Source organism: Triticum urartu, chromosome 6A, assembly GCF_056163025.1.
Source record: "Triticum urartu cultivar PI428250 chromosome 6A, HENAU_Tu73, whole genome shotgun sequence".
Taxonomy (NCBI): Eukaryota; Viridiplantae; Streptophyta; class Magnoliopsida; order Poales; family Poaceae; genus Triticum; species Triticum urartu.
In genome coordinates this window covers 48,139,710-48,283,888 of record NC_141878.1, presented here as the reverse complement: position 1 = coordinate 48,283,888, position 144,179 = coordinate 48,139,710, and the positions used below count along the sequence as shown (strand labels likewise).

Sequence of the window (144,179 nt, the reverse complement as noted above, 5' to 3'; positions counted from 1 at the left end):
CCTTTCCTAGATGACTACCTATCGAACGGCGTGGTCACTACAGGAGGTCATATATTCGCCATAGTGAAAGAATATACTTTGAAGAATGGCGCAGTCAAACTTTTCGCTATATGCTACAAACCTCACGGCCGGCCGCATCCCTCCGATAATCTCCTGGCCGTCAAAGATCTTGAGACTTTGGGATGACATGGGCAGTGCCAAGGTCAGATACCAACTGCTGAAATTCCCCCCTTGCTTAATTAGAAACCTAGAATTTCATATGAATCTTAGCGGCACTCATTTAAGATACCATAACATGATCAGCATTCTTGTACCATGCAGGACGAAGCGCAAGATGGCCTGGACGGATCATACAAGGAGTTGTACCTGAAAGAGAACCCCCGTGGCGACGCAGAGGGGCACATGTTAGCGCTGATCGAGAGGGAGTGGGAGGAGCTCAACAGGGAGTGCTTCTCCAGGCGGGCATTGCCGCCCAGCTTGACCCAGATCTCGCTGAACCTCGCGAGGATGGTGAGGGTAGACGCTCCCCGTCCTTGAGGAGTACATAAGGTTGCTCTTGTTATGAATCATGCCCACACACTCAGGAATCCAAAAGGATGACAGAACCAGAGGAAAGCTGGGGTTTTTCCCATGAAAATCCTGCTTGAGGATTCTGCAGTTCCCACTAAAATTCAGCCATATATTCGCCATAGTGAAAGTGGAAATTGTATAATCTTCGAAGTTGATGCTCGGCGTAGGTAGTGGGACCCGCCAGTCAGGTGGTGGACATGTGGCTGTTTGCTATTTGTTAGCTTTGCCGAGAGGAGCTCTTCTCAAAGCATCCGCTCGACGTAGGACGTGGGACCCACCCGTCAGGTGGTGAACATGTGGCTGTTTGCTACTCGTTATCTTTGCCGAGAGGGGTTCTCGGCAAAGCATCCGCTCCGTGCAGGACATGGGCCCACCTGTTAGGTGGTGAACACGTGGCTGTTTGTTATTCATTACCTTTGCCGAGAGTAGCTATCAGCAAAAAAGATGGGCCACGTGGCAACCGCCTTCTCTGTCTGTCGTCCGTGAGTCATTTTATTTTGCCGACGTACTGTTTGGCACTGGGCAAACTCTTTGCAGAGTGCCTGACGTTTGGATATTAGCAAAGTCCTGTTTGCCTGAGAGGTGTACATGGGTGGCCTTTGCTGAGAAAAATTCTCGGCAAAGACATTGCCGAGTGTTTTAGGCCCTTTGCCGAGTTTTTCTGGCACTCGGTGTAAGGTGTGATTCTAGTAGTGTTCCCAGCTAGAGATTCCCTACTCTCACGGATATGGAGGGACATTCAGATTGAAGCCATATCGCACCATTTGCAGAATCTCATAGACTCAATACCGCAGAACTGTGCAAATATCCTGCCATAGTTCAGTATCTAACTTCATACCAGGCAAAATTAAGCAAGTGCCAGTGTTCAATTGAAGTTTCGAGCTGGGTTGAACAAAGATAATACGCGGACCAAAGCTAATAACTTTGACAAAGTTTATAAACAAATCAAATGCCAGTGTTCAATAATAGTATCGAGCAAAGAAAAACAGTAAGGAAAAAACAGCCAAAAAATATTAGCATATACAATAACAAATCAATACCATTAGATTCATTATTGAATGTACTTTCACATCATATTGATTTGTTATAGTAAAAGTTTATACTCCCTCCGTTTTTATTTAGTCCGCGTATTAGCTTTGGTCAAAGTCAAGCTTTGTAAATTTTAACCAAGTTTATAAACAAAAATATTAACATATACAATAACAAATCAATACCATTAGATTCATTATTGAATGTACTTTCATATCATATAGATTTGTTATGGTAAATGTTTATATTTTTTTCTATAAACTTGGTCAAACTTTACAAAGTTTGACTTCAGTCAAACCTAATATGCAGACTAAATAAAAACGAAGGGATTTTTTTATAAACTTGGTCAAACTTTATGAAGTTTGACTTCAGTCAAATCTAATATGCTGAGTAAATAAAAACGGAGGGAGTACTTTGGTATTCTACCATTCAAATTTCGTTATGAATATTTTGGGCATGTGCCCATTTTAGTCTGATGATGCGACCGACTCTATCCACAAGAGAATTCATGCATGCAAAGGGTGATAACAGTAGATTCCCTCTACTTAATAAAAGAAGAAGAAGATTTCAAAAATTCACTTTGGCACATGGGAGCATATGCTCCTGCCATATGAGCACTTTTATTGAGATGATGGAGCATCCTCTATTTCCCCGTATGCTTTTATAACCAGAATAATTATTTACAAAGCCTATTGGACAACGAATAGGGTCGCAACGCGTCGAGAGGAATACTAGTGTTTAGTAAGAAAATTCTGCGGAAGCTATATCTTACTTATAGCGAGATGGTAGCTCCCCTCGCCCACAACGCCCACGCGTATGGGTCGGCTAAGTATGTTGTTCGGGCACTGCTGTTTTCTCAGTCATGTTGTTTTGTTTCAATTTTTTTCCTGCTTTGGTTTCTTTTTACTAGTTTTCCCGGTTTCTTTGTTTTTTTCCTTAGGCCTAGTTTGGCAACAACGTTTTCTCAAAACCATGGTATTCCAAAACCTAAGTATTACAATACATGGGCAATAAAAACTTCAGTTTCTAAAAAGCATAGTTTTTTTTTCAGTTTTGATAAAACTGCCGAGGTGTTTTGCAAGTGGCAGTTTTTCTCAGTTTTCTTTGGGTTTGCATCGACTGTTACGTTGCTGCATGCATATTCAGCTACACTCAGGGATCAGCTTGTACTAATAGCCATCATATGCATTGAGCCTTGCACGAGCATGTTCTCCTAAATGCTAAGATTTGTAGTAGAGTTATCTCTTGTAATCAATCAAAGACCGAGGTAGTTAACACATGCACTGAAGGTCGACGTTTTCAGCTCGTGTACGTGTACGTCCGCCTCTAGCCGGATGTATCGATGGGCTAGCTATCGATTTATGCATCACATGCGTTGATGGACAGAAGTTGGACACAAGAGAGACCAAGCAGCCAACGCTTTCTCAGTTTAAAAAAAAGAGGTCAGGGCCTCTTTTTTTATATATAACAAAAATACCACAGTTTTAGAGATACCATGGTTTGTTGAACTGCAGTATTTTTTTCATCCAAACAACTCAAAGTATTGAATACCAAAGTTTTTTCAGAAACCACAGTATTCCTATAAAACCACAAAAATACTTTGGCTTCCAAACGCACCCTTACTGTTTTTCTTTGCTTTTGTTTTCTGGCTGTTTTTCACTGCTTTTGCATCGGTTTTCACTGTTTCAACTTTTTTTCTTTGTTTTACTTCAGTTTATTTGTTTCTTTCTTGGTTTTCTTTATTGTTCTGTTTTTCTTTGTGGTTTACCATTTTGTTTCTTTCTTTCTCGATTTCACTGATTTGTTTCTCCATTTTTCTTAACTTTTTTGTTCCTTTCCATTTTTTCCAAATTTTCTTGTCTCCCTTTTCTTTTTTGCACTTTTTTCTCCGATTTTCTTGTTTTCCTTTCCTTTTCTGTTTTCTTTGTTTCTTTCTTCTTATTATTTTTTGAACACATGTCTACATTTTTGTACATATTATACATTTTTTGCACATCAAAAACATTTTTAATATATGTTTAACATTTTTTCAAATAAATGATTACCATTTTTTCAGATATATGTTTTGATAACTATTGTTTTCATATATTGTACATTTTTAGTATACATCTAAAACAATTTTCATATAGTTTTCACCTTTCTTATATACATGATTAACTTTTTTAAATTATATGTTTTATCTCTACATTGTTTTGACGGACCGGATCTATACTTTTTGACAAATTTGAGGAACCAAAAACATATATATTTTTTCAAATAAAAAAGGTTAAAACCCATCCTAAGCTATTTTTAGTAGGCGTAGTTCCTAAACCGGCCATAATTTTTGGCCATCTAAAGGAAACATGCATGGCTATCATCCCGCAAAGAAAATAGCTTTTTGCAATGAAAATGGTAAACCCACAGTCCTGTTTTAAGTGAATCCAGAAAATATTTTCCTTTTTGCATAAAATTCCTTGATATTTCGTTTAACAAACCCGTAGTCCATCTAGAAAATAACTTTATATTTTGGGGGCAGATTCAAATGCTTTTTTAAAATATCCATACATTGTGAACTGTAACTTAAATTTTGACATGTTATATATGAAAGTTGGTTAGAATAATATGTAGAATCTGAAAATGATGTTGTTTATCTATGAAACATTTTTAAATGTTATTTAGTATGCAACCTTAATCAATAGCTCACAATTCGTCTGTGTTCCGTACCGATGTAGATCCGGATTGGAAATCAACACATTAGCAAAACCACATTAGGGACAAAACAATCTATAACCTCACATGCACGCCTCGACAAAAACTTCACAGGGGAAACCTTAGGATTGACCACATTCAAACGTGTTGTGGTTGTGTGAGCACTGAGGCCACATTCAAACATATTTTTTTTTCAAGAAGAAGAGGTAAAAACCTATCCTAAGCTATTTTTAGTAGGCGCAATTGCTAAACCGGCCATGAATTTTATCCACCTAAAGGAAACATGTATGACTCCTTTTTAGGAAACAATATTGTTCTGGGAGACAAGAAGGCAGCCGAGAGGAGGGATTGATCCAGACTAGAGCAGCTATAGCTGATTCATGTTCGGCAGATTTAGTTGGAGGATTATGTGTTCTATTCTTCTGAAGGATGTTTGAATTATTTGTGTGCCCAACATGGTTTATCATTGCAGACACTTTATAGCTCCAGAATTTGGAATGCTACTGCAGGATATAAACTCATATTATTGTTGTTTCAATGGAACAGAACAAATCAGGAATACAAGCTAAAAATAATGCGTAACACACGGCGAAACTTGCTAGGTGCTGGTAGCACACTTGCTATGGAATCGTATGACATGGGGGGCATCCTACATGCATCTGAACATCGTTAGTTTCCGGGGAAAACCTTGCGTGGCACACGCTGCGAAACCGGGCCGGCCGGTCCTGCTTCCGGAGCGGCGGTCAATGGCGAAATGGATGCCGCGGCTGTGACCGGGGGCCCGCAGCAATTAAACCCACAACATTTGAGGTTGCAGCATGGAGTCGGCAACACCTGGGTGTCGCTCTGGGTGAGCGCCAGTAGGAGGACGAGCAAGAGGGCGCCAACAGCTTGTGTGGTGGTATGGATGTCTTGTTCTCTCCTATTTATAGCCTTGAGCAGTAGGATTCCCGAATAACGCAGATGGAAGGAATTCAATTGGAGCATTAACAACGTGCCATATAAAATCGTGGTCAAATCATGATATCATCCGGATGACTCCTCGGGGATAAGGATGATTTTTAAGACAGGCTCCCAAAATTTTAGAATAAGATTATTGGATACCAAAGGTGGCTAATATAAGGATTCTAATTAGGAAATTATACATGATGGTAAATCTTTGGTAGCAGGACATTAATGGTAAAATCTCACGTGCTATAGATTTTTTTTGAGATTACGCACATGCTCTATATCATCATCATCGTCAAGATGAAACCTTATGGATAAAGATATTCTTTAAGATGGATATAGGATCGGATCGTTGTTATCCCTCCATCTAGAATTATTAGGCTAGCGAGCTGTTTGACTAGACCAAGGTAGAGCATGCATTTTTTTCCAGTTTGTATAAACCCACGCATAATTATGCCAATATTGAGAACCATCTTGTGGTTGGATGGTTAGGATGGTTGTACCCTAGCACACCAGGGATCAAACCACATGGTTGACACCTATGCGCCGAAGTGCCAGTGGTGTGTGTCTCTATAGGGTTATAAGTGTACATGCATATATGTGAGTCTCTTGTATCTACTGTGTTTCCTAGAAAAAAAACAAAGTTAATCACATGACAAGTCCAAATTTAAATGTGGTCAAGGGATTTGCTAAAAATTGCTTTTGTGATTTTTTTGGTTATGGCGCTTGAGTTTCTGATCTCCAGAATTTATTTTCGGGTTTGCGTTAGTTTGTGGAACAATCAGGACAGTGTGACAGGGTTGGGACAAGAGTTTGTTGATTACACAACAAGGTATCGCTGCATCAGGTTCATGTTGTGGTACTTCATCAATGATATCTTATTTGAGTGTATCGACCCGATCCGAAATCGGCCAAGTCTCTGTGTAGCTGTACCATCCCAAGATCATGCTGGCACACACAGTACATTGATGAAAAGATTTAAAGTTCAATCACACTTGAATTTATTACACGATTCTCATATCGAGTCTTTATTACATCATAATAAATTCGGCCGAAGGCCAGCTCATGAGAAATAAACTAAATAAAGCTGCGGAAGCGTAGACGATAAGCGAGTCCATCCGACTTCATAGGGCAATCACCGAGCGTAGATCGTAGCCTCACTCCTGGCCAGAAAACTCCTCTGCAACATGAGACGTTACAGCCGTGTAGGTCAGCATTTTGAATATGCCGGCAAGTCATAGAGAAACAACAATAATAATGCTAACACTATATGCAATTTGGCTGTGGGGTTCTAAGTTTTATGTTCTTTTTTGCGAAAAAGCCAATTTTCCCCCACAATAAAGGACTTGCTTGCAATTACTACAAAATGTTGGTTGTTAATGAGATGGTTCCGCCAACCAGTGTCTCATACCCGAAGTCATTAATAACCATCAATTAATTAATTATGTTCGATGTTGAGGTTTCCGAAATACTCCAATTCGAGAGGCTCATTTGTCCGTAACCGGGGACAGGGCTAATCGATTAGGTTTCTACTCTGTAGAGTCTTGTACACTTTACCCATAAGAATCGTTCCCTCCTTTATGTCCTCACATTGCCTGGTGTTTGAAGATGGGACGAACGAAACAGGGTCTTTCGTAGAGTTCCTCTGGGCCACTGCCAGTGCCCATCCAATCCTACCGTTCTTCTACATCTCGTAGCACCGTCCGGCCAGAGTCACGCCTAGGGTTGACCAAGCCAGAGCCCATAATGGCTTGCGGCTGCACAGGTAAGCTTCTGGTCAAGGGGTATCCATCCATCTCTTCGTGGCTGGGTGAAGCTTTCCGCAAGATGTCATGGCGCTTCTCCATGCACCCCGGCCATCCGCTAGTTGCTCCAGGGTGCCCGTCAACCGTCCTCCACCCAGTAGTGAATTTGAAGTCCATCTTGATATTTAAGTCATGGGGTTTTCAACATCTTGACTTTGACATCTCCCTTATGAATCTCTCAACCAACCCCGTCTACGAGCATAGCAAAATAAACTACATCGTCCCGGGCAATGGTAACAAGGGGAATTGGGTTCAACCTACCACATGATACTACTCAAGAACATAACTTAAAATTCTCCTACTGCATGCATGGCGGGGAGGAATAATTCTAATGCAACAAATCATAGGTACTGTAGAACATGATCAAATGACTTGCCTGGCTGACGGTCTTCGAACGCTAGTGACTCGTGATAGCAAGCTTCGCACTCTGGAAATTCTATCGAGTCAAACATAGCACAAATAAGTATACCATCATAAAATTTCTACTACAAGAGTAAGTAAATTATAATAACACACAATCATACACACAAAGAAATCCAACAATTAAACCAACGAAGTCATAGAATTGACTCAAGGTTTTTACTACAAGTAAGACACTCTCAAAAATAATTTTTTTCTACAAAATTTTTCTTAAACATAGCCAAAACAAAAGCTTTGTTAACTAACAACAGGCAAAACATTATAAAAACTTTGTGCAAAAATAATTACATTAAAAGTTATTATAAAACTCATTTTATGCCTAAAACAAGATAGTAAGAAAATAAAATAAAACATATTCTTTTTCTGTAAATAAAAGTTCATGATCTAAAACTTCAGAAACTAATCTGAAATAAAATTTAACCGAGGTGGAAACAAATTTTTAAGTAATTAGAACAACAGAAAAAGCAACAAGGTGAAATAAACTAAAACATAGTTGTTTTCATATAAAACTAATTTTAATAAAATCTAAAAATACCCAAATTAATCCTACTGCTAGGAAATGACAAAACAAAGCAGTGGCAAAAAGATTCACTAAAAAAATTAATCCTAGCTCATTTTATAGCAGAAATACTAATCTCACTAAAACTCATATTTAAAAAAAAACATGGCCGAAACTATTTTATACAGAAACTTCAGGAAATTTGCGCGAGCCATCTTCCGTATAGATCTTCGAAAGGGTCCATCTTCAGACTGGTCTAGTAGCTGTTGTTGTATGAAAATTCTGCGTATGGCAAATTATCATCCCAGCTAGATCCATAGTCTAGCGCACAGGCTCTCAACATGTCCTCCATAATCTGACTGAATCTCTCGGTCTGTCCATCTGTCTGCGGATGAAAAGCTATACTGACTCCAGCCTGGTACCCAAAGTTTCATGCAACTGATTCCAAAACTTTGAGGTAAATTGTGTTCCTCTATCTCGGAACTCCATGCAGACATACGATCCTGGTCATGTATATCTTGGCTAACTTGGCGCTGGTATAGGTGGTCTTCAGGGAATGAAATGAGCTACCTTGGTCAAGCGATCAAATACTACTCAGATAGAGTCATAACCTGAACGAGTCCTGGGTAATCCTGTGATAAAATCCATTCCAAGTTTTTCCCATTTCCACTCAGGTATCGGCAGAGGTTGAAGTAACCCTGCCGACTTCTGATGTTCTTCCTTTACTCGCTAGAAAACATCGCATATTGCTATGTACTCGGCAATATCCTTCTTCATACCTGTCCACCAGAAACTTTCCTTCAAATCCAGATACATCTTGGTGTTACCTGGGTGAATCGAGTACGGTGAATCATGGGCTCCTGGAAAATTAACTTCCTGACCTCTGGTTCATTGGACACATAGATACGATCCTCGAACCATAAAGTTCCGTGCTCATCCTCACGAAAACCTTTAGCCTGTCCGTTACTCATCTTTTCCTTTATCTCTGCAATTTCCGTCTTCTGGGCTTCACGGATTCTTTCGGTCAAAGTGGACTGAATATCCAGGGTGGCGACATATCCTCTTGGTACTATCTCTAGTCGGAGTTCTTTGAGATCGTCGGCTAATTCCTGGGGTAATCCTCCTATTGTAAGGGTATTCACATAACTCTTACGGCTCAAGGCATCTGCTACAACATTAGCCTTTCCTGGGTGATAATCCAATCTCATGTCATAGTCCTTGATCAACTCTAGCCATCTCCTCTGCCTGAGGTTTAACTCCTTCTGCGTGAAAATATACTTCAAGTTCTTATGATCCGTGTAAACATCACAACTGTTTCCAACAAGGAAATGTCTCCAGGTCTTGAGTGCGTGCACTACAGCTGCTAACTCCAAATAATGGGTGGCATAATTCATCTCATGAGGTCGTACTTTTTGGAGGTATAAGCTACAACTTTTCCTTCCTGCATGAGCACTCCTTCGAGTCCTTGACGAGAAGCATCACAATATACCTGGTAATCCTTGTGTATGTCCGGCAAAATGAGCACTGGGGCTATAACCAGACGTTTCTTTAGCTCCTGAAAACTGGCTTCACAATCCTCGGTCCAAATGTACTTAGTTTCCTTCTTCAACAGCTTTATGATGGGCTTAGCAATCTTGGAGAAATTCTCAATAAATCTTCGATAATATCCTGCAAGTCCGAGAAAACTGTGGATCTCCTTGACTGAGGTGGGGGACTGCCATTTGGTGACCGATTCAACCTTGGTGGGGTCGACTGCTATTCCTTCTCCTGAAATAACATGTCTGAGGAATCCTAATTCCTTCAACCAAAATTTACATTTGCTGAACTTGGCATATAACTGATGTTCTCGGAGTTTCTCCAGAACTAGACGCAGATGTTCCTTATTCTCTTCCTCGCTCTTGGAGAAAACCAATATTTCATCGATGAACACCACGACAAACTTGTCCAGATATTCCATAGATACCTTGTTCATCATGCTCATAAAATACGCATGGGCATTATTAGTCAATCTGAATGACATGACGGTATACTCATATAAACCATACCTGGTGGTGAAAGCTGTTTTGGGTATATCCTGTTCATGAATCTTCAACTGATGATACCCTAATCGAAGATCGATCTTGGAGAATACCTTGGCTCCAACTAGCTGATCAAATAAATCATTAATCATCGGCAGATGGTACTTGTTCTTGATGGTCACACTACTAGGAAAAGGCCTACTAGTGGCGCACTAGTTTTGCCTACTAATGGCGCACTACTGGTGCGCCACTAGTACCACACCACTAGTATTTTTTACTAATGGCGCACCACTGGTGCGCCATTAGTATCTGGTATACTAATGGCCCATCACTGGTGCGCCATTAGTATAGGCCACGGTGCGCCATTAGTATAGGCCACTGGTGCGCCATTAGTATAGACCACGGTGCGCCATTAGTATTTTTGAATTTTGAAGGCGGGAAAATAGTAGTGGCGCACCGTCTAACCCCCACCGTGCGCCATTGCTATTTTTGAATTTTGAATTTGGATCTGGATCGCGATTTTTTTGCCCATTTTTTGCTTGTTTTTTTGCACGATATTATTTCAAATTTTGTTCTCGTTTTTGGATCTTGTACGTTCTTTTGTCGTGTTCTTTTGCCGGAGAGGAGTTCGCCGGAGAGGAGGAGGAGGTGACCGGAGAGGCGCTCGCCTACATCGCCGGAGAGGAGGAGGAGGTCGCCGGAGAGGAGTTCACCGGAGTATCGGAGAGGAGGAAGGAGAAACCATGAGGGGATGGGAGGAGAGGAGGGAGGAGGAGCTCACCGAAGAGGAGGGAGGAGGAGCTCACCGGAGATGAGGGAGGAGGAGCTCACCGGAGATGAGGGAGGAGGAGCTCACCGGAGAGGAGGGAGGAGGAGCTCACCGGAGAGGAGGGAGGAGAAACCGTGAGGGGAGGGGAGGGGAGGAGAGGAGGGAGGAGGTCGCCGGAGAGGAGGAGGAGGTCGCAGGAGAGGAGGAGGAGGAGGTCGCCGGAGAGGAGGAGGGTAGTATGGTGGAGGAGAGAAGGGAAGATGGAGTGGAGGAGAGGAGGAGATGGAGTGGAGGAGAGGTGGAGTGGAGGAGAAGAATGAAGTGATAAGGAGGAGAGGACACGCCCAGCCATATATACGGCATAGTAATGGCGCACCGTGGGCAGGTGCGTCATTACTAATTTTTTCTATTTTTTATTTTGAATTTTGAAGGCGGGAAGATACTAATGGCGCACCATGGGCAGGTGCGCCATTAGTAACTTTATTTTTATTTTTTTGATTTATTTTGAATTTTGAAGGCGGGAAGATAGTAATGGCGCACCATGGGCAGGTGCGCCATTAGTAAGTTTGATTTTTTTTTTGAATTTTTTTGCCTCTCCAGATCTTAAAAGCCCCGTATCTTTTTTTCTGTTAGGTTTTTGAGGATTTTGAAAATTTTGAACGGGGTTTCCCCGTTAAATTCGGATGTAACTTTTCGAGTAGATGATTTTTCATATAAAAAACTTTTTCATCCGAGTTCGTATGCAAAAGTTATGCCCATTTTTACAAATTCTCGAGAGATTTTGCAAAAAAGTCGAAAATTCAAGTTTGTAAATTTTGCTAACAACTAGACCACATATCACATGGGAATCCTATTTTCTTTTATTTTTTGACATTTCTATCATTTTCTTTTTTTTTGAAACTGAAAAGGCGGTCCACGGGGGGGGGGGGTGTGCATTCGGGGGAATGTGCGCCATTAGTAGTTAAAAAAATAAAAATAAAAAAAACTGAATTTTTTTTGAAACATAATTACTAATGGCGCACCATCCCACGGTGCGCCATTAGTAGTTTTGAAAAAATTAATTTTTTTACTAATGGCGCACCGTGGATGTGGTGCGCCATTAGTATTTGCACACTAATGGCGCACGCCATTAGTATTTAGTAACGGCGCACCACATGTACAGTGCGCCATTAGTGTCCATATTGGCTATAGCTGTTTTTGTAGTAGTGTCACGTCATTCAACGAACGATAATCCACAACCATTCTCAGGGTTCCATCCTTCTTTTCTACCAAAAGAACTGGGGCTCCCCAAGGTGACGAGCTTGGCCGAATATATCCCTTCTCCAATAGCTCATTAATTTGCTTCTTGATCTCTTCCAAATTGTTCGGGGGCATCTGATAAGGCCTCTTTGATATTGGGGCTGTGGCGGGCAATAACTCAATCAGACATTCAATGTCTCTGTCCGGTGGCATTCCTGGTAATTCCTCCGGAAATACATCGGGAAAATCTTGCACTACGGGCACTTCCTCCTAAACAACTCCCGTGAGGGAATTCACCTGATTCTTCATCGGTGTTCATCTGCATACATACTTGATCCTCTTTAGCTCTGAGGTGGTGAGCAAAATCGTCTTGCGGGCACAATCGATGTTTCCTTCAAACTTCGTCAACCAGTCCATGCCTAGGATCACGTCCAATCCCTGGGATTCCAATACTATGAGTCTGTGGGAAAATCATGATTTCCAATGCTGAGGGTCGAATGACAGCCTAAGCCTGCCGTCATCTCTCCTCCTGGGGAAGTGACCTGAAGAGGGGTTCTAAGGGTTCTAGTGGGCAACCAGTACGTTTCCACAACTACCCTTGATATGAATGAATGCGTTGCACCAGAATCAAATAGTACCAATACTGGAAGTGAATTTAATAAAAACTTACCAACCACAGTGTCTGGCTGATCATAGACGTCCTCCACGTCGATGTGGTTCACCTGGGCATGAGGAAAAGGATTGGGCTTCTTGGTTGACGAGCTTCCATTGCCATTGTCGTTTTCCATTTCCTTGCTTGGCCTCCGGATAATCGGTGGCATAGTGTCCTGTCTTCTGGCACTTGAAACAGGTGATATGACTCAGATCCTTCTGAGCCGGAGCGGGACGGTGCTGGTTGCCATTGCCTCCATTTCCCGACTTGAAGTTGCTGTTGTTGTTGCGATTGTTCCCATTCCCTCCATGGTTGTGTCCTCCATGGTTATGTCCTCCATGGGTGTGATGGGTGTGACCTCCGGGGTATGGTTATGTCCTCCATGGGTGTGATGGGTGTGACCTCCGGGGTATGGGGTGCAGCGAGGGGGGCGTCTGGGCCCGACGGCTGGGGACGTACTCGCCCCCACGCCGAAAAAACCGCTGGCTCGCCCCCAAGAGGCGATTTTCGACGCGTCTCGGGGGCACAACGGCTGGAGATGCTCTTATGTCCTCCATGGGTGTGATGGGTGTGACCTTCGGGGTATGGTTATGTCCTCCATGGGTGTGATGGGTGTGACCTCCGGGGTATGGGGTGTAGCGAGGCTTCTGCTGAGCTCCCGAGTTGTACTTCCCCTGACTATACTTCGGCTTGAGGCTATCAATCTGCTGTTGCTTTCCTTCAAGGATGATGGCCTCGTCTACCAGCTCCTGGTAGTTATTGAAGGTGTCCACCATCAGCTGCATTCCTAGCTCATCATTAAGTCCTTCGAGGAACTTCTCCTGTTTTGCGGCATCTATGGCCACATTATCCGGGGCATAGCGAGCTAACTGGCTGAACTCATCCACGTACTGCCCCACAGTATGATTTCCCTGGCGTAAGTTGTGGAACTCACGCTTCTTCAGACTCATGGCTCCAGCTGAGACATGAGCGGTGTAGAAGGCCAGCTGAAACTGATCCCACGTGATGGTGGTGATGGGATAGGTGGTTGTGTAGTTATCCCACCAAGCGGCTGCGGGTCCATCCAGTTGATGTGCGGCAAAACACACCTTCTCAGCATCTGTGCATCCAACAGTTGCTAGCTCCCTTCCAATCTTGCGAAGCCAATCATCAGCTACAATCGGCTCGGTGCTGCTAGAGAACACCGGCGGATTCATCCTTAGGAACCGGGCCAGGTTGTCGACAGGGGGTGGTGGCGGTGGATTGTTGTTGTTGTTGTTGCCTTGGTTCTGGATGAGCATTTGCATCAACGCATTCTGCTGTTGGATCAGCTGGGTGAGCTCCGACGGGAAAGTGAATCCAGGCTCACGTCTCGGAGGCATCTGGTGTTTTGGAGTGGATGAGAAATTAGAATAGAACAAGGGTCTACTGAGAAAATAGCACTACCCATATGAATGCACAATCATAATCACACCAATCATTTATTCATTCATCTCAAACAAGGTTCAATCTCGGATTACAAAATCTCATGACAAATCGAAAATAACGACCTAACTGATTGATGAAAAAATAAAATAAAATAACATGGCGGTGGAATAAATGTCTTCATCAGTTATCCTTGCGTCCTCCGGTGCGGCGCCTCCTCTTGCGGCTTCCTTCCGTGGAGCTCTCTTCATAATCCTGGTCATTGCTCACGACGGGTCCATCATCTCCACTCGGGAAGAGGTCTTCTCCCTGGTCCATCTTTTCCTCTAGCGTGGCAATATATTTCTTCAGGTCCTCGATTCTATCCATAAAATCCTTGACTTCTTCTTCATGTTCAAGGAAGTCCACGCGTGCTTTCTCCTCCAGTTCCAGTTCACGGAACAACAGCCTCCGGTGTACCTTCGAGCTTCGGCGCGTCTGAATTTCCTGGTTCCTGATGTGACTCTCCAAGTCTTGGACATATGAAAGAATGGAGTCGTCCTCCACGGTACGGATGATATCTCCATTCCTAGCTCTGCGAGAAATCATGGCGAGGTCTGATGGGTCGAGCTCGGCCCTATACTCTTCTCGGAGATGTCCAAGTGCACGATAAATGGCCATGTCTCTTTTGAGGATCCAAGTGAAATCGGTAAACTCAAAGTCGATGGGCTCTGAATGTCCTCCGAAGGTCCTCCCTGTAATGTGCACCTTAATCCTGTAGTGGGTATCCGCCAGAAGTGCATTGGTAGGCTTCCCAGTGATTGAGGGCAGAGCAATCTTCAACTTCTTCACGATCTGAACCAGCTTCTTGCCGAAAAGCATCGTATCATCCAGCTGGCAAAACTCCAGTAGCAGAACTGGGGTGAATTCGGCGGCCATCTAGAATGTTGAAAATCGGAGAGAAGTCAGAAATAAACATGTGAGAATTACGGAATGATAGGGACATAAAAGAAAATAGTTTCTTCCTATGGCTTTCCGATCCTAGGGGTTACATTCTACGGTTAGCGTGTGCTCTGATACCATCTCTATAGCGACTCGACCCGAAATCGGTCAAGTCTCTATGTAGCTGTACCATCCCAAGATCATGCTGGCACACACAACACATTGATGAAAAGATTCAAAGTTTGATCACACATGAATTTATTACACGATTCTCATATTGAGTCTTTATTACATCATAATAAAATCAGCCGAAGGCCAACTCATGAGAAATAAACTAAATAAAGCTGCGGAAGTGTAGACGATAAACGAGTCCATCTGACTCCATAGGGCAATCACCGAGCGTAGATCGTAGCCTCACTCATGGTCGGAAAACCCCTCTGCAACATGAGACGTTGCAGCCGTGTAGGTCAGCATTTTGAATACGCCGGCAAGTCATAGAGAAAACAACAATAATAATGCTAACACTATATGCAATTTGGCTGTGGGGTTCTAAGTTTTATGTTCTTTTTTGTGAAAAAGCCAATTTTCCCCCACAATAAAGGACTTGCTTGCAATTACTACAAAATGTTGGTTGTTAATGAGATGGTTCCGCCAACCAGTGTCTCATACCCGAAATCATTAATAACCATCAATTAATTAATTATGTTCGGTGTTGAGGTTTCTGAAATACTCCAATTCCAGATGCTCATTTGTCCGTAACCGGGGACACGGCTAATCAATTAGGTTTCTACTATGCAGAGTCTTGTACACTTTACCCGCAAGAACCGTTCCCTCCTTTATGTCCCCCCACTGCCTGGTGTTTGAACATGGGACGAACGAAACAGGGTCTTCCGTAGAGTTCCTCTGGGCCACTGCCAGTGCCCATCCAATCCTACCGTTCTTCTACATCTCGTAGCACCGTCCGGCCAGAGTCACGCCTAGGGTCGACCAAGCTAGAGCTCATAATGGCTTGCAGCTACATAGCTAAGCTTCCGGTCAAGGGGTATCCAGCCGTCTCTTCGTGGCTGGGTGAAGCTTTCCACAAGATGTCATGGCACTTCTCCATGCACCCCGGCCATCCGCTGGTTTCTCCAGGGTGCCCGTCAACCATCCTACACCCAGTAGGGAATTTGAAGTCCATCTTGAGCTTGAAGTCATGGGGTTTTCATCATCTTGACTCTGACATCTCCCTTATGAATCTCTCAACCAACCCCGTCTACGAGCATAGAAAAATAAACTACATCGTCCCGGGCAATGGTAACAAGGGGAATTGGGCTCAACCTACCACATGATACTACTCAAGAACATAACTAAGATTCTCCTACTGCATGCATGGTGGGGAGGAATAATTGTAATGCAACAAATCATAGGTATTGCAGAACATGATCAAATGACTTGCCTGGCTGACGGTCTTCGAACGCTATTGACTCGTGATAGCAAACTTCTCACTCCGGAAATTCTATCGAGTCAAACATATTACAAATAAGTATACCATCATAAAATTTCTACTACAACAGCAAGTAAATTATATAACACACAATCATACACACAAAGAAGTCCAACAATAAAACCAACGAAGTCATAGAATCAACGCAAGATTTTTACTACAAGTAAGGCACTCACAAAAATAATATTCTTCTACAAAACTTTTCTTAAACAATGCCAAAATAAAAGCTTTGTTAACTAACAGAAGGGAAAACATTATAAAAACTTTGTGCAAAAAGAATTACATTAAAAGTTATTATAAAACTCATTTTATGCCTAAAACAAAACTAGTAAAAAAATAAAATAAAACATTTTCTGTTTCTGTAAATAAAAGTTCACGATTAAAAACTGCAGAAACTAGACTGAAATAAAATATAACCGAGGTGGAAACAAAATTTTAAGTAATTAGAACAACAGAAAACAGCTACAAGGTGAAATAAACTAAAACAGAGTTGTTTTCATGGAAAACTAATTTTAATAAAATCTACAAATACCCAAATTAATCCTACTGCTAGGCAATGGCAAAACAAAGCAGTGGCAAAAAGATTCACTAAAAAATTAATCCTAGCTCATTTTACAGCAGAAATACTGATCTGACTACAACTCATATAAAACAATTTTTAAAAACTAAAACATGGCCGAAACTATATTATACAAAAACTTCAGGAAATTTGCAAACTAGGAAAAAAATAATCAACTAAAAATATTAAATAACCTAAGAGAAACATATTTTACAAGATTGGAACTTTTTTGTTTTTAAAACAGAACGAAAATAAAACAAAAAACATAAACATGCGCTAATGGGCCGAAGGTGTGCGATATGCAACTATATTACGCTCCAGCATTATATAACTAAACGCTTACAGGTTAATAACAGAAAAAAACCTACCGATTGGATTTAACTAACTAAACCGAAAATAAACCGTAACGTAAACCGATCTATGACTAAAAACCATACCCCTTCACTAGTTTTAATCTAACGTGTTGATGGGAGATCGAACGGTGGAGAGGAGCTCGGGCTTACAACAAATGGCGGCGACGACCGGAGACGACGGCGGCGGCTCGGGCTCCGGTGGCCCGGGGCGACGGCGGAGACGTCGGGCGGGTGCGGCAGCTCGAGGGGAGCTCGGGGATGGAGTCAGTGGAGCTCGGGGACGACGGAGGTGGTCGGGGCGATGACGGTGAGGCTCGGGCGCTTCATGGCTCCAGCGAGGTGAGGTGAGCTCGGGGTCATCAGCGTCGGGGTTCCTGGAAGGAAGAGGATATGTCAGGCGGGTGTGGCTCGACGAGGGGGTTCAGATGACAGAGCTAGGGGGGAGGAGAGTGCTCAACGGCGTCGGGCGATGGCGGTGAACGGCGGTGGCGACGACGAGATCGGAACGTCGAGGGTGTGAGCTACGGTGGGAGTTGGGGTAGGGTTTTAGGGGATGCGGGAGAGGAGGAATAGGGGTTTTATAAGACAGGTTTCTTGGAGAGGAGGGCGAGTTGGGCTAGGGCTTAGACGAGGGTGCGAGCGCGGCCGGCGTCGGGCTGGCGAGATACGCGAGCGAGGAAATCAGGAGGTTGGGGATGGCGCGGGCCCCGGGGTCAGTGAGAGAAGGGAGAGAGGAGTCGGGTCGGGCGACCGAGGCCTAGCGGGTGCGGGGCGAGGCAGGCTGCGGGGTAAGGTGGGCCGTGACTCAGGTGGCTGGCTGGGCCGGTTGGCCTGGCTGGCACCTGGGTACTTATTTTTTGTTTTTTTGGAATAAGACAGAGGAAAAAAATAAATATAAAGAAAATAAAAATACTTTTTTATAGGACATATATATCAAAATTTTCATAAAATTAAACTCTACAAGGTGAACATTTTTCCAGAGGAAAAAAGCCAAACTTTATAAATTTTTATTTTTTCGAAAATTCCAAATAAAACTCAAATTTGAATTCAAAACTTTTGGAATTAATTTCTTCTAACATTTTGGAGTGTCATGTTAGCTCCTCTTATACTTTTTCTCAAGTATTTGCCAGGGATATTTGAAGTAAATTTTCAAATGCCAATTTGAATCCAAATTCAAACAAAACTCAAATACCTCTGATTTTTTTTTTCAAATGCCACCCAATTCAAACAAAATGCATAGATGCTTAACTAATAATTGTAAAACATTCCAAATTGGAAATTTGGGATGTTACATTGTGACTTTACTACAGATAATAATAAGGTCTACAAAGACCCTTCAATACGCACGAACTGGGTGTAGCTCAGATAGTTCGGTTCCTGGTGGTGGAGTCAGCCCACAAGGGTTCAAGTGATGTACTTGGCACTGGTGCTCATATTAATCTCAAGATGTTATGTCCTCAATATCTTGAAGCTGCTTATATTTGTAGGGTGTTTGTACGTGTGTTTATAGGGATGAGTGCATGTACTGGACCTCACGTCTGAAAAAACATAAAAGATACGTGAAAAGAAACGCTTCTCAAAAACCTCATGTCTGTCGTCCTGTAAAACTCTAATATCTCCTGCTTCTCTTTGTTCCCGTGCTTCGGATGCATCACATCCTGGCTTTCTCCCATGATTCCAAACCCCTTGCAGGTCCTTCATTCCTCCTCACCATTTTCACCACAACCTAATGGTTGAGTAACAAGTATCTTCCGCGCTATCTCCTTCATCTGTACAGATCCCATGACGGACATCCTCTTCAACACCACGGTCCCTGGCTTGTGGCGATTTACCTCTTCATCTGGTTCTTCTGTTCCCTAGCCTATGGTGATTATAGGTCTGCTACCAAGCCTATGATGCTTTCATCTTCGTATGGAAATATTATGTTCTCCATCTTAATCGGTCCATGCGGTGTTATTTTGTGTGTTTTCCATCAGAGCAATAAAACAATATGCATTAGGCTAAACAACATACAAATTAGTTAGACCACCTTTTGTTAATGTTCCTGCAGTTGTAAATCAAAAATATGATGTCAATAAATATTTGCATGTACCATAACTTCATTTACAAAAAAACTGCATTATAGAAACAATATGCTATCATTACTGAAACTTATAAAATTCTAGCCCATGCATCGAGCGGGTCACTTTCCTAGTTTTTTTAAATAGTGGTAAAGTGGAAATTGTATAATCTTCGAAGTGGATGCTCGTTGTAGGTAGTGGGACCTGCTAGTCAGGTGGTGGACATGTGGCTGTTTGCTATTCGTTAGCTTTGCCGAGAGGAGCTCTCGGTAAAGCATCTGCTCCTCGTAGGACGTAGGACCCGCCCGTCAGGTGGTGAACACGTGGTTGTTTGCTACTTGTTATCTTTGCCGAGAGGGGTTCTCGACAAACCATCCGCTCGGCGTAGGACGTGGGCCCAACTGTTAGGTGGTGAACATTAGGCTGTTTGTTATTCATTACCTTTGCCGAGAGTAGCTCTCGGCAAAGATGGGCCACGTGACAACCGCCGTATCCGTCTGTCGTCCGTGAGTCATTTTGTTTTGCCGACGCACTGATTGGTACTCGACAAACTCTTTGCCGAGTGCCTGACGTTTGGATCTCGGCAAAGTTCTGTTTGCCTAAGAGGTTTACATCGGGTGGCCTTTGCCGAAAACAATTCTCACAAAGACTTTGCCGAGTGTTTTAGGCCCTTTGCCGAGTTTTTCTGGCACTGGGGGTAGGGTGTGATTCCAGTAGTGTTCCCAGCTAGAGATTCCCTACTCTCACGGATATGAAGGGACATTCAGATTGAAGCCATATCGCACCATCCCCAGAATCTCATAGACTCGATACCGCAGAACTGCGCAAATATCCTGCCATAGTTCAGTATCTAACTTCATAGCAGGAAAAATCAAGCAAGTGCCAGTGTTCAAGTGAAGTTTCGAGCTGGGTTGAACAAAGCTAATACGCGGACCAAAGCTAATAAATTTTTACAAAGTTTATAAAAAAAATCAAGTGCCGGTGTTCAATAAAAGTTTCGAGCAAAGAAAAATAGTAGGGAAAACAGCCAAAAAATATTAACATATACAATAACAAATCAATCCCATTAGATTCATTATTGAATGTATTTTCGCATCATATAGATTTGTTATGGTAAAAGTTTATATATTTTCTATAAACTTGGTCAAACTTTACAAAGTTTGACTTTAGTCAAACCTAACATGCAAAGTAAATAAAAACAGAGGTAGTAATTTGTTATTCTACCATTCAAATTTCGTCATGAATATTTGGGGCATGTGCCCATTTTACTCTTATGGTGCGCCCGACTCCATCCACGAGAGAATTCATGCATGCAAAGGGTGAAAACAGTAGATTCCCTCGAATAATTATTTACAATGCCTATTGGACAGCGAATAGGGTCGCAACGTGTCGGGAGGAATACTAGTGTTTAGTAAGAAAATTCCGGGTAAGCTATATTTCGTTTAGAGCGAGGTGGTACCTCCCCTCGCCCACAACGCCCATGCGTATGGGTCGGCTAAGTATGTTCGTTCGGGCGCTGCTGTTTTCTCGGTCATGCGTTTTGTTTGGTCGCTGTGTTGTTTTGTTTCGATTTTTTCCTGCTTTGGTTTCTTTTTTTCTTTACTGGTTTTCTAGGTTTCTCTGTTTTTTCCTTACTGTTTTTCTTTGCTTTTGTGTTTTGGCTGTTTTCACTACTTTTGCATTGGTTTTTACTGTTTCAACTTTTTTTTTCTTTGGTTTACTCCAGTTTTATTTGTTTCTTTCTTGATTTTCTTTGTTGTTCTGTTTTTCTTTGCGGTTTACCATTTTGTTTGTTTCTTTCTCGATTTTCACTGATTTGTTTTTTCGTTTTTCTTTCCTATTTTGTTCCTTCCCCCTTTTTTCCAAATTTTGTTGTCTCCCTTTTATTTTTTGCACTTTTTTCTCTGATTTTCTTGTTTTCCTTTTCTTTTCTGTTTTCTTTGTTTCTTTCTTATTATTTTTATTTTTAAGCAAATATACACATTTTTGTACATATTATACATTTTTTATACATCAAAAACATTTCTGATATATGTTTAACATTTTTTCAAATAAATGATTACCATTTTTTCAGATGTATGTTCTGATAACTATTGTTTTCATATATGTACATTTTTTGTATACATCTAAAACAATTTTCATATAGTTTTGACCTTTCGTATGTACATGATTAACTTTTTTAAATTATATGTTTATTTCTAAAAAAAATTGATGGACCAGATCTATACTTTCGACAAATTTGAGGAACCAAAAACACATTTTTTTCAAGAAAAAAGGTTAAAACTCATCCTAAGCTATTTTTAGCAGGCGTAGTTCCTAAACAGGCCATAATTTTTGGCCATCTAAAGGAAACATGCATGACTATCACCCCGCAAAGAAAATAGATTTTTGCAATGAAAACGGTAAACCCACAATCCTGTTTTAAGTGAATCCAGAAAATCTTTTCCTTTTTGCATAAAACTCCCTGATATTTCGTTTAACAAACCTGTAGTCCATATAGAAAATAACGTTATATTTTGGGGGCAGATTCAAATGCTTTTTTAAAATATCCATAAATTTTAAACTGTAACTTAAATTTTGACATGTTATATATGAAAGTTGGTTAGAAAAATGTGTAGAATCTGAAAATGATGTTGTTTAGCTATGAAATGTTTTTAAATGTTATTTAGTATGCAACCTTAATCAATAGCTCATGATTCGTCTTTGTTTTGTACCGATATAGATCCGGATTGGAAATCAAGACATCAGCAAAACCACATTAGGGACAAAACAATCTATAACCTCGCATGCACTCCTCGACAAAAACTTCACAGGGGAAACCATAGGATTGACCACATTCAAACACATTGTGGTTCCCTGAGCACTGAGGCCACATTCAAACATATATTTGTTTTCAAGAAGAAGGGGTCAAAACCTATCCTAAGCTATTTTTAGCAGGTGCAGTTGCTAAACCGGCCATGAATTTTGCCCACCTAAAGGAAACATGTATGACTCCTTTTTAGGGAACAATATTGTTCTGGGAGACGAGAAGGCAGCCGAGATGAGGGACTGATCCAGACTAGAGCAGCTATAGCTGATTCAAGTTCGGCAGATTTAATTGGAGGATTATGTGTTCTGTTCTTCTGAAGGATGTTTGAATGCCCAACATGGTTTATCATTGCAGACACTTTATAGCTCCAGAATTTGGAATGCTACTACAGGATATAAACTCCTATTGCTGTTTCAATGGAACAGAACAAATCAGGAATACAAGCTAAAAATAATACGTAACACCCATCGAAACTAGCTAGGTGCTGGTAGCACACTTGCAATGGAATCATATGACACGGGGGGCATCTCTACATGCATCTGAACATCGCTAGTTTCCGGGGAAAACCTTGCGTGGCACACGCTGCGAAACCGCGCCAGCCGGTCCTGCTTCCGGAGTGGCGGACAATGGCGAAATGGGCGCCGCGACTGTGACCGGGGGCCCGCAGCAATCAAACCCACAACATTTGAGGTTGCAGCATGGAGTCGGCAACACCTGGGCGTCGCTCTGGGTGAGCGCCAGCAGGAGGACCAGCAAGAGGGCGCCGACCATCTTGGAAGCCATCGCCATCGAGCCTTTGCAGCTGGTTTTGTGTAACTCACTTGTGCTACAGGGCCAACAGCTTTGTGATGCGAGAGACGAGTGTAGTATGGATGTCTTGGTTCCTCCTATTTATAGCCGTTTACCGAATAGCACGGATGGAAGGAATTAAATTAGAGCAATAACAACGTACCATATAAAATCGTGGTCAAATCATGATCGTCCAGATGATTCCGGATAAGGATGATTTTTAAGACAGGCTCCCAAATTTTTAGAATAAGATTATTGGATTCTAAAGGTGGCTGATGCTAATTAGGAAATAATCCATGATGGTAAATCTTTGGTAGTAGGAAATTAAAGATAAAATATCACATGCTATAGATTTTTTTTGAGATTACACACATGCTCTATATCATCATCGTCATCAAGATGAAACCTCATGGATAAAGATATTCTTTAAGATGGATATAGGATCGGATCGTTGTTATCCCTCTATCTAGATTTATTAGGCTAGCGAGCCGTTTGATTAGACCAAGGTAGAGCACGCATTTTTTTCCAGTTTGTAATCCCACGTATAATTATGCCAATGTTGAGAACCATCTTGTGGTTGGATGGTTAGGATGGTTGTACCCTAGCACACCAAGGATCAAACCACATATTTGACACCTATGCGCCGAAGTGCCAGTGATGTGTGTCTTTATAGGGTTATATATAATGTACATGCATACATGTGAGTGTCTATGTCTGTATTGTGTTTCTCAAGAAAAAAACAAAGTTAATCACCCAATAAATCCTAATTTAAATGTGGTCAAGGGATTTGCTAAAAATTGCTCGGGTGAATTTTTTTGTTATGGCACTCGAGTTTCTGATCTCTAGAATTTATTTTCTGATTTGTGTTGGTTTGTGGAACAATCAGGACAGTGTGATAGGGCTGGGACAAGAGTTTGTGGATTGCACAACTATGTATCGCTGCATCAGGTTCATGTTGTGGTACTTCACCAGTGATGTCTTATTTGTGACTATACTATAGATAGTAATAATAAAGTCTACAAAGACCCTTACACATGAACTGGGCGTAGGTCAGATGGGTAGGTTCCTGGTGGTGGAATCAGCCCAGAAGGGTGACTAGTAGGAAATGGGCCATCAGTCTCGGTTCCATAGGCCCTTTAGTCCCGATTTTTCAATGAGGACTAAATGATCGGGACTAATGCCCTCCACTTTTAGTCCTGATCGTGTTACGAACCGGGACTAACGGTGCTCCACGTGGCCACTGCGGGCGCCGAGGCAGGAGGACCTTTAGTTCCGGTTCATGTCACGAACCGGGACTAAAAGACAGCCACGCGTCAGCACCTGCCAGCGCTGTGGTTTTTGTTTTTTTGGAAGGTGGGGTTATGGGTTTTGGAGGGTTTATAGGGGTTTCATATTGTGTTTCCCCCTTTCCTTTTTGTGTTTATCCTTCAATTCTCACACATTTAGGGTTTCATTTTTATTTTATGTTTTCATTCAACTCGACTCTAGCTACTACATATAGCAATGAGGGAACCATTACACAACATCGTCATGAACATAGAGAAGTGACCTCTCATTCTCCGGGCTTGGTCGAATAACCAGTTTTCGTATATCTATTCGATGCTACTACATATAGTACACGATCATAAGCATATATACAATACAACATCTCTTACGATCCGTAACATCTACCAAAATCACTTTGAAATTCCTGATGGTACTCTCCGTCTTTAGGTATGACGTGCTCAACAAAGAATCCCGCCAATTACTCTTGAATTGCTCGTATGAGATCATGTGGTAGAAGTTGAACCCACTTCTCCCAGATCTAATTTAAGGAAGGGGGTCAATATACATATATGAATGAAACTCAACCCAATTGATGGTAATAAAATAAAATTATGAATATTGTTTACGTACTTCTAATTGTTGTGAAGTTATGCCTGCACAAGGGCCGAGCTAATGAACTCGCAAACGTAGTATCCACATAAATTCTTGCCATGAGCACTTACGAGAATAGAGTTCAATCAAAATGATAATCAAGCATGATAATGGTATTGAAACTAGATCATCAATGAGAGATGCGCGGAACTAGCTAGTACTACTTACTTTGGGGTGTTTAAATCGTAGCTCCTTTTTCTCTAGACCCGGTACCATGCTGGTGAATACTTTCCAAACCCTGCCCGGCAAAGAAAATGATTACTTGATATTAGAAAATGAACGAAAGTTGCCGATATGGTGCGGTACTGATTGAACTTACTTCTGGAGCATTTGACTCATGTCCGTCCACTCCTTAAGCTCTATACGTCTCGAGTCTAAAACAATTACTAATCCCGCGTCAAGCTCAATGGATAGCAGAATTAAGTGGAATCTGCGCACACATAACTCATCAGTTACACTTAACCTCGAGTAAGCGAAACAGAATATGCACAAGACAGCAACACTCAGTTGAAGTTGTAAGGAAAGCGTATTTCCCTTTTGTTTTGATGTCGAAATAATGCGTTTATCTAGTTTTCCTCAGTATCGTCGGATCTGTTTTGTATCGTATATTCATTTATGGTATTTGGGTTAATGAACCCAATGTCATAGATTTGTCCTCTTTTGCATTCGACGATCTTCAATCTGCATAATATAGTGAGGATAATTATATATACATGCAATGAACGAGCTAAGCTAGAGATTTAATTACAAAAATAATACTTACAGACAATAGCAACTTATGAGAGTTTTGTTGAGAGCGTCTTGATTGTATAACTGAAATAATTTTTCAAAATCAACATACAACAAGTCGACTCCAATGAAGTCGTCCTCATCTTTAATTCCCAGCAACATACTGTCGGTCCCATCCTTGCAGGTTTTCAAGTACCAATCATTTAATCTTCGCATCATCGTTGATAGACGCGGGAGCTTCCTAGGTTTGACGAGAAGGCTTCCCATTCTCGTATCTAAAGGACGCTACTACCTCAGCCATTTCAAACTATACATCATCGCCCAAGTAATCACCAAGAGTGTAACCAGGATGAGCGGCCGCTACCCCCGGATCATTAGTGATATCGGTAAACACTTGAGCGGGGGCACGATTGCTTCTCCTGTTCGCCGAGCTGGGGAATTGTTTTCCCACTTCTTGCACCACTGCTACTTAAGCTTCCTGACCGCTTCGCTTGATGAAATATATTTTCAATACAACGGTCGTACTTTGATAGTGGCGGAGGCGGTGGTGGTCACTTAAGGGCATCCAGACAGTGCTTCGCTTCTACCAGATCTACTTTCTCCTTTGGAGGTGGATGTTTCCGTGCGAAATGAGCCTTCACTTCGACAACCATGATGTCCTTGTTTTCCTCCTCAGTCATGTCGCAGGCTCTCTTGGGAGGAGCCTTCTTGGTGCTTGGGAGTGTTGCTCTAGATTTCTTTGTTGTTGTACTGCTAGCCGCCTGAGCGGCGGCGGCTCTCTTCCCCCCTTGTTGAGGAGGCGGAGTCCGCTGATGTGGCGGAGACATCTCATTCTGCTGAGGGGCCTCCTCCGCCGGAGTCCGCTGACGCGGCGGAGACAGCTGAGGTGGTGGAGACAGCTGACGCGTCGGAGACGATTGAGCCAACGGAGATAGAGTTGGACTGTGAGGAGTCTGCCGAGGGGCCTCCTCCGGCTGAGTCTGCTGAGGCGACGTCCAGTTTGGAAGCAGGATGTTTTCCTTTCTCCATAGACAGGTACTTCTTAAGGCATTTTCCAGATGAATCTCCCCTTCACCTGAAGGGTACTCAAGCTCCAGCCCCTCAAATCCGTTCGTTACTTCATCCACCCCGACAACAGCAAAGCCCAGCATGACCCGTATCTCGCTGAACCTCGCAAGGATGGTGAGGGTCCTCTTTGGCTACGGCGAAGGGCAGATGCTCCCCGTCCTTGAGGAGTACATAAGGATGCTCTTGTTATGAATCATGCCCACACACTTAGGAAACCAGAGGAAAGCTGGGGTTTTCTCATGAAAAACCTGCTTGAGGATTCCACAGTTCCCTCTAAAATTCAGCCATATATTCGCCATAGTGAAAGAATATACTTTGTAGAATGGCGCAGTCAAACTTTTCTAACATTGACTACATTATTTTTAAATAGTGGTAAAGTGGAAATTTTATAATCTTTGAAGTTGATGCTCGGCGTAGGTAGTGGGACCCGCCAGTCAGGTGGTGGACACGTGGCTGTTTGCTATTCGTTAGCTTTGCCGGGAGGAGCTCTCGTCAAAGCATCCGCTCGGTGTAGGACGTGGGACCCACCCGTCAGGTGCTGAACATGTGGCTGTTTGCTACTGGTTATCTTTGCCCAGAGGGGTTCTCGGCAAAGCATCCGCTAAGTGTAGGATGTGGGCCCACCTGTTAGGTGGTGAACACGTGGCTGTTTGTTATTCATTACCTTTGCTGAGAGTAGCTATCGGCAAAGATGGGCCACGTGGCAACAGCCTTCTCCGTCTGTCGTCCTTGAGTCATTTTATTTTGCCGACGTACTGTTTGGCACTCGGCAAACTCTTTGCCGAGTGTCTGATGTTTGGATATCGGCAAACTCTTTTCCTGAGAGGTGTACATCGGGTGGCCTTTGCCGGGAACAATTCTCGGCAAAGACATTGCCGGGTGTTTTAGGCCCTTTGCCGAGTTTTTCTGGCACTCGGTGTAGGGTGTGATTCCAGTAGTGTTCCCAGCTAGAGATTCCCTACTCCCACGGATATGGAGGGACATTCAGATTGAAGCCATATCGCACCATTTGCGGAATCTCATAGACTCAATACCACAGAACTGCGCAAACATCCTGCCATAGTTCAGTATCTAACTTCATAGCAGGCAAAATTAAGCAAGTGCCAGTGTTCAAGTGAAGTTTCAAGCTGGGTTGAACAAAGCCAATACGCGGACCAAAGCTAATAAACTTTGACAAAGTTTATAAACAAATCAAATGCGAGTGTTCAATAGAAGTATCGAGCAAAGAAAAACAGTAAGGAAAAAAACACCCAAAAAATATTAGCATATACAGTAACAAATCAATACCATTAGATTCATTATTGAATGTACTTTCACATCATATAGATTTGTTATAGTAAAATTTTATATTTTTTATAAACTTGGTCAAACTTTATGAAGTTTGACTTCAGTCAAACCTAATATGTTGAGTAAATAAAAACGAAGGGAGTACTTTGGTATTCTACCATTCAAATTTCGTTATGAATATTTTGGGCATGTGCCCATTTTAGTCTTATGATGCGCCCGACTCTATCCACAAGAGAATTCATGCATGCAAAGGGTGATAACAGTAGATTCCCTCTACTTAATCAAAACAAGAAGAAGATTTCAAAAATTCACTTTCGCACATGGGAGCATATGCTCCTGCCATATTAGCACTTTTATTGAGATGATGGAGCATCTTCTATTTCCCCGTATGCTTTTATAACCAGAATAATTATTTACAAAGCCTATTGGACAGCGAATAGGGTCGCAACGCGTCGAGAGGAATACTAGTGTTTAGTAAGAAAATTCCGCGGAAGCTATATCTCGCTTATAGCGATATGGTAGCTCCCCTTGCTCACAACGCCCACGCGTATGGGTCGGCTAAGTATGTTGTTCGGGCGCTGCTGTTTTGTAGGTCATGCGTTTCGTTTGGTCGCTGTTGTTTTGTTTCGATTTTTTCCTGCTTTGGTTTATTTTTTTCTTTACTGGTATTCTCGGTTTCTCTATTTTTTTCCTTATTGTTTTTCTTTGCTTTTGTTTTCTGGCTGTTTTTCACTGCTTTTGCATCGGTTTTCACTGTTTCAACTTTTTTCTTTGTTTAGTCCAGTTTATTTGTTTCTTTCTCGGTTTTCTTTGTTGTTCTGCTTTTCTTTGAGGTTTACCATTTTGTTTATTTCTTTCTCGATTTTCACTGATTTGTTGCTTCATTTTTCTTTGCTTTTTATTCCTTTCCATTTTTTCCAAATTTTCTTGTCTCACTTTTCTTTTTTATACTTTTTGCTCCGATTTTCTTCTTTTCCTTTCCTTTTCTGTTTTCTTTGTGTCTTTCTTGTTATTTTTATTTTTTAAACACATGCCTACATTTTTTACACATCAAAGACATTTTTAATATATGTTTAACATTTTTTCAAATAAATGATTACCTTTTTCAGATATATGTTTTGATAACTATTGTTTTCATATATTGTACATTTTTAGTATACATCTAAAATATTTTTCATATAGTTTTCACCTTTGTTATATACATGATTACTTTTTTAAGTTATATGTTTTATTTCTGCATTTTTTGACGGACCGGATCTATACTTTTTGACAAATTTGAGGAACCAAAAACATATTTTTTAAAAGAAAAAAGGTTAAAACTCATCCTAAGCTATTTTTAGTAGGCGTAGTTCCTAACCAGGCCATAATTTTTGGCCATCTAAAGGAAACATGCATGGCTATCACCCCGCAAAGAAAATAGCCTTTTGTAATGAAAATGGTAAACCCACAATCCTGTTTTAAGTGAATCCAGAAAATCTTTTCCTTTTTGCATAAAACTCCCTGATATTTCGTTTAACAAACCTGTAGTCCATCTAGAAAATAACGTTATATTTTGGGGGCAGATTCAAATGCTTTTTTAAAATATCCATAAATTTTGAACTGCAACTTAAATTTTGACATGTTATATATGAAAGTTGGTTAGAAAAATGTGTAGAATCTGAAAATGATGTTGTTTAGCTATGAAACGTTTTTAAATGTTATTTAGTATGCAACCTTAATAAATAGCTCATGATTCGTCTTTGTTTTGTACCAATATAGATCCGGATTGGAAATCAACACATCAGCAAAACCACATTAGGGACAAAAAAAATCTATAACCTCACATGCACTCCTCGACAAAAACTTCACAGGGGAAACCATAGGATTGACCACATTCAAACACATTGTGGTTCCCTGAGCACTGAGGCCACATTCAAACATATATTTTTTTTCAAGAAGAAGGGGTCAAAACCTATCCTAAGCTATTTTTAGTAGGTGCAGTTGCTAAACCGGCCATGAATTTTGCCCACCTAAAGGAAACATGTATGACTCCTTTTTAGGGAACAATATTGTTCTCGGAGACGAGAAGGCAGCCGAGATAAGGGACTGATCCAGACTAGAGCAGCTATAGCTGATTCAGGTTCGGCAGATTTAATTGGAGGATTATGTATTCTGTTCTTCTGAAGGATGTTTGAATTATTTGTGTGCCCAACATGGTTTATCATTGCAGACACTTTATAGCTCCAGAATTTGGAATGCTACTACAGGATATAAACTCCTATTGCTGTTTCAATGGAACAGAACAAATCAGGAATACAAGCTAAAAATAATACGTAACACCCAGCGAAACTAGCTAGGTGCTGGCAGCACACTTGCAATGGAATCATATGACACGGGGGGCATCTCTACATGCATCTGAACATCGCTAGTTTCTGGGGAAAACCTTGCGTGGCACACGCTGCGAAACCGCGCCGGCCGGTCCTGCTTCCGGAGTGGCGGACAATGGCGAAATGGGCGCCGCGACTGTGACCGGGGGCCCGCAGCAATCAAACCCACAGCATTTGAGGTTGCAACATGGAGTCGGCAACACCTGGGCATCGCTCTGGGTGAGCGCCAGCAGGAGGACCAGCAAGAGGGCGCCGACCATCTTGGAAGCCATCGCCATCGAGCCTTTGCAGCTGGTTTTGTGTAACTCACTTGTGCTACAGGGCCAACAGCTTTGTGATGCGAGAGACGAGTGTAGTATGGATGTATTGGTTCGTCCTATTTATAGCTGTTTACTGAATAACACGGATGGAAGGAATTCAATTAGAGCAATAACAACGTACCATATAAAATCATGGTCAAATCCTGATCGTCCAGATGATTCCGGATAAGGATGATTTTTAAGACAGGCTCCCAAATTTTTATAATAAGATTATTGGATTCTAAAGGTGGCTGATGCTAATTAGGAAATTATCCATGATGGTAAATCTTTGGTAGTAGGAAATTAAAGATAAAATATCACATGCTATAGATTTTTTTGAGATTACGCACATGCTCTATATCATCATCGTCATCAAGATGAAACCTCATGGATAAAGATATTCTTTAAGATGGATATAGGATCGGATCGTTGTTATCCCTCTATCTAGATTTATTAGGCTAGCGAGCCGTTTGATTAGACCAAGGTAGAGCACGCATTTTTTTCCAGTTTGTAATCCCACGTATAATTATGCCAATGTTGAGAACCATCTTGTGGTTGGATGGTTAGGATGGTTGTACCCTAGCACACCAAGGATCAAACCACATATTTGACACCTATGCGCCGAAGTGCCAGTGATGTGTGTCTTTATAGGGTTATATATAATGTACATGCATACATGTGAGTGTCTATGTCTGTATTGTGTTTCTCAAGAAAAAAACAAAGTTAATCACCCAATAAATCCTAATTTAAATGTGGTCAAGGGATTTGCTAAAAATTGCTCGGGTGAATTTTTTTGTTATGGCACTCGAGTTTCTGATCTCTAGAATTTATTTTCTGATTTGTGTTGGTTTGTGGAACAATCAGGACAGTGTGATAGGGCTGGGACAAGAGTTTGTGGATTGCACAACTATGTATCGCTGCATCAGGTTCATGTTGTGGTACTTCACCAGTGATGTCTTATTTGTGACTATACTATAGATAGTAATAATAAAGTCTACAAAGACCCTTACACATGAACTGGGCGTAGGTCAGATGGGTAGGTTCCTGGTGGTGGAATCAGCCCAGAAGGGTGACTAGTAGGAAATGGGCCATCAGTCTCGGTTCCATAGGCCCTTTAGTCCCGATTTTTCAATGAGGACTAAATGATCGGGACTAATGCCCTCCACTTTTAGTCCTGATCGTGTTACGAACCGGGACTAACGGTGCTCCACGTGGCCACTGCGGGCGCCGAGGCAGGAGGACCTTTAGTTCCGGTTCATGTCACGAACCGGGACTAAAAGACAGCCACGCGTCAGCACCTGCCAGCGCTGTGGTTTTTGTTTTTTTGGAAGGTGGGGTTATGGGTTTTGGAGGGTTTATAGGGGTTTCATATTGTGTTTCCCCCTTTCCTTTTTGTGTTTATCCTTCAATTCTCACACATTTAGGGTTTCATTTTTATTTTATGTTTTCATTCAACTCGACTCTAGCTACTACATATAGCAATGAGGGAACCATTACACAACATCGTCATGAACATAGAGAAGTGACCTCTCATTCTCCGGGCTTGGTCGAATAACCAGTTTTCGTATATCTATTCGATGCTACTACATATAGTACACGATCATAAGCATATATACAATACAACATCTCTTACGATCCGTAACATCTACCAAAATCACTTTGAAATTCCTGATGGTACTCTCCGTCTTTAGGTATGACGTGCTCAACAAAGAATCCCGCCAATTACTCTTGAATTGCTCGTATGAGATCATGTGGTAGAAGTTGAACCCACTTCTCCCAGATCTAATTTAAGGAAGGGGGTCAATATACATATATGAATGAAACTCAACCCAATTGATGGTAATAAAATAAAATTATGAATATTTTTTACGTACTTCTAATTGTTGTGAAGTTATGCCTGCACAAGGGCCGAGCTAATGAACTCGCAAACGTAGTATCCACATAAATTCTTGCCATGAGCACTTACGAGAATAGAGTTCAATCAAAATGATAATCAAGCATGATAATGGTATTGAAACTAGATCATCAATGAGAGATGCGCGGAACTAGCTAGTACTACTTACTTTGGGGTGTTTAAATCGTAGCTCCTTTTTCTCTAGACCCGGTACCATGCTGGTGAATACTTTCCAAACCCTGCCCGGCAAAGAAAATGATTACTTGATATTAGAAAATGAACGAAAGTTGCCGATATGGTGCGGTACTGATTGAACTTACTTCTGGAGCATTTGACTCATGTCCGTCCACTCCTTAAGCTCTATACGTCTCGAGTCTAAAACAATTACTAATCCCGCGTCAAGCTCAATGGATAGCAGAATTAAGTGGAATCTGCGCACACATAACTCATCAGTTACACTTAACCTCGAGTAAGCGAAACAGAATATGCACAAGACAGCAACACTCAGTTGAAGTTGTAAGGAAAGCGTATTTCCCTTTTGTTTTGATGTCGAAATAATGCGTTTATCTAGTTTTCCTCAGTATCGTCGGATCTGTTTTGTATCGTATATTCATTTATGGTATTTGGGTTAATGAACCCAATGTCATAGATTTGTCCTCTTTTGCATTCGACGATCTTCAATCTGCATAATATAGTGAGGATAATTATATATACATGCAATGAACGAGCTAAGCTAGAGATTTAATTACAAAAATAATACTTACAGACAATAGCAACTTATGAGAGTTTTGTTGAGAGCGTCTTGATTGTATAACTGAAATAATTTTTCAAAATCAACATACAACAAGTCGACTCCAATGAAGTCGTCCTCATCTTTAATTCCCAGCAACATACTGTCGGTCCCATCCTTGCAGGTTTTCAAGTACCAATCATTTAATCTTCGCATCATCGTTGATAGACGCGGGAGCTTCCTAGGTTTGACGAGAAGGCTTCCCATTCTCGTATCTAAAGGACGCTACTACCTCAGCCATTTCAAACTATACATCATCGCCCAAGTAATCACCAAGAGTGTAACCAGGATGAGCGGCCGCTACCCCCGGATCATTAGTGATATCGGTAAACACTTGAGCGGGGGCACGATTGCTTCTCCTGTTCGCCGAGCTGGGGAATTGTTTTCCCACTTCTTGCACCACTGCTACTTAAGCTTCCTGACCGCTTCGCTTGATGAAATATATTTTCAATACAACGGTCGTACTTTGATAGTGGCGGAGGCGGTGGTGGTCACTTAAGGGCATCCAGACAGTGCTTCGCTTCTACCAGATCTACTTTCTCCTTTGGAGGTGGATGTTTCCGTGCGAAATGAGCCTTCACTTCGACAACCATGATGTCCTTGTTTTCCTCCTCAGTCATGTCGCAGGCTCTCTTGGGAGGAGCCTTCTTGGTGCTTGGGAGTGTTGCTCTAGATTTCTTTGTTGTTGTACTGCTAGCCGCCTGAGCGGCGGCGGCTCTCTTCCCCCCTTGTTGAGGAGGCGGAGTCCGCTGATGTGGCGGAGACATCTCATTCTGCTGAGGGGCCTCCTCCGCCGGAGTCCGCTGACGCGGCGGAGACAGCTGAGGTGGTGGAGACAGCTGACGCGTCGGAGACGATTGAGCCAACGGAGATAGAGTTGGACTGTGAGGAGTCTGCCGAGGGGCCTCCTCCGGCTGAGTCTGCTGAGGCGACGTCCAGTTTGGAAGCAGGATGTTTTCCTTTCTCCATAGACAGGTACTTCTTAAGGCATTTTCCAGATGAATCTCCCCTTCACCTGAAGGGTACTCAAGCTCCAGCCCCTCAAATCCGTTCGTTACTTCATCCACCCCGACAACAGCAAAGCCCAGCATGACCCGTATCTCGCTGAACCTCGCAAGGATGGTGAGGGTCCTCTTTGGCTACGGCGAAGGGCAGATGCTCCCCGTCCTTGAGGAGTACATAAGGATGCTCTTGTTATGAATCATGCCCACACACTTAGGAAACCAGAGGAAAGCTGGGGTTTTCTCATGAAAAACCTGCTTGAGGATTCCACAGTTCCCTCTAAAATTCAGCCATATATTCGCCATAGTGAAAGAATATACTTTGTAGAATGGCGCAGTCAAACTTTTCTAACATTGACTACATTATTTTTAAATAGTGGTAAAGTGGAAATTTTATAATCTTTGAAGTTGATGCTCGGCGTAGGTAGTGGGACCCGCCAGTCAGGTGGTGGACACGTGGCTGTTTGCTATTCGTTAGCTTTGCCGGGAGGAGCTCTCGTCAAAGCATCCGCTCGGTGTAGGACGTGGGACCCACCCGTCAGGTGCTGAACATGTGGCTGTTTGCTACTGGTTATCTTTGCCCAGAGGGGTTCTCGGCAAAGCATCCGCTAAGTGTAGGATGTGGGCCCACCTGTTAGGTGGTGAACACGTGGCTGTTTGTTATTCATTACCTTTGCTGAGAGTAGCTATCGGCAAAGATGGGCCACGTGGCAACAGCCTTCTCCGTCTGTCGTCCTTGAGTCATTTTATTTTGCCGACGTACTGTTTGGCACTCGGCAAACTCTTTGCCGAGTGTCTGATGTTTGGATATCGGCAAACTCTTTTCCTGAGAGGTGTACATCGGGTGGCCTTTGCCGGGAACAATTCTCGGCAAAGACATTGCCGGGTGTTTTAGGCCCTTTGCCGAGTTTTTCTGGCACTCGGTGTAGGGTGTGATTCCAGTAGTGTTCCCAGCTAGAGATTCCCTACTCCCACGGATATGGAGGGACATTCAGATTGAAGCCATATCGCACCATTTGCGGAATCTCATAGACTCAATACCACAGAACTGCGCAAACATCCTGCCATAGTTCAGTATCTAACTTCATAGCAGGCAAAATTAAGCAAGTGCCAGTGTTCAAGTGAAGTTTCAAGCTGGGTTGAACAAAGCCAATACGCGGACCAAAGCTAATAAACTTTGACAAAGTTTATAAACAAATCAAATGCGAGTGTTCAATAGAAGTATCGAGCAAAGAAAAACAGTAAGGAAAAAAACACCCAAAAAATATTAGCATATACAGTAACAAATCAATACCATTAGATTCATTATTGAATGTACTTTCACATCATATAGATTTGTTATAGTAAAATTTTATATTTTTTATAAACTTGGTCAAACTTTATGAAGTTTGACTTCAGTCAAACCTAATATGTTGAGTAAATAAAAACGAAGGGAGTACTTTGGTATTCTACCATTCAAATTTCGTTATGAATATTTTGGGCATGTGCCCATTTTAGTCTTATGATGCGCCCGACTCTATCCACAAGAGAATTCATGCATGCAAAGGGTGATAACAGTAGATTCCCTCTACTTAATCAAAACAAGAAGAAGATTTCAAAAATTCACTTTCGCACATGGGAGCATATGCTCCTGCCATATTAGCACTTTTATTGAGATGATGGAGCATCTTCTATTTCCCCGTATGCTTTTATAACCAGAATAATTATTTACAAAGCCTATTGGACAGCGAATAGGGTCGCAACGCGTCGAGAGGAATACTAGTGTTTAGTAAGAAAATTCCGCGGAAGCTATATCTCGCTTATAGCGATATGGTAGCTCCCCTTGCTCACAACGCCCACGCGTATGGGTCGGCTAAGTATGTTGTTCGGGCGCTGCTGTTTTGTAGGTCATGCGTTTCGTTTGGTCGCTGTTGTTTTGTTTCGATTTTTTCCTGCTTTGGTTTATTTTTTTCTTTACTGGTATTCTCGGTTTCTCTATTTTTTTCCTTATTGTTTTTCTTTGCTTTTGTTTTCTGGCTGTTTTTCACTGCTTTTGCATCGGTTTTCACTGTTTCAACTTTTTTCTTTGTTTAGTCCAGTTTATTTGTTTCTTTCTCGGTTTTCTTTGTTGTTCTGCTTTTCTTTGAGGTTTACCATTTTGTTTATTTCTTTCTCGATTTTCACTGATTTGTTGCTTCATTTTTCTTTGCTTTTTATTCCTTTCCATTTTTTCCAAATTTTCTTGTCTCACTTTTCTTTTTTATACTTTTTGCTCCGATTTTCTTCTTTTCCTTTCCTTTTCTGTTTTCTTTGTGTCTTTCTTGTTATTTTTATTTTTTAAACACATGCCTACATTTTTTACACATCAAAGACATTTTTAATATATGTTTAACATTTTTTCAAATAAATGATTACCTTTTTCAGATATATGTTTTGATAACTATTGTTTTCATATATTGTACATTTTTAGTATACATCTAAAATATTTTTCATATAGTTTTCACCTTTGTTATATACATGATTACTTTTTTAAGTTATATGTTTTATTTCTGCATTTTTTGACGGACCGGATCTATACTTTTTGACAAATTTGAGGAACCAAAAACATATTTTTTAAAAGAAAAAAGGTTAAAACTCATCCTAAGCTATTTTTAGTAGGCGTAGTTCCTAACCAGGCCATAATTTTTGGCCATCTAAAGGAAACATGCATGGCTATCACCCCGCAAAGAAAATAGCCTTTTGTAATGAAAATGGTAAACCCACAATCCTGTTTTAAGTGAATCCAGAAAATCTTTTCCTTTTTGCATAAAACTCCCTGATATTTCGTTTAACAAACCTGTAGTCCATCTAGAAAATAACGTTATATTTTGGGGGCAGATTCAAATGCTTTTTTAAAATATCCATAAATTTTGAACTGCAACTTAAATTTTGACATGTTATATATGAAAGTTGGTTAGAAAAATGTGTAGAATCTGAAAATGATGTTGTTTAGCTATGAAACGTTTTTAAATGTTATTTAGTATGCAACCTTAATAAATAGCTCATGATTCGTCTTTGTTTTGTACCAATATAGATCCGGATTGGAAATCAACACATCAGCAAAACCACATTAGGGACAAAAAAAATCTATAACCTCACATGCACTCCTCGACAAAAACTTCACAGGGGAAACCATAGGATTGACCACATTCAAACACATTGTGGTTCCCTGAGCACTGAGGCCACATTCAAACATATATTTTTTTTCAAGAAGAAGGGGTCAAAACCTATCCTAAGCTATTTTTAGTAGGTGCAGTTGCTAAACCGGCCATGAATTTTGCCCACCTAAAGGAAACATGTATGACTCCTTTTTAGGGAACAATATTGTTCTCGGAGACGAGAAGGCAGCCGAGATAAGGGACTGATCCAGACTAGAGCAGCTATAGCTGATTCAGGTTCGGCAGATTTAATTGGAGGATTATGTATTCTGTTCTTCTGAAGGATGTTTGAATTATTTGTGTGCCCAACATGGTTTATCATTGCAGACACTTTATAGCTCCAGAATTTGGAATGCTACTACAGGATATAAACTCCTATTGCTGTTTCAATGGAACAGAACAAATCAGGAATACAAGCTAAAAATAATACGTAACACCCAGCGAAACTAGCTAGGTGCTGGCAGCACACTTGCAATGGAATCATATGACACGGGGGGCATCTCTACATGCATCTGAACATCGCTAGTTTCTGGGGAAAACCTTGCGTGGCACACGCTGCGAAACCGCGCCGGCCGGTCCTGCTTCCGGAGTGGCGGACAATGGCGAAATGGGCGCCGCGACTGTGACCGGGGGCCCGCAGCAATCAAACCCACAGCATTTGAGGTTGCAACATGGAGTCGGCAACACCTGGGCATCGCTCTGGGTGAGCGCCAGCAGGAGGACCAGCAAGAGGGCGCCGACCATCTTGGAAGCCATCGCCATCGAGCCTTTGCAGCTGGTTTTGTGTAACTCACTTGTGCTACAGGGCCAACAGCTTTGTGATGCGAGAGACGAGTGTAGTATGGATGTATTGGTTCGTCCTATTTATAGCTGTTTACTGAATAACACGGATGGAAGGAATTCAATTAGAGCAATAACAACGTACCATATAAAATCATGGTCAAATCCTGATCGTCCAGATGATTCCGGATAAGGATGATTTTTAAGACAGGCTCCCAAATTTTTATAATAAGATTATTGGATTCTAAAGGTGGCTGATGCTAATTAGGAAATTATCCATGATGGTAAATCTTTGGTAGTAGGAAATTAAAGATAAAATATCACATGCTATAGATTTTTTTGAGATTACGCACATGCTCTATATCATCATCATCATCAAGATGAAACCTCATGGATAAAGATATTCTTTAAGATGGATATAGGATCGGATCGTTGTTATCCCTCTATCTAGATTTATTAGGCTAGCGAGCCGTTTGATTAGACCAAGGTAGAGCACGCATTTTTTTTCCAGTTTGTAATCCCACGCATAATTATGCCAATGTTGAGAACCATCTCGTGGTTGGATGGTTAGGATGGTTGTACCCTAGCACACCAAGGATCAAACCACATATTTGACACCTATGTGCCGAAGTGCCAGTGATGTGTGTCTTTATAGGGTTATATATAAGTGTACATGCATACATGTGAGTGTCTATGTCTGTATTGTGTTTCTCAAGAAAAAAAAGTTAATCACCCGATAAGTCCTAATTTAAATGTGGTCAAGGGATTTGCTAAAAATTGCTCGGGTGATTTTTTCTTGTTATGGCACTCGAGTTTCTGATCTCCAGAATTTATTTTCTGATTTGTGTTGGTTTGTGGAACAATCAGGATAGTGTGATAGGGTTGGGACAAGAGTTTGTGGATTGCACAACAATGTATTGCTGCATCAGGTTCATGTTGTGGTACTTCACCAGTGATGTCTTATTTGTGACTATACTACAGATAATAATAAGGTCTACAAAGACCCTTACACATGAAATGGACATAGCTCAGATGGGTAGGTTCCTGGTGGTGGTGTCGGCCCACAAGGGTTCAAGTGATGTACTTAGCATTGCTGCTCGCATTAATTTCAAGATGTTATGTCCTCGGTATCTTAAAGTTGCTTATATATGTAGGGTGTCCGTATGTGTGTTCATAGGGATGAGTGCATGTACTGGACCTCTCTTGGTGCGCCCGCACCTGTATATACGTGGGGGGGGGGGGGGGTGAGGGTTCTGTCTGACCTATGGAGGTGGAGTCCTCGTAGGACCACATCCCTTTGGTTGGCTTGCCCCGAAGTAATAGGTGGGGGGAGGGGGAGGCCGACTTGGGCCCTATGGGCCGCCACTGCCCTGGGGGTGGCATTAGGATCCTTTCAGAATTTTCAAGAGGTTTCTGAAACATATTGAAGCTTTCGTCAACTTCCAGGACATTCCAAGACACTACTGGATATCACTGGGACGTTCTCGGGACCTCCAAGAACAATTTTGAGATTATCAAAAACACTTTCGGACCTCTTCTCTCTCGCTCTCTATTATCACACAGTACGCCTACGTGTTGGTAATCATTAATCGTGTGACCCTATAGGTTCAAGACTATGTGGACAAGTTTGTAACACCTTTCAGTCAATAATTATTAGCGAATCCGGACACCCACAGTAATCCCCACATAACATTGAAGATCTTTATTAAACAAACCTTTTGTTATTGCATGCAATTCTCTTTGCCTCTTCATACGTTACCAAACATGAGGGGAGACTTTGATGGTATCATTGTGATCAACTCCTTGATCACTATACCTAGTTATCCTTATTACCGGTTTGTACTCTTTCCTTGTAATTGTATTTCAGTATACACATGATTAACTCCTTAGTCACAATACATGGTGACGAGATGCTAGACACTGTAATACCATGTTGTCGAGAGTGTATATATCCATCGCCGGAGGGGCAAGTCTCAGTCTTGACATATCTAGTACCACGACATACTTCCTTCCGTTACCGAAAGTTAACTTTATAATTACCCAATTATGGAGTAACATACAACACATTGACGACATGATCTCGTGTTATACCATACGATGGGTCTATCCAACACCATTATAACCCTAACAACGTGCTCCGGTTATTGTTTTCATCCTCGTTACATTAACTATGTACATGGTCATGAAAGCATAACCATTAACAATACATGAGCAAGTCGAGAGGTCTAACTCTGTTTGGTATTTATATCTCTACACATGAAATTAGGTTTTCCTCCAAATCTCACATTAAAAAACCAATGCAATTCTAGCATTGAAATATAAACTTAATTATGAACATGCAAATAAAACAATACCAACTTTTATTATTTTCTCTAGGGCATATTTCTAACAGTCTCACACTTACAGTAGAGTCAGTAATCTAGTCAATGCTAATACACCTAACATCTATGGCATTCCGGTCTTGTTCATGTTTTGTTTGTGGTTCAGGATTCGTCAATGAATCTGGCACGTTCAGTGTTGGAAATGTGCCCTAAAAGAAATAACAAATGTACTATTATATTTTTCATATTCATAATTAAGTTTATATTTTTGTGGTATGATTACATTGATCCTTAATATGAGATTTTGAGGACAACTCAATTGCATGCGCGGAAAAATAAAGACCAATATGATCCCCAGTCATACCTCTAAGCCCCCTCCCCCCCCACATCATAGAACCACCCCCGCTCACTAAACTGGAATGGAAGCCCAGAAACCCGTTGACAGGTGGGACCAAACAGAGAACCACCAGTCACAAAGTACAAACTAACAAACCGATGGGACCCATACGTCCATCGACACACCAAAAACCCACCTTCATAACGACCCTTTCACACACAACAATGAGGGAACGGGATGCACCGACCTGGGCACCCAACGAAGATGGCATGGGACGCACCAAGTCGAGCATTGCCGACAAATGACAAACCGACACAACACACCCTGAGCACCCCCACCCATAGCTCCGATGGAACAATGCCTTTCATGGCCAACGACCATGGCATGGGACGCACTGCATTACCGACTAGCGACAAACCACCAAAATAAGCCCCGAGCTCCCATCAGCGGAGCTTACCATCCTAGATAAACCAAGACGAGGCCACCCATCTAGAGCGTGAACCCAGGGGCAGCCACCGCCTCGACTACATCCACCATCTGAGCATACGCGGCCATGGAACACTCACAAGCTGGCCCGGGCGGATGCGCGTAACCGTCTCGCGCGAGCCAAGCACGCCCAAGTTGCCCTGCTTCATGGATGTACCCGACTCACGCGAACTGAACAACCCAGTAGTAAAACAATAAAACAATAAAACAGTACCTGGCTTGCGCGAACCGAAGAAGCCCAATAGCAAATGAACGACGGTCACACGACCCAAGTGCACGCGCGTACGCAGCTTGCACGAACTGAATAACCCGGTAGGAGACGAGAGATGCTGACACACCGACCCGGGTTTACTTGCCGCATGCGGGGTAACGCATGACACGACACATGTAGGCGCAACAAATAGCATCGCAGCAAGGTGGCCCCGATTGTGCTCGCGGCCCATGCTTCATGGACCCCGTGGAAAAAGAGGCACAGTGCGGTGCACCTTGGAAGATCGGACGGTCGGGAGCATGCAAGGGAGCCATCAATGCTTGGCGTGCACGGAACGAAGGCCACTCGGGAGCGCCGATGTCCTCAGGAGACGGGTACTCCCTCTATCCAAATATATATGCCCAGATATATTTTCAAGCTTAACTTTGACCACAGATTAAAGCAATAATATACAGGATCAAATCCTTTGTTGGAAACTAAGTGCGTGACTGAGCAGGAAAAATATACGGCTACAATCCTCAAGTCTACGTTCAGAAAGGAAGCACTAATTCAAGAATTAAGACACAGTTTTAATGTCACCAGAGTAGGCAAGTGGCATGCTGCTATCCTGCTAGTAGCCAGTGACTGCGGTGTGTTCATTTTTTCGAAAAGGGGGTTCGCTCTAGCCTTTGCATCAGAACGATCCATACAGCCGTGATTATTAATAAATAAAAAGTCCAACACAATCCTTTCTGTCTCGATCAAAGAACCAAAAAAGGCTTATCAAGAGCTAAACAGTAAAAGAAAAGCCACAACCAGCTGGCAAAAAAAGATCCAGTAACCAAACGCTTCCTGGCCTTCGTCGGAGTGAGTAGCGACCACATACGGATCAACACAGTCGCTCGGAAAATAACCTGCAAAAAATGAATATTGTTGTTCTGTTAAAGACCAAATCATTTCTGCAGTTCCAGACTGCCCATAATAAAGCACATAGTCCTACACGAATGTGTCTCGCTATTTGGAAATCTATCCCATCTAGCCACGCCCTGAATAACACGTTGATAGAATTCGGAGGAGTAATGTTGAATGCTATGTGAACCGACCGCCACAAAATTTTCGCCAGAGGGCAATCAAGAAACAGGTGTTTGATTGATTCATGTTGGTCGCAAAAGCTACATCTTGTAGATCCTGTCCAATTGCGCTTTGTCAAATTATCCTTGGTTAAAATAACTTGTTTATGCACAAACCACATAAACACTTTGATTTTCAAAGGTACTTTTGACTTTCCAAACATGCTTCGAACGAGGAATCACGCTAGAATTGATAACATCCAAGTACATGGATTTGACCGAAAACTCTCCATTCTTAGTTAGTTTCCAGCATAACTGGCCGGGCTGTTGACACAGCTGAACATCCATCAATCTTCTCACAAGATTGAGCCAGACTTCCCAACGGTTTTCCACTAGCGTCCTCCGAAATTGAATATTGAGCGGAGTGGACTGCCGTACTGTTGCAACGTACGTGTCTCTACACTGAACAATGCTATACAAAGAAGGATATTGGAGTGCGAGGGGCGTCTCCCTGGCCATGTATCCTCCCAGAATCTCATAGCGGTACCGTTTCCAACTATGAACCTTGTCCTGTTGAAAAAGAGTGATTTAACTCTCATCAATCCTTTACAAAAAGGCGAGTCAGTCGGCCTCACTGTCACCTGGGACAAGGTTCTAGAGTGAAGGTGCTTGTTGCGCGGGAGCTGAGCCCATGTGGCCTCCGTCTCTATAGAAAGCTTAAACAACCACTTGCTAAGAAGACATATGTTCTTTACCTCCAAATTTTCTACCTAGACCCCCTTGGTCTTTCGGCCTACAAATGATATCCCATTTAGCAAGTCTTTACTTTCATTTTAGTTCATCACTCTGCCATAAGAAGCGTGATCGATAGAAATCTAGCATTTTTCGGACTCCAACAGGTACCTCGAAAAAGGAGAGTAGAAACATGGGCATACTCGTGAGGACCGAACTAATGAGAATTAATCGACCTCGGTATGACATCAGCTTGCCCTTCCAGCAGCTCACTTTCTTTTCAAATCGATCCTCAATGCACTTCCATTCCCTGTTGGTCAGCTTACGATGGTGGATTGGTATACCTAAATACATGAAAGGTAAAGCCCCCAATTCACACCCGAACAATTGTTTGTACGCATCTTGGTCATCATTAGCTCTTCCAAAACAGAACAATTCGCTCTTATGGAAGTTAATCTTTAACCCGGTCAATTGTTTGAATAAGCATAACACCAGCTTCATGTTTCACGCTTTTGCCAAGTCATGCTCCATGAAGATAATAGTATCATCAACGTATTGTAGGATGGATACACCTTCGTCAACTAAGTGCGGAACGAGGCCACCTACCTGCCCTGCATCCTTAGCCCTTCCTATGAGAATTCTCAACATATCGGCCACTATGTTGAATAGAATAGGTGACACCGGATCTCCTTGCCTCAGTCCTTTGTGTGTTTGGAAGTAGTACCTATGTCATCATTCACTTTAATCCCAACACTCCCTTTTTGCGTGAAAGAGTCTACCTGGTGTCTACAGGTTGGATCAAAACCTTTCATACGCAAAGCCTGTTGAAGGAAAGGCCATTTGACCTTATCGTACGTTTTCTCAAAGTCCACTTTGAAAAAAAAACCCATCTAGTTTTTTCGTGTGGATTTCATGGAACGTTTCATGCAGGACGACGACCCCTTCTAGGATGTTTCTGTCCGGCATGAAAGTAGTCTGGGGCGGTTGCACTACAGAGTGCGCAATTTGTGTAAGCCTATTAGTCCCGACCTTGGTGAAAATTTTGAAACTTACATTAAGAAGACAGATAGGCCTGAACTGCTAAATACGGACGGCCTCTGTTTTCTTAGGAAGTAAAGTTATCATTCCAAAATTTAATTGAAACAACTGAAGCTGTCCAAAGAATAACTCATGGAACATCGGAAGCAAATCCCCTTTGATAATGTGCCATCACTTTTCATAAAACTCCGCCGGAAAACCATCCGGCCCTGGAGCCTTATTGTTCTTCATTTGTGAAATGGCCTCAAACACCTCTTCCTCCGTAGATGGGGCGGTCAATATATCATTCTCGTCCGCCGCAAGTTGAGGGACATCCTCAACCCTGGACTCATCTAAGGATACGAAGTTATCCTCCAGAGGCCCAAACAACTGCTTATAGTAATTAGTTATATACACTTTTAGGTTCTCCTGTCCTAAAATCGTCCCCTCATCCTGCCCAAGCTGAAATATCCTCTTCTTTCAGTGTTTACCATTTGCAATCATATGAAAGAATTGAGTGTTGTCATCCCCATGGACGATTTTGTGAACCTTAGCTCGCAATGCCCACTTCAGTTCCTCCTCTCTAAGGAGTTCTTTCAGTCTCAACTCCGCCTCCACTTTAGTTTTCCAGCTCTCTGGTATCTAAAATAGTGGACTCGACTTTTAAATCTAGGGATTGAATAAGTATAAGGAGCCTTTCCTTTTCAGCCTTATAAATCCCATGCATATGCTTAGCCCATCCACGAAGGAATCTTCGTAGATGCCTAATATTATTCTGCCATCTTTCAATAGGAGACCTCCCTCCTGAATCTTTAGCCCATTCTCTTGCTATCAGATCTAGGAACCCTTCTCTTTCAAACCACGCTAATTTGAAGGAAAAAGTATTCTTATTCCCCACATGGGTGGCCTCGCCAGAATCAACTAGCAATAGGGTGTGATCCGAGATTGCGCGCGATAACGCTTGGACTGTTACCAAGAGAAATTTCTGCTCCCATTCGACACTAGCGAGGACACGGTCCAGCTTCTCAAATGTCGGGTTTGGCAACGTATTAGCCCAAGTCAATTTCCTACCAGAAAGCTCTATCTCTCTAAGATCCAGGCTTTCGATTATGGTATTGAACATAAACGACCATATGCCGTCAAAATTATCATTATTCTTTTCCTCCCTCCTTCGAATAATGTTAAATCGCCCCCAATGAGGATTGGGAGCTGCTCGCTACAGCAAATACAGACAAGATCAGCCAAAAATCTGGTTTGAGTTCTGGCTGCGCGACACCATAAACCGCCACCAACGCCCAATTAAACCCGTCGTCCTTTGATCTGACCCGAAATTTTACTGCAAAATCTCCCATGACCACACTCCGGACTTCCAAAGACTCACATTTAACCCCAAGTAAGATCCCACCGGACCTTCCTCTTGGAGGTAGGCAATGCCAGTCGAAATCGACACCCCCCGATAAAGTGCTAAGGAACTGGGGTGTGAAATTGTCCCTTCCAGATTCGGAAAGGGTGATAAAATCCAACTGGTGTTCAATAGACGCATCCGCTAGAAACCTTCTTTTAGCCAAGTCTTTAAGACCTCTGCTATTCAAAAAGATGCCTCTCATATTTCATCATGAATTTTTTAGAGGTACGGATCCTAGCACTTCTACGCACAGCCGAAACTGGATAAACCTTCCATTTCCACTTCCGCTTAGGCTTATTTTGATCCTCCAGCCGGTCCTCACAACCGGACTCCATGGACCTAACCTCTGGAACATCTACATGGATCGAGTCCCTAGGGGAGGTAAATCCCTCATCCTCCTCTGTCTCAGGAAGTGAAGGGGCAAGATCCGCACAAAAACTATCAAGAACCCTGACTCCCAACGCATCTATGTCGAAATCGTTCATGGGTTTAACGGTTGCTAAGTTACGAATCATTTCCAAAGCGCGCTCCGCTTCGAGATTGAGTATATCATTAACTGATTTAGTGATTTCACTGCCATTACTACCTAGTGAAACCCCTAATTGATTTGCATTGTGAACAATCTTATCATTGGAAAAATGTAGAATCGGATTTGATGTATTGACCGACATACCAGTAGTGACCTCAATGTCATGAAGCTTGGCCGCCCACATAGCGCACCTTAGCTGCATGTCATCAACATCTGACTGATCCTGAAGACGACTGCTCATCCGTCGTCCTTCAGAAACAGGATCCGGGATCCCTCCAAAAGCAATTATCTCCTCCCGCGTGGCTTGTTTGGGGTGGGGCCTCCTGCCCAACCCCCAACAGAGCTCGACTGAACTGGGGCAGCCGATAAACCACCGGGAGTCGTCGAAACCTCCTGCGGCAACGGCCGGTGACCGGATCCCGAGGACGCCACAGGATCCCCACCAACCAAAGGCGCCAGGGGAGAAGTAGGGGCGGGGTCCACCTGCCCGCGCCCCCTCCTGACCTGGCCACACCGCTGGAGTGAAGCTGGCCACCATCCGGCTCGCCACCCGAGGCAAAGTAGCCGTCGTGGACACCGCCACGGCCGAGTGCGCCAAGGGAGAAGCGGGGGCAGAGGTCTCCTGTCCGCGCCCCCCTCCCGGTCCAGCCGGCGACGCCGAGCGTGCCATAGGAGAGGCAGGGGCGGGGGCCTCCTACCCACGCCACCCACCCCGTACGGCTGCCGTGGCTGAGTGCGTCAAAGGAGAGGCAGGGCAGAGGCCTCCTGCCGGTGCCCCCATCCCGATCCGACCGCACTACTGGCCCGCGGCACGGCCACCTCCGCACCAGTCCTCGTCGGGCTCCTTGCCAGCGGAGATGGAGAGGTAGATCTTAGCGCCGCCTGCCCAAGATCATCCCCACCAACTAGGCACAGCTGGGCGCCTAGATCAATCGCTGTCGGTGATGTCGGTGAACTCTCCACCGAGTGTATCACAGCAACAAACTCATCATCCACCGGTACATCAGCAAGAACAAAATCCAAGGGAGGAAGCGATCGCTCAAGCAAATCATCACGCTCCACCCGATCGCTCCACAATCGAGGAGGAGCAGAGGCATACTCAAATGAACCAAATCTCAACGTGTTCATGGGTGCAGCCTCAAGGGTGTAGTCCCTTTCCCGGATGCCGGTGCATCGGAACCCGGGATGATAGACACCTCGCACCCACGGTCATCCTCTCGCACCTCCTTATTACCCGAGCCATGATCCTTATCAAGCATGTCAACATCATTCGCAGCCAAAGCCTCAGAGAAAAGCTCGGTGTCCTCGAACTCAATCTCGAGGTTATAAATCATGCCTCTATGAGTCCACTGGACCACATATGGCACGTACTCAATATCAAGGATACTGACAAGCAGTCTGGCCACCCCGTTAGCTCGGGTAAAGGTCATATCTACTCTCTCGATTTCCCAACCAGTGTCCCCAAACTAGCCACAACTCGAACATCATTCAACGGCTTTGAAGGTGCCCCCGAGAATGGTAGCCAAACCTGAGTGAGCGGTTTACCCTTCGGCTCAACCTTCTTCCACTCATGAAACTCGAGGATGCACTGAGTGCCGGGAACTCTGCACAACCCAAAACTCAGAAGCCTCTCCAAGTCCTCAGTCGAGAGAAAGTCAACCTTGTACATATTATCCTTGAGCCTAATAAGTTCCCACTGATGGTTACCTGGAGCTAGCTCATTCAGCCTGTGCATGATCTGTGCATCAGTCAAGTCACCCTTGGTCACTTTCACTACCCCCGTGGTCGCATTCTGAGGCACATCAGGGATCTCCATAGCACTGGCAGATTCAAAAAACATTAACTCAGCGCAGCACACACCATAAATAGTCACACCCAGCATTGGTTCACGCAGAAGCAGGCACTCCCCCGTAGCATGCACCGGTTTGGAGCAAGTGTCACAAAGTTCAGCAGTACATTTATCAATGAAGTGCCCCTGCTCACCATAGCGATAGCAAAGCATTTTCTCTTTCTTAAGGGCCCATTTGCTAGCTCTCTCACCGTCCGGTTTGTCAGAAACTCCCACAGCACCCGCCACCGCCTGCTCAATCGCAGGCACAGCCGCAATAGCCAAGGCCGAAACCGCAGCCAAGACCTGCACAGATAACGCGGGCGTCTGCGCCGCACCCACCTCCGAGGACACCGTCGGCTCAGCAACATCGGAAGTGGTAGTAGTAGCAGGCGGTGGAGGCTGACGGTAGCGTTCTTGCCACCGTGGCCAGTACGAGAGCCTCTGTATCCACCTCTCTACCGGTAGTCCGGGCCAGATGCCCCCTCCACAAAACCTCCTGGAGGGCCGTAAAACGGACGCTCCGTCGTACCACCACTTTGCCAAGCAAAGCCGCGACCTCCGCCCGAGGAAGATCCGTCCTCTCCCCATTGACCCCGGGGAGGATCGCGACCAAGATGGCCAGTATCTCTGCCACGGAATGCCGGGAATCGATGATGGCCCGCCCCCCCACCGCCAGCACCACCGCGAGCCGGCGGCCCTGCCCTAACCGCGACAGGGGCTTGACCCGTGAGCTCCATTTGCTCCGGTCCCGCCTGGTTCGGTTGTGGCTGTGCAACAACATGTGGCGGCGGGGTGCCCTTGGCTTTCGGCACCGGCGCCGTCACCTGCGGAGCACCCCCCCCCCCCCCCCCGCCGCCCGGGGCGGCGGCAGCTGAGCGCGCGGCGGAGCACTTCCCGCACGGGACGACGACTGGTGAGCGGGCGGAGGTGCCCGAGGCACCGCAGCAGCTGACAGGGGGGGGGGGGGCGAGGGTCGAGGCCCATGTGGACCACCACCACCGCGACCCGCCATGGCCACCGCGAGGGGAGGGGAGGGATGCGCGCGGCACGACCCGACTTACACACAGGAAATCCAGGCACAGCGCAGCGAGGCCAAACCCCAGACGGCGGCGACGATGGAGTTCGATTACGCTGAGACAATACCCTGCATGCGTCTACGTAATCGTCAGAGTTGGGCACCGGTTTTGCCTAGGCCTCATGCCCCGCTAGTCCTGGCCCAATCCCCAACGTCTCGCAGCGGGCCGAAAACTCGTTCACAAGCCAGCCCAAACCCCTCGCGGACAGAGTCAGCCCCTTTGGGCCCAGCAAGTGATTCAAATGACATGCCCGGGTGTCTCTGATCCCGATCTCCGGGATCCCCGGCGCAGACGGCGCGGTCGCCGGCGGCGGCGGCCGAGCCATCGCCCGACGGCCGTTTTCCCTCCTCACAACCTTGATCCAAGACTCCGGACAAATTAAATCAAAAAGCGTAAGATTTGGAAGACATACCTTTGGGAGCGGGCCCTTCCATGGCCGGATCGCCATCGCCGCTGTCCTCCGGTGAACGACTCGCCGGATCATCTCCTTCTTTTCCCCCACATGTAGACCCATCCTAGCCAGATCATCTAGGGGTAGCACTTTGTCTATAGTCGATGTGACCTCCTCCTCATCGTAGCCTGAATGAAAGAATTCACAAACCAGGTCGGAAGGCGTCGGCGATGGTGGAGATTCTGGCGAATCCGCGTCCGTCTCCCCATCCGCATCGTCGGCATCGTCTTCAGCGAGCATCCAGAAGCGGCCCCGACGCATCGCCGAACGCCGAGGCCCGGAGATGGAGACTGAGCACGGGCGGCGGTCGCCCGCGACGTCGCCCCCTCAGTCGCCTCACACATAGTTATGTCTGACTGTCTGCGGTCGAGATAGATATGCTAGGTTTCTCTAGATGTGCTGGTGAATCTAGATGTGCTAGGTTTCTGCGGTGTGTTCATCCTTTCATCTTTCTTCATCCCTCCTTTTTAGAGAAGAAACATCGACAACACTGTTATGCAAACATTATACGACGCCGTGAATCTGGGGAGTTGATTACTAACGTTGATTGCAGAGGAGCTTCGGAAACGTTTGCATGCTAACCAACTACTACCGATCGAGTGTCAACCATTACAAAGATCTGCAGTAAACCAGTAATAAAGAAAAAGAAAATAAGCGTTGCTTTCTTATTAGTCCAAAACTCTATGAAGAGATTGCTAACCAACTAGAAGCACTACTCCAGGGAGAAGCTGATGAGCAGGACGTGGATTTTTAGAACATCTGCATCCGGGCCCTGCTATCCTAGCTGTTCAATATTGCTTTAAGATCTGTGCAACACAACTAACTTTCTATCTGAAATTTTCTCTTTTTTGTTTCTCTCGCATAAAACATGTTTTGAAGTTCAAACCTTTGCAGCGTGCTAAAAATCATTTTTTGTATATTTATTTTTGACCAAAAAATCTGAAAGATTTATCCTAGATTCTAGATAGAAAGCTTTGCCACGCTGTAAAGGTTTGAACTTCAAAACATGTTTTATGCGAGAGAAACAAAAAAGAGAAATGTGTTTGTATGAATCGCGAAGCGCAGAATGGATGGCTAGATAGGGAGGGTTTGGGTGCAGGTGTTCTATTATGTATTTTCGCTGATGAGCACAATGTGTCCTAGAAGAGAGTTACAAAGATGATGGAGGGGAGGTGACGCGAATCAAGATGAGATGTCGGGTTTTTTTTCCGTAAGGGGAGAGATCATCTGACTCGAGACAGAAAAAAGGGACAAATTAATGCTTACACCGCAATGTCACACAAGAAAGAACTTGAACAAACACTGAATGCTAAGCCTCAAATGTGCTGCACACAAACGCTAGATCCATCTACAATCCTGACGTTGTAGCACGGATATACTAGATCACAGGTCATAATTAAGAGACATGCAAATCAAGAGAGCGCACTAAGATAATTTGACACACACACACACACACAACATCTTCTTGCATTGGGCATAACATCGAACTTCGGTAGGATCGACAGAAGGAACTAGCTAGAGGCCGATCAACAGATCTGCAGTAGTACACTGGTAATATAAGATAGATCAACACACCGAACATTTCTAGTAGACAAAGACAACACTAACTTCAGTAGATAGATAGACGGAAGGGACATGCATGCATGCATGTGCTGCGCTTCCCTACTAAAGGAAGGCGGCGACCGCTGCCTTGCGTCCGGCGGTGCGCAGGAGATGAAAGTAGAGTTCCGGGTTGGCCAGGAAGGCCGCGCGCGAGATGACAAATCCGGCGGCGCCTGGGGCCTTCATCATTGCGTCGGCGGCCACGCCGGCAGGCCAGAAGAAGTAGGCGCCCACTGCGCCCGCCACCACCGCCACGGCTACCAGCGCGTGGTGACCATGTCCTTGGCCTTCTGCTTCAGCGCCTCCATCTTGGCTTGCTCGCTTCTTCTGTGGAAGATGTCGTCTGGCTACAGGTCGGGAGGGAGAGAGTTATTGCATGGAAGTATCACAATTGGAGCATCACATGCAGATTGATACTACGATTATTAATTTTTACGTGTCAGTACCAACATTGGTTCAGGTTTTTGTAAAAAAAGGCTAAAAGGTTGTTTTATACGTATTGACGGTATATCCGACAGCTCGGGCCCACCAGTCAGGTGCCACCCTGACCAATCGGCGTGTGTCCGCGCGGTGACTAGGACGAGCCGCTCTTCAACCTGGTCCGGTCGCACCGGTTCGTCCCCCACCGCACCATTCCCCTTCCCTCCTCCTCCTCGACTCGTTCCCTCCGTCGCCGCCGCTGGCGTCCCGATTGCCGGCCGCCGCACCGCCTCGCCGACGCCATGGTTTTGGAGGACGAAAGCAGCGACGACCAGTCTAGCCTCCCGTACATGCAGTCTTCCTCCTCCACCGACGGGCTCAACCAGGTCAGTACAGTGAGTTTAGGGTTAGGGTTTCAGATTTGGGATTTGTTGATTTGGTTGATTTAGGTAGGTTTTGATTTGGCCATTGTCTTTGTGCGAGCTTCTGCTGGTCCCTTTCAGCCTTGAAGATCCAAATTACAAGGGGCTTGAGCTGGATGTGATGTCCCCATGTGAGAAGCACGGCATGGCATCTGAGAGGCTTGTTGCCTTTGAAGGAACAGACACAGGCAGGAGGTTTTTAGCATGTGCATAGCCGGTATGGATTGTAGGCATAGTGATTTTTTTCTTAGTTTTTGAGTGCCATATGAACTCTGCTTGCTATGAACATTTTGGTTCATAGTGGTACTAGAGTAGCTTATTTAGGTCAAGCATGAGTATATTTTGCTGGAGTACAATGGCATAGTAATTTTGGTTCATAGTGGTACTAGAGTAGCTTATTTAGGTCAATCATGAGTATAGTTTGCTTCCTGGAGTACTCTGCTTGCTGTGAACATTTTTTAACTGACCATATGTTTAAAAATGGTTGAACACTCCTTGATATGAACAATAGAGTAACTAACCTAGTCAGTCAGCTACTCAAGTGGCTGCTCCTCTTGTTAAATGTAGTGGTCTGATGCTAAATTTAGATATTCTTGTTGGCAATTGCAGTGATCTTGTGTAATTACTTGCTGTATGAACTCTGTTGGTGTTGTTGTTGTTTTTGCAAGAGGGTAGCAACTATGGCTTTGTTGAATGGGTTGATCACCAGTGGCCCTCAACAATGAAGAATGCATTGTTGAAGATATGGGCAATGGTTGAAGATGCCAAAAGTGCTAGGGTGAATGACAATCTTGAAAGTTCTTTCACTGTCCACCATCTGACAGAAGAGAAGAACAAGCTAGAGGCCAACTATGACAAGCTAGTCCATGATGTGCATGAGCTTATGAATTTCCAGGAGGAAAGGGTGATTGATTTCAGATATCTGCAGTCTAACATTACATATCAGCATGAGGTAACAAAAGAACTCATTGATGATATGAAGGCACATATGGCAACTGAGATGGCAAAGAAAGATGCAGAGACCCAGAAACTTACTCAGAAGTATGAGCTGTTGGTCAACCTGACAAGAGCTCAAGCAACAGTCATTCAGAACTTGAAGTTGAACAAAATGAAAGAGAAGCAAGTGCTTACTGAAGCTAAGGTCAATTTGGAGCTGAAGAATGCAGAGCTAACAAAGTGTCAGGAGAAGCTCACCCAAGAGAAGCTAGAGTTGAAGCTTCAGGTTGCTGATCTGCTTAAGGGAAAGGAAAAGCATATTCAAGAGAAGTGGCAGTTAGAGTTTCCGAATGCTGAGCTCATGATGGGAAATGAAAAGCTGAAGGAGAAGTTCAAGGGGATTCAAGCCATCTTGGAGAAGTGAAGAAGATGAGAATGAGATTAGTGGCATTGCTGACCTTTTGGGAATGATGGTTGTGTAATGACCTAGCATCTAGGAACTAAGATTGTGTATTGTATGCTTGTACTAATTGTGAACTATGGTTGTGTATGTATGTAGTAGTTATGCTATTCATCCTTCTGTGAGAAAAGGATGAACTATGCATTTTAAGTTGAACTCCTCTATGTATTGTGAACAATGGTTGTGTATGTATGTAGTAGTTATGCTATTCATCCTTTTGTGAGAAAAGGATGAACTATGCATTTGAAGTTGAACTCCTCTATGTATTGTGAACTAATGTGTGCTATGATTGATAGACATGGATCAGTTTCTTATATTATAGTGCCATTCTGAAAAAAATATGATTGCTAGATGGATATGTTTACGGATATGCTGATTATGTAGATGGATATGTTGATGATGATACATTGTGACAATGTTGCAGCAAAGCACTCATGTCATACAAAATAAAAGAGGATCAAGACTGACTCAATCTCATTGCATCAGAAGATAACTTCACTAATCCATTACATATTAAACAAGAGCATACAAAAGACAACTTGGCTTAAACTAGAGCAACTAAATCAGAAGGTACATTGCATTTAGATTGGCTGCAACTAAACCAACTAACTAACTTAAGATCTTGCCTGCAACTAATCCAAGCACAAATATAGTGAAAAGAAACAGCACATTGTGAAATTTGGCCCTAATCCCTGCAATCTCTAAATTCTTCTCTCTAAGTTGAGTTTGCAGAGACAGAACCATGGCCTCCCTTGTGCCATCATCTTCACTGGGAGTTAGCATTGGAAATTGATCTTCAGATGCAGCAACAGTTGCACCTTTAAGCCTCCAAACTTCATCACACAAATCCCCAATGAGCTCACTCCAAAATTTGGGCAATGGATCATCATGCCATTGCACAAATCCATAGCCACCATGCTATTAAGATGCGCAAACAAATTTCCAAATATATATCATTTCACATACTATTGCACAGAAGAAAAAGGAAGAAAATTAGGAAAAAAACCACACTCACCAGAGCATCCACGCAGCTATAGTACCTCCTACCAGGGTTCTGCCTGCTCAAGGAGATCCATCTTGGCTCCTTCCTCGGAGTTGAGCAGTGGCACATCACTGGAGGCTCGTATGCCATTGGGTTCTCGCGGTAGCGCACCGGCGAGCGCGACTCCTCCCCCTCCTGTTGGGGAACGTAGCATAAATTCAAAATTTTCCTACGTATCACCAAGATCTATCTATGGAGAAACCAGCAACGAGGGGAAGGAGAGTGCATCTACATACCCTTGTAGATCGCTAAGCGGAAGCGTTCAAGTGAACGGGGTTGATGGAGTCGTACTCGTCGTGATTCAGATCACCGATGATCCTAGTGCCGAACGGACGGCACCTCCGCGTTCAACACACGTACAGCCCAGTGACGTCTCCCATGCCTTGATCCAGCAAGGAGGAGGGAGAGGTTGATGGAGATCCAGCAGCACGACGGCGTGGTGGTGGATGCAGGGCGTCACAGTAGCAGGGCTTCGCCTATACTACGAGAGAGAGAGACGTAACGGGGAGAGAGGGAGGCGCCAGGGGCTGGTGTATCAAGTTCCTCCTCTCCCCCACTATATATAGGAGGGCCAAGGGGGGTGGTGCGCCAGCCTAGGAGATCCAATCTCCTAGGTGCGGCTGCCCAAGGGAGGTTTCCCTCCCCCCCAAGGCACCTAGAGGTGCCTTCCACTAGTGGGACTCCTCCCATATGGAAACCCTAGGCGCATGGGCCTATAGGGGCTGGTGCCCTTGGCCCATATAGGCCAAGGCGCACCCCTTACAGCCCATGTGGCCCCCCGGGACAGGTGGCCCCACCCGGTGGGCCCCCGGGACCCTTCCGGTGGTCCCGGTACAATACCGATAACCCCGAAACTTGTCCCGATGGCCGAAACAGCACTTCCTATATATAATTCTTTACCTCCGGACCATTCCGGAACTCCTCGTGACGTCCGGGATCTCATCCGGGACTCCGAACAATATTCGGGTTACTGCATACACATATATCTTCATAACCCTAGCGTCACCGAACCTTAAGTGTGTAGACCCTACGGGTTCGGGAGACATGCAGACATGACCGAGACGTTCTCCGGTCAATAACCAACAGCGGAATCTGGATACCCATGATGGCTCCCACATGTTCCACGATGATCTCATCGGATGAACCACGATGTCAAGGACTTAACCAATCCCGTATACAATTCCCTTTGTCCAGCGGTATGTTACTTGCCCGAGATTCGATCGTCGGTATCCTTATACCTTGTTCAATCTCGTTACCGGCAAGTCTCTTTACTCGTTCCGTAACACATCATCCCGTGATCAACTCCTTGGTCACATTGCGCATATGATGATGTCCTACCGAGTGGGCCCAGAGATACCTCTCTGTTTACGCGGAGTGACAAATCCCAGTCTCGATTCGTGCCAACCCAACAGACACTTTCAGAGATACCTGTAATGCACCTTTATAGCCACCCAGTTACGTTGTGACGTTTGATACACCCAAAGCATTCCTACGGTATCCGGGAGTTGCACAATCTCATGGTCTAAGGAAATGATACTTGACATTAGAAAAGCTTTAGCATACGAACTACACGATCTTTGTGCTAGGCTTAGGATTGGGTCTCGTCCATCACATCATTCTCCTAATGACGTGATCCCGTTATCAACGACATCCAATGTCCATGGTTAGGAAACCGTAACCATCTATTGATCAACGAGCTAGTCAACTAGAGGCTCACTAGGGACATGGTGTTGTCTATGTATCCACACATGTATCTGAGTTTCCTATCAATACAATTATAGCATAGATAATAAACGATTATCATGAACAAGGAAATATAATAATAACCAATTTATTATTGCCTCTAGGGCATATTTCCAACAGTCTCCCACTTGCACTAGAGTCAATAATCTAGTTCACATCGCCATGTGATTAACACTCACAGGTCACATCGCCATGTGACTACCACCCAAGAGTTTACTAGAGTCAGTAGTCTAGCTCACATCACTATGTGATTAACACTCAATGAGTTCTAGGTTTGATCATGTTGCTTGTGAGAGAGGTTTTAGTCAACGGGTCTGAACCTTTCAGATCCGTGTGTGCTTTACAAATCTCTATGTCATCTCCTAGATGCAGCTATCACGCTCTATTTGGAGTTATTCCAAATAAATGTTCTACTTGGAGCTATTCTAAATTGTTGCTCCATTATACGTATCCGGTATCTCTACTCAGAGCTATCCGGATAGGTGTTAAGCTTGCATCGACGTAACCCTTTACGACGAACTCTTTTACCACCTCCATAATCGAGAAAATTCCTTAGTCCACTAGTTACTAAGGATAACTTTGACCGCTGTCCTGTGATCCATTTTGGATCACACTTGTACCCCTTGACTGACTCATGGCAAGGCACACTTCAGGTGCGGTACACAGCATAGCATACTGTAGAGCCTATGTCTTAAGCATAGGGGATGACCTTCGTCCTTTTCTCTCTATTCTGCCGTGGTCGAGCTTTAAGTCTTTAACTTCATACCTTACAACTCAGGCAAGAACTCCTTCTTCGACTGATCCATCTTGAACACCTTCAAGATCATGTCAAGGCATGTGCTCATTTGAATGTACCATTTAAGCGTTTTGATCTATCCTTATAGATCTTGATGCTCAATGCTCAAGTAGCTTAATCCAGGCTTTCCATTGAAAAACACTTTCCAAATAACCCTATATGCTTTCCAGAAATTCTACGTCATTTCTGATCAACAATATGTGAACATATACTTATCAGAAATTCTATAGTGCTCCCACTCACTTCTTTGGAAATACAAGTTTCTCATAAACTTTGTATAAACCCAAAATCTTTGATCATCTCATCAAAGTGTACATTCCAACTCCGAGATGCTCACTCCAGTCCTCAGAAGGATGCTGGAGTTTTGCATCCTTTTAGCATCTTTTCAGGATTGACAAAACCTTTCGGTTTTATCACATACAACCTTTCCTCAAGAAAATCGTCGAGGAAACAATGTTTTGACATCCTATCTGCAAGATTTCATAAATAATGCAGTGACTGCTAATATAATTCCAACAGACTCTTAGCATCGCTATGAGTGAGAAAATCTCACCGTAGTCAACTCCTTGAACTTGTCAGAAAACATCTTAACGACAAGTCGAGCTTTCTTAATGGTGATACTTACCATCATTGTCCGTCTTCCTTTTAAAATCCATCTGTACTCAATAGTCTTACGACCATCGAGCCGTCCTTCCAAAGTCTACACTTTGTTTTCATACATGGATCCTCTCTCGGATTATATGGCCTCAAGCCATTTATCGGAATCCAGGCCCACCATCGCTTCTCCATAGCTCGTAGGTTCATTGTTGTCTAGCAACATGACTTCCAAGACAGGGTTACGTACCACTCTGAAGTAGTACGCATCCTTGTCATCCTACGATGTTTGGTAGTGACTTGATCTGAAGTCTCATGATCAATATCATAAGCTTCCACTTCAATTGGTGTAGGTGGCACAGGAACAACTCTTTGTGCCCTGCTATACACTAGTTGAAGTAACGGTTTAATAACCTCATCAAGTCTCCACCATCCTCCCACTCAATTCTTTCGAGAGAAACTTTTCCTCGAGAAACGACCTGATTCTAGAAACAATCCCTTATTGCTTTCGAATCTGAGACAGGAGGTATACCCAACTGTTTTTGGGTTGTCCTATGAAGATGCATTTATCCGCTTTGGGTTCGAGCTTATCGGCCTGAAATTTTTCCACATAAGCGTCGCAGCCCCAAACTTTTAAGAAATGACAGCTTAGGTTTCTCTAAACCATAGTTCATACGGTGTCATCTCATCGGAATTACATGGTGCCCTATTTAAAGTGAATGTGGTTGTCTCTAATGCCTAACCCATAAACTATTGTGGTAATTCGATAAGAGACATCATGGTATGCATCATATCCAATAGGGTGCAGTTATGATGTTCGGACACACCATCACACTATGGTGTTCCAGGCTGTATCAGTTGTGAAACAATTTCCACAATGTCTTAATTCTGTGCCAAACTCGTAATTCAGATATTCATCTCTATGATCATATCATAGATATTTTATCCTCTTGTCACGACGATCTTTCAACTTCACACTGAAATTACTTGAACCTTTCAATAATTCAGACTCGTGATTCATCAAGCAAATATACTCAACATCTATTCAAATCATCTGTGAAGAACATAACGATATCCACTACATGCCTCAGCACTCATTGGACTGCACACATCAAAATGTATTACTTCCAGCAAGTTGCTTTCTAGTTCCATTTTACTGAAAACGAGGCTTTCAGTCATCTTGCCCATGTGGTATGATTTGCATGTCTCAAGTGATTCAAAATCAAGCGAGTACAAAACGGTCCATTTGCATGGAGTTTCTTCATGCATATATACCAATAGACATGGTTCGCATGTCCCAAACTTTTCAAAAACGAGTGAGCCCAAAGATCCATCAACATGGAGCTTCTTCATGCGTTTTATACCGATATGACTTACGTGGCAGTGCCACAAGTAGGTGGTACTATCATTACTATCTTTTGGCATGAACATGTGTATCACTACAATCGAGATTCAATAAACCATTCATTATAGGTGCAAGACCATTGAAGGTATTATTCAAATAAACAGAGTAACCATTATTCTCCTTAAATGAATAACCGTATTGCGGTAGACATAATCCAATCACGTCTATGCTCAATGCAAACACCAATCTCGATGGTAGAGGGAGCGTGCGATGCTTGATTATATCAACATTGGAAACACTTCCAACACATATCGTCAGCTCACCTTTAGCTAGTCTCCGTTTATTCCGTAGCTTTTATTTTGAGTTACTAACACTTAGCAACCGAACCGGTATCTAATACCCTGGTGCTACTAGGAGTACTAGTAAAGTACACATCAACACAATGTATATCCAATATACTTCTATCGACCTTGCCAGCCTTCTCATCTACCAAGTATCTAGGGTAATTCTGCTCCAGTGGCTGTTCCCCTTATTACAGAAGCACTTAGTCTCGGGTTTGGGTTCAACCTTGGGTTTCTTCACTAGAGCAGCAGCTGAATTGCCGTTTCATGAAGTATCCCTTTTGCCCTTACCCTTCTTGAAACTAGCGGTTTCACAAACCATCAACAATTGATGCTCCTTCTTGATTTCTACTTTTGTGGTGTCTAACATCGCGAATATCTCAAGGATCATCATATATGTCCCTGCTATATTATAGTTCATCACGAAGCTCTAGCAGCTTGGTGGTAATGACTTCGGAGAACCATCACTATTTCATCTGGAAGATCAACTCCCACTCGATTCAAATGATTGTTGTACTCAGACAATCTGAGCACAAGCTCAACAATTGAGCTTTTCTCCTTAGTTTGCAGGCTAAGAAAATCGTCGGAGGTCTTATACCTCTTGACGTGGGCACAAGCCTGAAATTCCAATTTCAGCCCTCAAAACATCTCATATGTTTCGTGACGTTTCAAAAAAAAACGTCTGTGGTGCCTCAACTCTAAACCGTTTAACTGAACTATCACGTAGTTATCAAAACGTGTATGTCAGATGTTCGCAACATCCACAGACAACGTTCGAGGTTCAGCACACTGAGCGGTGCATTAAGGACATAAGCCTTCTATGAAGCAATGAGGACAATCCTCGGTTTACGGACCTAGTCCGCATAATTGCTACTATCAACTTTCAACTAATTTTTCTCTAGGAACATATCTAAACAGTAGAACTATAGCGTGAGCTACGACATAATTTGCAAAATCCTTTTTGACTATGTTCAGGATAATTAAGTTCATCTTATGAACTCCCACTTAGATAGACATCCCTCTAGTCATCTAAGTGATTACATGATCCAAGTCAACTAGACCGTGTCCGATTAACACGTGAGACGGACTAGCCAACGTCGGTGAACATCTTCATGTTGATCGTATCTACCATACGACTCATGCTCGACCTTTCGGTCTTCTGTGTTCCGAGGCCATGTCTTCACATGCTAGGCTCGTCAAGTTAACCCTAAGTGTTTTTGCATGTGTAAATCTTGCTTACACCCGTTGTATGTGAACGAAAGGATCTATCACACCCGATTAACACGTGATGCTTCGAAGCGACGAACTGTAGCAACGGTGCACAGTTAGGGGAGAACACTTCTTGAAATTTTAATGAGGGATCATCTTATTTACTACCGTCGTACTAAGTAAACAAGATGCATAACATGATAAACATCATATGCAATCAAATAGTGACATGATATGGCCAATATCATGTAGCTCCTTTGATCTCCATCTTGGGGCTCCATGATCATCTATTACAAGAACATGATCAATCTCATACATTACATATATCATTCATCACATCCTTTTGGCCATATCACATCACATAGCATACCCTGCAAAAACAAGTTAGACGTCCTCTAATTGTTGTTTGCATGTTTTACGTGGCTGCTATGGGTTTCTAGCAAGAACGTTTCTTACCTACGCAAAGACCACAACGTGATATGCCAATTGCTATTTACCCTTCATAAGGACCCTTTTCATCGAATCCGATCCGACTAAAGTAGGAGAGACAGACACCCGCCAGCCACCTTATGCATCTAGTGCATGTTTGTCGGTGGAACCGGTCTCACGTAAGAGTACGTGTAAGGTTGGTCCAGGCCGCTTCATCCCACGATGCCGCTGAATCAAGATAAGACTGGTAACGGCAAGCATATTGAACAAAATCAACGCCCACAACTACTTTGTGTTCTACTCGTGCATAGAATCTACGCAATAGACCTAGCTCATGATGCCAATGTTGGGGAACGTAGCATAAATTCAAAATTTTCCTACGTATCACCAAGATCTATCTATGGAGAAACCAGCAACGAGGGGAAGGAGAGTGCATCTACATACCCTTGTAGATCGCTAAGCGGAAGCGTTCAAGTGAACGGGGTTGATGGAGTCGTACTCGTCGTGATTCAGATCACCGATGATCCTAGTGCCGAACGGACGGCACCTCCGCGTTCAACACACGTACAGCCCGGTGACGTCTCCCATGCCTTGATCCAGCAAGGAGGAGGGAGAGGTTGATGGAGATCCAGCAGCACGACGGCGTGGTGGTGGATGCAGGGCGTCACAGTAGCAGGGCTTCGCCTATACTACGAGAGAGAGAGACGTAACGGGGAGAGAGGGAGGCGCCAGGGGCTGGTGTATCAAGTTCCTCCTCTCCCCCACTATATATAGGAGGGCCAAGGGGGGTGGTGCGCCAGCCTAGGAGATCCAATCTCCTAGGTGCGGCTGCCCAAGGGAGGTTTCCCTCCCCCCCAAGGCACCTAGAGGTGCCTTCCACTAGTGGGACTCCTCCCATATGGAAACCCTAGGCGCATGGGCCTATAGGGGCTGGTGCCCTTGGCCCATATAGGCCAAGGCGCACCCCTTACAGCCCATGTGGCCCCCCGGGACAGGTGGCCCCACCCGGTGGGCCCCCGGGACCCTTCCGGTGGTCCCGGTACAATACCGATAACCCCGAAACTTGTCCCGATGGCCGAAACAGCACTTCCTATATATAATTCTTTACCTCCGGACCATTCCGGAACTCCTCGTGACGTCCGAGATCTCATCCAGGACTCCGAACAATATTCGGGTTACTGCATACACATATATCTTCATAACCCTAGCGTCATCGAACCTTAAGTGTGTAGACCCTACGGGTTCGGGAGACATGCAGACATGACCGAGACGTTCTCCGGTCAATAACCAACAGCGGGATCTGGATACCCATGATGGCTCCCACATGTTCCACGATGATCTCATCGGATGAACCACGATGTCAAGGACTTAATCAATCCCGTATACAGTTCCCTTTGTCCAGCGGTATGTTACTTGCCCGAGATTCGATCGTCGGTATCCTTATACCTTGTTCAATCTCGTTACCGGCAAGTCTCTTTACTCGTTCCGTAACACATCATCCCGTGATCAACTCCTTGGTCACATTGCGCATATGATGATGTCCTACCGAGTGGGCCCAGAGATACCTCTCCGTTTACGCGGAGTGACAAATCCCAGTCTCGATTCGTGCCAACCCAACAGACACTTTCGGAGATACCTGTAATGCACCTTTATAGCCACCCAGTTACGTTGTGATGTTTGATACACCCAAAGCATTCCTACGGTATCCGGGAGTTGCACAATCTCATGGTCTAAGGAAATGATACTTGACATTAGAAAAGCTTTAGCATACGAACTACACGATCTTTGTGCTAGGCTTAGGATTGGGTCTCGTCCATCACATCATTCTCCTAATGATGTGATCCCGTTATCAACGACATCCAATGTCCATGGTTAGGAAACCGTAACCATCTATTGATCAACGAGCTAGTCAACTAGAGGCTCACTAGGGACATGGTGTTGTCTATGTATCCACACATGTATCTGAGTTTCCTATCAATACAATTATAGCATAGATAATAAACGATTATCATGAACAAGGAAATATAATAATAACCAATTTATTATTGCCTCTAGGGCATATTTCCAACACCTCCTTCCTTCGGCTCGACGGAATCCGGGAGCGGACCCGGCACTGGACGACCACGGCATCTCTCTCTCCGCCGCCGGCCCCAGTCAGCGCCTCCATGCTGAGATCTACTTCGCTGTGCTCCAAATGGACACCGCGTGGACGAACCCTAGTTTCGTTCCCCACTCGCTCGATACAAGCTTGTGCTGTCACTTTTATAGAAGGAGAGGTATCGGTCCCACCTGTCAGAATCCACAAATGTGGTACTGCATGTTATGTGATGCCCCAATATTGGTACTGACATGCAACAGCTAGCAGCAGTATTGGTACTGACTTGCAACTAGTAACTGCAAATGTGGTACTGCTTTGCAAATATTGGTATTGTATTCTGCCAATAGACATTCATAATTCAGGCACTGGCACTGGCACTGGCAACACATACATATTCATCAACAGCAACACCATACATACATATTCAACACCAAAATATGATGCCCCAACTAGAGTACTCCACCTCAAGTTCAACATTACAATAATCAGTACTGGATTGTGCCAAAATATGCATCAAGTGGCGACACCACATCAACATCAGCATCAAGTTCAACCAAAATAACACCACATCATTTCAAGTTACATGGCTCCTCTTCCTCTGCTAGCATTGAAGTAGGACATCCATCCAGTGTGTGTACCATCAGTAGGAATGTCAGCATAAGTTGAGGCAGCATATTGCCTGGGGCCACTGAATGGCCTTAGAGCACCTCTTCCAGCTCCTGTGCCAACTCTTCCTCTGCCAGCTCCTCTTCCAGATGGTGGTGGTGTAGTAGAAATAGCAGCAGCTCTTCCTCTGCCAGCTCCTCTTCCAGATGGTGGTGGCATAGTAGAAGTAGCAGCAGCTCTTCCTCTGCCAACTCCTCTTCTTCCAGATGGTGGTGTAGGAGCAGAAGCAGTAGCTCTTGTCTGTCTTGCTGTTGGTGTAGTAGAAGGACCAGCAGCTCTTGGCTGTGAGTTACTTGGAGTAGCCTTGCAAAGAAAAGGAAAACAGTTAATAATACTAGAAATAAATGTACAAGAAAGGAAACATTAGTATATTTCAAGGTGAAAAATTATTACCACATGCTTATTCTTCCTCAAAGCTAGCTCAGGCTTCAACTATTTAAGACAGTTTGTGTACCTATGCCCTTGGAGACCACAATTGCCACATGTTACGGTCCCCATTCTTGAAGTGTCTTTTGGCTTTGGTACTTCAAATTTGCCCTTGATCCTTTTTTCTTTCCTTATTCCTCTCTTGATTTTGAATGCAGGTGGTTCTATGTCTGGACCAGGGGTCCTTGTCCAATCATGCTCACCAGGCACAGGAAAGATCATTGGTTCATAAGCTGCAACATAAAAATCTTTCTTGAAGAATTTGCTAACATAATCCTCTGGTTTCCTTTTAGCCTTGTTTATTGCAGAGATGGCATGGTTGCAAGGTATGCCACTAAGGTCCCACTTCTTGCATCCACAAGTCTCAAGTTCCAAGTTGACAGCATGTGTTTGCTACCCACTTGTAATTTGCCTTAAGTTGACCCCTGCCTATATTGGCTTGCAGTATCTGTCCCTCTCCTTCTCAACCTCTAGCTTCTCACTGTAATGAGGTGTTATCTCCCATCTTGCTGCCTTTTCACTCTCTCTGTTCCTGTGCCACCTCACCATCTTCTTATCTTTTATCTCATCACACATTGTCCTTATAGGTTTTCTCCTAACATCTAGAATGTACTTGTTGAACACCTCAGACAAGTTATTCACTACCAAGTCAGTATTGCAGTTTGTGTCAAATGCATGTCGTGCCCATGTTTTTTTGGTATTGCAGTAAGCCACTCCCAAGCTTCCTCACTTTTAGCTCTAAGATCATTCATTGCAATATTAAACTTGTGTTCATTGTAGGCATAGCTAGCATTGTCCATGCACTTCTTAAGATCTTCACCCCTAAACCCAGCATTTTGAAAATTTGCATATAAATGTCTAAGGCAGAATCTTTGGTTGCAATTTGGAAACACGTCATTCACTGCATTTAGTAACCCCTGACACAAACAATTTAATAAGTCTAAGCTACAAGCTAAAGAAATATGCACCAATGAAACTCTAATCTACTGTAAACACTTGTGCAAAACAGAATGAAATATGCAAACACATACCTTTTGTCTATCTTACATAATAGTATAAGGTCCAAACTTGCCCACTTCTCTCTCTAGGCAAATTTTCAGTTGGTGTAGAAACTAACACCAACTAGGTGTGTCCTCTTGTCCAACTATGCCAAATGCCAGTGGATATATGTTGTTGTTTTCATCTCTACCAGTGGCAACAAGGAGTTGAGCACCTGTAGTGAGCTTAATGAAGCATCCATCAACACCCGCATAATCAAAATTTCCAAACATTAAATACATTCAAGTGAGATACAATATGGAGTACTCTACAATGTGTAAATGGTGCACAAGGTTCAGGAACTAACCAATGAATGACCTACACCCATTGAGAAACCCCTCCCTTGCTCCATTCATGCAAAAGAACATGGCATGGAATCTTGGGCCTGGGTGGGGTATTTTTGCATTTGGTACTGGAGTAACAGTACTGACTATTACTCTACTCCCAGGGTTTGTGTTCATGACAGTCTGAGCATAGTCTTTAAGCCTAGGATATTGCTTCTCGTGATCTCCTAACACAACTTCAATAGCTATGTTCTTTGCCCTATATGCCATACACTTGGGCACATCTACACCATATTTTTCCATGCATGCATAAATTATAGTCTGAATACCAGTAGTTATATCAGATCTGAAGAGATGCTCATATATTTCTGTGCTAGCCACTTAGCACTAACCCTGGTGGTCTCAGTAGTACTAGGGAAAGTGTGCTCTAGTCTCATCTTCTTAATTACAAAGGTTTTCTCCCCTTTTATAACTGCTGCCACCATAAAGAACTGGCATTGTTTATCTGTACACTCAACAATTATCCTCTGATTTGAATTCTTGTGATACTTGAAATTCCTGTCCTGAGTGATGTGCAAATTCAACAAAGCATCTCTGAAATTGATGCTGATCCCTAAAACACAACTTTAGACATAGTTGTTCGTGTGGTTGCTCCATTTTCTCATGGTACCACTTCCTAGCAGGCCTTTTCTTTGCCCTACTCTTCCTTTTCTTTGATAGGACAAATGAGATTGCCTGAAAACCATCATCATTACTCTCCCTCAACAACCCCTTCTCTTCTTCATCTGATGATGGTCTGAAATCAGGTTCAACCTCTGGTAGCTTACTGGAATGTGACCTAGTAGTTGGTCCTCTTCTAACTGGCAGCTTCTGCTTCTTTACAGGTACAACTATATTTTGTTCTTCTTCTTCAAAAGTCCTATCTTCCTGTACCTCAAATGGGTCATCAACTTTAGTGTCACCCTCATAATGCAGCACTGGTTCCTCATCTGATTGCTCATCATCTGATTCTTCATCTTATACTTCTAACTCTCTCTGTCTCTTCCCCTCTTCCACCTCTACATCTTCATCATCACAGATATAATTAAGCTCACTTCCAATTTGACCATCCTCATCAGAGGCAGAAGCATCACTGTCCTCATATACCTCATATCCTTGATATCCCTCTTCTTCTTCTTTTTCTTCTTCCAAAACAACTTTCAACTTGGCATTTGCATTCCTGCTTTCTTGTGTGCAACCACCAGGAGGATGGGGTGTGCTAGAGCTGCTACATTAACTCTAAAAAACTACTCCTTGTTGGTCAACAGCTAAGACAGGAGGCTCACTCAGATCATAAACAATAGGCTCTTGGTACACAACAGTGGGCAAATCTGGCCTTTCACATTGCTCCAACTCAAAATCTCTATCAGGGGGTGGACAAGCCCTAACTAGCAAATTAAGCTCCAATTTGTCCTGGATCTTCCTCTTTATCATCTGTAATTCTGCATGACTGTCTACCAAATCCAGCCCTTTCTCTCCTAAATATGGATTTTCAATGTGATACAAACAATCATATGCATTAAATCCTTGGGTTTCCATCACTTCAACCAAATTCAGATAAGTAATATCTAAACTACAAAGCTTCATCTCCAATGGTTCTCTTGCATCAAAATGGATCCTTACTTGCCAAATGTCTTCATCCAAATTACAGAACAAATTCAATTTCATGTATTCATTACCATAACTCTAAATTTGGAGAGGAACAATACAATACAGGAAAATTTGAATTAACTTTCCTATAAGTCTCAAATTTACTATTACAATTACAGATGATAGAACATGAATCAATGTAGCTACGACCATTTCAGCACAATAGCAAATTCAAGGAAAAAGACAAGGACAGAATACTTCAATTACTCAAACCCTAATCCCAAATTGTTACTGTAATTGAACTACTTTGATAGTGCACTACACTAAGTTACTAGGTTACTGTAATTGTCCTACAGTGCTCACAGAAGATGAACAAACCCTAATCCCCAACTGGATAAAGCAGAAGATGAACAAACCCTAATAATCCCCAATTGGATAAATCAGAGGAGGAGGAGGAGAAGGTACGTACAGCACGCCGCCGAGTCCATGCGTCAACTCATGGCTGTTGCTAGGGTTCGCCACCCATAGCTGCGCCAACCGCAACCGCTGCTCCATGGAGAGTAACAACGACTCCTCCTCGTCGTCGCTCGAGTACGGGGAGCTGGAGTCGTCGCCGCCGTTGCCGTTGGCGCCAGCCGGGCCGCTAGGCGGCCAAAACGGTAGCTCACCGCCGTCGACGACGCCCTCGCCGCCGCCTGCCAAAGTTGCCGATGCCATGGACTAGGGTTCGAATCGAGGAGGAGGAGGGGAGGGGAATGGTGCAGTGGAGGACGAACCGGTGCGACCAGACCGGGTTGGAGAGCGGCTCGTCCTAGTCAGCGTGCCGGCACGTGCCGATTGGCCAGCGTGGCACCTGACAGGTGGGCCCGAGCTGTCGGATATACCGTAAATACGTATAAAACAGGTCAATAGCTCCTGTGCGACGTTTTTCATGCGAATTGGAAGGAGTGCGACGTTGTTGGAATGAATGACTATGATGCGACGTTTTAGAAGCAAACAATAGCTCCAATGCGACATGGCTCTGTTTAACCATGAAATGAAAAACACAAGGGGTTAGCGATTCGAGTTATGACACGCGGGACCTAGTAGTTACTCGCATGCGGGTGGGACCCACAACTTATCCACGCAAGCATGCCCGTGCTCATCAGCGTGCCCCGAGCAGAGCCAGCCACGAGCCCGAGCCAGCCCACCGCACCCCCCGCCCTCCATTGCTTGCCCTGCCCCTTTCCTTTCCCACCTTCTTCCTCTGCTCCGGCAACGAAGCGCGCCGCCGGCGAGTGATGTCTAGCTCGACTTCGGCCTCCCGCCAATCATGGACGCGGTATGGTCCACTGACGTTGACAAGATGCCCCGATTGCCCGCGCATGGAGCCTCTGAAGCGTTTGACTTGTGTGAGGGAAGAAAATGGCAACCGTGGGCGCGAGTTTGTGAAATGCTTGAGCAAGCCACAGCCGGGGCAGGTTAGATCTGTGTTCTTGACCAATCCTATGGTCTAATTTCTCCCGATTTCTTTCTTTTTTTCCTCGAATTAGGGCGGTGGATCTGGGTGGTGGATCTAGGATTCATGCGCCTTCGGCCCCCTGTTTTTCAGGTTCTGAAGAAATGTGGGCGTTTTGCGTGGCTTGATGACTATGTTGAAAGGTTGAAATTGGAGGGATCAACCGGAACCCAAGAGCTCAATTTTGGGGGGCGGCTTGCCGTGGAACAAGCCCCCAATTTGGCGGACAGAGCCGATCCGATGATGCACAATGCAGAACTGAAGTGTGAATTGAAGAAAATTGGCAAGCAACTAAAGCATCTGATCGATTTGAAGCAGTGAGCAAATATGATGGCTGGAGCATTTTATGGTTGTGTCATTGCTATGGGTTTATTTTACTCTATGTTCATCAATCGCTAGAATTTATTAGAGTTTCAGTTAGTGTGTCAACTAGTTTCAGGGGTGCCTAGTAGTTTGAGTTAGCCAGGGACCATTTGTTAGATGAATTTGAATTAGTGTGAAGCAAAACTTGCTTGAATTATTGTAATGATATTCTTAGGGGCCCTATTCAGTGTTCATGCTCTGTTTCCTTTGTTTTTGTTCTTCAGTTAACAGAGTACAACCCAAATTCAGTTTCTAGTAAAAAAACAAAACTAGGTTGCCGAATAGATGTTGGGCCGTGAGAAAATGGGCCCTGAGAAAATAACCATGCCCAAGACCAGCCCACCCGCGTAGGGGCACCATCCCACCTCTAACTTCGGCAAATAAAATGGGGCCCAATGAAATGTTACTTGTCCTTTTATTTTGGCCTTTCTCTTGCACTAAATTTTGTGATGGATCACTTTTTGATGCACTAAAACTAAATGTTAATTGTTTTTATGCATGTCTACAGTTCCATGAACTAAATGAGTTGCATGCTTGCATGAAGTGCCCGAAGTAAATTAGTTTGCATTCCCTAGTTGCACCCACGTCCATAGTGGGTTTGCATGGGGCTCCTAGTTGCATGTCCATGGTTTGGGTGTGGTGATTGGGGTGTAGAAACCCGGGCCCGTAGCAACCCATACAAATACACAAATAATAAGCAAAAACAAAACATAGCAATCCACAAATAATAGCACGAAACACACAATATATATAGTAGCATAACGATTGCAACCCATAGTTCCACGATAGCCTTACAACTCCATGATAGCCTTACAACTTAAAGTACTAATAAAACTTAATAATAGTAGCATAACGATTACAACTTAAAAAAACTAATACGATAGATCTAGATAGATAGGGGGGCACCAAACGCGGGTTCTTCGGCTTCTTCTTCTCCTCCTCCTCCGGGGCCACCTCGCTCCTCCGGGCGCCGCCCTTCACTCCTCCATGTTGTTGATGGGGTACGGGAGCGTGTGCATAACGCCGTTGTTGGGGAAGATGGCGTTGAAGTCGGTGAAGATATTGTAGGTTGTGAAAGCTATGAACTCACAACCAACCCAATACGCTCGCCCGAGGAGATGGAAAGCATCGAAAGGGTTAGTGAACGTGGCGAGGAGCCCAACCACAACGCCGTGGTGGTTGACCTCCTCAAGATGGTACATCCGAGGAGAGCCGCGGGGGAGGTGGCGGAAGCCGGCCGCAAGGAAGAACTTTGTTAACTCCCTTGCGCCCCTCCACCTCGAGATCGCCCAAACCCTAAGGGTTCTCTCTACATACACTCCGGTCGGGTAGAGCCTTTCCGGCACGGTTGGGGGGAAGCGGTAGGTGGGGGCGTTGTACTGCATGGTGGCGGGGTGGCTCGAGGGCTCGATCTGGTTTGATGGAGAAGAAGGAAGAAGGAGGGCAGAGGAGGCAGAGGATGGGGTGTGGATGAGGGGGTGAGGGAGAGGAAGACGATAGTGCCCAGCTTAAATAGCCCAAGTGCGACGTGGTTTCACCCCGTAGAATTAATGGGCGGGCGGCGTTTGGTGGCGCCCCATGAAAGTGTGTACATGAGCGTGGGAAACGGGATGCGATCCTTCTGTGCCACCGGTCGTGGGTCAAGGGGGACGGGCTCACGCACGCGTCTGTGCCATCGTGGGTCAAGGGGACACGCCTGCCCCGGGTTCTCTGCGTGCGCCGCCCGTGCATTCATGTTGTATCCCATTAATTTGCACATCTTGCTAGGGCCTGGCTAGAGGGCAATGTTCGGTCAATGGGAGACGTGACAATAATGGACGCCTTCATTTGCCCATCTTGTAACGGGCAGCACGCCGTTTGAACTGCATCGATACCCCATGCCAGTGTATTGCGTCCTCAAAGAGGAGCACGCCATGTACAACACGCCATGCAGTGTTGGCTTTTTGGTTGTCTTCATCGGGCTGCTACATTGTGGCCGGGTGCATGCTTTTATGCGACGATGCATCGGTTATAATGGTAGGCATGCGACAGCTTACTGCGTCGATGGGGGTGGCGGAGCAGGGCTACATCGAGGGCATGCATGCAACGCACGGGCGTAGTTCTGCGGGTGGGCATGCATGCTGCGGGTAGGCACGAACACGCATGCAACGATGGAAAGGGCACTGCGTAGGCTTGGTCCATGCACCGCGTCCACTCTTGCCGTTGGATTCAAATGAACGGTCCTGATGCCCCAACGAGAGAGGCTGATCCAAACCCCACCGATTCAACCAATCAGCGCGTCTCATGCGGATCGATGCACACTGATTTAACCAATCAGCGCGTCTCATGCGGATCGATGCACACTGTAGCTAACCCTAGCGCCTGATCTCAACCGTCCACGCATAACGATCGACGACCCGGTAGTCTGCGGGGCTTTGAGGGGTTTTGACTGACTAGGGTTGAGCATAACTAATTCAAAAAAAATCAAAAATATATAAAACTTGCGCACATAGTCTTATTATGTCGTATAGTAACGAGAAAAAAATATAAATATGGTTTACATACATTTTTACGAAAAATCCTTCACAAAATTGTCATTCTTCGAACAATGTAGTATGGAGTTCAAGGGAGAGAGTAGTGGGCACCCGAGAGTAGGTGGGGTTTTGAAAATGAAAAGTGTGAAAACCTCACCAAAACTTCATTTTGGATTGACTAAGAAAGATCTTAACTTACTTTTCTCATTTTCGTGTTTTAAACTTGTTTTATATATAATTTTCTATTAAATCTTGTTTTTTCAAAAATAATAATAATAGAAAAGTAATTTAATAAATAGTGAGACTTTAGATTTACAGTATATAGGTAGAATAGATGTGTAGAAAAAATATTTGGCTGATTTAGACAAGGTGCCAAAAAAACTTGCTTAAATATGAGGCCGTTTACCCTACCTTTGGAGGTCATTTGAGACACACTTTTCATGACTATGAGTTCAACTTACCAAAAGGGCTCGGAATGATCAGCAAGCAAACATATTTCAGTTGAGGTACTTTAGATGGCATTAAAACATCAATACCCATCCCTAATTCAAATTTGAGCCCAAATTTGAATTTTATTTGACTGGTTTAGACAAGGTACCAACAAACAAGTTCGAATAGAAATACGGGGATACATAGTTACTACCAGTACGTACCAAGTTACAAAAATTATTACATGCCCCAAATTTTCAAACTGTTCTCTGTTCTACCTCTTCCTACCACGTCGCATGCCCTTCTTCGCCTTACCACTTCTTGTTTTTTGTTCTACTACACACACAAGTTCACTGATCATCTTGGTTTTCTTCACTGGTCTTTTCAACACCTCGCCAACACCCTCGTGATCGGTGTCTTTAGTCTCAATGTTGACAGCAGTTTCAGTTTCTTCGATGTGTACCTCAGCATGGGTTTCTTCAGTCTGAACCTCGACACGCTCAGGTTCAGTTTCAACCTCAAGAGTAGTTTCTTCAGTCTGAATGTTGACTGCAGCAGGATTTTCTTCAGTCTGCTCAGGCTCAGGCACACTTCTCTTCTTTCTACCGCCATTGACTTTTGCTTTTTTGTTGGCCAACACTGTTCAACAACAAGGGGCTGACTTGCTCGCTTCCTCCTGGCCATTGGGAAAATGTTATAGATATAGTAATTGGAAAAAAGCACCAAATCAAAACACAGACAAATAAACAAGAACATACTTTGGCTTCTCAGGAGTGTAACGGCATTTGACAGATCCCACTCTGTGCCCAAGTTCCTGGCACAACTTGCATCTGTTTTTGTTACCTTTTTGGGCCCTTTTTGGCTTTCCATCTTTCTTTCCCTTCTTACTACTCCCACCTTTCTCAAACCATGCCTTGAATCTACTCTGTTTAGGCCTGCCAGCCTTTCTATTCGTCAAGGGAGGACACATGGAAAATTCAATGTCCACTTCAGGCCACTAAGACTGATCTGTAAGTGGTGGAATTGGAGTAGCATATGCAGCTTTGAATCTTGCTACCGAATAATATTCATGCAAATATGGGTGCATGTTTATCTTCGGTTGGGATGCTAAGAAGAGAATGGCATGCTCACATGGTTTACCAGTGTGTTGCCACTCGAGGCAAGTGCAATCATGCAATTCAGTGTTAACAACATGTCTCCTTCCAGTTTTGTTATCTCTAACTTCAACACCCCAAGGTGAAGATTTTTCAACAAACAAATGTGAAAGACATCTGCTCCTATTGACCACCTGCTGTACCACTGCTGGAAGCTTATCACCTTGCAGACAATCACCTACCTTCTTCTTAATTCCCACAACCGCATGAGCATGATCCTGATTTGGTCAACCATGTCATGCACAGGCAAATCTTTTAAATCCTTCACCTTGTTGTTGAAACTCTCTGCCAAATTATTGTTGATGTGGTCACACTTGATGGCAGTGTTGAATGCTGACCTGTACCATAACAAAGAATGGTATGTGTTCATCCATGGACCAAACTCATCACATGCTGCCATTATCTTATCAAGATGATATTTGTGTGTCTATCTAGTGTAAGATCTTGCTACTGGCCACATGCGCCCAAATTCTTCTCCTCTAAATTTTTTGATCAAATTCATCCACAAATGACCGAAGCACTCCCTCTGCTCAGCATGTGGGAAAACATTTTTCACTGAATTTTCAAGCCCTTACATGCATCTGTGTGTATAGCCAAATGTGACACTGGCCCTAGGCATCTTTTCAACTGGATCATGAACCATGTCCATGAAGCCTCCGTTTCTGACTGAAACAAGCCAACAGCAATAGGAAACATCCAGTTATGTCCATCTAGAGCATTGCATGCTGCCAACTGACCATTCCACTTGCCTGTCAAAAATGATGAGTCTATGCTCAAATATGGACGACATCCTGCTTTGAACCCATTGATGCAAGGCTTCAAATCCATAAAAAACTTGGAGAACTTGACTTCACCTTCGGCTGATACCTCTGTATCTATCTCCACAACACTGCCAGGTGACCTCTTTTCCACTTCTGCTTTGAAGTTGTAAAGCATCCTAAATGTATTTGCCCAATTACCATATAAATTTTTCATTGCCCTTTGTTTTGCCTTCCACACTGTGGTATATTTCAGTTTAATGGGGTACATCTTTTCCAAGTCTACTTTGAGTTTCTTGGCAGTAGTGTTTGGTGTTTTGGCTAAAATTGGGGTGATCTTTTCTGCAACCCAAAGTTGTGATGTCATGGTTGATACTCTCTGTGAACTTGTAATACAAGTGTGTTGATTGAGGATTTGGTTAACCCTGACAGTACTTCCATCAGGTTGTAGTCTAGCGAATATGTACCACTTGCAAGGCTTCACACTACCATCAAATCCTCTGCACCTCGCATAAAACTTTTTTCTATCAGTCCAAATAGTCTTGACATCAAACTCACGTTTCACTGCATAAGTCTTGAAACACATCCTAAACTCCTTCATGCTTGAGAACAACTTGCCTACTTCAATGACAGAGTTTTCTTTGTCATACACATGCACCGGCTCGTCATCATGTGCATCATCTACCTCATCTGCAGCTTGTTCCATCAACTGTCCATCTACTTCTTCATCAGCATTAGCAGGAAAACTAGATTCACCCCTCTCCTGCTTATCTCTGTCATCGACTGGAATGCCAAAAAGTTTGGTCATCTCAATGTCAGGCATTGGTGCAATGACCAAATCAGTAGGCTCATCTAATTCAACTACATTCCAATCAATAGTTGCTGCAGTTTCAGTTTTAGTTTCAGTTCCAGTCACCTGTCCCTCTTCGGGTATTACTGTAAGTTCAGTACACATGGGAATCAATGGCCTCTGACTAGCCCAATCATCATCTACCATCTGCGCAGCCAATTGTGATGGCACATATCCAACCTTCGAAAAAATGTTCAGATCAACGAGCTCAGCAAAAAAATTAGCCCGTTTGCTTGTCCAGCCGTTTTGCCGATCGATTTCTTCAACAATCTGTTCACCATCTTCTATTCTCACATACTCTCATTTCCAATCATCAAACCGCAATAGTAATACTTCTTGCTCTGGACCCCAAACAATATTCTCGCCAATTTTTTCCACCCATTTCTTCACTGCCGTCTCTCCCATGTTCTGTAGAACTTGTGGATCAATCTCTATAAACTCAACCTCCCATTTAACAGTAGTGTCTCTCTCAATGTTTTGTATGCTACCATCAACTAATTTTGCTTTTGATGGAAATAAATTGACGGTCAATTCGAAGGTCCGAGCGGCAGCATCCCCTCTGTCAGTGGCATACAGTGTGAGCCCGTGAGAAAAAGCAGACGAGGCCACCCCCTAATTGCATGCAAAATTGGATCGGAGAGAGGCGCATTACCTATTCGAAGTTGAATCTGGCGGCTCCATCTCAGTATGCCCACGGGCTCCCCTCACAACCTATCGATTCCACAAGCGAAAGCAGAGGAAACGAGCTGAGATCTATGGGCCGGAGAGAGGAACGGGAGGGCGACTAGGGTTTGAATTCACTCACCATTTTCTGAGGACGAAGGCTCCGCCGCCGCCACCGAGAACGCAAGATCCACCGCCACTGGAGAAGAAGGGGGGTAGAGTGGCGGGCCCGGCACGGTCGGGCGGCAGGGCACGGTCAGCTGTTTTGAGGAACAATTAAGTTGGACCCACATGTCCTAACATAAACGGGCGGGCTTGGTTGACGACCAATTTAACCACATTTAACAGCCATGTCGTGCGTGGGCTATTTGCCTGCTCAAAATTGTCGCACCACAGCCATTTGCTCGAACAACGTCGCACTCCTTCCAATTCGCATGAAAAACGTCGCACAGGAGCTATTGACCCGTATAAAACAGCCTTTTAGCCTTTTTGCAAAAACCTGGACCAATGTTGGTACTGACACGCAAAAATTAGCAATCGTGGTACCAATTTGCATGTGATGCCCCAGTTGTGCTACTTCTGTGCAATTAACTCGGAGGGAGAAGGTAGGACTTGTTGTTTTTTTTTGGGGAAAAAGGTAGGACTTGTTGGCGAGACAACGCGAGTTGGGTGTGGGTTTATAAAGACGGAGGTGGTTGTGGTACCTCCTCGACCTACTAGTACTACTCGCTTCCTCCCAGTTAATCTTGTTTTAGTTACTGACTGTCCTGGGCCTCGACACGATTCTCCGTTTAGGCCTCCTTTGGTTTGGAGGAATTTCATAGGAATTCTAAAGGATAGGATTCTTATAGGATTTTTTTTCCTTTAGAGCCCTTTGGTTCATAGGAATGGATTCCTATTCCTACATAGGATTGGTTCCTATCCTCCACATTTCATAGGAAAATAAAAATAAGCCTAGACTCAATGGAAAAATTTCTTTGGTGTCAACCAAATGACATCTTGTTTGAGATACATGTCATCTCATTTCCTACAAGATTTCTATTCCTTAGGCCTCTTTTGGTTCATAGGATAGGATTATCATAGGAATAGAAATCTTGTAGGAAATAAGATGACATGTATCTCAAATCCTATGAGTAGGAATAGGAAACAAGATGTCATTTGATTGACATCAAATGAATTTTTTCATTGAGTCTAAACTCTTTTTTATTTTCCTATGAAATGTGGAGGATAGGAACCAATTCTATATAGGAATAGAAATCCATTCCTATGAACCAAATGGCTCTAAAGGAAAAAATCCTATGAGAATCCTATCCTCTAGAATTCCTATAAAATTCCTCTAAACCAAAGGAGGCCTTAGTGTTTTTTCCGTTTGAACTTGCTGAGTAGCTAGTTTGGATTACCGAAAATATTTTTCTGTCAAGCATGAATTCTACTGAAAAGTTACAAGTTCACAAGCAGAGGCAAGTTTCAGTGATAAGCACACGCTATATACTGGATCGCTCGATCTGGATGCGTACACTAGCTAGGAGCATTATCCGATAGAAAAAGTAAAGGGTAACTATGCAAGCATGGGGACGTGGATGAGCGTTGGTGCAATGGTGTTCTGACGTTCTGTACGCGCCGCGCCGTCCGCCAATCGGGCTTTCCTCGGGAAGGATAGCAGCCGGAGACCCGCAGGGATGCGCACTGCAATTCGTGGGCGCGTTTGAGGAAAAATGGTGCCTCGCACCGGTTGGAGGAAGCGCGCGGCGGCATCGGGAGCTATCTACACTTGTCATCTCGCATGCTCGTCCGAGCGGCCGATGCATGTCACGGGTCCTTTGTGTTCCAAGGCAAAAGCAACACCCCTTTATGTTACTTTGCATTATAAAAATAGTAACTTAGACTAGTAGTGTCATATGCATGCTTACAACAGTACTATATTATTTGTATTATAAAAATAGTAACTTAGACTAATAGTGTCATATACATGATGATACTAGTATAAATTACTCTTCACTATGACCAACATGTTGCTGCATGGGTCAATTGAGGACTGGATTAAAGGCAATGCCTATTAGGAGTGTAGATTGACACCAGCAATTTGTGAATCCTAGATGTGCGGTCTTTAGCAGACGGAGGGAGTATGCGTGGTATCATGTAAGTCTTCATTTATTTAGATCTAGACTTATTTTGCCTTGAGATGCGTTATGTTACCACAAACACATTTTTCTTCATTAACTACATGTCACATAAGCAAACTTGTCTTAGGATGTGTTATGTTACTATCTAAGTTACTCCCACTATGACCAACCTTAGGAATGTGTAACCGCACGTCGGCTAGGATAAGGGTAGATTCCTCTTTAATTATACCTAATTAACTAAATTCTAACACTTCCCCAATCTACACTTATCCAGATAGTATCATCATCTTGAAAGGTTGTCCAGATAGCATCATCATCTTGAAAAGCCCCCCTCTAAAAATATCTTCATTAAAATCATTGATGAGAATCTAAAACATAAAACTCACAAAACAAGAGTATAATATGATGCTTTGAACAAGAATAGTTCGGAAAAATACTCCCTGATTCTTGCAAGTCGCGAAGTCGTCATATACGAATTCCATGAAGATTTTTTTAACACAATAGCACAAACGATCACGCATACGCACATACACTAACCCATGTAAACACACGCACGCACACAGTACCTCCGTTTCTGGGATGAGGATAAATTACTCTAAAAGTGATGTCATCCCTATAGGACTGTCTAGTGAGGAGACTAGTATTTTTGCTTTACTCATGGGCTGCATTGTAGGTGATTTCCCCATTAAATAGCTATGAATTCCTCTCCATTATGATAAGTTTGGAAGAGGGGACATTCAGCCTTTGATAGACAAAATCCTTAAGAGGAGGACTTGCTGGAGGAGAAAATTATTTTACTACTCTCTCAGATTAACTCTAATCAAAGCATGTCTATCTAGTATCCCTATATATTATCCTTCTTCAAATTTCTCAAACGGGATTTAGATTTTATGAATAGCCAACTAGATGACTGTCTATGTAGTGATTTTAAGGGGGGCAGGAAGTAACACCTAGTTAAATGGCACCTAGTTTGTATGAAAAAGAGCATGGAGGCCTAGGAGTGCATAACATTAGAGAAGTAAACCTCTGCCTACTGTCTGGGTTAAATGATATCTTAAGGATGAGGGTAAGATCTAGAAGAGCATTGCTGATGTGAAATATTTGAAAAACTCCCCAAACATTTTCCCCTGAAAACATAGAACCATCTAGGTTTTGTCAAGGGGTCATGTGGGATGTTAGAACACTAAAGTTTGGAGATAGATGGGTTGTTGGAGATGGTAACATTCTGGTTTTGGGAGAATATCTGGTTTGGTACCTTTCCCTTATTTGTTCAATTTTGGCCCCTATATATTATCTGCCACCGACAATCTTCAACTTTTTTGAGGTATGGGACAAGAGTGAAATTAGATTAACTATTAGAAGGATCTTCACACCATCTATGATGTAAATCAGGTATTATATTGAACAAATAATCAAGGGTACTAACTTTCGAGGATGTGAAGATTTTCTGATTTGGCAGTATGAGTCTAAAAGGGAATACGCAACTGGATCTTTATATAGAAATATTAACTTTAGGGGGGTAGAATGTGTGTACACCCCGTCTATTTGGTTCATTGTTACCGCACGTAGGGTCTAGGTGTTCCTATGGTTGCTTTCTCACAATAAACTTATGACTAAAGATAAATCTAGCTAAGAGAGGTATTGAGAAACCACCTAGATATGTTTGCTACATTGAACAGGAGACCATAAAACATCTCTTTTTTGGGTGTGTAGTTGCAAAGTAGATCTGGAGAACTGTTTTAGAGTTCTTCTCCTATGATCTAGGTGTATATTCTCTCTCCATTGCCAAATTTTCGCCTGCCAATAAGAACCATACAACATTAAATTCTATTTGTACTTGTGTATTATGGAGCATATGAAAACATTGAAACTCTGATGTCTTTAATAATGTTGTATGGATTGATATGTACATGCATGGTGGTTGATTCTGGGGAGAATAAGAAAATGGATGATACTATTCAAAGAGGCCGCTCTCTTGAGAGTAGAAGAATTTTCTATGAAAATTTCCTTTGTCCTCATATCTCCTTCCAGATTATAGTGGGGGTAGAAGTAATAAACAAAAAAACTAAAGGTGTTTTTAGTCAAGTACTTCACACCAAACTGGATGTCGGAGAAGTTGTGGATGGTGGTTCTCTGCCCGCTCCAGTCTTACCTCCAAGAAGCCCTGAGAAGTCGTCCTACAAAATGTCTTTGCTCAGTCCCGTCACCCCCATGGAGCTACCTAGATCCCCAGTCCTACCAATGAGGAAGCTTAGAGGCATGACTTGGATCATACCTATACAGTCGAGATGGTGATGGATGCTGACCAACAAATGATGTTTTGAGCTTGATGATTGGGTGATGTTTCTCTCGCTATGGGGTTTACCTAGATTTTCTTGTTTGCAAGAGCTTTAGCTTGCTCCCCCGGTAATAAATGTAGAAGAATTTAGGTTCTAGTTTTACTTCCATAGACCTAGTAATTTTCCTTTTGTCGGCTTATAGACATGCTGAACATGCCCTGCATGTTGTATCACATCTTCTCTAGTTTCATTAATGCAATGGAATCGTGGGGGCATTACCCTCCTATTAGTCTAAAAAACCCGGAGCATGGCCCTATATGATTATGATCAAGAAAATTAAAATTAAGTCGAGGGCGCACCTATGTCTTGCTTATAGCGAGACACAGGGCAGCCTCGCGTTAAGTGAGCCCTATACTGGGCCGGCCCATCGCGCCGGAGGCAGGCCACAACCATATTTTTCTATATTTTTACATCTTTTTTTGTGTTCACCTTTTTCATTTTTTCATTGTTTGGTTTATACTTCCAAATACTCTAATTATATACTCCATCTGTCGCAAAATGTGAGACGTTTTCTAACACTATCATAGGGAAAAACACTCTCACATAAAACATTCGAAAATGATAATCAAGCATTTGAAACAAATATTGAACATGTATAGAAGAAATCTTTCGTGTGTATATGAAAATTTTATAATGTGCATGAAAAAATAGACATAAAAATATAAGTTTTGAAAATGTTAATTATGTTTTTGGAAAATATTAAAAGTGCATGGAAGAAATGTCTCAGATGTATATGACAAATGTACAATTTGTATGGAAAATATAGACATCAAAATATAAGTTCTCCAAAGAAATTAATCATGTATTTGGAAATTTTTGATCGTTTACACAAAAAATGCGTCTAATGTATACGGAAAATTTGCAATGTTTATGGAAAAAATGGACATAAAAAGTATTTGTTTAAATATGTTATTAACATATTTTAAAAATGTTAAACGTGTACACATAAAATGTTCCTGATGCATACAATTTTTCTACAATGTTTATAAAAAGTTGATATAAAAAATATATGTTTTAACAAATGTTAAACATGTTTTTTTTCAAAATGTGAAATTTGTATATAGAAAATGTTCAGATGTTTGCAAAAAATATACAATGTGTATAGAAAAATGTAGACATCAAACAAAATATTTTTCCATGAAAATGTTAATCATGTATTTGAAAGATATTAAACATGTGTATAAATAATGTTCTGGTCCACACGGAAAAAGGAAAATGAAGAAAATGAATGAAAACCGAGAAAGAGAAACAAAGAAAAATGAAGAAAGATAGAAAACAAAAACCAATGGAAACCGCGAAAGAAACATAAAAAAGAAAAGAAATATAGAAAGAAAAAAACCAGAAAATAGCAAGAAAGAAATGAAAAAGAGTGAAAAACAAAGAAAACCGTTATGAAACATAGAAAACCAAGAAGAAAGAAAAGGCAACATAAGAAACCCGGTAAAATACCAAAGTATAACAAAGAGAAAAAGAAAACCGAGAAAGAAACAAAAGAAAGCCGAAGAAATAAAGAAAACACCGAAAAAAACCACAAAAGGTCAAAAATAACACAGAAAACATAGAGAGAAAAACCGCACTCAAAATCCCGTTGTGCAATTATATGAAATGGGTTGGACCGTAGTGTAGCTACCCAAAAAACCTTGAGGCGAGGGGAGGTTCTATCTCGCTATAAGCGAGATATAAATAGCAATGAGTCGATGACCAACTAGATCCATAATGGTTGTGGGCTTGGTTCGTGTGATCATGTCGATGGCCCAATAAGAGCATCTCCAGCCGTACCCCCAACAGGCCCTCCCCAGACGTTTCTGCCGCGCCAGCGTCGAAAAAAGGCCCAGTCGCGCCCCAGAAGCCCGTTTTTCGCCGGCTCGGGGCGAAACTAGTGCCGGCGGACCCAGGCCGAACCCGGCTTCCTGGGGGCGCCTGGGGCGCAGGCACAAGCAAAAAGGACGCGTGGGTCCACCCTGTCGGCGAGGCGAGCGCCTCTTCCCGCTGTTTCTTCGCGCGTTTTCCCCATTCCCCCCCCCGTACTCTTCCTTCCTCCCGCCAATCTCCCTCCCGCTCGCCTCCCTCCCAGCCGGCCGCCATGCCACCGAAGAAGTACGTCGCCCCCCGCGCGGCGGCAACCGCGACCGCCTCCGTCGCCCAGCCGAGGCAGAGGAAGCGAGGGCTTCCTCCGATCAAGCCACCGGGCATGTCAAATGCCGAGTGGAGGGCGGAAGTTCAGCAGCAGGAGGCTGTCACCGCCGACCGGCGGAACAGGGCCATCGCCAAGAAGGCCCGCGACAATGCGGCGTGCGCGGCTGCGGCTGCCTCGGCGGACCAAACCGAGGCCGAGGCGACTCGCGCGGGGATGATGAATCCACCCGGAAGCCACGCCCAGTACGCGCCCTGGGGCCAGCAAGGCGTCGGCTCTCCGCAGCCATGGGGATCGCCCTCGCCGGGCTACGCCGACGGGGACACGCACAGTGGGTTCAACCCAAATGTCACCTTCCCCCATGGATACCCGGCCCAGCGCACGCCCTCTCCCGCCTTCGCCGGCGTGCAGTACCCTCCATACAACTACTCGCCGCCCGCCTACGCTTCCTTCCCGACGCCCCCGCTACGCCGTGGCCCGCTGCCCTTCTCGCACCTCGGCGACACCGACGAGACCGAGGCCGACATGGACAACATCATCGCGGCAGGTTCGGCTGCGGCCGCCGCATCTCCCGGGTTCGTCACCCAGGACGAGGTGGTGGATCTCAGCGATGACATGGACAGCGAGCTCGGCTACGTCTACGACGAGGATGAGCAGGAGGAGCAGGAGGAGGAGGAGGAGGAGGAGGAGGAGCCGATGCCTGCGACGGCGAGGGGGCGCAAGAAGAAGAAGCGGGCGGCCAGGACAGGCGAGCCGCACATCAAGTGGGCGTCCAAGGAGGAGGAATGCCTCGCCGAAGCATGGAAAGTCGTCTGCCTCGACCCGACGACCGGCACGAACCAGAGCATCGACACGTACTGGGACCGCATCAAGGCCGAGTTCGACGAGCGCAAGCTCATCGACCCCTACTTCAAAGGCGTCTACATGCAGCGCGGCTCCAAGGCGATGGCGAACAATTGGGGGCGTATCCAGGGGGCGTGCAACAAATGGCATGGGGTCGTCGAGGAGGTCGCGGCTCGCCCGGAGAGCGACTCCAGCGTTGAGGATCAGGTATGCCACGCCGGCCTCCCGCCTCTCTTCACCGTGTACGGGCGCCAACTGTTTGTTCCTCCGTGCAGTTGCTGTGCATGTTCGCCCTGTACCGGCAGAGCAACAACGACGCCGAATTCAAGTACCTCCACGTCTATAAGCGCATTGACAAGTGCGAGAAGTGGGCGGAAGTCCGGCGCACCCTCGACAAGGCCATGGAGACCTACAAGCTGGACGTGCCGACTCCTAGCGCATCGGAAGGGCGGCCGGACGGCAACAAAGTTGCCAAGAAGGGGAAATACGCCGACGCGGCCACCGCTCGAGTGCAGGAGTCCATCGAGCACTGCCTCGCCGACGGGCAGGCCCGGGCCGTCCTTCGTGAAGAAAAGACCGAGGCGTGGTGGTCGGCGTTGATGTCGAGCAGCGCCGTCAAGCTTGACTTGCTCCGAACGAACGTCACCGCGAAGAAGAGAAACACCGACCTGGCTTTCCTGCTGGGCGGGGCGGACATGCTCCAGAGCACCGACGAGGAGGTCAAGGCGTGGTACTTGTGTTGGAAATATGCCCTAGAGGCAATAATAAAATGGTTATTATTATATTTCTTTGTTCATGATAATTGTCTATTGTTCATGCTATAATTGTGTTATCCGGAAATCGTAATACATGTGTGAATACATAGACCACAACACGTCCCTAGTGAGCCTCTAGTTGACTAGCTCGTTGATCAAAGGATAGTCATGGTTTCCTGACTATGGACATTAGATGTCATTGATAACGGGATCACATCATTAGGAGAATGATGTGATGGACAAGACCCAATCCTCAGCTTAGCTCAAAGATCGTGTAGTTCGTTTGCTGTAGCTTTTCTGAATGTCAAGTATCATTTCCTTAGACCATGAGATTGTGCAACTCCCGGATACCGTAGGAGTACCTTGGGTGTGCCAAACGTCACAACGTAACTGGGTGACTATAAAGGTACATTACAGGTATCTCCGGAAGTGTCTGTTGGGTTGGCACGAATCGAGACTGGGATTTGTCACTCCGTATGATGGAGAGGTATCTCTGGGCCCACTCGGTAATGCATCATCATAATGAGCTCATTGTGATCAAGTGGCTGACCACAGGATCATGCATTACGGTACGAGTAAAGTGAATTGCCGGTAACAAGACTGAACAAGGTATTGGGATACCGACGATCGAGTCTCGGGCAAGTAACGTACCGATTGACAAAGGGAATTGTATACGGATTGATTGAATCCTCGACATCGTGGTTCATCCGATGAGATCATCGTGGAGCATGTGGGAGCCAACATGGGTATCCAGATCCCGCTGTTGGTTATTGACCGGAGAGGCTTCTCGGTCATGTCTGCATGTCTCCCGAACCCGTAGGGTCTACACACTTAAGGTTCGGTGACGCTAGGGTTGTAGAGATATTAGCACACAGTAACCCGAAAGTTGTTTGGAGTCTCGGTTGAGATCCCGGACGTCACGAGGAGTTCCGGAATGGTCCGGAGGTAAAGATTCATATATAGAAAGTCCAGTTTCGGCCATCGGGAAGGTTTCGGGGGTCACCGGTATTGTACCGGGACCACCGGAGGGGTCCCGGGGGTCCACCGGGTGGGGCCACCTATCCCGGAGGGCCCCATGGGCTGAAGTGGGAGGGGAACCAGCCCCTACTGGGCTGGTGCGCCCCCTTTGGGCCTCCCCTGCGCCTAGGGTTGAAACCCTAGGGGTGGGGGCGCCACCCTTGCCTTGGGGGGCAAGGCACCCCTTTGGCCGCCCCCCCTCCTTGGAGATTGGATCTCTTAGGGCCGGTGCCCCCCTAGGCACCCTATATATAGTGGGAGGAGGGAGGGCTGCGCACCCAAGCCCCTGGCCTCTCCCTCTCCCTCCCGTGACACTCCTCCGTCTGCCAGCGCTTGGCGAAGCCCTGCCGAGATCACCGTTGCTTCCACCACCACGCCGTCGTGCTGCTGGATCTTCATCAACCTCTCCTTCCCCCTTGCTGGATCAAGTTGGAGGAGACGTCTTCCCAACCGTACGTGTGTTGAACGTGGAGGTGCTGTCCGTTCGGCACTTGGTCATCGGTGATTTGTATCACGTCGAGTACGACTCCATCAACCCCGTTCTCTTGAACGCTTCCGCTTGTGATCTACAAGGGTATGTAGATGCACTCCTCTTTCCCTCGTTGATAGATGACTCCATAGATTGATCTTGGTGATGCGTAGAAAATTTTAAAATTCTGCTACGTTCCCCAACAGTGGCATCATGAGCTAGGTCTATGCGTAGTTACATGCACGAGTAGAACATAAAGTAGTTGTGGGCGTCGATATTGTCAATTATCTTGCCGTTACTAGTCTTATCTTGATTTGGCGGCATCGTGGGATGAAGCGGCCCGGACTAACCTTACACGTACGCTTACGTGAGACCGGTTCCACCGACTGACATGCACTAGTTGCATAAGGTGGCTGGCGAGTGTCTGTCTCTCCCACTTTAGTCGGATCGGATTCGATGAACAGGGTCCTTATGAAGGGTAAATAGAAATTGGCAATTCACATTGTGGTTTTGGCGTAGGTAAGAAACGTTCTTGCTAGAAACCTATAGCAGCCACGTAAAAACTTGCAACAACAATTAGAGGACGTCTAACTTGTTTTTGCAGCAAGTGTTTTGTGATGTGATATGGCCAAAGGATGTGATGAATGATATATGTGATGTATGAGATGATCATGTTCTTGTAATAGGAATCACGACTTGCATGTCGATGAGTATGACAACCGGCAGGAGCCATAGAAGTTGTCTTTATTTATTTATGACCTGCGTGTCAACATAAACGTCATGTAATTACTTTACTTTATTGCTAAAGCGTTAGCCATAGTAGTAGAAGTAATAGTTGACGTGACAACTTCAAGAAGACACGATGATGGAGATCATGGTGTCATGCCGGTGACAACGATGATCATGGAGCCCCGAAGATGGAGCAAATGATATTGGCCATATCATGTAACTATTTGATTGCATGTGATGTTTATCATGTTTTACATCTTATTTGCTTAGAACGACGGTAGCTTAAATAAGATGATCCCTCGTAAAATTTCAAGAAAGTGTTCCCCTAACTGTGCACCGTTGTGAAGGTTCGTTGTTTCGAAGCACCACGTGATGATCGGGTGTGATAGATTCTAATGTTCGAATACCACAGGTGTAAGCCAGATTTACACACGCAATACACTTAGGTTGACTTGACGAGCCTAGCATGTACAAACATGGCCTCGGAACACAGAAGACCGAAAGGTCGAGCATGATTCGTATAGAAGATACGATCAACATGAAGATGTTCACCGATGTTGACTAGTCCGTCTCACGTGATGATCGAACATGGCCTAGTTAACTCGGATCATGTTATACTTAGATGACTGGAGGGATGTCTATCTGAGTGGGAGTTCATTGAATAATTTGATTAGATGAACTTAATTATCATGAACTTAGTCTAAAATCTTTACAATATGTCTTGTAGATCAAATGGCCAACGTTGTCCTCAACTTCAACGCGTTCCTAGAGAAAACCAAGCTGAAAGATGATGGCAGCAACTATACGGACTGGGTCCGGAACCTGAGATCATCCTCATAGCTGCCAAGAAAGATTATGTCCTAGAAGCACCGCTAGGTGATGCACCCGTCCCACAGAACCAAGACGTTATGAACGCTTGGCAGACACGTGCTAATGATTACTCCCTCGTTCAGTGCGGCATGCTTTATAGCTTAGAACCGGGGCTCCAAAAGCGTTTTGAGAGACACGGAGCATATGAGATGTTCGAAGAGCTGAAAATGGTTTTTCAAGCTCATACTCGGGTCGAGAGATATGAAGTCTCCGACAAGTTCTTTAGCTGTAAGATGGAGGAAAATAGTTCTGTCAGTGAGCACATACTCAAAATGTATGGGTTGCATAACCGCTTGACTCAGCTGGGAGTTAATCTCCCGGATGACGCGGTCATTGACAGAATCCTTCAATCGCTTCCACCGAGCTCCAAGAGCTTTGTGATGAACTTCAATATGCAGGGGATGGAAAAGACCATTCCTGAAGTATTTGCAATGCTGAAATCAGCAGAGGTAGAAGTCAAAAAGGAACATCAAGTGTTGATGGTGAATAAAACCACTAAGTTCAAGAAAGGCAAGGGTAAGAAGAACTTCAAGAAGGACGGCAAGGGAGTTGCCGCGCCCGGTAAGCAAGCTGCCGGGAAGAAGCCAAAGAATGGACCCAAGCCCAAGACTGAGTGTTTTTATTGCAAGGGAAGTGCTCACTGGAAGCGGAACTGCCCCAAATACTTAGCGGACAAGAAGGCCGGCATCACGAAAGGTATATGTGATATACATGTAATTGATGTGTACCTTACCAGTACTCGTAGTAGCTCCTGGGTATTTGATACCGGTACGGTTTCTCACATTTGTAACTCAAAGCAGGAGCTGCGGAATAAACGGAGACTGGCGAAGGACGAGGTGACGATGCGCGTCGGGAATGGTTCCAAGGTCGATGTGATCGCCGTCGGCACGCTACCTCTACATTTACCTACGGGATTAGTTTTAAACCTCAATAATTGTTATTTAGTGCCAGCTTTGAGCATGAACATTGTATCAGGATCTCATTTAAATCCGAGAATAATGGTTGTTCTATTTATATGAGAGATATGTTTTATGGTCATGCTCTGATGGTGAATGGTTTATTCCTAATGAATCTCGAGCGTAATGCTACACATATTCATAGTGTGAATACCAAAAGATGTAAGGTTGATAATGATAGTCCCACATACTTGTGGCACTGCCGCCTTGGTCACATAGGTGTCAAACGCATGAAGAAGCTCCATGCATATGGACTTTTAGAGTCTCTTGATTACGAATCATTTGACACGTGCGAACCATGCCTCATGGGTAAAATGACCAAGACTCCGTTCTCAGGAACAATGGAGCGAGCAACCAACTTATTGGAAATCATACATACTGATGTGTGCGGTCCAATGAGTGTTGAGGCTCGCGGTGGCTATCGTTATGTTCTCACCCTCACTGATGACTTAAAGTAGATATGGGTATGTCTACTTAATGAAACACAAGTCTGAAACCTTTGAAAAGTTCAAGGAATTTCAGAGTGAGGTTGAGAATCAACGTGACAGGAAAATCAAGTTTCTACGATCAGATCGTGGAGGAGAATACTTGAGTCACGAATTTGGTACACACTTAAGAAAATGTGGAATAGTTTCACAACTCACGCCGCCTGGAACACCTCAACGTAACGGTGTGTCCGAACGTCGTAATCGCACTCTATTGGATATGGTGCGGTCTATGATGTCTCTTACTGATTTACCGCTATCTTTTTGGGGCTATGCTTTAGAGACTGCCGCATTCACTTTAAATAGGGCTCCGTCGAAATCCGTTGAGACGACACCATATGAATTATGGTTTGGAAAGAAACCTAAGCTGTCGTTTCTAAAAGTTTGGGGATGCGATGCTTATGTCAAGAAACTTCAACCTAAAAAGCTCGAACCCAAGTCGGAAAAATGCGTCTTCATAGGATACCCAAAAGAAACTATTGGGTACACCTTCTACCTCAGATCCGAAGGCAAGGTCTTTGTTGCCAAGAATGGGTCCTTTCTAGAGAAAGAGTTTCTCTCGAGAGAAGTAAGTGGGAGGAAAGTAGAGCTTGATGAGGTATTACCTCTTGAACCGATAAATGGCGCAACTCAAGAAAATGTTCCTGAGGTGCCTGCACCGACTAGAGAGGAAGTTAATGATAATGATCAAGATACTTCTGATCAAGCTCCTACTGAAATTCGAAGGTCCACAAGGACACGTTCCGCACCAGAGTGGTATGGCAACCCTGTCTTGGAAATCATGTTGTTAGACAACGGTGAACCTTTAAACTATGAAGAAGCGATGGCGGGCTCGGATTCCGACAAATGGCTGGAAGCCATGAAATCCAAGATAGGATCCATGTATGAAAACGAAGTATGGACTTTGACTGACTTGCCCGTTGATCGGTGAGCCATAGAAAATAAATGGATCTTTAAGAAGAAGACAGACGCTGATGGTAATGTGACCATCTATAAAGCTCGGCTTGTCGCTAAGGGTTATCGACAAGTTCAAGGGGTTGACTACGATGAGACTTTCTCACTGGTAGCGAAGCTGAAGTCCGTCCGAATCATGTTAGCAATTGCCGCATTCTATGATTATGAGATATGGCAAATGGACGTCAAAATGGCATTCCTTAATGGTTTCCTTAAGGAAGAATTGTATATGATGCAGCCGGAAGGTTTTGTCGATCCTAAGAATGCTCACAAGGTGTGCAAGCTCCAACGCTCGATTTATGGGCTGGTGCAAGCATCTCGGAGTTGGAACATTCGTTTTGATGAGATGATCAAAGCGTTTGGGTTTATGCAGACTTATGGAGAAGCCTGTATTTACAAGAAAGTGAGTGGGAGCTCTGTAGCATTTCTCATATTGTATGTGGATGACATACTGTTGATGGGAAATGATATAGAATTCTTGGAAAGCATAAAGGCCTACTTGAACAAGTGTTTTTCAATAAAGGACCTTGGAGAAGCTGCTTATATATTAGGCATCAAGATCTATAGAGATAGATCGAGACGCTTCATTGGTCTTTCACAGAGTACGTACCTTGACAAGATATTGAAGAAGTTCAAAATGGATCATTCAAAGAAGGGGTTCTTGTCTGTATTGCAAGGTACGAGATTGAGCACGGCTCAATGCCCGACCACGGCAGAAGATAGAGAAAAGATGAGTGTTGTCCCCTATGCCTCGGCCATAGGGTCTATCATGTATGCTATGCTGTGTACCAGACCTGATGTAAACCTTGCCGTAAGTTTGGTAGGAAGGTACCAAAGTAATCCCAGCATGGAACACTGGACAGCGGTCAAGAATATCCTGAAGTACCTGGAAAGGACTAAGGAAATGTTTCTCGTTTATGGAGGTGACGAAGAGCTCATCGTAAAGGGTTACGTCGATGCTAGCTTCAAACAGATTTGGATGACTCTAAGTCACAAACCGGATACATGTATATTTTGAATGGTGGGGTAGTAAGCTGGTGTAGTTGCAAGCAAAGCGTTGTGGCAGGATCTACATGTGAAGCGGAGTACATGGCAGCCTCGGAGGCAGCACAAAAAGCAGTCTGGGTGAAGGAGTTCATTACCGACCAAGGAGTCATACCCAATGCGTCGGGCCCGATGACTCTCTTCTGTGACAACACTGGAGCTATTGCCCATGCCAAGGAGCCCAGGTTTCACAGGAAGACCGGGCATATCAAGCGTCGCTTCAACTCCATTCGTGAAAGTGTTCAAAATGGAGACATAGATATTTTTAAAGTACATACGGACCTGAATGTAGTAGATCCGTTGACTAAACCTCTCCCTAGAGCAAAACATGATCAACACCAGAACTGCATGGGTGTTCGATTCATCACAATGTAACTAGAATATTGACTCTAGTGCAAGTGGGAGACTGTTGGAAATATGCCCTAGAGGCAATAATAAAATGGTTATTATTATATTTCTTTGTTCATGATAATTGTCTATTGTTCATGCTATAATTGTGTTTCCGGAAATCGTAATACATGTGTGAATACATAGACCACAACACGTCCCTAGTGAGCCTCTAGTTGACTAGCTCGTTGATCAAAGGATAGTCATGGTTTCCTGACTATGGACATTAGATGTCATTGATAACGGGATCACATCATTAGGAGAATGATGTGATGGACAAGACCCAATCCTCAGCTTAGCTCAAAGATCGTGTAGTTCGTTTGCTGTAGCTTTTCTGAATGTCAAGTATCATTTCCTTAGACCATGAGATTGTGCAACTCCCGGATACCGTAGGAGTACCTTGGGTGTGCCAAACGTCACAACGTAACTGGGTGACTATAAAGGTACATTACAGGTATCTCCGAAAGTGTTTGTTGGGTTGGCACGAATCGAGACTGGGATTTGTCACTCGTATGACGGAGAGGTATCTCTGGGCCCACTCGGTAATGCATCATCATAATGAGCTCAATGTGATCAAGTGGCTGATCACGGGATCATGCATTACGGTATGAGTAAACTGACTTGCCGGTAACGAGACTGAACAAGGTATTGGGACACCGATGATCGAGTCTCGGGCAAGTAACATACCGATTGACAAAGGGAATTGTATACAGATTGATTGAATCCTCGACATCGTGGTTCATCCGATGAGATCATCGTGGAGCACGTGCGAGCCAACATGGGTATCCAGATCCCGCTGTTGGTTATTGACCGGAGAGGCTTCTCGGTCATGTCTGCATGTCTCCCAAACCTGTAGGGTCTACACACTTAAGGTTCGGTGATGCTAGGGTTGTAGAGATATTTGCACACGGTAACCCGAAAGTTGTTCGGAGTCCCGGATGAGATCCCGGACATCACGAGGAGTTCCGGAATGGTCCGGAGGTAAATATTCATATATAGGAAGTCTAGTTTTGGCCACGGGAAGGTTTCGGGGATCACCGGTATTGTACCGGGACCACCGGAAGGGTCCCGTGGGTCCATCGGGTGGGGCCACCTATCCCGGAGGGCCCCATGGGCTGAAGTGGGAGGGGAACCAGCCCCTAGTGGGCTGGTGCGCCCCCTTTGGGCCTCCCCTGCGCCTAGGTTTGAAAACCCTAGGGGTGGGGGGTGCCACCCTTGCCTTGTGGGGCAAGGCACCCCCTTTGGCCGCCGCCCCCCCTTGGAGATTGGATCTCCTAGGGCCGGCGCCCCCCCTAGGAACCCTATATATAGTGGGGGGGAGGGAGGGCTGCGCACCCAAGCCCCTGGCCTCTCCCTCTCCCTCCCGTGACACTCCTCCGTCTCCCAGCGCTTGGTGAAGCCCTGCCGAGATCACCGTTGCTTCCACCACCACGCCGTCGTGCTGCTGGATCTTCATCAACCTCTCCTTCCCCCTTGCTGGATCAAGTTGGAGGAGACGTCTTCCCAACCGTACGTGTGTTGAATGCGGAGGTGCTATCCGTTTGGCACTTGGTCATCGGTGATTTGAATCACGTCGAGTACGACTCCATCAACCCCGTTCTCTTAAACGCTTCCGCTTGTGATTTACAAGGGTATGTAGATGCACTCCTCTTTCCCTCATTGATAGATGACTCCATAGATTGATCTTGGTGATGTGTAGAAAATTTTAAAATTCTGCTACGTTCCCCAACAACTTGGCGGAGCGCGGCCTCATTCTGAACCAGCTTCCCTCGACAAGGCCGCCGACGCCGACACATACGCCGACGCACACGCCGACACCGCCGCCAAGCCCGCGTGACGACGCCTCCACGACGCCCTGCACCACTGAAGCCGCGCCGACACCGCCAGCGCAGAGGCTGCTCCGACACCGCCAAGCCCGCGCACGCCAACTCCGCCGACGCCTGGGGCAGAGCCCGCCGAGTGATGCGCACGCGAACTTCTGCCGCTCTATTTTTTGTACGCCAAACTGTGGCTTGCGATCGCCCGACTTGTGGCGTCTTTTATGAGCGGGAATGACCAAGCTCGAATTTTTCGCGTCCTTGGGGCGTGACTGGGAGCTAGGTCGCCCCCAGGGGCCGAACTAGCGCCGGTTTGCCCTCAGACCACCCTTTTTTAACGCCCTAGGAGGCCGAACGGCCGGAGATGCTCTAAGATTCACATGCCAATAAACACACGACACATTGATATATAGCTGGCTTTCTTGTGAGAGCAACTAACTACATGGCTCCCGCAAGAGTCATTTTTTTGGGTTGAGAGAGCATCAGATGGTGCGTGCTGCTGCCGCATGTGTAGCGTGCTGAAAGCCCCCTCTAGATTTCGTTTTTTATATTTCTGTACAAGTTTTCAGGTTTTAGATTGGTTTTGTGCCGATGTTTTCGGCCTTCCGGCTTACGCGTTGTTTTAGAGGAAAAAATTAGTGAATCATGTTTTGCATGATTTTTACATTCCATGAGAAGCACATATTTGATTTTCATGGAGGCGCAAATTTGGTCCCACGAGAAGCATAGAGCACAACTGTGCTTCCCTGAAAATGGAAAAAATCACAACATTTTTTTTGCGTGAATTTTGTTCGGATTCCACGAGAAGCACAAATTTGCTTCTTGTGGAGTTACATATTTGTTGCCGCGAGAAGCACAACTATACATCTCGAAAAGGGAGAAAATTTTGATTTTTTTGCTTCCACGAGAAGCACAAATTCGCTTCTCGTGTAGGCACAACTTTTTTCCAATGTACAACCCGAGAAACAATTGACGAATTTTTTGCGTGATTTTTCTTTCTCCCACGATTTGCTTCTCCTGGAAGCATATATTTGTTTATGTGAGAAGCACAATTGTGCTTACCAAAAGGAGAGATAAATCGTAAATTTTGTTTGCGTGTTTTTTTTCCTTCCATGAGAAATACAGATTTGCTTCTCGTGGAGGCACAAATTTACTTTCGCGAGAAAGCACGCCTAACTTCTTCGAAAAGAGAAACAATGCAGATTTTTTTAAACATTTTCTTTGTGCTTCCATGAAAAGCATAAATTTGCATCTCGTTGAGGCACATAGCTGTGCCTAGAAAAGGGAAAAACTAAGTGGGGAAAAAATCATGCTCCCGGATCTATTTTTTTTCTTTTGGTTTTTTTCGGGCAAAAAAACTTTTTGGAAACTTAACTTGGGATTTAGTTTCGAAGATCTCTATGCGATAAATCCAGCGACGGAAACAGTTCGGAATTTGAACGCATGGTTCACGAGATAAAATATATTTAAAAATAGAATCTACGAAAAAAGGAAAATTGTCAGGTTGCGACAAGTGACGCACATACAATGCACTACTTGGGAGTGACATCTTCAAGGGTTACCCCTTCACTGGTATTTTGTTTCTTTGTTCCTACTATTTTCTTAGCGATCAATTAACTCTCTCTCTCTCTCTCTCTCTCTCTCTATATATATATATATATATATATATATATATATATATATATATATATATATATATATATATATATAATTCACAGAAAATTTAGGTAGGGTGAATGCGCCACCTTACCCTATTGAGTCCTATTGCCCCGTCATGTAGCTGTGATTGCGGGCACAGTGGCGCCATACATAGGACTCCATGCCTGATCAACAATATATTCTTTTTGAAACAGAGGCAAAAGATTTGCCTCATATATTAATTAAGGAGAGGATAGAGTTTCTTATAATTCACTGCTAAATCTGAAAGCAATGATTACTCTCGGAAAACAATTGACCATAGCTTCTTTGCCTCGGCGATGATCCAATGTTTCGCCTCTTCCAAGATGATCTTTAACATGATCGGTGGGGGTTGTCCTCTTGTGCTGGAACACTCGTGCATTCCACTCATTCCATATATTCCCTGATACGAGCATAGTAAGTGATGTCATTGCTTTTCTATTGCATGTATGATACCGGTTCAGCTTGCCCGCCAATCCTCAGCAATGCCCTCCATATGACAGGTGGAGCTGTCCCAATCCTCAAGGAGAAATTTCTCTTTTAGCAAGTTCCAAAGCCTAAGAGAGTAATGACATTTGAAGAAGATATGGGATCCACATTATTGCACTTCCCGCAAAGGGGGCAAAGGACGAAGTCCGGACAACCTATCGGTGATCCAAACTTGATCTTGAAGGGCCAACCAAGCAAAGAACATGACTTTTAGCGACGCCAACCTTCTACTCCATTTGATCCATGGGAGAGAGGACCATGCCGAGGAATTGCTCTTTGTAGGACGAAGCTGTCGAGTTGTGGCCACTAAGCGTATGCATCCAGATAATGTCATCCTTAACAAGCTCATTAAGATGAATCTCATGAACAAGCATCCAAATGGTAAAAAAATTGACATATGTTCTCAAAGTTACAACGGGCGAGGGGTTAATCTTGAGAATCCACATATTTTTGGTGCCTCCCACACCTTCCAATTATTTACTGACGAGGCCTCAAAGATGAGCGGAGCAATATCTATGGGCTTACACCGAAGTAGCCAGGGAGCGTCCCAAAATGGGGTCCTCGTGCAGTTTCCCACTGTGATGATTGTTGAGGCGTAGAAGAAGTTGAGATCCTCCACGTAACATGTGTTTACCATCCCCACCCATATCTTAGATCCTTCCATTCGAACCATGGCCACCTCAATCATAATGCACACGCAAAGTTGTCGGTGTTGAGAACCCCAAGGCCTCCATATTCATGCGATTGGCAAACAATTTCCCAAATCACCTTGCACTTTTCCTTGTTCGTTGTATCAAAGCCGGACCAAACGAAAGCTTGTTCTAGCTTATTGACATTATGTAGTGTGCTTGGTGTAACAACGAGGGGAGTGATGAAGTAGACCACTTCGGAGGTGCTCACGGACTTGACTAGGGATGTGCGACCAATGGTAGTGATGTTTTTCCCTTCATACATGACCAATTTAACTGCCACTTTGTCCTTAAGGAATTGGAGATCTACCTTGCTAAGTTGCCAAATGGAGAGAGGGAGCCCTAAGTATCGCATAGGAAAATATACTCTAGATGCAGGCAAGCTTTGAGTGATGAACTCCAAGTTTAGGTGGTTGCACTTAATGGGTACCACCAAGCTCTTATGGAAGTTGGTGCTTAAGATGGTGGCCACTCAAAAGCTTCTCAAGATGACCAAATGATTGTCAATATCCCTTTTGATAATAGCCATAAACACTGCTGCGTCATCCCCATTGAGGGAGGTGGTGCGCACCATGACACCTCTTCCCTGAATCTCATGAAGGAACCCTCTTCGTGTTTCTAGCTCTAGGATTTGTTGCAAAGGATTGATGGTGATGACGAAAAGGAGGGGGGAGAGGGTTTCTCCCTACCGGAGGTCCCTCTCATGCTTCATTGGTGGGCGGGCCACCCCATTCAAATAGGATCCTCGAGGAGGAAGAGCAGAGGAGTGCCGCAATCCAATTTATCAATTTGCTTGGGAACCCTCGTCATTGGAGGAGATCAAGGATATACTCCCACTTGACCGCATAAAAGGCATTCTGAATATGAAGCTCAAAGAGGAGCGATGGAGTCTTTCGCTTGTGGAGCCACCAAGCAAGATTCTACACGTAGCAATGATTTTGGCAATGAATACTTCTATTGATGAAGGGTTTTTGGGAATTGGAAACGGATCGTTCATATGTAGGTCTACTCGAATAGAGAGCACCTTAGCAATGATTTTGGCAACCGCATGGATGGGACTAATGCCCAATAGTCGTAGATCCCCTCTGTGTTGGGGAATGCAGTAATTTCAAAAAATTCCTACGCACACACAAGATCCATTTAGGTGATGCATAGCAACGAGCGGGGATAGTGTGTCCACGTACCCTCGTAGACCGAAAGTGGAAGCATTTAATAACACGGTTGATGTAGTCAAACGTCTTCGCGATCCAATCGATCCAAGTACCAAACGCACGACACCTCCGTGATCTACACACGTTCAGCTCGGTGACGTCCCTCGTACTCTTGATCCAGCTGAGGCCGAGGAAGAATTTCGTCAGCACGACGGCGTGATGACAGTGATGACGAAGTTACCGACACAGGGCTTCGCCTAAGCACTACACCGATATGACCGAGGTGGAAATCTGTGGAGGGGGACACCGCACACGGCTAAGACAACTGTTAACTTGTGTGTCTATGGGGTGCCCCCTCCCCCGTTTATAAAGGAGTGGAGGAGGGGAGGGCCGTCCCTCTCTATGGCGCGCCCCAAGGGGGATTCCTACTCCTGGTAGGAGTAGGTTTCCCCCCTTCCCTAGTTGGAGTAGGAGAAGAAGGAAGGGCAAGAGGGAGAGAAGGAAAGAGGGGGGCGCCGACCCCTCCCTAGTCCAATTCGGACCAGCCCATGGGGGGCACAACCACCCCTTCAGGCCCTTCTCTCCTTTCCCGTGTGGCCCATTAAGGCCCATTACTTCCCTGGCGAATTCCCGTAACTCTCCGGTACTTTGAAAAATACCCGAATCACTCGGAACCTTTCCGATGTCTGAATATAGCCTTCCAATATATCGATCTTTACGTCCCGACCATTTCAAGACTCCTCCTGATGTCCGTGATCTCATCCGTTACTCCGAACAACCTTCGGTACATCAAATCACATAACTCATAATACAAATTGTCATCGAACGTTAAGCGTGCGGACCCTACGGGTTCGAGAACTATGTAGACATGACTGAGACACATCTCCGATCAATAACCAATAGCGGAACCTGGATGCTCATATTGCCTCCTACATATTCTACGAAGATCTTTATCGGTCAAACCGCAGAACAAAATATGTTGTTCCCTTTGTCATCGGTATGTTACTTGCCCGAGATTCGATCATCGGTACCATCATACCTAGTTCAATCTCGTTACCGGCAAGTCTCTTTACTTGTTCCGTAATGCGTCATCCCACAACTAACTCATTAGTCACATTGCTTGCAAGGCTCATAGCGATTTAAATTACCAAGAGGGGCCAGAGATACTGATACGTCTCCGTCGTATCTACTTTTGCAAACACTTTTGCCCTTGTTTTGGACTCTAACTTGCATGATTTGAATGGAACTAACCCGGACTGACGCTGTTTTCAGCAGATTGCCATGGTGTTATTTATGTGCAGAAACAAAAGTTCTCGGAATGACCTGAAACTTCACGGAACGTCTATTTGGAAATAATAAAAATTCCTTGCAAATGATGAAGACCAGGGGCCCACCACATGTCCACGACCTCGAGGCCCCCTAGAGCTCCTCCGACCTCAACTCCAACTCTATATATTTGGTTTCGGGGAGAAAAAAAATCAAGGAGAAGGATTCATCGCATTTTACGATACGAAGCCGCTGCCAAGCCCTAAAACCTCTTGGGAGGGCTGATCTGGAGTCCGTTCGGGGCTCCGGAGAGGGGAATCCATCGCCATCGTCATCATCAACCATCCTCCATCACCAATTTCATGATGCTCACCGCCGTGCGTGAGTAATTCCATCGTAGGCTTGCTGGACGGTGATGGGTTGGATGAGATTTATCATGTAATCGTGTTAGTTTTGTTAGGGTTTGATCCCTAGTATCCACTATGTTCTGAGATTGATGTTGCTATGACTTTGCTATGCTTAATGCTTGTCACTAGGGCCCGAGTGCCATGATTTCAAGTCTGAACCTATTATGTTTTCATCAATATATGAGAGTTCTTGATCCTATCTTGCAAGTCTATAGTCACCTATTATGTGTTATGATCCGTTAACCCCGAAGTGACAATAATCGGGATACTTACCGGTGATGACCGTAGTTTGAGGAGTTCATGTATTCGTTATGTGTTAATGCTTTGGTCCGGTACTCTACTAAAAGGAGGCCTTAATATCCCTTAGTTTCCGCTAGGACCCCGCTGCCACGAGAGGGTAGGACAAAAGATGCCATGCAAGTTATTTTCCATAAGCACGTATGACTATATTCAGAATACATGCCTACATTACATTGATGAATCGGAGCTAGTTCTGTGTCATCCTAGGTTATGACTGTTACATGATGAACCGCATCCGGCTTAATTCTCCGTCACTGATCCATTGCCTACGAGCTTTTCCATATATTGTTCTTCGCTTATTTACTTTTCCGTTGCTATTGTTACAATCACTACAAAATACCAAAAACATTACTTTTGCTATCATTACCTTTTGCTACCATTACCACTACTATCATATTACTTTGCTACAGATATTAAGTTTCCAGGTGTGTTTGAATTGACAACCCCAGTGCTAATATTTGAGAATAGTCTTTGGCTCCCTTTGTGTTGAGTCAATAAATTTGGGTTGAATACTCTACCCTCGAAAACTGTTGCGATCCCCTATACTTGTGGGTTATCAAGACTATTTTCTAGCGCCGTTGCCGGGTAACATAGCTCTACTCTTTGAGTCACTTGGGATTTATATCTGCTTATCATTATGAAGAACTTGAGAGATCCAAAAACTAAGATTTATCCCTCAACTACGAGGGGAGGTAAGGAACTGCCATCTAGCACTGCACTTGATTCACCTTCTGTTTTGAGTAAGCTTGCGACACCTAAACCTGCTTCTGCTATTCGTTCTGATATGTCGCATGTTATTGATGATGCCACTTCTGCTATGCATGATACTTATGATGAAACTACTTCTACACTTGATACTACTGTGCCACTTGGTGAATTTCTTGATGAACAACTTGCTAGGGTTAGAGAGAAAGAAATTATTGAAACTGATTATATTGAAGATAGTGATGATGAAGACTCTCCCCCTAATACTTATGAATTGCCTGTTGTTCCTGAGGGTTATGTTCTGGATGAAGAATCTGCTAGAGCTATTCTTGCTTGTAATGATAGAAGTGATCTTAAGAAATTATTAGCTAAATGGAAGCAGCAATCCCTTAATGCTAGAATGAAACCTGACCCTGCTTTTTCTACCTCACCTATCTGTGTTACTGATAAGGATTATGAATTCTCTATTGATCCTGATATAATTACTTTGGTTGAATATGATCCTTTTCATGGCTATGAATCTGAAACTGTTGTGGCACATCTTACTAAATTAAATGATACAACCATCCTGTTCACTAATGATGAGAGAACTCGCTACTTTTATATCCTTAAAATATTTCCGTTCTCATTAAAGGGTGATGCTAAGATATGGTTTAATTCCCTTGATCCTGGTTGTGTGCATAGTCCCCAGGATATGATTTATTACTTCTCTGCTAAATATTTCCCTGCTCATAAGAAACAATCTGCTTTAAGGGATATATATATATATATAATTTTTTGCAAATTGAAGAAGAGAGTCTCCCACAAGCTTGGGGGATGCTTCTCCAATTACTTAATGCTTTGCCTGATCATCCTCTTAAGAAAAATGAAATACTTGATATCTTTTATAATGGACTAACCGATGCTTCCAGAGATTACCTGGATAGTTGTGCTGGTTCTGTTTTAAAGGAAAGAACACCGGATGAAGCTGAAATTCTATTGAATAATATGTTGACAAATGAAAATAATTGGACACCTCCTGAGCCTATTCCTAAACCAAATCCGAAGAAGAGAGGTGTTCTATTTCTCAGTCCTGAAGATATGCAAGAGGCAAAGAAATCTATGAAGAAAAAAGGTATTCAAGTTGAAGATGTTAAGAATTTACCTCCGATTGAAGAAATACACGGTCTTAATTTACCGCCTGTTGAAGAAACATATGATCTTAATCCTTCACCTATTGAAGAAACTGATGGTCTTGATAACCCGACACAGGTAGTAAAGGTAAATTCTCTCTATAGATATGATAGAGCTGAAATCCCATTTACCAAGTTTGCTAGTCCATGCTTAGATGAGTTTGATAAATTTATGTTTAAGTAAGAAGATTTTAATGCTTATTTTGGTACACAATTGAAATACAATTCAAATATGCTTGAACACTTGGGTGATTATATGGCTAATGTCAAAGGTGAACTTAAACTTATTAGTAAACATGCTTCTATGGTTACCACTCAAGTAGAACAAGTACTTAAAGCTCAAAATGATTTGCTTAATGAATTAAATAGTAAGAATAATGATTATGCTGTTAGAGTGGCTACTAGAACTGGTAGAATGACTCAGGAACCTTTGTATCCTGAAGGCCACCCTAAGAGAATTGAGCAAGATTCTCAGAGAAATAATATAGATGCACCTAGTCCTTCTAAAAGGAAGAAAAACAAAAATGATAGTACTTTGCATGCGTCTAGTGAACCTATAACTGAAACACGTGAGAATCCAAATGACATTTCTATTTCTAATGCTGAAACACAATCTGGCAATGAACCTGAAACTAGTGATAATGGTAATAAAAATGTTCATGATGATGCTCAACCTAGTAATGATAATGATGTAGAAATTGAACCTGCTGTTGATCTTCATAACCCACAATCAAAGAATCAACGTTATGTTAAGAAAGACTTTGTTGCTAGGAAACACGGAAAGGAAAGAGAGCCTTGGGTTCAGAAACCCATGCCTTTTCCTCCCAAACCATCCAAGAAAAAGGATGATGAGGATTTTGAGCACTTCACTGAAATGATTAGACCTATCTTTTTGTGTATGCGGTTAACTGATATGCTCAAAATGAATCCTTATGCTAAGTACATGAAAGAAATTGTCACTAATAAAAGAAAGATACCGGAAGCTGAAATTTCCACCGTGCTAGCTAATTATACTTTTAAGGGTGGAATACCAAAGAAACTTGGAGATCCAGGAGTACCCACTATACCATGCTCTATTAAAAGAAACTATGTTAAAACTGCTTTATGTGATCTTGGAGCCGGTATTAGTGTTATGCCTCTCTCTTTATATCGTAGACTTGATTTGAATAAGTTGACACCTACTGAAATATCTTTGCAAATGACTGATAAATCAACTGCTATACCTGTTGGTATTTGTGAGGATGTGCCTGTTGTGGTTGCAAACGTTACTATTTTAACGGACTTTGTTATTCTTGATATTCCCGAGGATGATAGTATGTCTATTATTCTTGGAAGACCCTTTTTGAATACTGCAGGGGCTGTTATTGATTGCACCAAAGGCAATGTCACTCTTCATGTTAATGGTAATGAGCATACGGTACACTGTCCGAGGAAACAACCTCAAGTCCACAGTATCAATTCTACTAGAAAATTCCATCGATTATTTTTGGAGGTTTTGAATTTCCTCGTCCTACTGTTAAGAAGAAATATGATATTCTTATTGTTGGGGATGTGCATATCCCCGTTGAGGTAACATAGTGTATTTTGATATTTCTCCGGTTCCATGTTATTCTGAATGAGTTCGTTAACAAGACTTGATCAACCTTGTTAGTGGATTTCTTTTGATGAGCATGAAATGGATGAAACTAGAAGGCACAACCTTCTGTACCCCACTTTTACTTTCTGTTATCTATATTAAATAAAATAAAAATAGTATTTTCTGTCTGTTATTTGAATTATCCGTGCAATATAAAAATACCCCGAAAATAGAAGTTCTACAAATGCCCTGAAATTTAAATATGATTTTTCTAGAATATTTGAGAATATTTGGCACTAAGAACACAACATGAGGAGCTGGCACCTGGCCACCAGGGTCAGGGGCGCGCCCTACTCCCCTGGGCGCGCCCCCTGCCTCATGGGCCCACGGTGGCCCTCCTCCACTTATCCTTGCACCCACATACTCCTTCTTCATCCCACAAACACGAATATCCAGCTCAAACCCGAGTCCAAGCTCATTTTGCTGCCATTTTCGATCTTCTTGCTCAAAGCACCTCTCACAAAACTGCTTGGGGAGATTGTTCCTTGGTATGTGACTCCTCCATTGGTCCAATTAGTTTTTGTTCTAGTGCTTTATTCATTGCAAATTTGTGCTGCCTAGGTGACCATGTTCTTGAACTTGCATGCCAAATTTATATGGTTCCGAGTAGTTTTGATGCATGATATAGGCTCTAGGCAATTGTAGGAGTAGTTGCTATCAATTTTCCTGAGTTTGGTTCACTTTTATTTTGAAGTTCTAAAAACAGAATTTTTCATAGGAAGAAATATGCTTAGGAAAATGTACCAAGGTGGTTCTTCAAGGAAGCAAGGACCCAGGCTTGCAATGCGTGATGCTGATGAAGAGCCACCAAGAGACGCTCCAGTACGTCCTTGTGAATGGTCTTCGGAAAAATTTATGGATCGAGCGGGAATTAAGGAAGAATTTAACGCATATTTGTGTAACGCTGATCTTGTGAGCTTCGAGGAAGAAAAGTGCCGCCAGTACCACTATCTCACCAGTACCTTTGTGAGGAGGTTTGAATTTTCATCTTCACGTAATTCTCCAACTGTCCTGTTTGATCTCTATGAAAAATCTTATACTATGGACTTAGAGGATTTTACCACTGCCTGCAAACTTCCACAATGGGGTAGTGCTAGTGAACCCCGCAAATCTGAATTTACAGATTTTCTTGCTAGCATAACTGTGGGGGAATCTAGAGATATAACACAAGCTACCATAGGGAGCATTCACTTTCCTGCTATATATTATTTTGCTCTCTTCATAGGTAGGTGCATAAATGGTAAAGATGAAGCATGTCATATGTGTGTCCCTGACCTCAGTATTCTTAGGAGTGCTGTGTTAGGGGACAAATCCTATAATTTGGGAGCCATTGTTGCACATAGGTTGCATAATAATAGATTTAATGGAGATTTCTTCGGTGGAATTTATGCAATCCGCTTAGTAGATTTTCTCGGTGTAACCATACGTGAGGATGATATTGAATTGCCTCCCGCTTACCTAGATTTTAATGCTATGGTTCACCACCAGTTTGTTGAGAGGAGTGAATCACCTCTCTAGTATCGACTAATCTTTGACAGTCGACGTGCTGTCCGTATTACTCTCCCTGCTTCTGCCTTCTTTGATTATCAGGCAAAAGGAAGATATGTTATTACCAGAGAGGAGGCAGATGAGTACGAGAGGAGGGCGGAGGCCGCTCGTCGCCATGCTGCAGCTCAGGAGGCGATAGCCGTTGCATCTCAGTACGACCCCAACTATTATTATGGATATCCGCCAGGCCAGCTGTGGCCATAGACCAACTTAGGCCAAAAGCCTAAGCTTGGGGGAGTACGTATTTCCCACCGACATTACATTTATGTTCACACACTCATTGCTAGATGTCGGTGCTCATACTTTTTCATTGTATCATCTATGCTAGTTTATTTCCTTTTTATGCTTTCTTCTTGTGTGTTTAATAAACCTTAAGAAAAACCAAAAAATTAGTTGTAGCTTTTAGCTAGTTTTAATTTCCGTGCTTGTAGTAGTAATTAAAGAGAAAACCCAAAAATATTTCATGTTCTTCTTTTGCTTGTTGGGAGCTTTCCTGTGTAAATAGTTTTATTTCTTTTCTTTTCTTTGGGGGTCTATAGGAGAAGACCATGATTAAATAGTTGAAGTGGCTCATATATGCATAATTGTTGATCTGACAAAAGAGGCCATATTGCCTTGTCTTCTCCTGTTTATTGAATGCTTGCAGATTCCAGCTTAGTCCAATGCACCTGCACTCTTAATATTATTCACATTGTTTGGTCGTGCAAGTGAAAGGCAATTATGATGATATATGATGGACTGACTGAGATGCGAAAAGCTTGTATGGACTCGACCTCTCTTGTGTTTGTAAATATGATTAGTTCATCGTTCCTGATTCAGCCTATTATGAATAAACATGTTTGCAATGACAACTAGAGATCATAGTTTCTTGTGCCATGCTTGATTAGCTAGGAGCTTATAATGGTTTACCTTGCGTGCCAACATGCTATTAAAATGGTTGTGATGTGGTATGATAGGGTGGTATCCTCCTCTGAATGATTTAAGTGACTTGACTTAGCGCATGTTCACGCATGTAGTTTAAACAAAATCAACATAGCCTTCACGATATTTATGTTCATGGTGGATTATATCCTACTCATGCTTGCATTCGGTGTTGATTAATTTTAATGCATGTTCATGACTGTTGTCGCTCTCTAGCTGGTCGCTTCCCAGTCTTTTGCTAGCCTTTACCTGTACTAAGCGTGAATACTACTTGTGCATCCAACTCCATAAACCCCAAAGTTATTCCATATGAGTCCACCATACCTACCTATATATATACGGTATCTACCTGCCGTTCCAAGTAAATTTGTATGTGCCAAACTCTAAACCTTCAAATAAATATCATGTTTTGTATACTCGAATAGCTCATGTATCAACTAGGGCTGTCTGTATCTTCCATGTTAGGCGGATTATTCTCAAGAGGAGTGGACTCCGCTCCTCACTCACAAGAAAAGGGCTGGTTACCGGGATGCCCAGTCCCATGCTTTATGCAAATCAAATCAAAATAATTGCAAACAAAACTCCCCCTGGGACTCTTGTTAGTTGAAGGCACTCGTTGTTTTGAGCAAGCCATGGATTGATGCTTGTTGGTGGAGGGGGAGTATAAACTTTACCATTCTGTTTGGGAACCGCCTATAATGTGTGTAGCATGGAAGATATAGCCATCTCTTGGTTGTTATGTTGACAATGAAAGTATACCGCTGAAAATATTATTCACCTCTATTTCAAAACTGAGCTCTGGCACCTCTACAAATCCATGTTTCCCTCTGCGAAGGGCCTATCTATTTACTTTCATGTTGAGTCATCAGCCTCTTATTAAAAAGCACTAGCTGGAGAGCACCGCTGTCATTTGCATTCATTACTGTTAGTTTACATTGAGTATGACTTGACTGGATCTCTTTTACCATGAATTACAATGTCTAGTCAGTCCTTGATCTTTAAAGGTGCTCTGCATTTATGTTTTGCGGTCTCAGAAAGGGCTAGCGAGATACCATCTTGTTATATCATATTATGATTGTTTTGAGAAAGTGTTGTCATCCGAGATTTATTATTATTGCTCGCTGGTTGATTATGCCATTGATATGAGTAAACATGAGACCTATGCATTATTGTGAATATGGTTAGTTCATAATCTTTGCTGAAAACTTGAAAGCTGGCTTTACATATTTACAACAACAAGAGCAAACAGAGTTTGTAAAAGTTTTTTCTTTATCACTTTCAGTTTATCAACTGAATTGCTTGAGGACAAGCAAAGGTTTAAGCTTGGGGGAGTTGATATGTCCCCGTCGTATCTACTTTTCCAAAAACTTTTGCCCTTATTTTGGACTCTAACTTGCATGATTTGAATGGAACTAACCCGGACTGACACTGTTTTCAGCAGAATTGCCATCGTGTTATTTATGTGCAGAAACATAAGTTCTCTGAATGACTTGAATCTTCACGAAACGTCTATTTGGAAATAATAAAAAATCCTTGCAAAAGATGAAGACCAGGGGGCCCACCACCTGTCCACGAGGGTGGGGGCGTGCCTGCCCCCCTAGGGCACGCCCCCCTACCTCGTGGGCCCCCTGGAGCTCCTCCGACCTCAACTCCAACTCTATATATTTGGTTTCGGGGAGAAAAAATCAAGGAGAAGGATTCATCGCGTTTTACGATACGGAGCCGCTGCCAAGCCCTAAAACCTCTCGGGAGGGCTGATCTGGAGTTCGTTCGGGGCTCCAGAGAGGGGAATCTGTCGCCATCGTCATCATCAACCATCCTCCATCACCAATTTCATGATGCTCACCGCCGTGCGTGAGTAATTCCATCGTAGGCTTGCTGGACGGTGATGGGTTGGATGAGATTTATCATGTAATCATGTTAGTTTTGTTAGGGTTTGATCCCTAGTATCCACTATGTTCTGAGATTGATGTTGCTATGACTTTGCTATGCTTAATGCTTGTCACTAGGGCCCGAGTGCCATGATTTCAGATCTGAACCTATTATGTTTTCATCAATATATGAGAGTTCTTGATCCTATCTTGCAAGTCTATAGTCACCTGTTATGTGTTATGATCCGTTAACCCCGAAGTGACAATAATCGGGATACTTACCGGTGATGACCGTAGTTTGAGGAGTTCATGTATTCACTATGTGTTAATGCTTTGGTTCGGTACTCTATTAAAAGGAGGCCTTAATATCCCTTAGTTTCCGCTAGGACCCCGCTGCCACGGCAGGGTAGGACAAAAGATGTCATGCAAGTTCTTTTCTATAAGCACGTATGACTATATTCGGAATACATGCCTACATTACATTGATGAATTGGAGCTAGTTCTGTGTCATCCTAGGTTATGACTGTTACATGATGAACCGCATCCGGCATAATTCTCCATCACCGATGCATTGCCTATGAGCTTTCCATATATTGTTCTTCGCTTATTTACTTTTCCGTTGCTATTGTTACAATCACTACAAAATACCAAAAAACATTACTTTTGCTATCATTACCTTTTGCTACCATTACCACTACTATCATATTACTTTGCTACTAAAAACTTTGCTGCAGATATTAAGTTTCTAGGTCTGGTTGAATTGACAACTCAACTGCTAATACTTGAGAATATTCTTTGGCTCCCCTTGTGTCGAATCAATAAATTTGGGTTGAATACTCTACCCTCGAAAACTGTTGCGATCCCCTATACTTGTGGGTTATCAGATACCTCTGCGATAGACGGAGTGACAAATTCTAATCTCGATCTATGCCAACTCAACAGACACCATCGGAGACACCTGTAGAGCATCTTTATAATCACCCAGTTATGTTGTGACGTTTGATAGCACACATGGTGTTCCTTGATACGTCTCCAACGTATCTATAATTTTTGATTGCTCCATGCTATATTATCTACTGTTTTGGACATTATTGGGCTTTATTATCCACTTTTATATTTTTTTGGGACTAACCTATTAATCGGAGGCCCAGCCCAGAATTGCTGTTTTTTTTCCTATTTAGGGGTTTCGAAGAAAAGGAATATCAAACGGATTCCAAATGGAATGAAACCTTCGGGAACGTGATTTTCTCAACGAACTAGACCCAGGAGACTTGGACCCTATGTCAAGACACAAGAGAGGAGGCCACGAGGTAGGGGGGCGCGCCTACCCCCCAGGCGCGCCCTCCACCCTCGTGGCCCCCCTGTTGCTCCACCGACTTACTCCTTCCTCCTATATATACCTACATACCCCCAAACGATCTGATACGGAGCAAAAACCCTAATTCCACCGCCGCAACTTTCTGTATCCACGAGATCCCATCTTAGGGCCAGTTCCGGAGCTCCGCCGGAGGGGGTATCCATCACGGAGGGCTTCTACATCAACACCATAGCCCCTCCGATGAAGTGTGAGTAGTTCACCTCAGACCTACGGGTCCATAGTTAGTAGCTAGATGGCTTCTTCTCTCTTTTTGGATCTCAATACAATGTTCTCCCCTCTCTTGTGGAGATCTATTCGATGTAATCTTGTTTTTGCCATTTGTTTGTTGAGACCGATGAATTGTGGGTTTATGATCAAGTCTATCTTTGAACAATATTTGAATCTTCTCTGAATTCTTTTATGTATGATTGGTTATCTTTGCAAGTCTCTTCGAATTATCAGTTTGGTTTGGCCTACTAGATTGATCTTTCTTGCAATGGGAGAAGTGCTTAGCTTTGGGTTCAATCTTGCGGTGTCCTTTCCAAGTGATAGTAGGGGCAGCAAGGCACGTATTGTATTGTTGCCATCGAGGATAACAAGATGGGGTTTTCATCATATTGCATGAGTTTATCCCTCTACATCATGTCATCTTGCTTAAGGCGTTACTCCGTTTTCATTAACTTAATACTCTAGATGCATGCTGGATAGCGGCGATGAGTGGAGTAATAGTAGTAGATGCAGGCAGGAGTCGGTCTACTTGTCTCAGACGTGATGCCTATATACATGATCATACCTAGATATTCTCATAACTATGCTCAATTCTGTCAATTGCTCAACAGTAATTTGTTCACCCATCGTAGAATACTTATGATCTCGAGAGAAGCCACTAGTGAAACCTATGCCCCCCAGGTCTATCTTCATCATATTAATATCCCAATACTTAGTTATTTCCTTTTGCTTTTACTTTGCTTTTATTTTACTTTGCATCTTTATCACAAAAATACCAAAAATATTATCTTACCATATCTATCAGATCTCACTCTCTTAAGTGGCCGTGTAGGGATTGACAACCCCTTTATCGCGTTGGTCACGAGGATTTATTTGTTTTGTGCAGGTGCGAGGGACTCGCGCGTAGCCTCCTACTGGATTATTACCTTGGTTCTCAAAAACTGAGGGAAATACTTACGCTACTTTGCTGCGTCATCCCTTCCTCTTCGGGGAAAACCAACGCAGTGCTCAAGAGGTAGCAAAAAGGATTTCTGGTGCCGTTGCCGGGGAGGTCTACGCAAAAGTCAATATACCAAGTACCCATCACATACCCTTATCTCCCGCATTACATTATTTTCCATTTGCCTCTCGTTTTCCTCTCCCCCACTTCACCCTTGCCGTTTTATTTGCCCCCCTCTCTCTATCCTCCATCTCTTTCTCTATTTTCCTTCTTCCCTTATGTATCCTTGTTTGTGTTTCCTTGTGTCTTCTATTTGCTTGCATCTTTTCTTGATAAAAATCTATTGATATGGATCCACTTAAAGTGTTGTACTTAGATCATCTTCGATCCTTATGCGCTCGTGCTGAAACCCCAACTAGCCTAGTTGATGGGAAATATTTAGATGAGCATGCTCATTTTGTGCGTCACCGTTTGTCTGAAAAAGGGAGACTCTTATGGAATCAAATAAACAGATTGCTGTGTTATGCTTGGAATATTTGCGAAATTTTTGATTTTACTTGTTGCTCTAAGAACCCTGAAAAACACCTCCCCTACCTATGTAAGTTTAATGATATTGAAATCTTATCTTCTTATGCAAAAGGTGTTTATAGTTACTACGATATTGAATGAATTGAAGAATTTGTTGCTTTTAAGGGTGCTTATGAAGTTGCTTCTTTGATTGAAAAATATGATATTACTCTCTGCGAATCTGAAAATTTTGACATACTTAAATATTGCTATGAAAACTATGCTCACAATGTCTATGTCAAAGAATTTATTGAAAGAATGACCGTTGCTTCGGAAGAAAATAATGATATGCATGAATCTATAGATAATTATGATTCCGATGATTTGATTGAAATATCCCTTGATGAACATGATGCTTGCTATTCTTGTGGCCACGATGCCAATATTTATGAAGATGAATTTGCTATAGTTCCTTATGATAAACATGAGATTGTTGCTATTGCACCCATACTTAATAGTTCCTTCGACGAAAAGCATGATTGCAATGATGTTATTATAAATTCCTTTAATGTCAACTGTGTTAATGATATGCAAAACCCTAAGCTTGGGGATGCTAGTTTTGCTAGGACTACTATTTGTTGCAATGATCATGATTGGGGTGATTCTTCTTTTGATCTTGAAAATTTATTTAAGCCCTATGATGAATATGAGATTGATAATAGTGTTTGCAATATTATTGAAAGTGGGTTTGGAATAGTGTCAACTTTAGATCCCGCATATTTGGAGAATGTTCAATCTTATGAAGTTTTTGATAAAAGTGGGCTTGGAGAGGTCATGACTTTAGTTAATGTTAATCCCACTATTTTGGAAGAGTGTCAACTTTGCATGCATGTAGATCATGTTTAAAATATTTTATGTGATAGCTATTTTGTTGAATTTGCTTATGATCCTACATGTAATTATTATGAGAGAGGAAAATATGGTGGTAGAAATTTTCATGTTACTAAATTATCTCTCGTTTTGTTGAGATTGCTATTGTTTCTTTCCGCTTCCTTGCATATGCTAGTTTTTGCTTGCCTTGATAATTTGTTTGCCTATAAGATGCCTATGCATAGGAAGTATGTCAGACATAGATGTGTTTGTCACGTGTTTTATGATGCTCTCTTTGTGCTTCAATTCTTGTCTTTCATGTGAGCATCATTGAAATATTATGCCTAGCTAGGGGTGTTAAACGATAGTGCTTGTTGGGAGGCAACCCAATTTTATTTTTATTCCTTGCTTTTTGCTCCTGTTTAGTAATAAATAATTTATCTAGCCTCTGTTTATCTTGTGTTTTTTGTGTTTAATTAGTGTTTGTGCCAAGTAGAACTGTTGGGAAGACTTGGAGAAAGTCTTGTTACACTTGCTGTAAAAAACAGAAACTTTAGTGCTCATGAGAACTGCTGCCAGTTTTATTTGGAAAGTGATATTTAGTTAATTATTTTTGCAGATGATTAATAGATAAATTCCTCACGTCCAGCAATTTATTTTAGAATTTTTGGGGTTCCAGATCTTGCGCTAGCTACAGATTACTACATACTGCTCTGTTTTTGACAGATTCTGTTTTTCGTGTGTTGTTTGCTTATTTTGATGAATCTATGGCTAGTAAAATAGTTTATAAACCATAGAGAAGTTGGAATACAGTAGGTTTAACACCAATATAAATAAAGAATGAGTTCATTACAGTACCTTGAAGTGGTATTTTATTTTCTTTCGCTAACGGAGCTCATGAGATTTTCTACTTTGAGTTTTGTGTTGTGAAGTTATCAAGTTTTGGATAAAGATTTGATGGATTATGGAATAAGGAGTGGCAAGAGCCTAAGCTTGGGGATGCCCATGGCACCCCCAAAATAATCTAAGGACACCTAAAAGCCAAAACTTGGGGATGCCCCGGAAGGCATCCTCTCTTTCGTCTACTTCTACTGATAACTTTACTTGGAGCTTATTTTTATTCACCACATGATATGTGTTTTGCTTGGAGCATCTTGTATGATTTGAGTCTTTACTTTTTAGTTTACCACAATCATCCTTGCTGTACACACCTTTTGAGAGATCCATACATGATTTGGAATTTGTTAGAATACTCTATGTGCTTCGCTTATATCTTTTGAATTATATAGTTTTGCTCTAGTACTTCACTTATATCTTTTAGAACACAGTGGTGGATTTGTTTTATAGAAACTATTGATCTCTCATGCTTCACTTAGTTTATTTTGAGATTCTTAAATAGCATGGTAATTTGCTTAAAATCCTAATATGCAAGGTATTCAAGATTAGTAAAATTTTCTTATGAGTGTTTTGAATACTAAGAGAAGTTTGATACTTGATGATTGTTTTGAGATATGGAGGTAATAATATCAAAGTCGTGCGAGTTGAGTAGTTGTGAAATTGAGAAACGCTTGTGTTAAAGTTTGCAAGTCCCGTAGCATGCACGCATGATAAACATTATGTAACAAATTTGAAACATGAAGTGTTATTTGATTGTCCTCTTTATGAGTGGCTAGCTAGGCCGCAAGATGAGACCACTAGTCAGTTTCTCTACGACTGAAATAGCTTTGGACGATCGCTCCAGGTCCCAGTATAGCTCCACTGCCCAGGATGGATGGATGGTTAGAAACTAGATCCACGTGTGCATGCATTCCTGCTAGCTAGCCGCACTAGTAGATGTAGATCAAAACCCTAGCTTCATTTCGCTAGCTGGCACCTTTATTTTGATGACATATGTATGTGACATATAGTTCTTTCCTAGATATAAATACCAGTTCGAGTGGAGCACCCAGCTAGCGAAACACAGGTGATCTCCTGCTCTGAACGGCTCGCGGCTCTTCTAACATACTGCCTACACATTGACGTGTGGATCCGGACCCACATGTGTGGCTCAATGTCAGGGATCGTACGTCAGGGGATCCGGCTCCCCTGTCGAATGCCATGGCTAGAAACATCACCGTGGACGTGTTCCTATGGCGTTGGCGCTGCTCCTCCTCCATCTACAAATCTATCCTCAAAGCATGTGTGACCACTGAATCTGATTGTGCTGAAGTGATCCATACGTATACAATAACCAATGAATACGGCTGTGAACGGAGACATTTGAAATGCCAGATTTGAGGCATGACTGTAGATGGTCTAGTATGGTAGCCCAACTTGGGCTCAAGTGAGAATGAGATCGAGGCTTGTGGGAAGACTTGTGTCCTAACTCCTAGGGGCATCTCCAAGGCAGACCTCAGACCTCATGTATATGTCCAGACCGCAATATTTAGATCAGTTTTGCCATCCTATCAAGTCTTTAAAATCTCTGTGTATCAGTCTGGATGCCCAAAATCTGATATAGTGGAAGCAAATTTGTGTGTGGTTTACAGGGGTTGGGACATTCCCAACGAAAAGTCCCCACATGGTCCTCCTCTCTTTTCTCTCTTCTCTCCCTTCCCAACCACACACCTCAGACACACATGTCTAACCAAAAGCAACCACATGCATGTCTCTGTTTTTTCTCTCTCTCTCCTCCTAACCGAACAAATGAGGTTTATTAGTGAATAAGCGTTGGATGGCTCCCTCTCGCATCCCTGTCCACGACTGGTTCTATACGATGTCCGATTTGAAGGTCAGTGTTAGAGATGTTCATGTCCAAATCCTTTGTCCATAGCTATGTACGCAAGTCACCGAGTATACATGTGGCGAAATTATTAGCAGCTGGCAGCTGATGTCATACACCACGTTCCTGCCCCGTCGTCACTTGACGCAAGTGCACGGCCAATGGGAGTCTGGTGCCCCCGGCCAGCCATAGAGAGCTGGATCCGGCTTGCCTGCTCCCTCTTCATGCTCCCATCCGTGCTCCCACCTCATCCTACGGCTGTCTTTTTTCTTTTTTTTCTAATTTAATCATCTCCCCCTGATTTTAAAGAGGTGGGACCGGGTCTTATTTTATTCCAATCAAATCAAGGCACGTATATTGGAGCACGGATGGGCGCACAAGTAGGGACTAGGGAGCAGGCAAGTCTCGTCCATAGAGAGCTTCCCGTGTGAGCTGGGCCAGGGAAAGAGGATATCAAGCAACCAATAGTAAGAGAAGCTCCTTATCTTCAATCCGTATGTTCCTTTCCAACCTGGAATCCCCCGTTTCTACAAGATGGAGAGATATCCGAGAATGAAAATGGCATATATGCGCAAGGACCAGAAAATGCAGGTGCATTCGGGTTTGTGGTTATTATTATTTTTCGCGGTGTAAGGGTGCCCTACAGCAAGCTTAAAAATCGACAGAAAGTGTGTCTCTCTCCATATCAAATATTTTTCACTGGCTTCTGGTACATCGATCCGGTACACGAAAGATCGAAGGCAATTTCTACGTATCTATAATAAATTCTGAAAAAAATAAATCCTGCACGATGTACCCACCGTGTCATAAAGTCCAACCTTCTCCTTCCCCACGGAGTTGTTGGAAGCGGGTCGGCAGTCGATCGGGCGTCCTCACCCTCATTTGTCGGGCCGTACCAGAGCTGTGCACCTTCCTATGTTTTGGTCTGCAAGGGCGGAGGCGATGGTGGCGCTGCACGGCCACTGCCATGCGATAGCATAATAGAAGGAAGGCCCCATGTCAGTTTCTCGAATGCAGACCGAAACATAGGAAGGAACTATGCATCATAGAAGGAAGGCCCCATGTCAGTTTCTCGCCTAGGCCTGGGACGCGCTGCTCATGGCCCAGTCGGGAGCAAAGGTCTTGTTCTAATGAGCTCTTTTATGGTACCCTATACTGCTTGGCGTGAGCGGACCAGTATAATTAAATCCCACCGTTGAAACGGGATTGTTGATGGGCCAAGATGCCAGCCTATTTCGTAGTAATAGCTTGTAATCGGCATCGCCTGCTCGCTCCCATCGCCGCCATGCTCTCCTCACATACATACATGGAACCAACACTTGGTGACCACGGCTACGTCAACGCCCTCCTCCATCCTGCCTGGCCGTCATGGACGGGACGACGAACTTCTGCACATGGCAAGCCTCCGCATTGACGGACAACGGCGCCAAGTGGTTTCCTCGCTGCCGTTGTGAACCAAGACAAAACGAGCACTCAGCCAGCCATGGGAGGAGCCCAAGCCAATGCCTCATGGCCGTCCTGTCGGACCTATTGGAGAAGAAGATCATGGTCTGGGCCGAGGCCTACGCCACGCAGTCGAGCGCCAGATCCATGCATGGCGGTGGCCACCGGAACTCTACCACAGTCCGTAGAGAAGAACAACGGGCAGGGTGGGTCGGTGCGAGGTGAATCGTATAAGTCCCAGAATGCCCTAAGAACATGTATACTGGTTGGTCCGGTGCTACTAATACTGCCCGCCATGTTGTTGGCCTGATTGCAGCAGTACAGGTCGGTCATGGCCATTTGATTTCGCGGATGGACGGCCCTTATTCACTACGGGGTACCCTAAAAAAGCTCTGTTCTAATAGACCGAGTTGTTGAGTTGCTTCCAGTCTGTGCAGTTTGTCCTAACAAAACGAAATTCATCTTCTACTTACGAGCACAAATGAGCTTCCGATGAACAGTAAATTCCAAGAAGATAGAAAACAAATTGAAAAAAACCAGATTTTTTGGTGGTAAACTTTGACAGATGTTTACAGTGTATAAAGTTTCATCAGACAAAATGACATTCGTCCAAGTCGTGAAAAAAATCAACACTCCAAAATGCTTTTGGAAACAGGATTTCTGAAGCATCTATTTTTTTTGCCACGACTTCGATGAATTCATTTCATGATGAAATTTATGGGCACTCAAAGTATTTGTCAATGTTTTCCAAAAAATAATAGTAATTTTTTTGCATTCTTTCAGATTTTACTATTCTCTGAGCTCATTTGAGCTCGAGCTCAGAAACACCGCGTCCTTAACAAAACTTCTATGAGAATCAGAGGGATTCCTTGGTGACGTCGACAGCAAGGACCTTGTTGCAAGGTGTGCTTATTCTTTACTCCTTGTACATTCGTGTGCCTACCAACTTTGTACATTGTACTTGTACGCTTTCGTCGATTATCTGAGTAAGCGTATCCTTTCTATAGACAGGTCTTCCCCTCAGTGGCGCTGAAATCAAGCTCGCATATGGCTCCCACCGCAGGCAGCCTCCGGGATGGTTGGCTACTGAACAACCTGCACCGTGAGCCACATGCTATCCACAGTCAGACAGGAATATATCTGAGGCAGCGACTCTAGTTGTGGCCAAACAGTAGCTAGTCGCCTAGTCGGATGCTTCATGCATGACGACCATACATATATATATCACCATGCTTTTCACGCACTGTTGTCATATCTGTGACGACGGCCATCGCATGACATGCCAAACGTTCGAGATCCACAAGTGCCCAGCTAGCTAGCCACTAGCTAGAAAGTAGAGACATCATTTGCAGATTCCCGGAAATATCACTCGGGGACCAGCTAGCTAGCGACCCCGATATATATATTTTAGAAAACGGAAGATTTTATTGCCTTCAGCCTCACTTAACTATTACTACAAATTTAAGTTCATCTCACTAAATCATTAAACGAAGCCCAGTGAGGTTGATGTTTCATTTACGTCTCTCACGCAGCCGCCTCCTTCCCTAAGAAAAGCCTATTGTTTCTCTGCCTTCCGCCGGCACCGCCGCTGGTCCGTCTCGTCTTAGGTGACCTTATGCACATGGCGGCGGTGGATCCGGACCCTTGCCAGCGGGAGGGTTCTATTGTTTGATGTTTCTTCGAGTTTTGTTAGGGTTTGTGTCATGTGCAGAAAGATGAGATGACGGAGGCTCCCTGAAGATGGAATAAGGTTGTCCCTATCAAGCCCCATTCTCGGTGGGGTGTCTAGCGTCGTCGATGGGCGTGTGGAGGTGTGTCACCGACGACCTGTCCTTGATGGATTTGCTCGGATTTGGTCATAGTTCGTCTATTTTCGTGTGTCTTCAAGTTGGATCCTTCCTATCTACGCTACTCTTCATTGGCGACGGTTGTTGTTCTGCTGCACTGGTCCTATGGGGTCTTAGTATGACGACTCCCAACTGTTTACTACGACAAGTTTTGTCCGGCTCCGGCGAGGGAGGGGCAATGATAGCGGTGCGTCTTCGGCTCGCTTCAGTGCTTGTAATCGCCGCTAGGTGGTTTATGGATCTGCATGTAATTTTTATTATTTCTGGTGTCCGTTGTATTGCCATGATTGAAGATGAAATAGACTGAAAGCTTTCTAGAAAAACTCTAGTGGCAGTGCATGATCCAATCCATAAGCCGTTTCTTGGGGCCAAGATCTGTCTGACCTTTGATCTGGAAACGTGATAGGATATTCCACCGTCATAGCTAACCGAGACACAGTAGCAAAACCTGCATAGAGAGAGAACTTTTTTCCTGTCATCGGTTAAGTCATTTTGCATAAGCGAATGAAGATACTTTTTAACATCCTAGTGCCGATACCCAAAATTAAGGGGCATGCTACGAAGAGGAGTAATTGCAAATGCAAAAGAAACAATACACCAAGCAACTCACACTACAGGACAATGTGGAAATAGATGATGAATAGTTCTTGTTCAAAACCAAATGAATAACTCATATACCTAAACAAGTTACATTTAGATGAATTTCTTTAGTGTGGATAACCTCCAAAGAGAGAAAACATAGGAATACCTAAACAGGTAATTAAAGCATCTGATGTCCGCCATATACTTGAGCATCAGACATAGCTTCATTCATATCTTTATCTATATCTATATCTACATATACTGCTTAGAAAGAATGTAAGATTTCATATTTTATTTTTCTTTTCACGTGAAAGAGCTGAGCGGGCTGGCCGGCGAAGGCGCCGGTGGCGTACTCTGAAGATGATGATAGTCCTGCTCCAGGGTGCTTTTCTGTTGTTGATGATAGATAGCCCCTCGCCTGCATGTGTCTGTGTACTGCACCGCCCTTCGGTGATGCCGTGTGTGTCAGTTCTGTTTAGTTGACGACCCCGCCGGACGCCCGTGCTTCGTAGACCGGCCGTATCTCCGCTGTTCTTCAAAATCGCTGCTCGTTGTACGAGTATGCCATTAGCCTGTGTTACTTTGTGTTTCCTTTATGAGTAGTTTCACTTTGCTCAATTGTTACGTGCGGGGTCACAACGATCCTGCACGTACGTAGGTGTGGGGTCAACTCCCTAGTTCTGCAATCGCGCTGCTCGGTGCTTTGCTTGCAAGAGACTAAAGTCGCCGCATTTTCTGCCGCGTCCTTGCTCGAGGTGACCGGCTGCGCCCTTGCCGGCAACGCCATTCCGCCGGCGGTCGGCACGCGGGGAGACATACTTCTTGTCTGGGATCCGGACGTGTTCGGCATTGACCAGCTGGAGATTACCGGGCACGCCATCTCGGCACGGTTCTCACCACGTGATGGAGGAACACCGTGGCACCTGACCACTGTCTACGGCCCGTGTGACGACGCTGAGAAGCTGTTGTTCCTCGAGGAACTAGCGGCGATCCGTGCCCGCCGGTCGGGTCCCTAACTCGTTCTCGGTGACTTCAACCTGATCTACGAGGCACGCGACAAGAGCAACTCAAACCTTAATCACCGCATGATGTCTAAGTTCCGGGCGGCGCTCAACGCTGGTGAACTACGCGAGATCCCATTGCATGGGCGCCGTTTCACCTGATCTAACGAGCATGACGAACCTACCCTCTGCTGGGTAGACCGGGCCTTTTGCGACATGTACTAGGAGCTGCTGCACCGCTTGGTTTGCCTCGCACCTTTGGCCACCGGAACGCCAAAGCCCGCTCGTGCTCACTTGTGAGCACCCCGGCCGGCGTAAGTTCAGGTTTCGTTTTGAGGCTTTCTTGGTTCACCTTCAAGGTTTCTCTGACGTCGTCTCCATGTTCTGGAATGAGCCTTGCCCGCCGTTGGACGCGCTCGCACGATTGGATTTCAAGTTTAAGCGGGTTGCCCGTGCGCTGCGGCTCTAGAATAAATACTCGGTCAGTGACACCAGGCTACAACTTCTCATGGCCCAAGACACCGTCTTGCTTTTAGATGAGGCCCAAGAGTCGCGCCAGCTTGAGCTGGACGAGCTGGAGCTCCGAAAAGCCCTCAAGGCTAGGATCTTGGGGCTTGTTGTCATCGAGCGGATCAAGGCCAAGCAGCGGTCGCGTGTGCGTTACCTTCGCTCTGGAGATGCAAACACCAAGTTTTTTCATCTTAAGGCAAATGGCTGCCGCCGGAAAAACTTCATCGCCTCTCTTCACTCCCAGTTCGATCGGACAGCTGTCTAGCACGTCGCTCACCCTAGATTGGGACAATCTAGGCCACCGCGGGAAAACCTGGAGGATCTCAAAGCGCCTTTATCTTCGGACGAGATTCTGCAGGCCATCAGGGGCTTGCCGGAGGATCATGCACCTGGCCTGGACGGCTTCTCCGGTGGGTTTTTCAAGGCCGCAGCTCCGATCATCATGCCGGACCTACTACTCGCTTTTTGCCAAGTATACCTATTGAACCGTTCCAGTTTGCATAAGCTCAACGGGGCACACATCGTTCTTCTCCCTAAGAAAGCGGACGCGGCCGCCATGGGCGACTACAGGCCAATCAGCCTTTTGCACAACATTGCCAAGCTCATCATGAAGGTCCTAGCGACCAGGCTAGCGCGACACATGACTCGCTGATTTCCCACATTTCTGTGTGGGCGGTGCATTCAGGACAATTTCCTCCTCGTCCGCGGTCTAGCCAGGCATTTTCATCGGGTCCGACGGCCGGCGCTCTTCCTAAAGCTCGATATCGCCAAGGCATTCGATTCGATGTCTTGGCCATATCTGCTGAGCATGCTGCGTACGAGGGGTTTTGGAAGGCGGTGGTGTGAATGGATGACCATGATGCTGTGCACCGCTTCCTCCCGTGTGCTTGTCAATGGCCAAGTGGGCGAACTCATTCAACACCGTTGCAGCCTTCGACAGGGCTATCCGCTCTCGCCTTTCCTTTCATCTTGGCGATGGAGCTGTTGCAACGCATTCTGGACCTTGCCATCGCCGCGGGCTCCATCTCACCGCTCAGAGGCAGCATCCCCCGGTTTCGTACTTTGCTTTATGCAGATGACGTTGCCCTTTTTCTCAACCCCGTCCGATCTGAGCTGGCTACGGTGTGCGCCATTCTCACTTCCTTCGGTCTGGCCTCGGGGCTCCATGTCAACTTCTCAAAGAGTGCGGTCATACCGATCCACTGTGAGCTTCTGGATGTGCAGGATATCACCATGCCGCTTGGGGAGGAGGTTACCTCCTTCCCATGCAAGTTCCTTGGGCTGCTACTTTCCCTTCGGCAGCTGTGCAAGATCGAATGGATGCCCCTTCTGGACAAGATCCGGGCGCGCCTGGCCTTCTAGAAGGCAAAGCTGCTTTCCATGGTGGGCATGTTGGTCCTTAATGCGGTGCTCTGCCTTCAAGGTCTACTGGTTGTCCATGTTCAAGCTGCCACCTTGGGCGTGCGCCGAGATCGACAAGTTGCGACGGGCATGGCTAAGGAGGGGCGAGGAGTCTTTCCACGATGGACACTACAAGGTCGCCTGGGTGATAATCTGCCGGCCGCGCCAGCTCGGAGGGCTTAGTGTGATTGACGTGGTGAGTTTTGGCACCGCCATGCGGCTCGGGTGGCTGTGGCAGGAGCGCGTTTCCCCGGTCAAGCCTTGGATTGGTCTCCCGACGCCATGCACGATCGCTGACAGAGCCATCTTCGCAGCGGCAACGCGGGTGACCATTGGACCTGTTGGGGAACGTAGTAATTTCAAAAAAATTCCTACGCACACGCAAGATCATGGTGATGCATAGCAACGAAAGCGGAAGCGTTAGCACAACGCGGTTGATATAGTCGTACGACTTCACGATCCGACCGAACGCACGGCACCTCCAAGTTCAACACACGTTCAACTCGATGACGTCCCGTGAACTCCAATCCAGTAGAGCTTCACGGGAGAGTTCCGTCAGCACGACGGCGTGGTGACGATGATGATGTTCTACCATCGCAGGGCTTCGCCTAAGCACCGCTACGATATGATCGAGATGGATTATAGTGGAAGGGGACACCGCACACGGCTAAGAGATCTAGAGATCAATTGTTGTGTCTATGGGGTGCCCCCTGGCCACGTATATAAAGGAGTGGAGGAGGAGGGGGCCGGCCAAGAGGAGGAGGCGCGCCCAAGGGGGGCAATCCTACTCCAAGTAGGTTTTGCCCCCCCCCCTTTCCTATTCCAACTAGGAGAAGGGGGAAGGAGGAGGTGGAGAGAAGGAAGGAGAAGAGGGGCCGCGCCCCCTTCCCTTTCCCAATTCGGATTGGGGCAAGGGGTGCTGCGCGCCACCTCCTATTGCCTCTCCTCTTCCACTACTTTGGGCCCATGAGGCCCAATAACCCCCCCCCCCCCCCCCCGGGGGGGGGGGGGGCTTCCTGTAACCCCCCGGTACTCCGGTATATATACGATAACCCCCGGAACCATTCCGGTGTCCGAATATAGTCATCCAATATATCAATCTTCACGTCTCGACCATTTCGAGACTCCTTGTCATGTCCGTGATCACATCCGGGACTATGAACAACCTTCGGTACATCAAAACTCATAAACTCATAATATAACCGGCATCGAAACGTTAAGCGTGCGGATCCTACGGGTTCAAGAACTATGTAGACATGACTGAGACATGTCTCTGGTCAATAACCAATAGCGGAACCTGGATCCTCATATTGGCTCCCACATATTCTATGAAGATCTTTATCGATCAGACCGCATAACAATATACGTTGTTCCCTTTGTCATCGGTATGTTACTTGCCCGAGATTCGATCGTCGGTATCTCAATACCTAGTTCAATCTCGTTACCGGCAAGTCTCTATACTCGTTCCGTAATACATCATTCCGCAACTAACTCATTTAGTTGCAATGCTTGCAAGGCTTAAGTGATGTGCATTGCCGAGAGGGCCCAGAGATACCTCTCCGATAATCGGAGTAACAAATCCTAATCTCGAAATACGCCAACCCAACAAGTACCTTTGGAGACACCTGTAGAGCACCTTTATAATCACCCAGTTACGTTGTGATGTTTGGTAGCACACAAAGTGTTCCTCCGGTAAACTAGAGTTGCATAATCTCATAGTCATAGGAACATTTATAAGTTATGAAGAAAGCAATAGCAACAAACTAAACGATCAAGTGCTAAGCTAACGGAATGGGTCAAGTCAATCATATCATTCTCCTAATGATGTGATCCCGTTAATCAAATGACAACTCATGTCTATGGTTAGGAAACATAACCATCTTCGATCAACGAGCTAGTCAAGTAAAGGCATACTAGTGACACACTGTTTGTCTATGTATTCACACATGTATTATGTTTCCGGTTAATACAATTCTAGCATGAATAATAAACATTTATCATGATATAAGGAAATAAATAATAACTTTATTATTGCCTCTAGGGCATATTTCCTTCAGTCTCCCACTTGCGCTAGAGACAATAATCTAGATTACATTGTTATGATCCTAACACCCATGGAGCCTTGGTGCTGGTCATGTTTTGCTCGTGGAAAAGGCTTAGTCAACGGGTCTGCAATATTTAGATCAGTATGTATCTTGCAGATTTCTATGTCTCCCACCAGGACTAAATCCCGGATGGAAATGAAGCATCTCTTGACGTGCTTGGTTCTCTTGTGAAATCTGGATTCCTTCGCTAAGGCAATTGCTCCAGTATTGTCACAAAAGATTTTCATTGGACCCGATGCACTAGGTATGACACCTAGATCGGATATGAACTCCTTCATCCACACTCCTTCATTTGCTGCTTCCGAAGCAGCTATGTACTCCGCTTCACATGTAGATCCCGCCACGATGCTTTGTTTAGAACTGCACCAACTGACAGCTCCACCGTTCAATAAAAACACGTATCCGGTTTGCAATTTAGAATCGTCCGGATCAGTGTCAAAGCTTGCATCAACGTAACCATTTACGATGAGCTCTTTGTCACCTCCATAAACGAGAAACATATCCTTAGTCCTTTTCAGGTACTTCAGGATGTTCTTGACCGCTGTCCAGTGATCCACTCCTGGATTACTTTGGTACCTCCCTGCTAGACTTATAGCAAGGCACACATCAGGTCTGGTACACAACATTGCATACATGATAGAGCCTATGGCTGAAGTATAGGGAACATCTTTCATTTTCTCTCTATCTTCTGCAGTGGTCGGACATTGAGTCTTACTCAATTTCACACATTGTAACACAGGCAAGAACCCTTTCTTTGCTTGATCCATTTTGAACTTCTTCAAAACTTTGTCAAGGTATGTGCTTTGTGAAAGTCCAATTAAGCGTCTTGATCTATCTCTATAGATCTTAATGCCCAACATGTAAGCAGCTTCACCGAGGTCTTTCATTGAAAAACTCTTATTCAAGTATCCCTTTATGCTATCCATAAATTCTATATCATTTCCAATCAATAATATGTCATCCACATATAATATCAGAAATGCTACCGAGCTCCCACTCACCTTTTTGTAAATACAGGCTTCTCCAAAAGTCTACATAAAACCAAATGCTTTGATCACACTATCAAAGCGTTTATTCCAACTCCGAGAGGCTTGCACCAGTCTAAATGGATCGCTGGAGCTTGCACACTTTGTTAGCTCCCTTTGGATCGACAAAACCTTCCGGTTGCATCATATACAGCTCTTCTTCCAGAAATCCATTCAGGAATGCAGTTTTGACATCCATCTGCCAAATTTCATAATCATAAAATGTGGCAATCACTAACATGATTCGGATAGACTTAAGCATCACTACGGGTGAGAAAGTCTCATCGTAGTCAATCCCTTGAACTTGTCGAAACCCTTTCGGAACAAGTCGAGCTTTGTAGACAGTAACATTACCGTCAGCGTCAGTCTTCTTCTTGAAGATCCATTTATTCTCAATTGCTTGCCGATCAATGGGCAAGTCAACCAACGTCCACACTTTGTTCTCATACATGGATCCCATCTCAGATTTCATGGCTTCAAGCCATTTTGCGGAATCTGGGCTCATCATCGCTTCTTCATAGTTCATAGGTTCATCATGATCCAGTAGCATGACTTCCAGAACAGGATTACCGTACCACTCTGGCGCGGATCTTACTCTGGTTGATCTATGAGGTTCAGTAATAACTTGATCTGAAGTTTCATGATCATCATCATTAACTTCCTCACTAATTGGTATAGTTGTCACAGGAACCGGTTTCTGTGATGAGCTACTTTCCAATAAGAGAGCAGGTACGGTTACCTCATCAAGTTCTACTTTCCTTCCACTCACTTCTTTCAAGAGAAACTCCTTCTCTAGAAAGGATCCATTCTTAGCAACGAATGTCTTGCCTTCGGATCTGTGATAGAAGGTGTACCCAACAGTCTCCTTTGGGTATCCTATGAAGACACATTTCTCCGATTTGGGTTCGAGCTTATCAGGCTGAAGCTTTTTCACATAAGCATCACAGCCCCAAACTTTAAGAAACGACAACATTGGTTTCTTGCTAAACCACAGTTCATAAGGAGTCGTCTCAACGGATTTCGATGGTGCCCTATTTAACGTGAATGCGGTCGTCCCTAAAGCATAACCCCAAAACGATAGCGGTAAATCAGTAAGAGACATCATAGATCGCACCATATCTAGTAAAGTACGATTACAATGTTCGGACACACCATTACGCTGTGGTGTTCCGGGTGGCGTGAGTTGCGAAACTATTCCGCTTTGTTTCAAATGTAGACCAAACTCGTAACTCAAATATTCTCCTCCACGATCAGATCGTAGAAACATTATTTTCTTGTTACGATGATTTTCAACTTCACTCTGAAATTCTTTAAACTTTTCAAATGTTTCAGATTTATGTTTCATCAAGTAGATATACCCATATCTGCTTAAATCATCTGTGAAGGTGAGAAAATAACGATATCCGCCACGAGCCTCAACATTCATCGGACCACCTACATCTGTATGTATGATTTCTAACAAATCTGTTGCTCTCTCCATAGTACTGGAGAATGGCGTTTTAGTCATCTTGCCCATGAGGCACGGTTCGCAAGTACCAAGTGATTCATAATCAAGTGGTTCCAAAAGTCCGTCAGTATGGAGTTTCTTCATGCGCTTTACACCGATATGACCTAAACGGCAGTGCCACAAATAAGTTGCACTATCATTATCAACTCTGCATCTTTTCGCTTCAACATTATGAATATGTGTATCACTACTATCGAGATTCATCAAAAATAGACCACTCTTCAAAGGTGCATGACCATAAAAGATATTACTCATATAAATAGCACAACCATTATTCTCTGATTTAAATGAATAACCGTCTCGCATCAAACAAGATCCAGATATATGTTGGGGAACGTAGTAATTTTAAAAAAAATTCCTACGCACACGCAAGATCATGGTGATGCATAGCAACAAGAGGGGAGAGTGTTGTCTACGTACCCTCATAGACCGAAAGCGGAAGCGTTAGCACAACGCGGTTGATGTAGTCGTACGTCTTCATGGCCCGACCGATCAAGCACAGAAACTACGGCACCTCCGAGTTCTAGCACATGTTCAGCTCGATGACGATCCCCGGACTCCGATCCAGCAAAGTGTCGGGGAAGAGTTCCGTCAGCATGACGGCGTGGTGACGATCTTGATGTTCTACCGTCGCAGGGCTTCGCCTAAGCACCGCTACAATATTATCGAGGATTATGGTGGAGGGGGGCACCGCACACGGCTAAGAGAACGATCACGAAGATCAACTTGTGTGTGTATGGGGTGCCCCCCACCCCCGTTTATAAAGGAGTGGAGGAAGGGGAGAGGGCCGGCCCCTATGGCGCGCCCTGGAGGAGTCCTACTCCCATCGGGAGTAGGATTCCTCCCTTCCCTAGTTGGAGTAGGAGAGGAAGGGAAGGAGGAGTAGGAGAGAAGGAAAGGGGGGGGGCCGCACCCCCCAAACCTTCTCCAATTCGGCCTCCTACCCAAAGGGGGCGCACCAGCCCCTTGTGGGCTGGTGTGCTTCCTTCTTATGGCCCATAAGGCCCATAACTTCCCCCGGGGGGTTCCGGTAACCTCCCGGTACTCCGGAAAAATGCCTAAACCACTCGGAACCCTTCCGATGTCCAAACATAGTCATCCAATATATCAATCTTTACGTCTCGACCATTTCAAGACTCCTCGTCATGTCCCCGATGTCATCCAGGACTCCGAACTTCTTCGGCACATCAAAACTCATAAACTCATAACATAACTGTCATCGAAACCTTAAGCGTGTGGACCCTACGGGTTCGAGAACAATGTAGACATGACCGAGACACGTCTCCGGTCAATAACCAATAGCGGAACCTGGATGCTCATATTGGCTCCCACATATTCTACGAAGATCTTTATCGGTCAGACAGCATAACAACATACGTTGTTCCCTTTGTCATCGGTATGTTACTTGCCCGAGATTCGATCGTCGGTATCTCAATACCTAGTTCAATCTCGTTACCGGCAAGTCTCTTTACTTGTTCCGTAATACATCATCCCGCAACTAACTCATTAGTTACAATGCTTGCAAGGCTTAAGTGATGTGCATTACCGAGAGGGCCCAGAGATACCTCTCCGACAGTCGGAGTGACAAATCCTAATCTCGAAATACGCCAACCCAACAAGTACCTTCGGAGACACCTGTAGAGCACCTTTATAATCACCCAGTTACGTTGTGCCGTTTGGTAGCACACAAAGTGTTCCTCCGGTAAACGGGAGTTGCCATAATATCATAGTCATAGGAACATGTATAAGTTATGAAGAAAGCAATAGCAACAAACTAAACCATCAAGTGCTATGCTAACGGAATGGGTCAAGTCAATCACATCATTCTCCTAATGATGTGATCCCGTTAATCCAATGACAACTCATGTCTATGGTTAGGAAACATAACCATCTTTGATGAACGAGCTAGTCAAGTAGAGGCATACTAGTGACACTCTGTTTGTCTATGTATTCACACATGTATTATGTTTCCGGTTAATACAATTCTAGCATGAATAATAAACATTTATCATGATATAAAGAAATAAATAATAACTTTATCATTGCCTCTAGGGCATATTTCCTTCAGTCTCCCACTTGCACTAGAGTCAATAATCTAGTTCACATCACCATGTGATTTAATACCAATAGTTCACATCACCATGTGATTAACACCCATAGTTCACATCGACATGTGACCAACACCCAAAGGGTTCACTAGAGTCAATAATCTAGTTCGTATCGCTATGTGATTAACACCCAAAGAGTACTAAGGTGTGATCATGTTTTGCTTGTGAGAGAAGTTTAGTCAACGGGTCTGCCATATTCAGATCCGTATGTATTTTGCAAATTTCTATGTCAACAATGCTCTGCACGGAGCTACTCTAGCTAATTGCTCCCACTTTCAATATGTATCCAGATTGAGACTTAGAGTCATCTAGATTAGTGTCAAAACTTGCATCGACGTAACCCTTTACGACGAACCTTTTTTCACCTCCATAATCGAGAAACATATCCTTATTCCACTAAGGATAATTTTGACCGCTATCCAGTGATCTACTCCTAGATCACTATTGTACTCCCTTGCCAAAAACAGTGTAGGGTATACAATAGATCTGGTACACAACATGGCATATTTTATAGAACCTATGGCCAAGGCATAGGGAATGAGTTTCATTCTCTTTCTATCTTCTGCCGTGGTCGGGCTTTGAGTCTTACTCAGTTTCACACCTTGTAACACAGGCAAGAACTCTTTCTTTGACTGTTCCATTTTGAACTACTTCAAAATCTTGTCAAGGTATGTACTCATTGAAAAAACTTATCAAGCGTCTTGATCTATCTCTATAGATCTTGATGCTCAATATGTAAGCAGCTTCACCGCGGTCTTTCTTTGAAAAACTCCTTTCAAACACTCCTTTATGCTTTGCAGAATAATTCTACATTATCTCCGATCAACAATATGTCATTCACATATACTTATGAGAAATGATGTAGTGCTCCCACTCACTTTCTTGTAAATACAGACTTCACCGCAAGTCTGTATAAAACTATATGCTTTGATCAACTTATCAAAGCGTATATTCCAACTCCGAGATGCTTGCACCAGTCCATATATGGATCGCTAGAGCTTGCATATTTTGTTAGCACCTTTAGGATTGACAAAACCTTTTGGTTGCATCATATACAACTCTTCTTTAATAAATCCATTAAGGAATGTAGTTTTGTTTATCCATTTGCCAGATTTCATAAAACGTGACAATTGCTAACATGATTCGGACAGACTTAAGCATAGGTACGAGTGAGAAACTCTCATCGTAGTCCACACCTTGAACTTGTCGAAAACCTTTTGCGACAATTCTAGCTTTATAGATAGTAACACTACTATCAACGTCCGTCTTCCTCTTGAAGATCCATTTAATCTCAATGGCTCGCCGATCTTTGGGCAAGTCAATCAAAGTCTATACTTTGTTCTCATACATGGATCTCATCTCAGATTTCATGGCCTCAAGCCATTTCGTGGAATCTGGGCTCATCATCGCTTCCTCATAGTTCGTAGGCCCGTCATGGTCAAGTAACACGACCTCCAGAACAGGATTACCGTACCACTCTGGTGCGGATTTCACTCTGGTTTACCTACGAGGTTTGGTAGTAACTTGATCTGAAGTTACATGATCATCATCATTAGCTTCCTCACTAATTGGTGTAGTAGTCACAGGAACAGATTTCTGTGATGAACTACTTTCCAATAAGGGAGCAGGTACAGTTACCTCATCAAGTTCTACTTTCCTCCCACTCACTTCTTTCGAGAGAAACTCCTTCTCTAGAAAGGATCCATTCAAAGCAAAGAATATATTGCCTTCGGATCTGTGATAGAAGGTGTACCCAACATTTTCTTTTGGGTATCCTATGAAGACGCACTTCTCCGATTTGGGTTTGAGCTTATCAGGTTGAAACATTTTCACATAAGCATTGCAACCTCAAACTTTTAAGAAACGACAACATATGTTTCTTGCCAAACCATAGTTCATATGTGAAGGAAATATGCCCTAGAGGCAATAATAAAGTTATTATTTATTTCCTTATAATCATGATAAATGTTTATTATTCATGCTAGAATTGTATTAACCGGAAACATAATACATGTGTGAATACATAGACAAACAAAGTGTCACTAGTATGCCTCTACTTGACTAGCTCGTTAATCAAAGATGGTTATGTTTCCTAACCATGAACAATGAGTTGTTATTTGATTAATGAGGTCACATCATTAGTTGAATGATCTGATTGACATGACCCATTCCATTAGCTTAGCACACGATCATTTAATATGTTGCTATTGCTTTCTTCATGACTTATACATGTTCCTATGACTATGAGATTATGCAACTCCTGTTTACCGGAGGAACACTTTGGGTGCTACCAAACGTCACAACGTAACTGGGTGATTATAAAGGAGCATTACAGGTGTCTCCAAAGGTAGATGTTGGGTTGGCGTATTTCGAGATTAGGATTTGTCACTCCGATTGTCGGAGAGGTATCTCTGGGCCCTCTCGGTAATACACATCACATAAGCCTTGCAAGCATTACAACTAATATGTTAGTTGTGAGATGATGTATTACGGAACGAGTAAAGAGACTTGCCGATAACGAGATTGAACTAGGTATTGGATACCGACGATCGAATCTCGGGCAAGTAACATACCGATGACAAAGGGAACAACGTATGTTGTTATGCGGTCTGACCGATAAAGATCTTCATAGAATATGTAGGAGCCAATATGGGCATCCAGGTCCCGCTATTGGTTATTGACCGGAGACATGTCTCGGTCATGTCTACATTGTTCTCGAACCCGTAGGGTCCGCACGCTTAAGGTTACGATGACAGTTTCATTATGAGTTTATGCATTTTGATGTACCGAAGGTTGTTCGGAGTGCCGGATGTGATCACGGACATGACGAGGAGTCTCGAAATGGTCGAGACGTAAAGATTGATATATTGGAAGCCTATGTTTGGACATCGGAAGTGTTCCGGGTGAAATCGGGATTTTACAGGGTTACCGGGAGGTTACCGGAACCCCCCGGGAGCCATATGGGCCTTCATGGGCCTTAGTGGAAAGGTGAAAGGGCTGCCCACAAGGGCTGCGCGCCTCCCCCCTTCCCCTAGTCCTATTAGGACTAGGAGAGGTGGCCGGCCAGCCCTCTCTCTCTTTCCCCCTCGGGGAATCCTAATTGGAATAGGATTGGAGGGGAGTCCTACTCCCGGAAGGAGTAGGACTCCTCCTGCGCCTCCCTCCTTGGCCGGACAGCCTCCCCCCCTCTACTCCTTTATATACGGAGGCAGGGGACACCTCTAGACACAAGTTGATCCACGTGATCTATTCCTTAGCCGTGTGCGGTGCCCCCTGCCACCATATACCTCGATAATACTGTAGCGGAGTTTAGGCGAAGCCCTGCTGCTGTAGTACATCAAGATCGTCACCACGCCGTTGTGCTGACGGAACTCTTCCCCAACACTTTGCTGGATCGGAGTCCGGGGATCGTCATCGAGCTGAACGTGTGCTCGAACTCGGAGGTGCCGTAGTTTCGGTGCTTGATCGGTTGGATCGTGAAGACGTACGACTACTTCCTCTACGTCGTATCATCGCTTCCGCAGTCGGTCTGCGTTGGGTACGTAGACAACACTCTCCCCCTCGTTGCTATGCATCACATGATCTTGCGTGTGCGTAGGAATTTTTTTGAAATTACTACGAAACCCAACAGTGGCATCCGAGCCTAGGTTATTGATGTTGATGTTATATGCACGAGTAGAACACAAGTGAGTTGTGGACGATACAAGTCATACTGCCTACCAGCATGTCATACTTTGGTTCGTCGGTATTGTTGGACGAGACGACCCGGACCAACCTTACGCGTACACTTACGCGAGACCGGTTCCCTCGACGTGCTTTGCACATAGATGGCTTGCGGGCGACTGTCTCTCCAACTTTAGTTGAACCGAGTATGGCTACGCCCGGTCCTTGCGAAGGTTAAAACGGAGTCTATTTGACAAACTATCGTTGTGGTTTTGATGCGTAGGTGAGATTGGTTCTTACTTAAGCCCGTAGCAGCCACGTAAAACATGCAACAACAAAGTAGAGGACGTCTAACTTGTTTTTGCAGGGCATGTTGTGATGTGATATGGTCAAGGCATGATGCTGAATTTTATTGTATGAGATGATCATGTTTTGTAACCGAGTTATCGGCAACTGGCAGGAGCCATATGGTTGTCGCTTTATTGTATGCAATGCAATCGCGATGTAATGCTTTACTTTATTACTAAACGGTAGTGATAGTCGTGGAAGCATAAGATTGGCGAGACGACAACGATGTTACGATGGAGATCAAGGTGTCGCGCCGGTGACGATGGTGATCATGACGGTGCTTCGGAGATGGAGATCACAGGCACAAGATGATGATGGCCATATCATATCAATTATATTGATTGCATGTGATGTTTATCTTTTATGCATCTTATCTTGCTTTGATTGACGGTAGCATTATAAGATGATCTCTCACTAAATTATCAAGAAGTGTTCTCCCTGAGTATGCACCGTTGCGAAAGTTCTTCGTGCTGAGACACCACATGATGATCGGGTGTGATAGGCTCTACGTTCAAATACAACGGGTGCAAAACAGTTGCGCACGCAGAATACTCAGGTTATACTTGACGAGCCAAGCATATACAGATATGGCCTCGGAACACGGAGACCGAAAGGTCGAGCGTGAATCATATAGTAGATATGATCAACATAATGATGTTCACCGATGAAACTACTCCATCTCACGTGATGATCGGACATGGTTTAGTTGATTTGGATCACGTGATCACTTAGAGGATTAGAGGGATGTCTATCTAAGTGGGAGTTCTAAAGTAATATGATTAATTGAACTTAAATTTATCATGAACTTAGTACCTGATAGTATCTTGCTTGTTTATGTTGATTGTAGATAGATGGCTCGTGCTGTTGTTCCGTTGAATTTTAATGCGTTCCTTGAGAAAGCAAAGTTGAAAGATGATGGTAGCAATTACACGGACTGGGTCTGTAATTTGAGGATTATCCTCATTGCTGCACAGAAGAATTACGTCCTGGAAGCACCGCTGGGTGCCAGGCCTGCTGCTGGAGCAACGCTAGATGTTATGAACGTCTGGTAGAGCAAAGATGATGACTACTCGATAGTTCAGTGTGCCATGCTTTACGGCTTAGAATCGGGACTTCAACGACGTTTTGAACGTCATGGAGCATATGAGATATTCCAGGAGTTGAAGTTAATATTTCAAGCAAATGCCCGGATTGAGAGATATGAAGTCTCCAATAAATTCTATAGCTGCAAGATGGAGGAGAACAGTTCTGTCAGTGAACATATACTCAAAATGTCTGGGTATAATAATCACTTGATTCAATTGGGAGTTAATCTTCCAGATGATTGCGTCATTGACAGAATTCTCCAATCACTGCCACCAAGCTACAAGAGCTTCGTGATGAACTATAATATGCAAGGGATGAACAAGACTATTCCCGAGCTCTTCGCGATGCTGAAAGCTGCGGAGGTAGAAATCAAGAAAGAGCATCAAGTGTTGATGGTCAACAAGACCACTAGTTTCAAGAAAAAGGGCAAAGGAAAGAAGAAGGGGAACTTCAAGAAGAACAGCAAGCCAGTTGCTGCTCGAGAGAAGAAACCCAAGTCTGGACCTAAGCCTGAAACTGAGTGTTTCTACTGCAAGCAGACTGGTCACTGGAAGCGGAACTGCCGCAAGTATTTGGCGGATAAGAAGGATGGCAAAGTGAACAAAGGTATATGTGATATACATGTTATTGATGTGTACCTTACTAATGCTCGCAGTAGCACCTGGGTATTTGATACTGGTTCTGTTGCTAATATTTGCAACTCGAAACAGGGGCTACGGATTAAGCGAAGATTGGCTAAGGACGAGGTGACGAGGCGCGTGGGAAACGGTTCCAAAGTCGATGTGATCGCGGTCGGCACGCTACCTCTACATCTACCCTCGGGATTAATATTAGACCTAAATAATTGTTATTTGGTGCCAGCGTTGAGCATGAACATTATATCTGGATCTTGTTTAATGCGAGACGGTTATTCATTTAAATCAGAGAATAATGGTTGTTCTATTTATATGAGTAATATCTTTTATGGTCATGCACCCTTGAAGAGTGGTCTATTCTTATTGAATCTCGATAGTAGTAATACACATATTCATAATGTTGAAGCCAAAAGATGCAGAGTTGATAATGAAAGTGCAACTTATTTGTGGCACTGTCGTTTAGGTCATATTGGTATAAAGCGCATGAAGAAACTCCATACTGATGGACTTTTGGAACCACTTGATTATGAATCACTTGGTACTTGCGAACCGTGCCTCATGGGCAAGATGACTAAAACACCGTTCTCCGGTACTATGGAGAGAGCAACAGATTTGTTGGAAATCATACATACCGATGTATGTGGTCCGATGAATATTGAGGCTCGTGGCGGATATCGTTATTTTCTCACCTTCACAGATGATTTAAGCAGATATGGGTATATCTACTTAATGAAACATAAGTCTGAAACATTTGAAAAGTTCAAAGAATTTCAGAGTGAAGTTGAAAATCATCGTAACAAGAAAATAAAGTTTCTACGATCTGATCATGGAGGAGAATATTTGAGTTACGAGTTTGGTGTACATTTGAAAAACTGTGGAATAGTTTCGCAACTCACGCCACCCGGAACACCACAGCGTAATGGTGTGTCCGAACGTCGTAATCATACTTTACTAGATATGGTGCGATCTATGATGTCTCTTACTGATTTACCGCTATCGTTTTGGGGTTATGCTCTAGAGACGGCCGCATTCACGTTAAATAGGGCACCATCAAAATCCGTTGAGACGACGCCTTATGAACTTTGGTTTGGCAAGAAACCAAAGTTGTCGTTTCTTAAAGTTTGGGGCTGCGATGCTTATGTGAAAAAGCTTCAACCTGATAAGCTCGAACCCAAATTGGAGAAATGTGTCTTCATAGGATATCCAAAGGAAACTATTGGATACACCTTCTATCACAGATCCGAAGGCAAGACTTTTGTTGCTAAATTCGGAAACTTTCTTGAGAAGGAGTTTCTCTCGAAAGAAGTGAGTGGGAGGAAAGTAGAACTTGACGAGGTAACTGTACCTGCTCCTTTGTTGGAAAGTAGTACATCACAGAAAATCGTTTCTGCGACACCTACACCAATAAGTGAGGAAGTTAATGATAATGATCATGAAACTTCAGAACAAGATACTACTGAACCTCGTAGATCAACCAGAGTAAGATCCGCACCAGAGGGGTACGGTAATCCAGTTCTGGAAGTCATGCTACTAGATCATGATGAACCTACGAACTATGAAGAAGCGATGGTGAGCCCAGATTCCGCAAAGTAGCTTGAAGCCATGAAATCTGAGATGGGATCCATGTATGAGAACAAAGTATGGACTTTGGTTGACTTGCCCGATGATCGGCAAGCAATTGAGAATAAATGGATCTTCAAGAAAAAGACTGACGCTGATGGTAATGTTACTGTCTACAAAGCTCGACTTGTCGCGAAAGGTTTCGACAAGTTCAAGGGATTGACTACGTTGGGACCTTCTCACCCGTAGCGATGCTTAAGTCCGTCCGAATCATGTTAGCGATTGCCACATTTTATGATTATGAAATTTGGCAGATGGATGTCAAAACTGCATTCCTGAATGGATTTCTGGAAGAAGAGTTGTATATGATGCAACCGGAAGGTTTTGTCGATCCAAAGGGAGCTAACAAAGTGAACAAGCTCCAGCGATCCATTTATGGACTGGTGCAAGCCTCTCGGAGTTGGAATAAACGTTTTGATAGTGTGATCAAAGCATTTGGTTTTATACAGACTTTCGGAGAAGCCTGTATTTACAAGAAAGTGAGTGGGAGCTCTGTAGCATTTCTGATATTATATGTGGATGACATATTGCTAATTGGAAATGATATAGAATTTCTAGATAGCATAAAAGGATACTTGAATAAAAGTTTTTCAATGAAAGACCTCGGTGAAGCTGCTTACATATTAGGCATTAAGATCTATAGAGATAGATCAAGACGCTTAATTGGACTTTCACAAAGCACATACCTTGACAATATTTTGAAAAAGTTCAAAATGGATCAAGCAAAGAAAGGGTTCTTGCCTGTGTTACAAGGTGTGAAATTGAGTAAGACTCAATGCCCGACCACTGCAGAAGGTAGAGAGAATATGAAAGATGTTCCCTATGCATCAGCCATAGGATCTATCATGTATGCAATGCTGTGTACCAGACCTGATGTGTGCCTTGCTATAAGTTTAGCAGGGAGGTACCAAAGTAATCCAGGAATGGATCACTGGACAGCGGTCAAGAACATCCTGAAATACCTGAAAAGGACTAAGGATATGTTTCTCGTATATGGAGGTGACAAAGAGCTCACCGTAAAAGGTTACGTTGATGCAAGCTTTGACACTGATCCAGATGATTCTAAATCGCAAACCGGATACGTGTTTACATTAAACGGTGGAGCTGTCAGTTGGTGCAGTTCTAAACAAAGCATCGTAGCGGGATCTACATGTGAAGCGGAGTACATAGCTGCTTCGGAAGCAGCGAACGAAGGAGTCTGGATGAAGGAGTTCATATCCGATCTAGGTGTGATACCTAATGCATCGGGTCCAATGAAAATCTTTTGTGACAATACTGGTGCAATTGCCTTGGCAAAGGAATCCAGATTTCACAAAAGGACCAAACACATCAAGAGACGCTTCAACTCCATCCGGGATCTAGTCCAGGTGGGAGACATAGAGATTTGCAAGATACATACGGATCTGAATGTTGCAGACCCGTTGACTAAGCCTCTTCCACGAGCAAAACATGATCAGCACCAAAGCTCCATGGGTGTTAGAATCATTACAGTGTAATCTAGATTATTGACTCTAGTGCAAGTGGGAGACTGAAGGAAATATGCCCTAGAGGCAATAATAAAGTTATTATTTATATCGTTATAATCATGATAAATGTTTATTATTCATGCTATAATTGTATTAACCGGAAACATAATACATGTGTGAATACATAGACAAACAAAGTGTCACTAGTATGCCTCTACTTGACTAGCTCGTTAATCAAAGATGGTTATGTTTCCTAACGATGAACAATGAGTTGTTATTTGATTAACGAGGTCACATCATTAGTTGAATGATCTGATTGACATGACCCATTCCATTAGCTTAGCACACGATCGTTTAATATGTTGCTATTGCTTTCTTCATGACTTATACATGTTCCTATGACTATGAGATTATGCAACTCCCGTTTACCGGAGGAACACTTTGGGTGCTACCAAACGTCACAACGTAACTGGGTGATTATAAAGGAGCATTACAGGTGTCTCCAAAGGTAGATGTTGGGTTGGCATATTTCGAGATTAGGATTTGTCACTCCGATTGTCGGAGAGGTATCTCTGGGCCCTCTCGATAATACACATCACATAAGCCTTGCAAGCATTACAACTAATATGTTAGTTGTGAGATGATGTATTACGGAACGAGTAAAGAGACTTGCCGATAACGAGATTGAACTAGGTATTGGATACCGACGATCGAATCTCGGGCAAGTAACATACCGATGACAAAGGGAACAACGTATGTTGTTATGCGGTCTGACCGATAAAGATATTCGTAGAATATGTAGGAGCCAATATGGGCATCCAGGTCCCGCTATTGGTTATTGACCGGAGACATGTCTCGGTCATGTCTACATTGTTCTCGAATCCATAGGGTCCGCACGCTTAAGGTTACGATGACAGTTTCATTATGAGTTTATGCATTTTGATGTACCGAAGGTTGTTCGGAGTGCCGGATGTGATCACGGACATGACGAGGAGTCTCTAAATGGTCGAGACGTAAAGATTGATATATTGGAAGCCTATGTTTGGACATCGAAGTGTTCCGGGTGAAATCGGGATTTTACCGGGTTACCGGGAGGTTACCGGAATCCCCCGGGAGCCATATGGGCCTTCATGGGCCTTAGAGGAAAGGTGAAAGAGCTTCCCACAAGGGCTGCGCGCCTCCCCCCTTCCCCTAGTCCTATTAGGACTAGGAGAGGTGGCCGGCCACCCCTCTCTCTCTTTCCCCCTCGGGGAATCCTAATTGGAATAGGATTGGAGGGGAGTCCTACTCCCGGAAGGAGTAGGACTCCTCCTGCGCCTCCCTCCTTGGCCGGCCAGCCTCCCCCCTCTACTCCTTTATATACGGAGGCTAGGGGACACCTCTAGACACAAGTTGATCCACGTGATCTATTCCTTAGCCGTGTGCGGTGCCCCCTGCCACCATATACCTCGATAATACTGTAGCGGAGTTTAGGCGAAGCCCTACTACTGTAGTACATCAAGATCGTCACCACGCCGTCGTGCTGACGGAACTCTTCCCCGACACTTTGCTGGATCGGAGTCCGAGGATCGTCATCGAGCTGAACGTGTGCTCGAACTCGGAGGTGCCGTAGTTTCGGTGCTTGATCGGTTGGATCGTGAAGACGTACGACTACTTCCTCTACGTCGTATCATCGCTTCCGCAGTCGGTCTGCGTTGGGTACGTAGACAACACTCTCCCCCTCGTTGCTATGCATCACATGATCTTGCGTGTGCGTAGGAAATTTTTTGAAATTACTACGAAACCCAACAATACGGTGTCGTCTCAACGGATTTAGATGGTTCCCTATTTAACATGAATGCAGCTGTCTCTAATGCATAACCCCAAAACGATAGTGGTAGATTGGTAAGAGACATCATAGATCGCACCATATCTAATAAAGTACGGTTATGACGTTCGGACATACCATTACACTGTGGTGTTCTAGGTGGCGTGAGTAGTGAAACTATATCACATTGTTTCTAACTGAAGGCCAAACTCGTAATTCAAATATTTTACTTCTGTGATTATATCATACAAACTTTTATTTTTGTTACGATGATTCTCCACTTCACTCTGAAATTCTTTGAACTTTTCAAATGTTTCAGACTTGTGTTTCATCAAGTAGATATACTCATATATGCTCAAATCATCTGTGAAGATCAGAAAATAATGATACCTGCCGCGAGCCTCAATATTCATGGGACCACATACATCAGTATGTATGATTTCCAACAAATCTGTTGCTCGCTCCATTGTTCCGGAGAACGGAGTCTTAGTCATCTTGCCCATGAGGCATGGTTCGCAAGCATCAAGTGATTCCAAAAGTCCATCAACATGGAGTTTCTTCATGCGCTTTACACCAATATGACCTAAACGGCAGTGGCACAAATAAGTTGCACTATCATTATTAACTTTGCATCTTTTGGTTTCAATATTATGAATATGTGTATCACTATGATCGAGATCCAACGAACCATTTTCATTGGGTGTGTAACCATATAAGGTTTTATTCATGTAAACAGAACAACAATTTATTCTCTTACTTAAATGAATAACCATATTGCAATAAACATGATCAAATCATATTCATGCTCAACGCAAACACCAAATAACACTTATTTAGGTTCAACACTAATCCCAAAAGTATAGGGAGTGTGCGATGATGATCATATCAATCTTGGAACCACTTCCAACACACATCATCACTTCACCCTTAACTAGTCTATGTTCATTTTGCAACTCCTGTTTCGAGTTACTACTCTTAGCAACTGAACCAGTATCAAATACCGAGGGGTTGCTACGAACACTAGTAAAATACACATCAATAATCTGTATATCAAATATACCTTTGTTCACTTTGCCATCCTTCTTATCCGCCAAATACTTGAGGCAGTTCCGCTTCTAGTGACCAGTCCTTTTGCAGTAGAAGCACTCAGTCTCAGGCTAAGGTCCAGACTTGGGCTTCTTCACTTGAGCAGCAACTTTCTTGCCGTTCTTCTTGAAGTCCCCTTTATTCCCTTTGCCTTTTTTTTGAAACTAGTGGTCTTGTCTACCATCAACACTTGATATTTTTCTTGATTTCTACCTTCGTCGATTTCAGCATTACGAAGAGCTTGGGAATCGTTTCCGTTATCCCTTACATATCATAGTTCATCACGAAGTTCTACTAACTGGGTGATGGTGACTAGAGAATTCTGTCAATCACTATTTTATCTGGAAGATTAACTCCCACTTGATTCAAGCGATTGTAGTACCCAGACAATCTGAGCACATGCTCACTGCTTGAGCTATTCTCCTCCATCTTTTAGCTATAGAACTTGTTGAAGACTTCATATCTCTCAACTCGGGTATTTGTTTGTAATATTAACTTCAACTCCTGGAACATCTCATATGGTCCATGACGTTCAAAACGTCTTTGAAGTCCCGATTCTAAGCGGTTTAAGCATGGTGCACTAAACTATCAAGTAGTCATCATATTAAGCTAGCCAAATGTTCATAACATCTGCATCTGCTCCTGCAATAGGTTTGTCACCTAGCGGTGCATCAAAGACATAATTCTTCTGTGCAGCAATGAGGATAATCCTCAGATCACGGATCCAATCCGCATCATTGCTACTAACATTTTCCAATATAATTTTTCTCTAGGAACACAATAAACGGGGAGCAACATCGCGAGCTATTGATCTACAACATAGATATGCTAATACTACCAGGACTAAGTTCATGATAAATTAAAGTTCAATTAATCATATTACTTAAGAACTCCCACTTAGATAGACATCCCTCTAATCATCTAAGTGATCACGTGATCCAAATCAACTAAACCATGTCCGATCATCACGTGAGATGGAGTAGTTTCAATGGTGATCATCACTATGTTGATCATATCTACTATATGATTCACGCTCGACCTTTCAGTCTCAGTGTTCCGAGGCCATATCTACATATGCTAGGCTCGTTATAGATGGATGTAGAGCTTATCAGACCCGATCATCACGTGGTGTCTGGGCACGATGAACTTTGGCAACGATGCATACTCAGGGAGAACACTTTTATCTTGAAATTTAGTGAGAGATCATCTTATAATGCTATCGTCAATCAAAGCAAGATAAGATGCATAAAAGATAAACATCACATGCAATCAATATAAGTGTATGATATGGCCATCATCATCTTGTGCTTGTGATCTCCATATCCGAAGCACCGTCATGATCACCATCGTCACCGGCGCGACACCTTGATCACCATCGTAGCATCGTTGTCGTCTCGCCAATCTTATGCTTCCACGACTATCGCTACCGCTTAGTGATAAAGTAAAGCATTACAGCGCAATTGCATTGCATACAATAAAGCTACAACCATGTGGCTCCTGCCAGTTGCCGATAACTCGGTTACAGAACATGATCATCTCATACAATAAAATTTAGCATCATGTCTTGACCATATCACATCACAACATGCCCTGCAAAAACAAGTTAGACGTCCTCTACTTTGTTGTTGCAAGTTTTACGTGGCTGCTACGGGCTTAGCAAGAACCGTTCTTACCTACGCATCAAAAACCACAACGATAGTTTGTCAAGTTGGTGTTGTTTTAACCTTCGCAAGGACCAGGCGTAGCCACACTCGGTTCAACTAAAGTTGGAGAAACTGACACCCGCCAGCCACCTGTGTGCAAAGCACATCGGTAGAACCAGTCTCGCGTAAGCGTACGCGTAATGTCGGTCCGGGCCGCTTCATCCAACAATACCACCGAACCAAAGTATGACATGCTGGTAAGCAGTATGACTTATATCACCCACAACTCACTTGTGTTCTACTCGTGCACAACATCAACGCATAAAACCTAGGCTCGGATTCCACTGTTGGGGAACGTAGTAATTTCAAAAAAAAATTCCTACGCACACGCAAGATCATGGTGATGCATAGCAACGAGAGGGGAGAGTGTTGTCTACGTACCCTCGTAGACCGGAAGCGGAAGCATTATCACAACGCGGTTGATGTAGTCGTACGTCTTCACGGCCCGACCGATCAAGGACCGAAACTACGGCACGTCCGAGTTCTAGCACACGTTCAGCTCGATGACGATCCCCGGACTCCGATCCAGCAAAGTGTCGGGGAAGAGTTCCGTCAGCACGACGGCGTGGTGACGATCTTGATGTTCTACCGTCGCAGGGCTTCGCCTAAGCACCGCTACAATATTATCGAGGATTATGGTGGAGGGGGGCACCGCACATGGCTAAGAGAACGATCACGAAGATCAACTTGTGTGTGTATGGCGTGCCCCCCACCCCCGTATATAAAGGAGTGGAGGAGGGGGAGAGGGCCGGCCCCTATGGCGCGCCCTGGAGGAGTCCTACTCCCACCGGGAGTAGGATTCCTCCCTTCCCTAGTTGGAGTAGGAGAGGAAGGGAAGGAGGAGTAGGAGAGAAGGAAAGGGGGGGCCGCACCCCCCAAACCTTCTCCAATTCGGTCTCCTTCCCAAAGGGGGTGCACCAGCCCCTTGTGGGCTGGTGTGCTTCCTTCTTATGGCCCATAAGGCCCATAACTTCTCCCGGGGGTTCCGGTAACCTCCCGGTACTCCGGAAAAATGCCTGAACCACTCGGAACCCTTCCATGTCCAAACATAGTCATCCAATATATCAATCTTTACGTCTCAACCATTTCGAGACTCCTCGTCATGTCCCCGATGTCATCCGGGACTCCGAACTTCTTCGGTACATCAAAACTCATAAACTCATAATATAACTGTCATCGAAACCTTAAGCGTGCGGACCCTACGGGTTCGAGAACAATGTAGACATGACCGAGACACGTCTCCGGTCAATAACCAATAGCGGAACCTGGATGCTCATATTGGCTCCCACATATTCTACGAAGATTTTTATCGGTCAGGCCGCATAACAACATACGTTGTTCCCTTTTTCATCGGTATGTTACTTGCCCGAGATTCGATCGTCGGTATCTCAATACCTAGTTCAATCTCGTTACCGGCAAGTCTCTTTACTCATTCCGTAATACATCATCCTGCAACTAACTCATTAGTTGCAATGCTTGCAAGGCTTAAGTGATGTGCATTACTGAGAGGGCCCAGAGATACCTCTTCGACAGTCGGAGTGACAAATCCTAATCTCGAAATACGCCAACCCAACAAGTACCTTCGGAGACACCTGTAGAGCACCTTTATAATCACCCAGTTATGTTGTGATGTTTGGTAGCACACAAAGTGTTCCTCCGGTAAACGTGAGTTGCATAATCTCATAGTCATAGGAACATGTATAAGTTATGAAGAAAGCAATAGCAACAAACTAAACGATCAAGTGCTATGCTAACAGAATGGGTCAAGTCAATCACATCATTCTCCTAATGATGTGATCCCGTTAATCAAATGACAACTCATGTCTATGGTTAGGAAACATAACCATCTTCGATCAACGAGCTAGTCAAGTAGAGGCATACTAGTGACACTCTGTTTGTCTATGTATTCACACATGTATTATGTTTCCGGTTAATACAATTCTAGCATGAATAATAAACATTTATCATGATATAAGAAAATAAATAATAACTTTATCATTGCCTCTAGGGCATATTTCCTTCAATATAATGTTCATGCTTAACGCTGGCACCAAATAACAATTATTTAGGTCTAAAACTAATCCTGAAGGTAGATGTAGAGGTAGAGTGCCGACCGCGATCACATCGACTTTGGAACCATTTCCCACGCGCATCGTCACCTCGTCCTTGGCCAGTGTTCGCTTAATCCGTAGTCCCTGTTTTGAGTTGCAAATATTAGCAACGGAACCAGTATCAAATACCCAGGTGCTACTGCGAGCTCTAGTAAGGTACACATCAATAACATGTATATCACATATACCTTTGTTCACCTTGCCATCCTTCTTATCCGCCAAATACTTGGGGCAGTTCCGCTTCCAGTGGCCAGTTTTCTTGCAGTAGAAGCACTCAGTTTCAAGCTTAGGTCCCGACTTGGGTTTCTTCTCCTGAACAGCAACTTGTTTGCTGTTCTTCTTGAAGTTCCCCTTCTTCTTCCCTTTGTCCTTTTTCTTGAAACTGGCGATCTTATTGACCATCAACACTTGATGCTTCTTCTTGATTTCTACCTCCGCAGCCTTTAGCATTGCGAAGAGCTCGGGAATCGTCTTATCCATCCCTTGCATGTTATAGTTCATCACGAAGATCTTGTAGCTTGGTGGCAGTGATTGAAGAACTCTGTCAATGACACTATCAACAGGAAGATTAACTCCCAGTTGAGTCAAGTGATTATGATACCCAGACATTTTGAGTATATGTTCACTGACAGAACTATTCTCCTTCATCTTGCAGCTATAGAACTTATTGGAGACTTCATATCTCTCAACCCGGGCATTTGCTTGAAATATTAACTTCAACTCCTGGAACATCTCATATGTTCCATGACGTTCAAAACGTCGTTGAAGTCCCGATTCTAAGCCATAAAGCATGGCATACTGAACTATTGAGTAGTCATCAGCTTTGCTCTGCCAGATGTTCATAACATCTGGTGTTGCCCCTGCAGTAGGCCTGGTACCCAGCGGTGCTTCCAAGACGTAATTCTTCTATGCAGCAATGAGGATAATCCTCAAGTTACGGACCCAGTCCGTGTAATTGCTACCATCATCTTTCAACTTTTCTTTCTCAAGGAACGCATTAAAATTCAACGGAACAAAAGCACAGGCCATCTATCTACAATCAAACATAGACAAGCAAAATACTATCAGGTACTAAGTTCATGATAAATTTAAGTTCAATTAATCATATTACTTAAGAACTCCCACTTAGAAAGACATTCCTCTAATCTTCTAAGTGATCACGTGATCCAAATAAACTAAACCATAACCGATCATCACGTGAAATGGAGTAGCTTTCAATGGTGAACATCAATATGTTGATCATATCTACTATATGATTCACGCTCGACCTTTCGGTCTCAGTGTTCCGAGGCCATATCTGCATATGTTAGGCTCGTCATGTTTAACCTGAGTATTCTGCGTGTGCAAAAACTAGTTTGCACCCGTTGTAGATGGACGTAGAGCTTATCACACCCGATCATCACATGGTGTCTGGGCACGACGAACTTTGGCAATGGTGCATACTCATGGAGAACACTTTTATCTTGAAATTTAGTGAGAGATCATCTTATAATGCTATCGTCAATCAAAGCAAGATAAGATGCATAAAAGATAAACATCACATGCAATCAATATAAGTGTATGATATGGCCATCATCATCTTGTGCTTGTGATCTCCATATTCGAAGCACCGTCATGATCACCATCGTCACCGGTGCGACACCTTGATCTCCATCGTAGCATCGTTGTCGTCTCGCCAATCTTATGCTTCCACGACTATCGCTACCGCTTAGTGATAAAGTAAAGCATTACAGGGCCATTGCATTGCATACAATAAAGCGACAATCATATGGCTCTTGCCAGTTGCCGATAACTTGGTTACAAAACATGATCATCTCATACAATAAAATTTAGCATCATGTCTTGACCATATCACATCACAACATGCCCTGCAAAAACAAGTTAGACGTTCTCTACTTTGTTGTTGCAAGTTTTACGTGGCTGCTACGGGCTTAGCAAGAACCGTTCTTACCTACGCATCAAAACCACAACGATAGTTTGTCAAGTTGATGCTGTTTTAACATTCACAAGGACCGGGCGTAGCTACACTTGGTTCAACTAAAGTTGAAGAAACTGACACCCGCCAGCCACCTGTGTGCAAAGCACGTCGGTAGAACCAGTCTCGCATAAGCGTACGCGTAATGTCGGTCCGGGCCGCTTCATCCAACAATATCGCCGAACCAAAGTATGACATGCTGGTAAGAAGTATGACTTATATCGCCCACAACTCACTTGTGTTCTACTCGTGCAT

General features: G+C 43.9%; 4 protein-coding genes and 2 pseudogenes across 4 annotated transcripts; 2 read left to right on the top strand and 4 right to left on the bottom strand.

The window, feature by feature from the left end:
• Window positions 1–14,224: 14,224 nt before the first annotated feature.
• On the bottom strand, window positions 14,225–14,902 carry LOC147963807 (uncharacterized). The gene has a single exon (XM_087529716.1). The coding sequence runs from the start codon at window positions 14,900–14,902 to the stop codon at window positions 14,225–14,227; it is 678 nt and encodes a 225-aa protein (XP_087385842.1).
• Window positions 14,903–51,435: 36,533 nt separating this feature from the next.
• On the bottom strand, window positions 51,436–51,680 carry LOC147963806 (protein EGG APPARATUS-1-like; annotated as a pseudogene).
• Window positions 51,681–52,335: 655 nt separating this feature from the next.
• On the top strand, window positions 52,336–53,574 carry LOC147963805 (uncharacterized). The gene is made up of 2 exons (XM_087531211.1): window positions 52,336–52,424; window positions 52,875–53,574. The coding sequence occupies exons 1-2, from the start codon at window positions 52,336–52,338 to the stop codon at window positions 53,572–53,574; spliced, it is 789 nt and encodes a 262-aa protein (XP_087387337.1).
• Window positions 53,575–54,219: 645 nt separating this feature from the next.
• LOC147963804 (uncharacterized) lies at window positions 54,220–63,239 on the bottom strand. Its single transcript, XM_087531212.1, has 4 exons — window positions 63,181–63,239; window position 62,732; window positions 54,626–54,784; window positions 54,220–54,528 (listed from the first exon to the last, which is right to left on the bottom strand). The coding sequence occupies exons 1-4, from the start codon at window positions 63,237–63,239 to the stop codon at window positions 54,220–54,222; spliced, it is 528 nt and encodes a 175-aa protein (XP_087387338.1).
• Window positions 63,240–72,327: 9,088 nt separating this feature from the next.
• LOC147963803 (uncharacterized) lies at window positions 72,328–74,143 on the bottom strand (annotated as a pseudogene).
• A 7,880-nt stretch (window positions 74,144–82,023) lies between these two features.
• Window positions 82,024–118,543, top strand: LOC147963802 (uncharacterized). The gene is made up of 5 exons (XM_087529715.1): window positions 82,024–83,124; window positions 83,193–83,647; window positions 117,426–117,775; window positions 118,128–118,220; window positions 118,305–118,543. The coding sequence occupies exons 1-5, from the start codon at window positions 82,024–82,026 to the stop codon at window positions 118,541–118,543; spliced, it is 2,238 nt and encodes a 745-aa protein (XP_087385841.1).
• The last annotated feature ends 25,636 nt before the right edge of the window (window positions 118,544–144,179 follow it).

What these genes read in the sequence shown, in the direction of transcription:
- LOC147963802 (XM_087529715.1), top strand. Translation starts at nt 82,024, where the DNA reads ATGCCACCGAAGAAGTACGTCGCCCCCCGCGCGGCGGCAACCGCGACC. An exon ending in ACTCCAGCGTTGAGGATCAG is followed by an intron (nt 83,125 to 83,192) that starts GTATGCCACGCC and finishes TCCTCCGTGCAG; the next exon opens with TTGCTGTGCATGTTCGCCCT. An exon ending in GATCCGTGCCCGCCGGTCGG is followed by an intron (nt 117,776 to 118,127) that starts GTCCCTAACTCG and finishes TTCACCTTCAAG; the next exon opens with GTTTCTCTGACGTCGTCTCC.
- LOC147963804 (XM_087531212.1), bottom strand. Translation starts at nt 63,239, where the DNA reads ATGCCGTGGTCGTCCAGTGCCGGGTCCGCTCCCGGATTCCGTCGAGCC. An exon ending in ATAGCTGCGTGGATGCTCTG is followed by an intron (nt 54,529 to 54,625) that starts GTGAGTGTGGTT and finishes GCATCTTAATAG; the next exon opens with CATGGTGGCTATGGATTTGT.
- LOC147963807 (XM_087529716.1), bottom strand. Translation starts at nt 14,902, where the DNA reads ATGCTTTTCGGCAAGAAGCTGGTTCAGATCGTGAAGAAGTTGAAGATT.
- LOC147963805 (XM_087531211.1), top strand. Translation starts at nt 52,336, where the DNA reads ATGTCCCCATGTGAGAAGCACGGCATGGCATCTGAGAGGCTTGTTGCC. An exon ending in AGGAGGTTTTTAGCATGTGC is followed by an intron (nt 52,425 to 52,874) that starts ATAGCCGGTATG and finishes GTTGTTGTTGTT; the next exon opens with TTTGCAAGAGGGTAGCAACT.